Source organism: Delphinapterus leucas, chromosome 1, assembly GCF_059928025.1.
Source record: "Delphinapterus leucas isolate spDelLeu-1000000601 "Yukka" chromosome 1, BTC_Dleu_Yukka2, whole genome shotgun sequence".
NCBI classification, from domain to species: domain Eukaryota; kingdom Metazoa; phylum Chordata; class Mammalia; order Artiodactyla; family Monodontidae; genus Delphinapterus; species Delphinapterus leucas.
Window position 1 is genome coordinate 19,013,641 of NC_143129.1, and position 144,179 is coordinate 19,157,819.

At 36.6% G+C, this 144,179-nt stretch overlaps 1 pseudogene; it reads right to left on the bottom strand.

Annotated features, from left to right (window-relative positions):
- Window positions 1-360: 360 nt before the first annotated feature.
- Window positions 361-2,038, bottom strand: LOC111177393 (small ribosomal subunit protein uS2 pseudogene; annotated as a pseudogene).
- Between the last annotated feature and the right edge of the window lie 142,141 nt (window positions 2,039-144,179).

Consider the following 144,179-nt stretch of genomic DNA (forward strand, 5'->3'; position numbering starts at 1 on the left):
TTGTATAATTGAAAGATATAAGAGCTAGCGATTAGAGACTGAAAGAATAAGAATAACTCAACCTGAATTAAACTGGAACACAGAAAGTGACATTAACAGCACAGAATTAGAAGGCAGAGTGAATGCTAAACAAAGACTTTTCAGCATTGTCAAGAAAGTCACTGAAATATTCTCTCTGTGGGATATTTGTAGCAATAGCTAACCTTGTACTAATGGAATAACAATGCATAAAAGCCATTAAAAAAAGAACAAAAGGTGCAACTTACCAGAAGATATATGCTCAGTATGCAAAACCCAAGTAAAAATACAGCCTTGAGTACATGCTTCAGAAGATAGCCCATCAATCTGTGAACAGAGAAAAAAAGCAAATAATTCAGAGTATTTCTTTTAAGAGGTAAAACAAAGTCACAAGAAAAAGAACTTCCTTTGCTACTATTTCCATATGAAATACTGTGGAAAGAAACCAAAAAATAGAAAACTTTTACAATTTACATATTAATAAGAGATATACCTCTAGCTACTTAGGTCTTTATATTTTATAGAGTTCATTTTTTTTTAAATAGAGCAGCAAGATATCACGTGTGAAATACGAGTAAGATATATCGCTTTCTTTAAACGTTTCTTTAAACGTGGAAAAAACAAACTAAAACGTAGCTAAGATCATAAGAATTAGCAAATTATTTGTATAAATGTTGAATTTCTTTTATGAAATGGACATTATCATGAATACCTTTATGTATTACCTGCAAATGAAAAGTGGAAGCTTACTGCCAACTGGTGACCCAAGCTGGTTTCTAACGTAGTTGAATTCACTGCATAATTTAGAAATTGTTTTAGAGACTATTTATTTTCCATCCCTTTTATTTCCATTTTCTGGGTTAGAGTCTGCAGAAGAACAGCTGCGGACCACTCAGCGGTTGCTCCTCCCATTCCGTGGCCTGAGCAGTGGCAGCTGCAGCCCAACTTCAGCGGCATCTTCACTCGCCGCTGTGCACTGTGGTTCTCAGTGGGGAACTAATGGGCAGGCACAGAGGGCGCCTGCCACCTTCAGACCAGGCTGCCACCTCGGGTTGAGCAGCCGTAAATTCAGGAGCTGGAGAAGTCCGTTCACTCTGAATTCCTCCTTGGTCACAGCCTTCTCAGCTGAGGCCTGCCCTTTCTTTACCACCTGTTGAGGATCTTCACACAAGTGGAGAGTAGGCGGGACTCCCGCAGGTGCTCACGGGAGAGGGAACCGCGCATTCGCAGAACTTCCCCGGTCAGCGTCCGTCAATCACGTCAGACCTGCAGAGTGAGCTCCCGGTTGTTGCAGAGATGGCGGGGTACACAGAGCCCAGAGACTGGTTTGTGTTACACGGAGCAGTGGTAGGCAGGTTCACAGAAGATGCCTCTCATGCCGGTGGTCAGGCCTGGTGTCGGGAACCACCACGAGTCGCGGCTCCCGGAAGCCTGCCGGGCTCCGGTGAGTGAGGTTCCAGGAGCGAGGTGACCAGCAGTAGGAGTGGCGCCCATGGCAGCAGCAAACCTCGGCACAGCTCTCTGGCTGGTCTTCCTGGAGGTTATGATACTGACATCAGCCAGGTTTTCAACGGCAGTGATGGCAGAAGCGGACAGCAGAAGCTTCTCCCAGGTTCTGTTCAGATTTAGAGGTAATGCCATCACTTTTCCTTCTTAGATAACTGTCCGATTTGGAGGTCAAGGTTGGTGCCACCTAAGTGGGTTCCTGCTGCAAGGAATTTGAGGACATCCTCCTTCATTTGTAGGACATCAAAAGCTCTGGACATTGTGAAAGTTTCCCTTTAAGTTATGCTGGGAACCCAGAAAAATGCTGTATGGATCTCTCTCTGGGTAGCATGGAAAAGCTTAGAAATCTAATTTTGGAAGCCCCCATATACAAAGCTAAAGGACAAACCACAGACTGGGAAAATACACCTGCAATACATATAACAACAGCAAAAAAGTATTCATATCAAGAACATAAATAGAACTACTACAGGAGAGAAAAAAACACGATTATAAAAATGGTATATGGGGTGCTTGCGTGCTGTGTGTAACTCTTAGAAGAAAGAAATGGGTGGATCTCAGGGCTAAGGGTGTTTTGTTAGGTGCTAAACAAAGTTCCAAGTTCCAACACACTTCCTATTTTTCCTACAGCATTTCTAGGATTAGGGGAAGGGACATTTATAAATATATTTGAAAAATATGAATAATCTAATAAGCATAGAAATGAATAAGCAGTTTACACACAAATTAACATAATGATGCATAAATTCATATGTAATTAAGTGAATGCAAGTCAAAATAGCATTATACAATTTTGCAAACATTTAAAAATATTAATGTGTAGTTCAACCTTTGTAAAAATTATCAGAATAATTAAAATGTGTGAAAGATAAATTTTCATATATTTCCTGCCCTATCAGTTCCATAGCTGGGAATGTCCTATTTTCATATGTGCAAAGAAATATATAAAACAAGTTTATTTCAGCAGAGTTGTTATTAGCCAAAAAAGAAACAACTTAATTTATTCTATAAAATTCTATGCAGATATTCTATGCAACTGTTGCAAGTAATTTAAAAACCATAAAAACAACAAAATAAAGTATTTCAATGAAATGAGTATATTATTATAGTCCTGTTAGAAATCATTTTGCCAAAGATGTTCAGAGCTAGGTTAAGAAACCTGGTTTGGAGGGTAATGTTTTTATTCAATATGCCTTCATTCATTTACTCTTATGAGATTAAAAGTAATACATTTGACCCTTGAACAACACGAGCTTGAACTGCTCAGGTACACTTATATGCAGATTTATTTCAATAAGTATCGAACTTGTATTTTCATTTTACAGATCTTTAAATTAACTAAGAAAAATTTGTGTTGGATTAGATATCACAATGTGTGGAATCAAAAGAACTAGAGTTTGAGTCCTAAGTCTATGCAGGCTGTGTCAGCTTCCTGCCCTTTGGTGAATCATTTATCAATTCCTTTGTTTTTTGAGTCAGAGATGGCAGTAGGAAAACTTTCAAATGGGGGAGGGGGTCAGCACCCCCAACCCCTCATTGTTTACAGGTCAACTGCATTTCATTCATTAATGAATTCATGTCATCTCTTTACTCTTTTAACAGATATGTAAATACTGCTCATAAAAGAGAAATTCACTCTTTTTTTTCTGGTCTATTTTGCACTGTCTCTTAGAGCACAGTTGGTACTGACATACAAATTAAAGAACGAAAATTAACCTTCCTTTGAAGAATTGCAAACGATACCCCTTTTGGGTATATCAAGGAGAAAAAAAAGCAAGGTGTTTTCCCTCTGGGCAGAGATAGCCATATGACACAGAACACACGTTTGGCCAGAAAGGCAACAGCTACATTATAGTTCTTGCTCCTGGCCCCGTCGGCCAGGTACCATTAGGTAGAGTATACCCTGACAATCTTACTCAGAGATGTTAGAAATTGGAAAAGATATTGATGAAAATACAGTCATATGATTGAATCAATATACTTTTCTGTTTTCTCTATAACCTTATTTATATATGTTGGAATAAACAAATGCATTGGAATGGCAATTGTAAACTCATTATGAAGTATTCTGGATAATTTAGAGTCTTAAAATCTTTTCACTTTTGTTTGTAGATTCTGTGGAAGAAAGAATCTCCATCATTGCTCAGCAGATAACTTTCTGATGTTTAACAAAAGGTAAGAAATATGTTCTACGTTGAGACCAGAATAATGTATGCTGATGGTAGTCTGTTAAGGGTTCAAAAGCAGGGTGAGGGCAGTAGAATATGCATTCTAATGACTTTGGGATAGTTGTAATATTAGGAAAATCAGTAGGGGAATTTCCACTGTCTGTTTGAAGTATTTAATACCAGTTGCTGGGGAAGCATATTTTCACAAAACTGAATTTAAGCCCTGTAAAAAATTAATAACAGAAACCTTAATTAAATAGAGTCTGGAGATCAGAAGAGGGGAGCTGTCAGGTCCTGCAACATAGCAGAGCCCAACAGAAAGAAGAAAGACGCCTCTTCTTTCCTGACAGGGACTCAGCCAATGAAAAGCCATAGACTCTGTTTACCACAGCTCTCCCATCTTCCTTTTCCCCTCTATAAAAGCATTCTCCTTCCCATGCCTTGGGGGGACTTGCATGTGGCTTGCCAATGTGTCAGACCTCTAATTGCAATTCTCTGCTGATCTGAAATTTTCATCTATCTTTGCTGGAGAAATATCTGGCAGTCTATTTACTTCAGGTCAACAGCCCTGTATCCTTTCCTTATGCTCTGTATTCCATGGGATCTGAATTTGACATTTGTACGAATTTAGTTGGGTGCTGAGGAAGTGAGAAGGGGTGAAAAAGAAAATCACCTTTAAATAACGTTTAGTTTGCTTGGCTTCTCTTCCACATTATTCAGATATGTTTCCTAAAGGCTTTATTTGAAAAGTACTTTTATTTAGTTTTATTTTGATTAAAGGTTAGTAGTATTATAGAATAATTGAAAAGTCAGTAGCAGCTGAAGGAGAGCAGAATACGTCATCCCAAAATATGCCTCTTGGGCATGAGGATTATTTTGAATTGATTATTTTTTAAGAAACAGTAGACATAGGAGACGCTCTAAAAATGAGTAGTAGAAGTTACCCTTTTGTAAGAGGGATTTACATTTATAAGGGAAACCTCTGTTTGTAAGAGTATCTCTGCACCAGGAAAAGAGGATGATTCCAAATCTAGAAACTCTTTATCAATAAAGAAGACTTAAGTCTGCATAACAACCTTAGCTTCATTTACTGTGCTTTTCTTAATAACCCTCCATAACGGCACCTTCCACCCCCAACATCTTTTGTTGTTTTTAGCTGGAGATAGTGTAAGGTCGGATCTTAACAAACGGCACTGCGAAACAGAGGAAAGCTTCAAGTGAGCTTTTTTAGGGAGCGCTCCCGGGCGAGGTTCACTGGTCCGAGAGAAAGGGGCCAGAGAAGTCGCGCCCGGGTGAGGGTTTGGGCAGAATTTATAGGGAAAGAAGGGGAAGGGGTGTGGTGAATCCGGGAGGGCACAGGGTATTCCTTATTTGGTGGTCTTTTCGGGTATCGTGGCAATATCTGGTGCCGGTTGCCTCAGTCTTGGGACCGTTAGTCCCGCCCCTTGAAAGGCGGGAAGGCTGGGCCGGGTGGAAAGTCTCCAGGTCAGTTCCTGGAACTGGGTGGTCCGGAAAGTTTCCAGGTCAGTTCCTGGAACTGGGTGGTCCGGAAAGTTTCCGTCTGGTGCAACCTGTGAGTCTGATTGCGTTCCCCTGCCTCGGGCCAGTTGGCCTTACAGATAGTATTTAAGGTGATGGCTTGGGCCATTTTGGAGAGTCACTCAGTTTTTCTGGGAATCTTCCATGTATACAGTAGGTATACATGTTATTAAACTTGTCTTTCTCCTGTCGATTGGTCTTTATTACAGGGAGTGTCTCAGCCAAAAATCTAGAAGGGTAGAGGGAAATTTATTTTTCTTCCTTTACATAGCACAAGATCAAAACAAATGATTAAAAAGAGAAGGAAATCAGCAGCTTTTGTTTCATCAGTAAAGAGATCTCATTTCAGAAATTAATTATGTTTTGCATATATATCTGTAATCAGCGTTTCTTTAACCTGTAATCCTTAACGAACCTGTAAGAATATTGGTACCTCGTGATTTAATCGTTGGGAAGATGTACCCGGTAAACAACGATTTTACCTGCTTTGCCTGCTTGTGTCTTTGATACCTTATTAAGAGAAAGTTTTGCATTTGTTTCAAATTTATTTTTTCAGCTATTTTGAATTTTTGTACTGTTGAGTATTTTAAAGTATAGTCTATAAAAGGATTTATCCTGAGCACTTAAATTACATTTTTCTCATTAATTTAGCCATTAGTATACCCAAAATAGTATGGAAAGATACTCTTTACAGGTATCTTTTTATAAAATTGCAATATTTATATATTAAAATTCTTGTAAAGTAACATCTGATGAGATGCCAAAGACTTTGATATGCTAATCAGAACTGAAAATTTTAAAAGAAAATTGGGTAATTACACTTCAACACAAAATGAGAAGTGAATTAGTCAAGGAATTTGATAGTTCTATGTACTAATTCAAGTTACTTGATGAGGAAGAAGCTGCAAACATGCAGCTGATAAAGACAGCTTAAAAAACTTGCTTAATCTTTAAATGCACATGAATAAAAATATTAATAAAGAAACAAAGAAGTAACAATATTATCATTTCTTTTAATATCTTTCTTTACTGCAGGTATGATGTACTTGAAAAATAATTAGGTTTTTTCTTTCTTTTTTTTGGTATGGTGCGTCTTCCACCCTAAGTAGTTAGTTTCTTATATTCTAGACTTTTAAGTTTTATTTAGGAGGGAATCATTTAAAAATAAAGGACACTTGAAGTATCAAAATAAAATAAAAATCAAACTTAACTTACTCTTGCATATTCTCCCTTAAAAATAAGTTTAAAACAAAAACTCACACTTAACAAAAACTCGTACTTACTTGTTCTAAATAATTTGTATGAATTGACTCCTAATATAAATTTTACAATACCACTACTATAACCTTCATGTTAAAAATGAGGAACCTAAGGAAAAACAAGGTTAAGCATTTGCCCAAGATTTCACAATGAACAAATCACTCTGTCGAAAAAATATGTAATCTGGCTCCAGAAATTGTGTTCCAGCCACTGTGCTGTTCTGTAAGCACTGTACAATATAATTTCACAATATATTGTAACAGTGATTTTTTTTTGCACACAAACAAATATTGATGAAAACACCTTTGAAATGGGTTTCCTGTTTTCATTTTAATCAAATATTAAATACCGCTTAGCACCACAGGCAAACTGGTAAAACTTTTAACAGTTTTAATGATAATAATTTTAATAATTAATAATAATGTCTTTCATTATTTCTCATTAGAATCAGATACATGTTAAAAAATTGCTGACTGGATTGTTTCTATATATTGCTAAGGCATTTTCAGTATAATGTTGCTGTGGACTCAAATAAAATAAGTGAATTTCTACATTTTGCAAGAAGAAAGGAAAAATCTTTCTCTTTCAAGCAGTATATTTAAGTGATAGAAGCCTCTGTGTAACCGTTACGCTTTATTAATCTTCTGTGGTCCTGGCCTCAGCTATGCAAGGAAAATTTAAACATCCCTAGAGGAAGAAGCCTATTATTATAATAGATATTCTTCCACTATTCCATATAGATGCCCTCCTTTTTTGCTTCCCCTTGTCCTTACTCTTCCTTTTTTTCCCCTGCTATCTTATTCAGTGTTTTTTCTCATACTTTGTCTCTTTCTCTTTTCTTTCCATTCTACTGGTCTTCTGTCTTAGCTCCTGCGATGGGTATACAGTTTCTGTTTTGGTTTAAGCTACATGCAGCAGTATTACAGAAAATGCTCTGATGATACCACTCTAGAATTTAATTTTGTTAAAGTGTAATTATTATTCAGGCATATTTTAACTCAAGCTAAATATAAAGATCTAGATCTTTATATTTGTGAAATAATTTTGATATGCATTTTCTTATTTGTTCCTTATAATACTCTGATAAATAAACACTTTCAATAAAGAAAAGCAATAGGTTAAGTGATGGCCTAGGGCCTCAAAGTTAGTAACTGAACATGAAAAAGAACCTAGCCCTTTAACAGTCACTAACTGCTGATCTCTCGGCTTCACTGCTCCATGGGCAGTAGAGAGGTAAACTGAAAGGAATCAATAGAAAATTGAGTTGCTACTATATGCTATGTTCTGTTGGTGAAACAAACAAATGTATGATATTGCCTGTCAGGTACTCAGGAGCCTCCAATATTCACGTGCACCACTCAAATCGAGAACAGCCCAAGCAAGTGTACAATTATGGTGGTTTTCAAGGTCATCGAAGGGTTCCCTGCACTGAATAACTCCACCAGTGGGTGCTCTGCAGGCCCTAAAATTAGAGACTTATTATTCCAGGGTTGAATATTCTTAAGTCTTTGAGAGGTTGCCATGTCCCTTGAAGCATTAAAAACATATCGTTAAATTTTTAATAGACAGGACTTTAGCATATATGACGTGAGCTGGACACCTGGCAAACTATAGAGGACTCCAGATTGAGGAAGATACACAGCATAAAAAGGAGTGTGTGTGGGGGTGTGGAATCCTAGTTTATCACACTTTTAGTTAGTGCTAGTTTAGCTGTCAGTCTTATTTCTTACTATTTATTGTCATTCATTTTTAGAGAATTATATAATTCACTTGCTCTCTAATTTACAACCAATACCAGAGGCTCTTGTGAATTATTTCTCTCTTTTGAAATTGCCGTATAATTCTGCAAGCTTCTTGCTTGGAAGTTTTATTATTTCAAGGACTGAGTCGTTAAATGTCCAGCAACTTTGTCTGTTAGGCTCCTCATTCAGGCCTATCTGTTCATCCAAGTTTTCATATTAATTGACCGGTTGATCCCATTATACATTCATTGAAAGGACACTTACTTTGATCCAGTCTGTGCCTTACAGGAAAGACTGAATAAATACTGTTCTCCTCATCACATCAAAATATATTTAGAGAGAGAGAGAGATTTCTAGGATATACAACTCAATAAAATGACAAGGTTCTAAGTCTTCTAAATCATTTTGTGACCCAAACTGAAAAGCATGCTTTTCTTTTGTGATGCTAAATATTTCTTGTAATATCATCTGTCACTAATGCTTTCCCCTACTACCTCCGTAGGCAACTAACTTCAACCAATCTAATCAGTTTCAGCCATGATGCTAATGACTGAGGCAATCTTGATGTGTTAGCTAAGAGTCCCAGATTTAGCACAGATTCACAGATTAAAGCTAAACAGCTAACATATTCTTAGGTACCATTAGTAGACCACATGATATACGGGAGGAAGATGAGGCTCTGAGTGCCTTTCCTAAGATTACTTGATGGCCAGCCAAGAAACTGGATCTCAATTCAATTAACTAAATTTACATCTCATGGGAGGTCTTTAAACTCCTAAACCCTAAGAGTTTTCTATGGAGATGTTGGATATCACGATGGTTTGGAGCTGGTGTTGGAGAAAAGGAAGATTTTTTTTTTTTTTTTTACTAAAACAATCTATAAAGTCACACCACCAAGAAAGCTCTTCTCACCACTGAATATCAGGAGAGCGTGTGGTATTAATTTAATTAGTTTCTCCTCTTCTGAGAGACTTTACCAAGGGCTTAGAACATGTCCTTATTTGGGTTGGTGAATAGATAAAATGCCCTATTTTAGTGTTAATGAATTTATTTAATTTGATATGATATCCGAGTGCATTTAAATTAAAAGTAGTATTGAGATAAAAGCCTCTCCAACCATCTGACTCAAGATTAACCCATTGGATGTCCTGATCTTCACTCTCTGGGGTTAGGGCCTCAGTACACTCTAGGAAAACGAATCTTTGAGTTTCCTAAATAGAAAAAGAAGTTTGAATTTTAATATAGACTTGGCATTTAACTGCTTATTCTTTCTTAAATAGAAAATATCGTCTCTGACATTAAAATGAAAAGACTGCACACATAATATTATTTACAATACAGTAGAATGTTTTGTTGTAAATCATTACAAATTCAGATTGCGTGGCTTCCTTGTAGAGTCTGTACTTCGCTCTCTGATCAAATACTTTTTATACCGAATGTCACTTAAAAGAAGCCAGAATTTGAGTCTCTGTGTTTTCTCCTAGCTGCTAAACAAACTTTACAAGCAGGGCTTCCCTGGTGGTGCAGTGGTTGAGAGTCTGCCTGCCGATGCTGGGGACACGGGTTCGTGCCCTGGTCCGGGAAGATCCCACATGCCGCAGAGCGGCTGGGCCTGTGAGCCATGGCCGCTGAGCCTGCGCGTCCGGAGCCTGTGCTCCGCAACGGGAGAGGCCACAACAGTGAGAGGCCCGCGGACCGCAAAAAAAAAAAAAAAAACTTTAGAAGCAAAGCAAGGCAGTGACCTTGAAATGTACCCTTTGCCATAATAAAATCATGGTTATTTTTTCTTGGATAGAGAGTTTGCAAGATGTAGTATTTCTCTTTTATAGTCAGATCTCCAAACGGATGCATTTTCCTCTAGAAAAAATCTTTTTAAATTAATTTAAAAACACTTTTCTGAAAAACTTTTTAAAAAACTACTTTAGACTCTTTTTTTTTCTTTTTTTTTTTGCGGTATGAGGGCCTCTCACTGTTGTGGCCTCTCCTGTTGCGGAGCACAGGCTCTGGATGCGCAGGCTCAGCGTCCATGGCTCACGGGCCCAGCCGCTCTGCAGCATGGGGGATCCTCCCAAACCGGGGCACGAACCCGTGTCCCCTGCATCGGCAGGCGGACTCTCAACCACTGCGCCACCAGGGAAGCCCCCTAGACTCTTAATTTATGCCCAAATCAGCAAAGGTAAGACTTTGGAACATAATTAACTTAAAATATACCCTAGAACATATCTGACTCATGCTTCAATGAGTCTTCGTAAGCAGATGATCTCTGCAAAAATAACAGAGTACTGATTAAGAGGCCTTGACTTCTATCTGAATAGAAAATCTGTACAGTGTATCATTGGAGGAAGTTTAAATGTCACCAAACAGAAATAAAAACAAAATTTGGCAATTTAATTTCCTTGACTTGCCTATGTATCAGAAAAGAGACAAGTCAATAAGGTTAAAAAATTAGCTAGGGGCTTCTCTGGTGGCGCAGTGGTTGAGAGTCCGCCTGCCAATGCAGGGGACACGGGTTCGTGCCCCGGTCCAGGAAGATCCCACATGCCGCGGAGCGGCTGGGCCCGTGAGCCATGGCTGCTGAGCCTGTGCTCCGCAGCAGGGGAGGCCACAGCAGTGAGAGGCCCGCGTACCGCAAAAAAAAAAAAAAAAAAAAAGTAGCTAGGCAGGAAACAGTTTCTTCTAATCACATAAATTAAGAAATATAAAATATTCAGTGTTTGTATAGAACAAAGATTACATCTCCCCCACAGATTGGTATTTTGTATTAAAGAAACCAGACGTAAGAAGGAGAAAATGTGGTGTTTATACAGAGTCATAGATTTAATGTGACACAATAGATTCTATGGTCAAATCCTGTTGTTAGGCAATCTTTGCATAGTTTCTTGGAAAATGCAGTAATATTCATTAGCTCCTTTTCCTATGCAGTGTTAAATGCAGGTATTAAGAAATTTGAAATTTTTAGCATGTTATCTTTAAAAACTATGGTGTTCCTTTATCTGTGATATATATATATATATATATATATATATATATATCACATATATATGTATATCCATCGATGAGAAATTTGAAATTTTAGAAATGGAAAATAAAAGTGATGGAAGGGGGAAATATATACAAAACAAAATTATGAAAATTATTATTAATCCTCAACCTTTTAATAGTCTTGCTTAGCAACCTGGAAAATTATTTTGCCTCAGACATTAGGGAATAGGGCCCAGGAGGAGAGTTACAGAAATGTGGTTTCACAAGCCTGAGTAAAACATCTGTTTGGGATATAGAGGCAGATTCCTCTCCATGGAAAGGGAAAAGTAAAGAAAGACCAAACTGCGTTAATTGTAACATTGGTGGAATTTTTGTTCTCTATTCCTCTGACAGCTGGGGTAGGGGATTTTAAATAAAAGAGATGATTTTAATATTCCCTAAAAAGGGTATTAAACAGGGGGGCATAGAATTTTATTCCCATGCATTGTTTATCTTTGAAGGAAACCTACAGTGGTACCTAGTGGGACTACAGATATTACAATAGGTATAAGAGTATTATCAGGCCATACAACTCAATATCTGGAAACTAATATCAACTGATATAACTACATGTTTTCACCAGTGACAATGTCACATAGAAACAAAAAAAATTCAGTATATGGAATATACAATCAAACTTTCAGGAAACATTTTGAGTTACTACTATTTACTAGGGACATTAAAAGATATAGAAGGCCCAAGTGGCATGTCAAGTTCACCTGACTACAGAGGGAGCAGCCCAAGCAAATAAATGAGTATACATGTAATTGAACGTGTTCAGAAAGAGCTTCCCCATGACGTGCCACTTTGGCATGTGCACTATGTGGAGCCGACAACAGTGGAAGCCAGAAGAGTCAGGAAGAGCTTTGTACCTCGCCTTCAACTGCCTAAAAAAATCTAGATAGAGAGCCTCGTCCAGAAAGAGAGCTACCACCGGAGAGAACTGTAAGGAATAGCGGTAGGTGTGGTTGGTGGTGCAGGACAGGGCTTGGCAGTGCCTGTTTGTTCAGAGGCCTCTCTGTGTCCCATTGTCTCTGCTTGGCACGACAAGCATTTGTTTGCCAAACTTTCACTCTTCCCATCTTCCTGTGAATCGTCTTCATTCCCTCCAAAGCCCCAAATCCCCACTCTCTTCTTTTTAGCTCAGAAAGGCATAGAAGCTTCAATTGCCTGACTGTTGGGCAGCCTCTTGTTGAGCTCATAGGGCTCCCATACGTACATTATTTTTTTTCTCCTGTTAATCTGCCTTATGTCAGTTTAATTAACAGACCAACCAATGGAACCTAGAAGGGTAGAGGAAAATTTTTTCTCCCCGACATAACCAAATTCTACATGATTACAGAGAAGAAAGTCACGAATTCTAGACAAGTCAAGAACGTCAAAGAATTTACAGAGTAGTGGACGTTCGTGCTATTTTAATGTTTGAATAGGAGTTTGATGCAAAGTTAGGTAGGAAGGAAACATTTTAAGCATTTGATGTGTATATTACATTTAGGTATGAAGGAGTAAAGAAGTAGAAAGGGAATGCAACTGTGCTGAAAACAAATGGAATACAGAATTTAAAACAGTAACACGAGGTTGTGTGTTACGTAAACAGTGGTCAACTAGGAATGGAAGGCAAACCAGTGGGAGGTTGGTATGCTTTGCTTTTATCTTTTTAGCATGAATAATGAGATGCTGTTGTGAATTCAGGTAGAGAAAAAGAGTTAGGGCCAAAGTTCTCATAGACTGTATGAGATTGTGAGGGGAGGGGACATGGGGAATAGCTAGATGACGTCAACAAAAAGAGTAGTGGTGGTTTTTCCAAAATTTCCGTGGTCTGCAAGTGGTGCTAAGAGTGAGGGTAATTCTGGTCCATCTTCTCTTACCTCCTGATATTTAGAAATCTTCTGTTTGAGGATTACATAAGAAGTAAGCGGAGATTCTGTAAGGGAGTTAGGGCGTCTTTTAGCAAGAACCATGGACAACAGTTGGCCCAGAGGAATGGGTTCGGGAGAAGTCAGTAGCAATAGGGTGAAGCGTAATAGGGCTCTAAAGGACACTTAGAAGATGCCTGAAGATAGGCAACCAGAGAGGCCTGAAATTTGCTTTTTCACAGAAGACGACGACCATAAAGTCGTAACTGGATTTTCCTGACTTCATTTTGAAAGAAAACTTTTTAAACGTAATCGCTTTAACGTTTATCAAAGCTGTAAGATCCTGAGCCCCTAAAGAGAATGATAATTGTGATAAGATTTTAAACTGAAGCATCAGTGTATTATCGTCTCTGCCTCTTTTCTACCCAGATGGGGTCTCGAATTTTCCTCCTTGAAATCTTTCCTGATTCTCCTAGTCTGCATCATTCTCCCCATTTTCCTGAAGCCTCATCTGTATATATCGTCTTACAACATTCTCTAATAATTATGTATGTGAAAATGTCATATTTGAAGTTGTATTTTATGTTTTTATTTGCCATAATGTTTAAAGCAGTGTTGAATAGATCACAGCTCTTCAGTAAAGACTTGCCTTATCAAATGTATAAAACGGCCTTGGAATATCAAGCTCATGACTGAGTGATTGTAGGTTATATAAGAGCCTTTTAACCTGTTTCTTCTTCTGAGGACATCTATCCTCATCCCTAAAATGACTTGCAAAGCCAAGCTGATTCTTTTTTATACATCCAGAAAAGTGCATATGTTCCCTGTTTATGCAATAGTATAAACTGGTAAATTTAAATGGTTTGCTCAAGTTTCTAAATAAAAATGGAAAATATAGTTGAGCTATGTAGCTTCAAGGACTGCTGAAATAAAAATAGCAGAAGGATAATTAATTCTCATTTTACATTACTGGAAATTAACAAAAGAAGAAAAAACAGCACATGAAAGGGAGTGGAAAGTGGCTAGGGAAAAGAAAAGCTATATTTTGTGGATATACACACACAAACACACATTGATCAAAATGATGAATTTCCTAAAGGGCAAGACAGTGTTAGTGACCTGAGTTTGATACAGTGGGAGAGTCAGATTTAATTCGATAAGTGCATATTGAGCCCTAGCATGTGCTGGATACTCTTTTTGTCACTGGGATACAGTAGAGAAAGAGAAGAAATCCCAGTTTTTTATGAACCTTATATATGTGAGATTAAATATGGAACCGTATACAAATATACAGCTACAAATTTGTAAAAATTAAATTCTATTATAAATATTCCATAATATATGTATATAAATACGTGTTTATATACATCTATATTGATGTCCATAACATAAATTAACTTGGATTAACTGGGTATTCAAAATTCCAATGTGATTTTTTTTCCTAACCATTTTATGCTGTTACTAGTTCTTCACATTCAAGATTTACAAAATGTTGAGAGTTTGCAAATTATATTACTGTTGTGGATATTATTAGCTGTGGGTATCACTGAAAGGAAACTATTTAATTAACTTGTGGATAAATTGATAGGTCCACAGAGTATTATCCCCCCTATTTTGGGATCTGTCCTTGTCCTTCACTGTTCTTGAAACTCACTCTCAGTGTTTAAAATATAGTCTTTGTCTCTTTATAAAGCCATGCTTTATGCTTTGCCTACTAAAGCATTGTCATTATCATAAATAAAAATGTATTTGTTGTAGAAAAATAGCAAACGATTTTGAAAGCCCTTGCATTAATCTACAAACATCTAGATTCATTAAGGGGCGTTTGGTGCTCCAGTTTAAGTTACATTTGATAAAGCACATAAATTTGGGAAGAGGTAACTGTAAAAATCTCAGTATAAGCAGCTTAACACATTTTAATCTGCCTTTTAGATGGATGAGATAATAAAATACGCAATTATTTGAATCATTTTCATACCACTTTTAAAAATTCCATAGCAATTTATCCAGTTCTGGATTTTGGCTTTGGTTTTGTTAACATTCACAGACATTTCTGTTGGGTGTAAGTTTTATGTCTGGCTGAAGTTTGAATGGGCAGTTTGTCAATCATACATTGCTACCTCCTAGGTTCAGGTCTTCTTAGCAAACAAATTGTGACCTGTGTTTACTCTTTCCTGGAGAGGGACTCCCCACTCAAGTATACTGCCCTAAACCGTCCTACGTATGCTAGAAATTTCTTTACAGTTCCCATGTTACTATTTTAAAACACAGCCAAAAATTCCTTGATATTTTTTTCAAAGAGAGGGTGTTTGTATATTCTCACCTTAAACATGAGTGGGCTTGTGATTACTTCAGCCAATAGAGTGAGGCAGAAGAGATTCTTGTGTCTTATGAGGTTAGGTTATAAAACTAAGCGGTTTCCCCCATTGTTTGCAGGAATACTTGCTGTTGGAGACCTGAGCATTCATGTAAGAAGTCTGACTAAAAATATATACAAATATAATTTTTTTTTGTCTTATAAAATTCTAATGATACCCTAATGCAAATAGCCTTCCAGCCATCCTTGCCAGGACACCAGGCTTGTTAAGGGAGCATCCTCAGATGCTCTGCCAATTGAATAACCCCGCTGACCTCCATCACTGCCGCATGGATCAAATGAATTATCCATCCCAGCTTTTTCTGAATTCCTGATGCACAAAATTATGTGATATAATAAGATGGTTGTTTCAAAATTCTAAGTTTTAGAGTAGCTTGTTAGGCAGCAATAGATAAACTGGGACCTGTCCCATCAAACCTCCCTTGACTGATGGGCCATTTAGTTAGCCTCTGGTCTTTAGTTGGAAGAATGCTCTTTGTATACCCATATCATAAAACACATAATTCGATGTGAATGATTGGTGATATAATTTTAAAGTTTTTCTTCTTCCAAGATATCCATATATTAGCACAGGCCATTACCTATAGCCTGATTATGTACTTCTCGTGAACATTATAGAGCCATAAGAATTGGAGAAGCAGAGAAAGGTCTGGGAAGAACATTCTTTCCAGTGAATGCTTAAAAAGACCAATGAAGGATTTTGTCTACACTTGTATATATGTAAGATTCAGTTTTTAACTAAATCTAAAGAATATTTACCCTACTTCCTGCAAGAACATATTTTCTATATTAACCAGAATTTCTTTTCAAAATGAAACAAATTTTGAGTAAATGATGAGCTTCTGAGCTGGTTGGGGCTGATGAAGGTCTTTCTGGAATGATCTCTGTCTCCTATAGTGCTGTTTTCTTAGAAACAATAGAGCTAAAATAAGTGAGAATGTTTTGTTGGCCTCATTTATCAAGTGAAACTGCCACTGCATTGGGGAAAGAATGAACTGGCATCCAGGCCTCCGGCCTGCATGAACAGGATGGTATTGTGGAGGATACCATTTCTATCATAAAGCTCTTGAACATGGCAGCTGTACATACCTCCTATGGGTTGGAGACAAAAGTAACTGTGTACTTGGGGAGCTGCTGGGACTCCCACTGAAATGATGATGTTCTTGCTGTATCTCCTGCCTTACAACATCCTATAAAGTTAAAGAAAATAAACACATACTAGATTAGAAACTATCTGTGTCTTAGAAGTCTGTTTGCCTACTTGCATTTAGAATTACAGTGGAGGTACTGAAAGAATAAAAATGACAATAATAACAATAACAGTAGTTAACACATACTGTTTTATAGAGGCCAGGCACTCTTCTAAGCACATTACTATTAACACATTTAATAACCACACCAAATCTGCGAGTTAGGAACTACTTACTGCCCGCCTTTTTTACCAGTGAGAAATGGGAGTCACAGCGGGGTAAAGCGCCTTGCTCAGGTCCTGCAGTAATTGAAAAATGACCAAATAAGGATTTGAATGTTGGCATTCTGGATCCAAAATCCACACTCTTAATAATCCATCCTGCCACTTGAAATTCTAACATCCTAATAGAAATAGCAAAGAGCCATTAGAATTAATATTCATAAAGAATATCTCCCAAAACTCCTGAGCAAATGGTCAGGCCCAGGAACTCGCTTGGAGACAGAAGAGACTCCAAGTGTTATGGGGTGCTGGGTGATTATCCATAAAATAAGGCATCTGGGGCCAATACATTGTGTCAGTAAATTACTCTATTAAGTAAAAATAGTAGAAGACCTTAGGTACTTTATGGGCAAGGCTGCACATAGAAGCCTAATAAATGTTTGGTGGTCTTGATGGAAGAAGGTTTTTCCACAGCTGTTGAAATGTGACTGATACTAGAATAAGTGAGAGGACACAGAGGAAATGAGTAATCTGTTAAAGAGAAACAAACCTCCAGATCAGTGATGCAGTGACCACAAGAAGAAGAGAGATTAACTCAGGTAGTTGCAGACATATCTTTCCATTTATTTAAGTTAGTAATGGATTAGCAACTGCAACAAGTTGCATTTAATGAAAAAGATATGCAACTAGGCTAAAAATGAAGTGCCGAAATATGTAACATGACTATTTTATAACCACTTGATATGGTCCTCAAACATTCAATACTAATGCTTTCTACCAATGATTAACCTATGTTGTATTATATATGCACTAAAAGTGATCTGTGAATGATAAATGGTCTACAGTCTAACGTTATGGTTAAGTCAAATATGACTATTTCCGAACATTGTTTAATAAAAGTCTGGATAACTAAACTGTGTCATAGTTAAAGTAAACGTCAATCTTGGCATAACTGAATATTCAGCTGATGTCAATCAAAGCTAAAAATGATGGTGCACTTCATGCAGCATCAAAGAAAATAAACATATCTAAGGCTGGAGAAAAATAGCCAAGCAGATGATACTTGTGTTTCTAAGCTGATACTACGCTTTCCCTGAAGATGATAGATGAGAGGGTATTAAGAGTGGATGAAGGATCACTGTAGGCGGGTGCCCAGGTGAGAGATGATTGTAGCAGTGAACGTGGAGGGAAGGGCCAAGAATCAAGAAGCATTAGAGGCAAAATCTGCAGAACCCGGTGACTTTTAAGACGTCAAGGGGAGGAAATGTGGATGGCACACATGACCCTTGAATTCTGGGGGGAGCAGCTAGCCCCTTTCTTACTGATGCTGTCTGACTGTGAGTGCGAGTGGTGGGCTTTCCCAGCACCGTGAAGACCTCGACAATGACTAATATTCAGCTTCTATTAACAGAGAGACTTGCTCTCCAGAGCAGATTATAAATACAGGGATGTTCCACTTTGGACTGCTGTGGAGAGGGATGATCACTAGGTTTATGGCATTTAGTTCCACTAACAAAGTAAATAGCTACTCACTCATTTGCCTTAACCACAGTAAGATACAGAAGCTTCCCAGTTATTCTCTTTATTACTACTGTTCCAAATCTTTTTCTCTTTTGAAAATGCACCATACCTCTAAATATTTATTATGACTTTTTATAGTTTTATAAAAATAGAAAGTCATAAAAACCTTCCTTCCATTGATTTTTTTCACTCAGTGGTGATGAATGATTTAAATCTAAAGTCCTGCTTGTAAAACTGAGTTGCCATTTTGATTTTTATATATTTTTTTCCTTTTCAGGTTGTAGTTTTCAAAATGACTGACACTTGGCATGTTTAAATAAGAGGCCTGGAGCTTCTTTAAACATAGAAACATCCAGAGCAAAAATTAATAATGACTTTTATTATTTTCATCTATAAAAATGAAAGTGCACAGCAGCATTTTAAAATGAATTATTGCCTGTATTATCCCTTTACTGACTTGAGGGATAGACTAGAATCCTGTTTTTCTTTTGGAATAGACAAAATGCTCCCTGTTTTAATTCAGACATTCACCGAGTTGCCACTTTGTTACAGACTTGTAGGTAGCATTGGGGAGAAAGATGAGTAAAAAAAGAGATGCGGCCCCTGGCAGAGGCCTGATTAAGCAGGCCAGTGTATTACAAGCATTAGGCCACTCAGAGTTGACATGGACTGGTCCCATCAGGGAAACAGCCTGTGTCACGGCCTGGAGCCCAGACTGTGCTCAGCTGATTTAAGAAAATGAAATGGAGCACAGGGCCTCTGGGAGCCTGCAAGGGAGTGAGCAGTGGGGTAGAAATGCCAGAAAGTAGATGCCTGAAATCAGGGCCAGGTGATGAAGAGTTGTACAAACCATACACAGATTTATTAAACTCGTTCTCTGGGGCAAATGGGCATCTATTCACAGGTGTTAAGTAGGCGAGGGGCCCAGGATTTCTATGTTTTCAGAAGATCCATCTGGCCACAATGTGGAGAGTGGGTTGGTAGGGACCAGAAAAGAAAAACAAGAGGAGACCCTTTCCTTTGGAAAGGTTAGGAGAGGAACTGACCCGCTGAACTGTCACAACTTGGTAGGTTAGCTGTGGAGGGGATGGAAGGAGCTGAGACCAGGATGATGCTCAGATTTCTAACTAACCAAAATATTTCCTTATGCAGCACAAGTGGCTCATATATCATCTCTTCTTTTAAGTTTCCTGGGTGGTTTACACAGTGCTTTACTCACATAGACCAAGGTGTTATATTCTTTCTTTGCTCTACATATAAAAACTTCGCCTTACCATTATGTGCACTGAAGATGTAGCAGTGACCAAAAAACAGCTTTGCATGTGCCAGTAATGCCGATGAAGATGAATGTACGTCCTTGACTTCTAATCCGTGGCGGCCGTGCTGTACAACAGTAAAACGCTTAGGCTGTGAAGACAGAGGGACCTGGGTTTTAAGCTCTAATTAATTCTACCACTTACTGGCTGTGATATTAATTACACTATGTAAACTTTAAGCATCATGTTTAAACATGAATGAAAGGAGAATAATTATCCCATCTCAGGTGTTTAGTTAGACTTCCAGTTAAATTTGCTGCCATAAAGGTATTTTTATTCATTCCATCCCTTGAAATACAACAAAATAACTAGAACTGTGGAGAGAGAGAGAGAGGCAATTTCCAGTGAAACAGGGAAATTACCTCATCACAGATTTTGAAAAAAGTAGTTGCTAGACACAATGAATTTTGTACTTAATGACAGATGATGCCAGGAGCTGACACGTCCCTGTCTTAGATTTTAGAAGAGTTGTGTGTCATGTGTCACTGGTAGAGACTCAGCTCAACTCCAGAGAGGTTTGTGGAGCTAAAGGAGAACTTTCTTTATTGTTTGCACTGCCGCCTCTCAGCTGAGGGAATGGGCCTTGACCTGCAGTGGGATGAAGCAGGAAGGAGACACGTGGAAGGCTCAGGAGCTGCCTGCAGAAGCAAGCTAAGCATAGAGAGACGTAGGAATGGGTGCTGCAGAAAGCCTGTGACGGGAGGGGCTCTTCCTAGGGCAGGGAATGGGGAAAACCGAGAAGACCTGCGCTCAGGGTAGACGGCAGGGCAGAGGGGTAAGAGGGTATCTAGAGTTTCAAAATGAAAAATTGAAAGAAAAACCCACTATAGTTGAAACTTCGGCTGAAATAACTCTTTCACAATCCTCTCTACAAGTTTTAATATCTCTAAGATGTCTTGGAATCAAGGAAGTCTAATTCCCTGGGGTTCTTTTTCTTTTTCTGAAGCCCTTTTAATTACCATTTAAAACAAATACATAAAATAGCAGAAAACATACATATTCCATCAGATAAATACTTCTAAAGCAAACATCCATGTAAATGTAAACACCCAGGTTAGAAATAGAAAGTTGTCAGCAACTAGAAGCTCCAGCCCTGTCCTTTTTTGACCTTTTATCCTCCCTCCTTCCCAGAAGCACCATGTGCTAGTATTTATGAAAATGATTTCCTTTCTTTTTTATAGTTTTGCTACTTCTCTATGTTTCCCCTAAACAATGTGTTTTAATTTTGTCTATTTGTAAACATTATGCAAATCGATCATACTCTATGCATTCCTAATGTCAACATTATGTTGTTAAGATTCATCCATGCCCTTGCATATAGTGGTGACGTATTCATTTTTGTGGCAGTATGCAAAATCTTATTATGAATATATATCACAGTTTACTTCATCTTTATATCTTGATGCCTGGGTTATATTTCTATTTCTGTCCTTACTTTTAAAAAGGAGAAGCAGTTAAAATTTGTGAGGTAGTTTTCGTAATGCTTCCTAATGGCACTACATATTTGCCTTGAGCTAAAACACAGAATACATACTATTAAAAAAAAATAAACATTTCTCTGTTTAGAGAGATTTTTCTATGCAGTTCGAATTAAAATTCACAGAAGCCCTGAGAAAGAGATTCTCTCCTCATTATCAGAAACAATAAAACCGTTCTTTATATTCACAATTGTATCTTAGAGTTAAATTATAAGGTACAGTAACATTTTCTGAAGATATCATCTAAGTTTCTGCTATTACATAATGAGTAAGGGTGGTATAATAGATGATACAGTTTAGTCCAGGTTCTTTGGGTTGTCAAGTCATAGGCCACTCTAGCTCACTCGAGAAAATGGAATTTAATTGTTAAGGGTATCATAGGACATTAGACTATTACCTTATGAATAACTAGAGACAAATAACTAAATACAACTTGTTCTGTGGAAACTAGAACAGGGAAGTAAGGCAAATGTTTTACTCTTTGTCTCTTGGATTACTCTCAGCTTCTCTTATTTTTTGCCTCTTTCCGTGTTTCCCTGTTAATTTGTTCCTTTCTTTATCTTGCACAACTTCCCATGGAAACTCATCTTGATCGTGATCCAGTAATGACCATCCCAGTTCCTGAGTATATATAACCACAACACTGACCTACCACCACCTGGAAGAATATCTATGTCTCCAGGTTCAAATAGTTGAGAAAGAAAATTTTCTTTTCATAGATCATCTTTCAAGATTCTTCTTTACAGAACATAAAAGTCTAATACAGCAAGTTGGAGCAGGGTAGGATTTACTGAAGGATATTCTGAAGTCCCTGCTGAAGATTTGGGCTTGAATGTTACACAACTAGAAACCAAGTGTCTAGAGAAAACTTCCCGCCACTGTAAGGCTGGTGCTGTGGCTCAGTTCCTCCGACAGCAGGGAGTGGATGCTGTGAACTCCACCAGCTTACTGAGGCGATCTGAATTTCTAGATAGTTCACGCTTTCCAGATGATCTAACATCCCTGCTTGTAGCCATCACCTCACATCACACCCTGCTGCATGACTACATCTGCTTGGGGAAACCTAGATCACATGCTGCATTTGAGCTGCAAGGGAGTCAGAAATATAGCCTTAGGTTTTACTGCCTCGACTGTATGGCATCAGAACAAAGACTAGAATCCTGGTATTCTAAAGCTGTCATAGTTCTTTTAAAAATGTTAAGCATTATTCAAGATATACATGGATATGGTTGCAATTTATTAATCAGAAGTTTAAAAAACTGAATTGGCCCAAGGTGTACTTAATTCAGTAGGTTTTTTCCCCAAAGTGTTTATGAGGTCTTGACACCATGAACAGTGCTATGCATACAATAGGAGTAAATCATGTTCCTTATCCTCAAATGTTGAAAACATTGTTGAAGATGGTGTTGGATTATTGCCTTATCTTTTGAAGGTTTTGTTCATAGCATTCAAATTCGTACAATTATAGATTATATGATTATACAATAAATGATTTTAAATAATTATACAATTATACAACTTACATATATATGTAATTAGTTAGTTAAGGTATGCATGTCTTAATTAATTCTGCCCCCAATGTTGACCCAGTAAAGTAACAGGGAGGGAATATTCTGTAGAAAACTTTTGACTTGGATCTTAGAATCTCAACAGGTATTCTCTTGTGAAAATGGTAGGAAGATATTTCTAGTTTGGACAAAGGTATGGATATGTGGAAATACATGGCATAAATGGCCTGTCATTAAGCATTCAATGAGAGAACCAGAACTACTAGGCGATGTGTGTGTGTGTGTGTGTGTGTGTGTGCATTGTGTGTGCATTGTTATGAGTTGAGTTGTCACCCCACAAAATTCATATGTTGAAGTCCTAATCCCCAGTTCATCAGAATGTGATTATTGCTTTATTTGTAAATAGAGTCATTGCAAATGTAATTAGATAAGGTCATACTGAAATAGAGTCCAGTATGACTGATGTTGCGGAGCACAGGCTCCAGACGCGCAGGCTCAGCAGCCATGGCTCACAGGCCCAGCCGCTCCACGGCATGTGGGATCCTCCCGGACCAGGCACAAACCCATGTCCCCTGCATCGGCAGGCAGACTCTCAATCACTGCGCCACCAGGGAAGCCCCAGAGTGATGTATCTTTAAGCCAAGGAACTCCAAAAATTGCCATAAAACCACACCATGTAAGGTGAGAGGTCTGGGACAACATTCCCCTTATAGCTCACAGAAGGCAGCAATTTTGATCTCATACTTCTAGCTTCCAGAACTGTAAACAATGCATTTCTGCTGTTCAAGCCACCCAGTTTGTGGTACTTAGTTATGGCAGCCCTAGCAAATGAATATATAAGCACACATATATACAAAGGGATTTGTTACAGGGATCTGAGTTTATGCAATTTTGAGAGCTGGTTAAATAGTCTCTATAAGACTATTAGGCTGTTGGGTTGTCATCTTAATTTTTCATGCTGAATATTGAAACTGAAAAGCCACAGGGCAGTAACTGGAACTTCCACAGACAGGCTGAAACTATGGTAGCTGTCACTGCTTACGACCTTTCTTCCTGGAGTTAAATTTTGTGTGTGTGTGTGTGTGCGTGTGTGTGCACGCGCTATGAAAGAGCTGCAGCTTCACTTCAAACCCTCCACGTCCCCTCAAGAATTTTCTAGCAGATGACTCTAACTGAAAACATACAGGAAAGAGAATTCTGGGGAATGTCATTTAGCCCAGCAAGTTGACACGTTACAAATAGTCTAAGATACTGTGAGGATGTCTGAAGTAGCTAAACTTGACCTTATAGAAATTTCCTGTATTAATGCCTAATAGAATAGTTATGAAAGCTGAGAGAGAGCTACACTACTCTCTCTGTGTAAATGTATTTCAGTCCCCTTAGTAATGGCCTAGTCAAATCCATACAAATAACCTTACTTTTTTATAACTGTCCCATAAGAAATAACACTTTTTCCCCAGTTAACTGGAGGAGTTAAGAATATTCCTGTTTCACTGCATTTTGTTTTCTTTCCTTCTATCCCCTAACCACCCATCATAAGATTGTATGCAACCCTGTCCAAGATCTTACTTTTCTCTTTTTTCCAGGTAAAATATTCAGACAACCAGTTGCACTAATTTTACGATAAATAATTATTGGGGTTAATGATGTATGATTATGGCTTACCCCAGTCTAAAATCTATACCTACTTTTTATTTTTACAAACAGTGTTACCCATATCTTTGGCTAGCATCTGGATTATACATAATAGATTATTTATAATCTATATACAGTAATAGATTATTTATAAATATGTAGTAAACCACACTTTAGAAACCATTTCCCACCTCATTATAGTGGTTACTTGGACTGTCCAGTAGCCTATCTCTTATGTTAAAAATTCAGGTGACTGAAAGTATGCTAGAATTATTTAACTTACTCCCAGGTGTTTCCTATCTGCAAATTAACTTCATTTTCAGCATGAATTTTTATAATATTTTCTTTTATAAAAGTAAAAGCCATCTCGTGACACTACTGGCTCTTTACTCACTTTTATTTGCTTGACTTTTGCTTGTGAGTGTACATTGTGTATTCTGTGACTATTTTTGATTCCCAGAGCAGAAACAGAAAGTATTTAACCTCCAGAAAATAACGCTGCATAAATACATATACATATATATATATAACATTTAAAATAATACTTGCTATTTCTGCAGTATGTAGCACACGGTGAATCAACTCTATCAACTGTATTTCTTCACTTACATTTTACTGTTAACCCTTTTTCTTATAAAATATCTTAATTGTTTAGTCACACTGGAAAATGGTACAGGGGGCTAAATTACAGTGGAATCCAGGATATATCATTTTAATATCTGAAATGTAGGATTGTAAGAAATTCACACTCTTCAGAGACGTCACAAAAGAGGATGCTAACTGGAGAATTTAGGACAGGATGATTAATAAGGAAAATGGAATATACACCACTTAGGAAATTGGAAGTGACAGCAGTTGACATTCTAGTATGTCTTAAACACTGATCAGAGATTTTTAACATCTTTACTCCAATTTTGTCAGATGCCAAAGTTATTTCAATCCATTGAGTTAAACATAAACTTATTTTTTAATTTATTTCAATTTTTATTAATTTATACCTCTTTTTTCCAGTGTTCTTGTTGATATTTATTTGCAAACATAGGTGTTAGTCAATTTATATTTAATTTATTGAGTTTAGAGTTTAGGATGTTCCCATTTTGTAACCGGAAAGAAGAATATTAAAAAAACAAATAAAAAATCCTCCTGATGACAGTAGGAGGCTAATCTTAGCACCCTACTGGGAAAATATATTAAAGTCTTAAAAAATTAAGTTACAGTTTTAAAGCAGTTGAGTGGTTTGTCTATTATATGAGTATGCCATAGGGCTGGGGGACAGACAGTTCTCTCAATATGCCACTTATTAGCTCTGATGATCCCGATCTTTTTGAGCTTTGGTTTTGTGATCTGTAAAAAGAGGATAATATTTGTCTTTCAGGTTGGTTGGTGAATTAGAGAAAATATATGCAAAATATCTTGGAGTACCTAGTTCCTAGTAGGCATTCAAAATGTTCGTTGTGGATGATATATTATTGATGAACTAATTAATCTATAATTGGATTATAATATAATATCTATTCCCATATATTATTATGATATAACTAACATAATTTATACTTCCTCTATGATCATGCAAAGTAAGGCATCTTCTGTGGGATGCACTATCACATCTAAAAAGTTTGTCTGATGTTAAACCTCTTTCCTATTGTCGTGCCACCATGGCATGGCAGCAGCTGTTCTTAGTCACTATTCTGTATAACTCTAAAATGCTTCTTATGTGTTAATTCATTGCTTAGTGAAGGTAGCACAATTGTGTCCATCCTAACACTCCCACTGATAAGTTTATTAGAATCCCAACAGAGAACATCATAGAATTGAAAAGAGAAATTATTTTTTAAGATATTCCTCAGGCATGGGCATTTATTATCTTCTTAGTCACTTCTAGGAAGTAAGAGGCACTCAGCCTAATTGGCTCATCATATTTTCTGGACCGTTCTAGTTATTAGAAAAATATTTCTTATATTGAACAGAAATTCAACTATAACTACTATCCGTTAGCCATACTCCTGCTCATTGCAGCAGCGTAAAACAGATTTACATCTTCCTCCACATGACAGATAGTGGAATTTTTCTGTGCCTGAAAGTCAAGTTCAAATTCTTTGGCATGCTCTGTACTTTTCTCTAATGTACTCACCAGCTACTTCTTCCCTGCGTACCACATTTCAGCAACAGCAAGTGACAAGCTGTTTCTTGTCTCCATGTTTGCACATACTCTTTCTAAGGAATATTGGAAAGTATTTAAAACCTGTATTACCTCAAGTGTTCCTGAAATGACAACTTCATGCTGTCTATTGAGTAACTCTTAAAATGGCATCATTTCTTCCTCGGTTAAACCCTATTTATAATGAATGATTCAGGCTTCCTGTTCTGTGACACTTCAAATGTTCTGTAGTGAAACATCAACTCAGTTTGTTTGTGTTAAGAAGAATATTCTGGAAGAACAAGGTAATTGTAGGCATATTTGAGCATGAAGAGGGTTGGACAAAGTTTGGAGCAAAAATGTACTACCTGAGGGGAGCAGGTTCATGTGGTATGCTACGAAAAAGAATTCAAAGGCATAGCCATAGATAAGAAATAGTAAAATAAGGAAATATGTAGGGGTTCCCTGGTGGCGCAGTGGTTGAGAGTCCGCCTGCCGATGCGGGGGATGTGGGTTCGTGCCCCGGTCCGGGAAGAACCCACATGCCGCAGAGCGGCTGGGCCCGTGAGCCATGGCCACTGGGCCTGCGCGTCCGGAGCCTGTGCTCCGCAACGGGAGAGGCCACAACAGTGAGAGGCCTGCGTACCGCAAAAAAAAAAAAAAAAAAAAAAGAAATATGTATTAAATAGTTCGGGGGAGGCAGAAAAACCCCAGTACTGAGCAATTTACTGTGTAGCATCTAATGATCCTTGATTAGTTTCTAAAGATAAGTGACTGAATTTGATATTTATCCTGTGTACATATTTCTTTCATTTCATTTCTGTTACATTACTCCTTTATTTCTAAATATAGTTGACCCTTGAAAAATTTGGAGGTCAGGAGTGCTGACCCTCCATGCACTTGAAAATCTGAGTCTAATTTTATTGTCTCTCCCTATCCATGGTTCTGCATCCGTGGATTCAACCAACATCAGATCCTGTGGTACTGTAGTATTTACTATTGGGAAAAAAATCTGTGTATAAATGGACCCTTGCAGTTCAAACCCATGTTGTTCATGGGTCAATTGTATTTGACATATACAGTTTTAGTAGTGTTTTGCAAGCAGCAGGGGTCACTTAAGAATTTTGACAAAGCCCATCAGATAAAGATTGCAAGGAACATATCTGTAGTGAAACAAAATCTATTAGATTTATCACTTTCTTCAGCAAGAGAGAGAATACACCGTGAGAAACTGTGAATTGGATATCTTAGTAAGAAGAGAGAGGGATTTTTATACAGTTTGGGCTTACAATGAAAAACTCTACAGTGAGATTCCAGGAAAGTAGGGATTAACTCTGTATTGAGTACTAGATCGGAGGGAACTATTGTTAAGAAAATAGAAGGACTGTGTGACCTTGGTGGTGTCCCATTATCAGAATTTGAGTGTCTAATAAGAATATCATAGTCTGATTACTAGCAGAGCTGAGAAGCAGACTCAGTAGTTTATGTTCCTGGAAAATAAATGTGTCCGAAAAGGCCCTATCTGATAGAACCATTTAAAAACATTAGACTGTTCATATTTACACCATCATATTATTTTTACATATTGGACAATTATTGGAAAAATAAAACTGCTCAATGGAACTGAAGAAAAAGTGCTAAGTTTTCATTCTCAGAAAATAGTTTGAACAACCTTCAGGAGATAGATTGCTTTGAAAGACTGTGTATTATTTTGCTTAATTGATTAATGACTTTTGAAATTTTAGCTTCAGGGACTCTTTTGAAGATTAATTTAAAATATAATACTGCTTTTGATTAAAATAATAATTGCCCTGTTATTTAAGGGTTGTCTTTCTCCTTCAAATGAACTTGTGCCGTTGCTGGAAAAAAAAAAAAAGTGCCAGATCATCAACATCTGAGGTAGAGTCAGAAAGAAGTGTAACTTCATTGTATTAAAATGTATCATTTTAACATCATTAATCTTTACTTTTCAAGGAAAAGGCAACAACTAATGGGTGAAATTTTGATAACCTATGAAGAGTTAGAGAATCCTCAGCCTGGACGTATAGAATATCTTTCCAACTACACTGCCATCCAAACATTAATAATTTTTTGGATAAATGCATTGTCAGCATCTACAGACTCTGAGTAAGAGCGGTTTCTTTTGCTTAATGAGGTAATGGAACCTGTTAGTATTCCAGGTCACTACCTTGAGAGCTTTCAGTAGGTGAGCAATTTGGACTTGCAGAGAATGAGCACAGGGAGAACAAATACATCAATACCAGATTGCTGAGGCAAAGGCAAATTTGTAGCATTTCACTCTTCAACATAAGGGATCTTAAGAAGAGACCAAATGTACTGTAAGGATGGAAAACACTCATTGCCAAGCAGCAAAGTTATTCCTGTGATACAACGTAAGCCAAAATGTGTTGTAAAATGCGCTTGTTATAAAAGAATACTTAACCATAATGAGATATAGGCAGGAGATATGTTATAAAACAATCTTCTGTGTGTTAGAATTTGGAAGAAGGCAGATTTATCCCCTAGGTGTCCAACGAGGAAGAGTTATGGAGACCTTGTCCTAAGGTGATTTCATCAATAAGGCAATGATCTAGCAAGCACCCAGAGGCTAATGATACTATGATGCATCAGCAACTTCTAACTTTCATTAGCCAAGGACGAAATTTAAAAAGGTGATACATAACATTAACAAAAGTACAATTATGAAATAAGCATAGGAAATTATTAAAGTTTTAGATGGCATAATATATATGGATTTACGTCTCGGGTGCAATCATCTATGCTACTACAAAAAGAAATAATGGATATGTAATAACTTTGTTAATTAAAAATCTCTACACAGAGCAGTTGGCATTTGACAAAATAAAAATGTACATTATAGATACAAAATGAGATTTGAAAACTTTAGTTTAATGTGAATTCTGTAATGTTAACCAAGTGCTAAGCGAAAAGCCACATGCCTACAGGAAGCAAGTATTTTCCCTTGGTTCAGCACAGTCTATGACTGCTGGCTTCATTCTGCCTAATTCTGGACCTCAGAATTCACTTGGCAAGAGAACTAGTCCTGCAGTGTCTTAAAAGTCTTCTCATAGTAAGAGGACAATATTTTAAATATACTGGTGTGTTCACAGCTAAGGGGAGGAAAGACAGACCATTCATCAGGCTCCCTCAAAATCCCAATAATTCTATTTAATGAGAATTTGGAAGCTCTGAAGAGTTAAATAACTTGTCTAATATAGTGATTTTTCTGCATTGATGCACTCTCCCCTCTGTCTTCCTTTGCATTCCTCCTAACACAGCAGTCTTGGGAGAGTAAACTTTGAGATGCTAGTTTAGCTTGGGAGCAGAAGTGCAGGGCATATCATTTCTGAGTTGCACCCTCTAGCCTGGACTGTTAAGGCAGTTATTGTCTCCAACCCATGGAGATGGTAAAACTGTCCACCTTCTCCAGACCAATCTTGACCAATAATTTTGTGACAGGAAATCTTTGAGTTACACCCACCTTCTTTGTTACTTTTTATGTAATTTTTTAAAATTTCATATTTTAATTTTTTTCCATTTCTAGGCTTGCCTCCCAGTTTCTAGTTTGCTTAAAGAAGCCTCGCTGAAGCATTTTTACTATTCACTTTCACCATGTCTATCAGCATTAATATCTGGGGAAACTATGTGTTCTGACACAGAACAGTACTGCCAAAGTAAAATGTATTAATTAGCTGGGACTATAGCTTGATAAAATAACTTAAGTGACTAATAGTTTGGGGCATGGTTTATATCTATTCATATCATTTAAAATGTAAGGCCCATAGGTAAAGACTCTTTGATAGCTATATTCAGGCTCAGCTCCATTCTCAGATGTCATTATCAGTTTGGACTCGAGTCAGTAAGAATTTCAATGGTCTCAGCTCTACAGTTTGGGCCTGAGCATCAAGCGGCATCTGAGGCCAATTCAGCCCTAGAACTGGGTCCTGGGTTTTGATAATTGCTCCTAAGTCTGGGCTATAAGTCCTCTTCTACTGATGTACAACAGTTTTTCTGAGTCTCTTCCTTAATCCTTCTTCCTTTCTTCTTTCCACTTTTGTGTCAGACCTCTGTCTCAAGACTGGAAGCTTATTCAAATCCTGTTCCAGAGAACAGAAGCAGTAGTTTCTTGAGATAGTCAGAGAGGGAGAAACAATTTATATCAGAGTTTTTGAAAATGGCTGCCTAGACTCTTACTAGATACATGTTCTTCCAAAAGTATGTTTCATTGTCAAATATATTTGGAAAACAATGCATAAAGGTCCTACCGCTGGAGGCGCAATGCACTATATCACGTTAACGGTGTTAAAAGTCCTGAAAACAAACTGTTCAGTGCTTATTAATCCCATGTTTTTCAAACGTATTTGACAAAGCACTGCCCCCCCGCACCTCCAGCCTGGTAATACCTGTTAATAGCCCACGGGAATGTGTTCTAAGAAGCACATTGGAAACGTTGGCTGTAATTTACTCTGAAATGAAGTTTAGCCTCACATGAGAACACCATGCTAACTGATTACCAAATTTTACTGCCTGTGGTTGCTTTTGCAACAGCAGACAGTTGTTCACATCTGGTGCCAGAGGCCAGGAGTTGAATCCTGATTTTATCACCACTAGTTGTACGAATAGGGGCGGTTTAATCTGGGCCTAAATTTCCTCTTTGCAAAATGTGTTTGTTATGAAAATTCAATTAGTGGACACACATAAAGTTCTTGTGTGTATAGTACATAGTAAGCATCAGTGTAACTGGTAAGACCTGTCTCTTTCAACAGTCTAAAGCTGCAGAGGAGGTGCACAGAATTCAGCGGATTATTAAAAAAAAAAAAAAGTCCATCAGCCCAAAGAGTAAATGGGATACAGTGAATGAATAACTCTTTTACAAAAAAACAAAAACAAAAACAAAAAAACAGTTTTTACTGACAGAGCAAAATGACAAGAAAAAAACAGACAAAATTGGATACCATTTTGTATTTTTATAACATTTCCCCAATGTATATTTATTTTCTGCTTTCTAGCAGTTTTTCTCCTGAAATTCACGGTAAAAAAAAAACAACACCTTAGAAATCATCAAGAATGTTTGAGATTTCTTAGAGAGTGACATGGAAAGTAGTAAGGCAGTAGAAACTGTGTTATTTAGAGGAATAAGGCCTGGTGAAAATATGGGAGGTGGTAGCCAGAGGGAGCCAGTAACTTAATTAAGTCTCACAGGAGAGCCAAGACTGCATCTTAAGTGAGGAAAATGAGACCAGGATGTTTTTAGGGCAGGCTCTATCAACAGGGGGCCCTCCCCTTCTCTTCTCCTCCCCGCCTTGGATAGTGTTTTTAAAATTCCAATATATTGTCTTTAGCTTTTTAAGTTTCAGAAAGATTAAGAAGATTAAAACATGGAAGTTTTGATAATAGAATCTCACTTTGGAGAGATGAAATCATTTATTCTGAAAAATTAGTGTCTAGGGGAAATAACAGCCATGAAAGGCAAGCAGGCAGTTTAAGTGAAACTTCAGTAGTAGCTCAGCACAAAGAGTCCACATATAAAACAACAGATTAGAAACTTGAGCAACCTATCCTGGGCAAGAAATTTCAAACAGGACAAGGGGTATAGACAATTTGCGACCTTGGAATGTAGCATGTATTTATTTATGTCTTAAAGTACTGCCTGGAACATTCCCATGGGTGGGGAAGAAAGTATTCGAAGCATATATGAAACATATCAATACATATTAATAATTTACCAATCCCATTTCCGGCAAACTGTTAAACCCATGCCAAGCGGAAACAGGGGAAAGACTCTGTAGTAATTGTACATAAATATTCAGTACAAGATTATGTACTTTATTTTGTGAATGATAACAGGGCAAATGAATCAAAGTAAATACCTTTTGTTCTTCAACTTTTCCATAAATTATGGTTCTTCAAGCCTCCTTGGTCTTCTTGTCTTGGTGAGCTGAAGCCTAGTTTTCTAGATTTTCTCATCCACACCTATGGTTTTAGTTATCCTTTATATTCTGACAACATGAATTTTCTTCCCAGCCCAGATGTTTTCTCTACTTCCTGAGTAATTTATTCAGCTACATGTATATGTCCAACACAGAACTCTTGATCTCCAACCCCAAATCCATTTAGTTTGCAAATTGATAAATTAGGAATTTCTCATGGCACCTCTCTGTTCCTCATCATCCACATGAAATTCACCACTGATTCCTTCTACAAGCCATTAAATGATCGTTTAAAACATTAATTTCATGATTATATGGAGTTTATTTAACCATCTTCTCTTTTAGGTATGTAAGTTGTTTCTCAGTTTTTATTGTAATACGTGATATATATGTATAAAAACATAATAAGCTCAGTAATGTATTGAATAACATAGTATATAAATCATTTCATAATTCCTCATCATTTCACTATTGATGGTTTCAAACCTCCTAGAAGCCATATGTTACATCCATAAAATTGGTCTTTGACAGAGAAAAATGATGATGCCAAATGTTTTGATTACTCTTAAAATGAATAGTGTCAATTTTCCTTCATTATCTGTGCATTTGTAAATGTTTTCATCAGGAACTCAAGATTTGATGCACAAGAGACACTTGTAGAACTAATTTACAGACATTTCAGTGCCCCTACAGAGCACAAGCAAAAGCTTCTTTTGTTGAACGTATTTAAGGAGACACTTGCTTTGTGAAAATAATTCCTTGAAATGGAAAAGAATATTTGGAACATAGATATAAAGATGGGTACAATATTTACAACTATTGTTTTTCTGAAACTAATTATCATCATGACTAGTACTTACTGAATACTAACTCCAGCTAGGAACTGTTAGGAGCTTTGCAGGTGTTTCCTCTTGATGATCCAATGCAGTTGGTACTATTGTTATCACCATACTGCAAAGAAGAAAAATGAATCTCATAAAGTTCAAAATGTATTTACCTAGAGCTAGTACTTACAAAGAGATAATGCTTTTAATATTATGTTATACTGGTATCACCCATATTTTTAAATATTACTTAGAGTACTAGATATAGTACCTTCTGGAAATAGGGAGCTTGTGACAGATTTGTAAACAAAAATTCTTTCTCTTTATTATGCACATCCAATGTTTGAATCAATTTATTGAAATTAAATGGTCTCATAGGATTCTTATCATGTAATAATATATATGTATATATATATAATTATAAATGAATTTTATTGAGCCGTTACTGTATACATTGCTCTTATTTAATCATCACAAGAAATCTGAGGTAAGTCCTGCTGTTTACTATGACATGTGACCTTTTACATGTAGCTTTTTACTGCTTATGTGACCTTGGACAAGTTACCTGAACTTATAGTGCCTGCATTTCTTTATCTGAAGAACCTACCTCAAAGGGTTGTTGTAAAAATTAAATTAATACAAACATCTAAAATATTTAGCAGGCATCCTCTTCCCAAAAACAAACACTGAGAACAACTGTAACTGTTGATGTTTTACTTCTTCAAGATTAGCTTGAACATTACCTCCTCTTCCCAAATCCTGAAGGCAGGATTAGATGTCTGTCTTTACACTGTACCTTGCTAATATACAACGTTACTAGCATTTGTGGAAGGAAATCAACCAGAACACCCTTAGCATGAGCTTTTATTCTAGAATGCGGAACATGAAAAGTTCCAGAGGAACATCTAACATGAGAAAGGAGGGTGAAATGTTTTATCAGGTTTTAGCAGCAGGAGGCTGTTCAAAGTTCAGGTAGACTTCAGCCAGAGGCTGTTGGCTGAAGTGCAGCACATTTTGGAAATGGACAGATTGGATGGTTATGTGGATTAGCGGCCACTATTAGGAGAGTCTGGACATTGAGAATAGAGGAATTGTTCTTGAAAATTAGCAGTCATTATTTGGGCAGTCTGGATATGTCAAGAGGGGGTGAAGAGAACCAGTTAGGGTAAATGTCAAATGCAAGAGGGGGTGGGGAAGAACAACTACAAGGAACAAGGACAGTCAAATGCTTCCAGAGAAATTCTCAAGACTCACACTTGTACCATTTCCATTTTTTTATTCAGTTGTTTGCTTATATATTTGTCTTGCAGGAAAATGAGAGCTTCTGCAAGAGAGGAATCATTATTTTTCAATTTTTTCCTCCAACTTATGTTTGTGGATTGAATTAATAGACTCTTACTTCCTATTTCCTGTGTACACATAGTTTCAGAGACTCAGAGCAACTTGGGTCTCCCAGATGGAATGGATTTAGAATAGATTATTCAACATGTGCAGCTCAATTTAAATCAGAACAAACTGTATTCTTATGGTAGGAAAATGTTTCACAAAGCATATTTTGTAAAACACTAGGTTTGCAGATTTTGTATTAACAAAAGTTAATAGAAAAGGACAATTGTTAAAATGTTTAGAAAATGGTGGACCATATACCGTTAAGTGGCTGTTCTTAAGTGTTTCTGAGGTTTTAAACATGAACATGTATTATGACTCTTTGAAACAGAAATGTATCATGAAAGGTATCTAAATTTATTTTAAATGAGACTCCCTCCTTTTGCTTTTAATTGCATCTTTAGGTGCAAGTATTTCATAGCTCATCCTTTGAAAAATGTGGGGCTAGGATGTTTCTTCAGACAAATTTTCTTAACATACAAGCTTTATCACATTAGTTCTACACAAGACATTTTGGCATTAGAGCACTGCAGAACATGACAGGAAAAAATGAACTGGGTCCACAAACTCTCCATATAAAAATCTCAGTTACTTCATTCTTAATAGGAGAAAAATGCAGGGCCAAAACTCATAACTTTTTTTTTTTTTACATTACACAAAATAGTAAAGTAGATTATAGCTCTGCTATCGCTTTCTCCCTCTCAATTCCAAATTCTGTTTTTTCTCAATGAGTGCAAATCATCTTTCTTTTCATAAGTGAGTAAACAAAGGCCCAAATGGTTACTTTTCTTGCCCGAGTTCAAGAAAATGAGTCAAGGACAAGGACAGATATTTATCCAGGATGGAAGCATTTCGTTTTGCCAGGCTGCTCTACTCCCCAGGGCACCCTGCTGCCACATATTGTCTTAGTGACTAAAATGACTCCTATATAATTCAGTTGAAACCCGTTAGTTTTCAAATAGCAAAGATTTCTAACACAAACAAGTTATTTAAATAAATAAACAAGTTACTTAAAAAAATGTAACCACTCTTTTTTTTTTTTAAACATCGTTATTGGAGTATAATTGCTTTACAATGTTGTGTTAGTTTCTGCTGTATAACAAAGTGAATCAGTTATATGTATACGTATATCCCCATATCCCCTCCCTCTTGCGTCTCCCTCCCACTTTCCCTATCCCACGCCTCTAGGTGGTCACAAAGCACCGAGCTGATCTCCCTGTGCTATGCGGCTGCTTCCCACTAGCTATCTGTTTTACATATGGTAGTGTATATATATCAGTGCCACTCTCTCACTTCGTCCCAGTTTACCCTTCCCCCTCCCCGTGTCCTCAAGTCCATTCTCTACATCTGCATCTTTATTCCTGTCCTGCCCCTAGGTTCTTCAGAACCATTTTTTTTTTTAGATTCCATATATATTTGTTAGCATACGGCATTTGTTTTGCTCTTTCTGACTTACTTTACTCTGTATGACAGACTCTAGGTCCATCCACCTCACTACAAATAACTCAATTTTGTTTCTTTTTATGGCTGAGTAATATTCCATTGTATATATGTGCCACATCTTCTTTATCTATTCATCTGTCCATAGACACTTAGGTTGCTTCCATGCCCTGGCTGCTGTAGATAGCGCTGCAATGAACATTGTGGTACATGACTCTTTTTGAATTATGTTTTCTTTGTCTTCTACAACCACCATTTTTCTCCAAATTTATAGTCTCATTAATTCTATTAAATCAGCAAGTTATCTTTGGAGAAAGGACTTCACCTAGAACCATAGGTGTAAAACTCTATAGACTTCTCTCCTCACGGATCTTTCTCTATGGATATATGGGAGCTGAACACATGGACAGCACCAGACCTCAATTATAGTTAATTGTCTTTTTCCTGATTAAGGAAAGGCAGGCACTGAGTTGAAGTAGAGGGAGCCTGCATTCAGGTGTTTCTCTAGAGTAACAGTTACTTTTAAATTACATCAGTGATAAGTGAATGCATTCACTTTGTAAACAAATCAGTCATACAGACAAGACAACCAGCATCCCTTGAAGGTCCCTCCTTATATTTGCCATTGTTAGTGGTTTGTGGTATGTACGTACAGACCTATTTCTACACATTTACATTTATAATGCACATACTGGCCTAAAACATATAATATTGTTGCATATGTTTTTACTGTAAATGAATTTAATTCAGTTGTTCTTTCACTCTGTAATGTGTCAGATCTTTCCAAATCACTGTTTAGATCCATCACATTAATTTTAATTGCTACATAGGAATTTCTGAAATTTCTATTTGTGTTTTCTCTAGATTTCAGTTCCTCTGATGAAAGTCTCTATTTTTGTAACACATTACGCATTTTTATTTTATTTTTTGTCTAATACATGTAATATATGACAGTCCTGTAAGTCCATTTCTGTTGTCTCTTAATTTCTTCTTTAAACTTGAATCCTAATATGCCTGTTAACATTTTTAATGAATCTAGTTTTTGTATGGAAAAAATCGCAGAAATCATCTGTGGCTCTGAAGAATAACAGCTTTCTCCAGAGGAAAGTGTAGCTTATTCCAGTGAGGAACTGAGCTTACTTGGAGCTCTGTTTCAGTTGTGAGGCTTGTCTGTTTTGATGCATCACTATTCCTGGTGTGTAATTGGTCACATCTGAAAGTTGCAAGCATTTGCCATGTCCCTCCACTGCCACAGGATCTGAAATTGATTTTTTTCCTCCTGACCCTAGAGACTAATGAAAGGTTTGCTTAGCTTTTCAGACTCTGCGCTGCTTTGACACCTGCCTCATGTCGAAAAATGTTGGGCTCACTTTTCTTCATGTCCCTTCTTACTAGTGTCTTCATTCCTTAAGTCCTCAGTGTCTCGGTAGATCTATGCTGCCTTCAAGCGTATATATTTTAAATATTTTTTCTAGCTTTTATAGGGTTTGTCTTACCTAAGTTAGTCCTCCACAGTTAAAGTGCCTTCAAATGGCTTTTAAATACTTAACATATGTCCCTATCACTTGTAAATAAAATAAATAGAAAAGAATACCATAATCATGTACCACTGGAAAAGGTAAAAATGTTGGCAACATTCTAGATTGGATGAGAAACCACAGACATGCACTGTCATAATATTTTAAGACTGTAAATTATACTTTATCTTAATAAGCAATTTAGTAATACTTATCAAATTTTGAAATGTTCATTCACTTTGATCCACTGTTTTCTCTTCCAGAAATGTATCTTAATTATACACTCTTACAAATGTGCTTTATTACAAAACTGAAAATGAATTTCAGTACTGTTTATAGTAGCAGATTTCTACAAATTATCTGGATGTCTGTTACTAATGGATTAGCGGATCAGTTTAACGAAGTTTTGTGAACCCATTCAAGAGGATACTACAGAGCTATTAAAAATGTGAGACAGAATTATCTAGATAGAATTAGAAATAAAAAGAACAATCTTCACATTATAGTAAATAAAAGAGAAAATGTCAGAAAAGTATACTTAATGTGCCATGACCTTTGGTTAAAATGGCGTGAGTGTGTATGCTTGGAAGTATGTAACTGAAATAGTGATTGCCTCAAGGACAAGAATCGTGAAGGGAACTGGAAATCTGGGAATTAGGGATAAATTGTCATATTACTTTTCACCGTATTTACTTTCCCATGCCACTCTCAGGACTTGCTACCTAGTTTACTGCTCAAATTTATTCGATTAAAATTGGATAATTTGGGGCTTCTCTGGTGGCGCAGTGGTTGAGAGCCCACCTGCCGATGCAGGGGACACGGGTTCATGCCCCGGTCCAGGAAGATCCCACATGCCGCGGAGCGGCTAGGCCCATGAGCCATGGCCGCTGAGCCTGTGCGTCCGGAGCCTGTGCCCCAATAATGAAGTGGATGCAATCTAATCACTGGGCCTGTAGAATTGACCAAGGAGTTAGTTATTGATTTTTCACCTTCGTTATTCCTTTAAGTACAGTGTTACAACTGTTTGTGTGAGAATATATGAGATCAGTGATCTGTAGGTTCACCTGAATCTGGGCCTTCTATATTTAAGTGAAGATGAGCAACAAATGACTGATGCTCAATGTCAAATAAGGCTGGTTCCCCGCTGAGAGATATATTGAATTATCTCCTGACTTTTGAATATATAATAATTAATATTTTAATTTTCTAGTACTATATGAACGTGACCAGGCATTTCTTCTGATTCATTCAAAAAGTTCACACAAATCCCCATAGAAATATTTCATGGGGATGGATTTACCCTTCTTTGCCTTCTTAAGAACAAGTTTTTGTACCATCTTTGACACAGTTGTCAATGTTAATATGCTAGCCAATGGCTACATAGAGAGTACAAAGTTCAGAAAGCTTTCCAATGGATTTTAGCCATCTGAAGTATTAATGAAGAGATTGGTACATATGTTATTAATCTAAAATCAAAATCAGTTAGTTTACTTAGGAATTTGGATCAGGATTTTGATATGAAGCCAAATATATTCAAGGCTAATATTAAAGACATGAAACACCCTATGATCTTTTGTATGGCAAAATTATTTTGCCAAGTATTTGAAAAGGCATCTAAGTACCCTGCTGTGTGACCTAGTTACTCTCTAATAACTAGTTCTAATAAAACTTTCGTAGCTGTGTGATACATAATATGAGAGTCAAGCTGAAAGATTCAAAGAAAATATATCTGTACCTCTTCATGCTATCACAACCTATGTGGACAATTTATATATTATGAAATATAACTGGCAGTGTCTTTACAGTTAGAAAGGCTACACTTCTGTGCTTTGGACTTTGGATTATGTGTTACCACAGTTATTATGAAACTAACACTGACAGCATTAAGAAGGCTTAGTTTACCATCTTTACTATTACAGGAGGAAAATCCAGTTCCATATAGGGTGATTATTTATGACATTCCTGGTCCATTCTAATGGAGAAGAAGGTAGTCCCTTAAGTAATATAGCCAGTTATTTTCTGACTTAATAAGATGATTCTAATATAGGTAAGTGGCAGAAAGCAGAGACAAAGGCACATGTTAGCCATCACATGGAATAAGGTATAGTAAACCCTAAAATCACAAATTTGGAAGTTAAAGTTCTCTTAGAACTCAATCATCTAATTCATACCTCACTTTGATACATGAATTTATTTTATTCAGACATTTACTGTATTAATTTTTTACATTTTCTCTCATAAGAAAATATGTTTTGCATGAAAAACAATTATACTTTTTTAATTAAAATATAATTGACTTACAATATTATATTAGTTTCAGGTATACTACATTAGTTTCAGGTGTACTGTATTCAGTATTTTTATAGACTACAAAATGATCACCATGATAAGCCTAATTACCATCATCACCATACAGAGTTATTACAATATTAACTGTATTCCCTATTCTGTATATTACATCCCCACGCCTTATTTATTTTATAACTGGAAGTTTGTACCTCTAATCTCTCTCACCTATTCTACCCAGCCCCCAACCCCCTCCTCCCCCCAGCAACCACTTGTTTGTTCTCTGTATCTACGAGTCTATTTCTGTTTTGTTATGTTTTTTGTTTGTTTGTTTGTTTGAAACAAGTGTACTTTAACAGATTTGGTTCTATAAACCTCATCACATTTTGAATGGAATTTAATGTTTTAATGTGTCACAATACTTACTTTAATATTGCACTAATGTGCAATATTGGCTGACTTAAAACATTTTGGTTTTGATGAAATTTACCCACAGTCAAAATGCCAAGATCAATATTTTGTTAATATACCATATGTCAACCAACTAATTTTGCCTTTATTTTCATATTTACCATTGCAGATTGAAAATGTTTCTTTCTTTTTAATAGCTTCAGCATAATGTATCATCTTGTTTTAGATATTTTATATTGATATAAAGAAAAACTACTTTTAGAATCAATTGGGAACCAAGTCAATATGAAGATAATTAAAATGACAAATTTGTTGGAAACATGTTACTTATTACAGTAACATAATTGTCTATTCTGAGGTGATTTAATTTTGGATGGATGAAAACAGAAGTTTTATTCCATGACTCTGTTAAATAATTGAAGTCAGTACAATCGTATCTCAGTATCCACAGGGGGATTTGTTCCAGGACCCCTATGGATATCAAAATCTAAGGATGTTCAGGTGCCTTATTTAAAATGGTGCTTTTATTTGCACTAATCTAGTAGATGGATTGAAAAAGATGTTGTTGAGATTTATGTTAAAGAGTGTTCTGCCTATGTTTTCCTCTAAGAGTTTTATAGTATCTGGTCTTAAGTTTAGGTCTTTAATCCATTTTGAGTTTATTTTTGTGTATGGTGTTAAAGAATGTTCTAATTTTATTTTTTTACATATAGCTGTCCAGTTTTCCCAGAACCATTTATAGAAGAGACTGTCTTTCCTCCATTTTACAGTCTTGCCTCCTTTGTCATAGATAAATTGGCCATGGTGCCTGGGTTTATCTCTGAACTTTCTATCCTGTTCCATTGATCTGTATTTCTGTTTTTGTGCCAGCACCATACTGTTTTGATGACTGTAGCTTTATGGTATAGTCTGAAGTCAGAGAGGCTAATTCCTCCAACTGTTTTTCTTTCTCAAGATTGCTTTGGTTGTTCAGGGTCTTTTGTGTCTCCATACAAATTTTAAGATTTTTTTGTTCTGGTTCTGTGAAAAATGCCATTGGTAATTTGATAAGGATTGCATTGAATCTGTAGATTGCCTTGGGTAGTATAGTCACTTTGACAATATTGATTCTTCCAATCCAAGAACATGGTATATCTTTCCATCTGTTTATGTCATCTTCAGTTTCTTTCATCAGTGTCTTATAGTTTTTGGAGTACAGGTCTTTTGCCTTCTTAGGTAGGTTTAGTCCTAGATATTTTATTCTTTTTGATGCTATGGTAAATGGGATTATTTCTTAATTTTCTCTTTCTGATCTTTCATTGTTAGTGTATAGAAATGCAACAGATTTTTGTGCATTAATTCTGTATTCTGCAACCTTACCAAATTCATTGATTAGTTTTGGTAGTTTCCTGGTGGCATCTTTAGGATTTTCTGTGTTATAGTATCATGTCTCCTGCAAACAGTGACAGTTTTACTTCTTCTTTTCCAATTTGGATTCCTTTAATTTCTTTCTCTACTGTGATTGCCATAGTTAGTACTTCCAAAATTATGTTGAATAAAAGTGGCAAGAGTGGACATCCTTGTCTTGTTCCTGATCTTGGAGGAAGTGCTTTCAGCTTTTCACTGTTGAGTATGATGGCAACTGACAAGGGATTACAAACAGCTCATGCATCTCAATATCAAAAAAAATAAAAAAATAACCCAACCAAAAAATGGGCAGAAGACCTAAAGAGACATTTCCCCAAAGAAGACATACAGATGACCAAGAGACACATAAAAGATGCTCAACATCACTAACTATTAGAGAAATACAAATCAAAATTACAGTGAGATATCACACCAGTCAGAATGGCCATCATCAAAAAAATCTGCCAACAGTAAATCCTGGAAAGAGTTTGGAGAAAAGGGAACCTTCCTACACTGTTGGTGGGGATGTAAATTAGTACAGCCACTATGGAGAACAGTACGAAGGTTCCTTAAAAAACTAAAAACAGAGCTACCATATGATCCAGCAGTCCCACTCTTGGTCAGATATCCAAAGAAAAACATAGTTCAAAAGGATACATGCATCCCAGTGTTCATTGCAGCACTGTTTATAATAGCCAAGACATGGAAGCAACCTAAATGTCCATTGACAGATGAATGGATAAAGACATGGTACATATATACAATGGAATACCACTCAGCCATTAGAAAGAATGAAATAATGCCATTTGCAGCAACATGGATGGACCTGGAGATGATCATACTAAGTGAAGTAAGTCAGACAGAGAAAGACAAATATAATATGATATCACTTATATGCAGAATCTTAAAAAAAATGATAGAAATGAACTTATTTACAAAACAGAAACAGACTCACAGACTTAGAGAATGAACTTATGGTTACCAGAGGAGATGGGTGGCAGGGAAGGATAGATTGGGAGTTTGGGATTGATATGTACACACTGCTATATTTAAAATAAAATGACTTTCCATTAAATAAATAAATAAATAAATAAAATGGTGTAGTATTTGTGTAACAGCCTACACACATCCTCCCATATACTTTAAATCATCTCTAGATTGCATATACAATAAGTAATGTTAATACAATGTAAATGCTATGTAAATCGTTTTCCTGTTTGGAACTTTCAGAATTATTTTTTCTGAATATTCTGAATCCACAGTTGTTTGAATCTGAGGACATGGAACCTGCTAAAGAGGGATGACTATATTATCCATTTCTAAAATCAAACAACAAAAATTGAGAAAGACTAATGTTTTCTATCGTTATTGTGAAAAGATACATCTTTCTTCGATAGGAAATATCATTGAATCTTCTTACATTTTAAACAAAGCTACAGAAAATAAATGTAATTCAATAAGAGAAACTTATAGAATTTTTTAAGGAGAAAAATCAAGCTCAATGAGAGTAAACAAAACATCTAATATTGTATCTGACATGTACTACTTCCTGAATTTATAACTGTTGAATAAATAAAATGAAATGAGGCAGCATCAGAGATTTCTAGCATGAATAACTTTATCATGGAACTAATTACCATAAACGTATAAATTCTATTCTTATGAAGAAGTTATGATCATTTACCACTATTCTGTATCTAGTTCAAGCTTCTGCTTATAATGTAGTGAGTTGGGTAGTGTCTCCCTCATATCCATTCCCCCTAGACTCTCAGAATGTGACCTTATTTGGAAATAGGGTATTTTGCAGATGTCATTAAGAACCTTGGGGTGAGGGCTTCCCTGGTGGCGCAGTGGTTGAGCGTCTGCCTGCCAATGCAGGGGACACGGGTTTGTGCCCCATTCTGGGAAGATCCCACATGCCACAGAGCGGCTGGGCCCGTGAGCCATGGCCACTGAGCCTGCGCGTCTGGAGCCTGTGCTCCGCAATGGGAGAGGCCGCAACAGTGAGAGGCCCGCGTACCGCAAAAAAAAAAAAAAAAAAAAAAAAAAGAACCTTGAGGTGATATCATCCTGGATTTAGGTTGGGTCCTCAATCCAGTGACTGGTGTCCTTAAGAGAATAAGAATGGACGCAGAGAGGCACATAGAGAAAGCCATGTGAAGATGGAGGCAGAGGTTGGAATGATGCTGCCACAGACCAGGGAACACCAGGGCTACAGAAGCCAGAAGAGACAAGAAGGATTCTCCCCTAGAAACTTCAGAGGGAGCATGGCCATGCCCACCCCTTGATTTTGGACTTCTGTTATCCAGAATTGTGAGAGGAAAAAAAGTTTCTGCTTTTTTGAGCCACCAAGTTTGTGGTAATTTGTTGTAGTAGCTCTAGGAAACTAATACAGACATAGAAGGCTAGAAAATGCATTATTCAAATCCTTAAAATAAGGACACAATTTAAATAATCTCCAAATCACAGTTTTTTAATGAAACATTGAAGCACTGAGGTTGTAAGGCATCTGACTCACCCAAAATCTAGGCAAAGACAAATGACACCAAGGAGAGACAGGAAGCAGACACCTGATTCCTTGGGGTAAACAGTAGTCAGATGTCATATGAATCTGTAACAATAAATCAGCTAATCTTTTTCAAAGAATTACTGAAGGCTGACTGGCTACAGTGAGAAAATAGAACCTACCGTAATAATGGCACCCTTGATGGAAATTCACAGTGACTTTCAGACTCCTATCCAGTGAACTAATCAGTGGTTATGAGAAAGATCTGGGCACAGCAAGAGGCCAGGAAAGTCACCCTCATGTTGTTCAGGTGTGGGGGGAAGTGAGCAGCCTCACCTCCATCCTTCTCTATTACCTCTTTTAAAGTTTTTAATGATGATTTTGGAAAATAGCATCAAATTCAGTCAACATTGGGGCACTGGGTTTTAGAAAGAAGGAGGGAAAGGAAAATGTCTTGTACCCAGATCATTAGAGAACTCCTACTTCTGGGTGAGGGACAAGATAAATAAGAAGCCCCACCAGACACAGGAACACAGTGCACGCCTAGAATGGATAATACACCAGAGAAACAGACAGATACTCCCCCATGAGTATTCACCACCACCCTCAGCCAGCAAATGTCCAGTAACGAGTAATAGCATCTACTACTGGGATGGAGCAGAAGCATGGAGAAAGAACGTCTTTGAGGGGCACACACAGAGGGAAAATCTTACACTGTGGGTGGGGCTGTTATTGTGAAAAACTCACTGGGAAGCACAAGGTGACCTTACAGGAATACAAAGCCTGTGGGGAACTGATAAGAACTGATAGAAACAAGAAATCCCAAACACAGCTCAATTCCTGGCTAGATTGATTCAACTGCCCACATTAAAGGCTATCATAAGAGACTTGTGCCCACAGAAATAGATAATTACTAGTTATCTCAGTCTCCACTGATCTACAGAAGACATCAAAATTTAACAAAAAAAATTGAGATACCCAAATAAGCAAGAAAAAGCAACATACTCTCAAGAAACAAAACAATGAACATCATCAGTGTTAGATAGGACCCAGAATTTGAAATTATCTGCTAAGGAATATAAAATAGCTATGATTAATATGTAAGATGCTTTCGTGTAAAAAGTGAACAACATGCATGAGTAATTTCAGCAGAGAGATAAAAATTATAAGAAATAATAAAAGAAATTATAGAAATGAAAAACATGATAACAAAGACAAGAATGCCTTCAACAGACTCACCAAAAAAAAAATTGACTACATCAAAACTGAAGTAGTAAATAAGCTGTCTGATGCACAGTATAATAAATATAGACAATAATATTGTACTATAATTATGTAGTGTGATAAATATCACTACATCAGCAATTATAATACATGAATGTCTCAGAGTAACATCCTGTACACCTCAAACTTACACAATATTACATGTCAAATTTATTCTATGAAAGAAAAACCCTGAAGTTTTTCAAAGACACTTTCAAAAGAATTTAAAGATAACTACAGACTGGGAAAAAATATTTACAAGTGTCTTGATATATTTCTATAATATATCAAGAAATTTCAAAATTCGCCAATGATAAACAGCCCAAATGAAAATGGGTAAGCACTTACGGAGACCCTTTACAGCAGAAGATAAAAGGATGTCACATGAAAGGATGTAGAACATCACTTATCAGAAGAGCTTAAGCAAAAAAGATTTTGAAAATATAAGAGCTGGAATACCTGCAGAACAACTAGAATTCTCATACGCTTCTGGTGAGTAGGCAAAATGGTACAGCCACATTGAACAGTGTGGTAGTTTCTTATAATATTAAGCATATGCTTACCATATAATCCAGCAATTCCTCTCAAAGAGGATTGCCCAAGTCAACTGAAAACTTATGTTCACTCAAAAGCCTGTCTGTGATTTTATATATATCTGCTTTATTCATAATTATTCAAGGAAGAAACAACCCAAATGTCCCATAGTTAGGGAATGAAAAAACAAACTGCAAAATCTCTATTCAATAGAGTGCTATTCAGCCATCATAAAAATGAAATGAATTTCTCATACACTTAATAATATGAATGAACCTGAAATGCATAATGCTAATGAAATAAGCCAGACTCAAAAAGCTGCATACTGTATGATTCCACTTCCACAGCATTCCTCATTTTAGGTATTGGCTTGAATGTAACTTCATCAGCAAGAACTTAATTTCACCCAGTCTAAAAGAACTCCCTACATTCTCATTATTCTCTACTGTACCTATGTTTTACTTTCTACATAGTGCTTATGTATATCAAGTGTTTGCTCATTTACTGTGTATATCCCCCACTAGAATGTAAGTTCCATGAGGAGAGAAACATTTGTATCCTCATTTGTCTAGAACGTAGTAGCTGCTCCATAAATGTTATTGAATTAATGAAAGGTTGGTCCTGAAATAGGAAGAGGTGATTGGTCAGCAGTTACATCAGCAGTAGCTCCTCTGTGATAATAGAATTTGGGTCTAATATAACTGTAAGGAGAGTGATCAGTTCTGAACAGACAAATTGCAAAATACAGACAAGATAGAGGAAGGCTGATATTTGAACATATCCCATTATTAATCAAGCAGTCACGTAAACTAGTGGGGATTAAGGAATATTTATATTTTATGTCTAAGCCTCCAAAAGAGTTTCATGGATATTCTGGAAGAACATTTCTGGCTTATGATGTGTTTATTACTCTTTTTTTTAAATTTGTGATTGACAGCTTCTTTTTTATTGAAGTATAGTTGAATTACAAAGTTGTGTTAATTACTCCTGTACAGCAAAGTGACTCAGTTATACATATACACATTATTTTTCATATTCTTTTCCTTTGTGGTTTATCACAGGATATTGAATATAGTTACCTGTGCTATATAGTAAGACCTTGTTGTTTATCCATTCTATATATACCAGTTTGCATCTGCTAATCCCAAACTCCCAATTCATCCCTTACCCACCCGCTTTGCCTTGGCAACCACCAGTCTATTCTCTATGTCTGTGATTCTGTTTCTGTTTCATAGATAGGCTCATTTTGTGTCATATTTTAGATTCCACATATAGGTGATATCATATGGTATTTGTCTTTCTCTTTCTGACTTACTTCACTTAGTATGATAATCTCTAGTTGCATCCATGTTGCTGCAAATGGCATTATTTCATTCTTTCTTCCAACTTACATTCCCACCAACAGTGTAAGAGGGTTCTCTTTTCTCCACCCCCTCTCCAGCATTTGTTATTTGTAGACTTTTTAATGATGACCATTCTGACCACCTTACTCTATCTTTAGGTTATTTCTATAAAGGTGAACTCAGTTTTACTCTGAATTCAATCATGGCTTTCACACATATGTATGTTATGGATATCTGTTCATAGAAACTATCAAAATTATAAGTTTAGTTGATTATGTTTGTGGTGTGTGTGTGTGTGTGTGTTTTCTATAGCAGTAAAAATAGACAAAGTTTACAGGTAATTTATCTTTGCCCCAAAAGCCCGCTAACTGAACACTGAGAAATATAAGTCCAGGAGAGTCCACATTTAAAACAAACAGGCAACAAGCAAACCGGAAAAAAAAAAAACAAAAAACCCTGCAGTTTACATACTTAAGCACAGATTAGTAAATACCAAATAGGGAATGTTTACCTCAATATATCTTAAGGGGTGTTTTATGCATGTAACATGCTTTATGTAATGCACATTCCTGAGTCCCTATCCATATATAGTAATTTGAATCTCAAACAAAATTTGAAGAATCTCTGATTTTAATAAACTGTGAAATGGAGATATATTGTAGAATAAAGAGATATGGTCTTCTGGTTTGTTTATATTTTATAGGGGACACCTTAAAGAACCCATTAAAAGGACCTTCATAACAAGATCAGTAGCATAAATGGGACAACTGAATAAAAAGACTCCCTAAAATCATAATGCTCTTAAAATTAATCAATAAACACAAACATTCAGTAAACAATCTTAATATGGTGTAAAGATTCAATTTGATAGAATTGTGTAAAAAGAAATAATCCCTATCAGATGAAAATATACCTATTCCCTTTGAGACTCCATTGATTAAAACAAATTTTACCTCATTTGATAATACTTTTTTTTTTTAATATAAATTCATTTTATTTATTTATTTTTGGCTGCGTTGGGTCTTTGTTGCTGCATGCAGGCTTTCTCTAGTTGTGGTGAGCGGAGGCTGCTTTTCATTGCGGTGTGTGGGCTTCTCATTGCAGTGGCTTCTCGTTGCAGAGCACAGGCTCTAGGCACGCGGGCTTCAGTAGTTGTGGCTCGCAGGCTCTAGAGTGCAGGCTCAGTAGTTGTGGTGCATGGGCTTAGTTGCTCTGCGGCATGTGGGATCTTCCTGGACCAGGGCTCGAACCCATGTCCCCTGCCTTGGCAGGCAGCTTCTTAACCACTGCGCCACCAGGGAAGTCCTGATAATATCTAATTTTAGTAATTTATGAATCTGACTCGGGAATATTTCTTCTATTGAACTTAAATAGAGTAAGTTATTAGTTCATCTAAATGCTTGTAAGATGTAATCCCTACATTCCTTCTAGGTTCTCTTTGTTCTGTTTGTATTACTAATTGTTTTATTTTCAGTGATTTTTAATTTTATGAAACATTTCCAAGTTAAAGATCAATAAGTAAATATGAGGAAATACTTTGTTTCATTTTATTTCTCTTGTCAATGGAAGAATGAACGTTTAATTCTTCTGAAGACAGCATTTTCTTCTTTAGTTTTCTAATCAAAAAACTGCTTAATTCTAGTTTTTGAAAAGATATTTTCCCATTTATTTCTTTATTTATTATAAATTTATTTATTTATTTATGCCTGCGTTGGGTTTTTGTCGCTGCGCGTGGGCTTTCTCTAGTTGCAGCAAGCGGGGACTACTCTTCATTGCGGTGGCTTCTCTTGCTGCAGAGCACGGGCTCTAGGCGCACGGGCTTCAGTAGCTGTGGCATTCAGGCTTCAGTAGTTACGGCGTGGAGGCTCAGTAGTTGTGGCACACAGGCTTATTTGCTCCACGGCATGTGGGATCTTCCCCAGACCAGGGATTGAGCCTGTGTCCCCTGCATTGGTAAGCAAATTCTTTTTTTTTTTTTTTTTTTTTTTTTTTTTTTTTGCGGTACTCCGGCCTCTCACTGTTGTGGCCTCTCCCGTTGCGGAGCACAGGCTCCGGACACACAGGCTCAGCAGCAATGGCTCACGGGCCCAGCCGCTCCGCGGCATGTGGGATCTTCCCGGACTGGGGCATGAACTCGTGTCCCCTGCATCGGCAGGCAGACTCTCAACCACTGTGCCACCAGGGAAGCCCGGTAAGCAGATGCTAACCACCAGGGAAGTCCTTTCCCATTTATTTTATGACTTAGAATTTTATTTTCTGAATGGTTTCCATGGGACCCTCTAAATCCAGTTTCTGGCTTAGCCGTTCAGTCATAGGGCACATATAAAGCCCCCTTTCTCCTGCCTTAGCCAAGTCCCTCATACCTCTCTACTTTTGCAGAGATCTTACACAATGAATTCATGCTCCCCTCTCCTTTCTCTTCAACCTCTTCCTCACTATTTGACTCTCCCTACTACATAATTTGCTGGGCACAGTGCAAAATGAAAATGAGAGTTCCTTGTTCAAAAGAATAAGTGTGATTAAAGTACTAAGATACAAAGCTTTTTCTCATCTTCCAGTCTTGACCTCTCATGGTATTTTCTATTTAATGTTGTTTCAAGCAAAGAAAAAATAAAAAATTAACTTATTAGCATGATTTTTTCCACGAAATGCTAGGTTAAATGTATAGAGAGCATGTAAATCATATGAAGAGTGATCCAATTTACACAATTCATGTTTCCTAACTTGTCTTCAAACACGAAACTTGTGCTCTAGTGGACCAGAGCTAAAAACTAGACTCAAGAAGGTTGAAAGGAGGAAGAGAGGATTCCTCAAATGTGGAGCCTGTCCAGACAGGGCTCTCTAGGAATGGGGTTACTCACTGGTGAGTGCAGACCCTCACAGTTGCATGGGCGCCCTATTCCAGGATGCAGGGCCACCCCCCACCCCGCTTGCTCAGGACAGTCAGCTGCCAGGTTCCCCCTCTCCCTAGCCTCCACACCCATGTGCTTCAGAGCCAGGCATCTCTCCTTTTCATTGCCCAGCCATCACAATCCACAGGGGGCTGCCTGCAACCCCCAGAGACCTTTAAACCTCCACACCTGGATGCACTGCACACCTGGATGGGGAGTGGGCAAGAGAGTTGCCTCCCCCAAGATTTCCTGGTCTCCTGCCAACCATGTCACTGCCAGGCTGCAGCCGAGATGCTCCAGAGTGCACACCCTAAGAGGGCAAAAGTTGACAGCAGAATGAGGGCCTCCTAGCCCCTCAGACTCCATCTGGTTGTTGCCTGGGTGCAGGGCCAAGAGGAACACCTGGCTGTGGGAGAGTGGGTGGGTGGGTGACCAAGCCATTCCTAGGTGGTGAGGAGGCAGCAGGAGGCAGGTCCAGGCTCCAAGCCTCTGTCCCGTGCTCTTTGTTCCATCAGATTTCACCTACAAATCACAGCGTCACAAATAAAATTATTAATAATTTCAAGAGGGCAATAACAACATTAAACCAATGTGCCTACTTCTGAGAGTGGGGCTTCATGTTAACTGCACAGTTCCTGTGCCCATGAAACAGATCCTGTTGGTATTTCACAGTAATCAAATCCCTCTGGTGCGTAAAAAAAAAAAAAAAAAAAATCATTCAGCATCACTCCCCCAACAGCCACCATTCATTTTGTCACTTCCGAATGCCCAGAGGTCAAAACTTTGTTAACATTCTCCATTTTCTCAACTTTTGCCATTTCTTAATCCAATCCAGTATGGTTTCAGGTCCATGCAAATGACTCTCTGTAGGCTCTCATTAATCTCAACACCCCAATCCAAAGAGAATTTTTCAATAATATAACAGTATTTTTCAGCAACTTTCAAGATTATTGACTTCTTTAGCAGCTTCTAGTTTTGTTTCCATGGCAACACATGCCTAGGTTTCTTGCTACCAGTCCGAGCTCTCATCCCCATATTCCTTTGCTGCCCTGATCCCTGTTGTCTAACTTTTTAAAGATCAGTTTCCTAAAGTCCTAGGTGTTCATATATTTTTAGTGTATTTCCTCTTTTAAAGTAACTTACATTATTAGGTGTGCTTTTCATGACTCACAAATTTACATCTTTACTCCTGGTCAGGCCTCAGAAGTTTAATGCTGTTAACATCTCAGCTTGGCTGTCTGGAAGTTAACTCCTTGTTAAATAGAATTGAAGTTCTCTCCGAGTCCTTTTTCAGTGTTTTCTCTCCTACTGAATTATATCACCACTTACTCTCTGAAACCAGAAATCTCATAGTCATGCCAGACATTTCTACCTTATTCTTGTGCCTCATCTAATCCTGTAACAAATTCTCATGCTTTTAATGCCCAAATACCTCCCTAAATCTTTAACTACTCTCCTGTAGTTCATTGTCAGTACCATCACTCTGGTGAGATACAATCATTTCTCACCTGGATGACTATAGTGGTTTCCTAACTGTTCCCCACTCTATTTGTTCTCCAACATTGCAACCAACATGATTCTTATAAAATATAAAATTAGTTGTATTTGTTCTCTGCCTAAAACTCTGCATTGACTTCCTACTGAGTTCAGTACAGATGAGAAATGAATAGACTTGAATGCTACTTGCAGTAAGCAGACTATTTAGCCACCAAAGATATTCATGCCCTAATCTCTGGAACCTGTGAATGTTACCTTAACAAGGCAAAAAGGATTTTGCAGATGTGATTAACCTGAAGACATTGAGATGGCAGGTTATCCTGGATTATCCAGGTAGGCTGAAAAAAAAAGTCAAAAATATTGATCATGGAAGTAGAGAATTAGGGTATGCAGTGTGAGAAAGACTGTACTAGCCATTACTGGCTTTGAATAAAATAGATAAATGGGACCAAGATCAAGGAAAGGGCTTGACCTCTAGAATCTGGAAAAGACAAGGAAACACATTGTCCTATAGAACCTCCAGCAGGAACAGAGCCAGACTGAAACCTGAGTGAGACCCCTTCCAGAACTGTAAAATAATAAATTTGTGTTTTTTTGTTTGTTTGTCTTGCGATACACGGGCCTCTCACTGTTGTGGCCTCTCCCGCTGCGGAGCACAGACTCCGGACGCGCAGGCTCAGCGGCCATAGCTCACGGGCCCAACTGCTCCGTGGAATGTGGGATCCTCCCGGACCGGGGCACGAACCCGTGTCCCCTGCATCGGCAGGCAGACTCTCAACCACTGCGCCACCAGGGAAGCCCTAAATTTGTGTTGTTTTAAGCCACTAAGTTTGTGGTAATTTATTACATCAGCAATGAAAAACTAGTACACGATTGCAGAAAGCAGTATATTGTATGAATTAGGCCCTTATATTTTGATATAGATTGCCCCCCTTTTATTGTAATTTGGTCAGTCTGAAATAAGAATTTGTTATATGAAACAAAATCTTGATTTTTTCCACATCAAACACTTTTTTTCTAGGGACTTCTTACAGTTCAGTTCCCCTATAAAGTTCTTTTGGCTAATTCTACATTTTTTTCCTTAGGGAAAAATAGTGTTCAATTGATCAAAGATATATGACACTGGTCAATTTTGCTATTAACTTTTTGTGCAATGAACCCATTACTTTCATATCTAGTTACTGCACAATCAGGTTACCACGAACAGAGTTATGCAGCCTGCAGAAAAGAGCAGATGGAAAATGCTAGTGGAGGTAGGATAAAGAACCTTTTAATAATGTAACTTTAAAATGTAATCACTGCAGATTATTTTCCTATGACTGGAATTTAGAATGTTATACCAATGTAGCACCCCTAACTCACTTAAAGTAAACTTACTCTGTCTGTAGAGCACAGCTTGCTTATTTTCTATGTTTGTAAAGCATTTTGGTCTTATTTAAAAGAATAGTTAATGTCTGTCCCAAGTGTAATTTCATTAATTGCTCAATTTAACTTCTTATGGAAACAACATACATACACAAAACAGCTAAATTATATGACATGTTAGTATTAGTTTTGAATTGTTTCCCACTCTGCAACTAAGATTGAATTCTGTCCCTGTAGCAGAACTGAACAATATGAAGGAGATTAGAAACTTTTAAGGCCAGTGATTTATCAGGCATTCAAAACTTTTAAAGATAACTAATTAATCCAGGCAGTTTAAATTGTAGAGGTATTTTCTGTTTTTGCAGTATAATTACTTTAGTTCTTTGTTTTTAAATTTTCTTCAAATACTTGCTCATTTCTACTGATAATGAATTCCCAGCCACTGTTCAATTTTAGGACAGGAATCAAGACAGACAGTAATATACATCCTATTTAAGACAGGCATTGAATTTAAAAACGTCTTGGTGAACACAGTTCCTTAACAATTTTACTTCTTTAGCTGGGACGACCAGAATGACATATGAAGGACACACTGTCGGATCTCTTTTGATCACCACCAGCAAACATGGACAAGTTACCTTATTGTAACTAAATGTAATACATACCTAGTGACCTTGCCTTCATTTCTCCACTAAGACTTGAAAAAAATATATTGAAGGCTAGACATATTTTAATTAATATATCATTGCCGTTGTTATTCTTGCCTTTTCTCTTCTTCAAACACATCTGTTCATTCATTCAACAGTTACTGAACAGACACTGAAAAACAGGCAGGGTATGAAGCAACAGAAAGAAAACCACAGATGAGATAAACAGGAATACTCGTGAGGTAGACATTACAATTGGTAGAAGAAACATAATTTAAAATTTAAGCAAATGAATAAAATAATTACAGATTATAAAATATTTAATGAAGGAAACAATCAGAGAATGAGTGAAGCAGAAACATGGGAGCTATTTCAGATAGAGTTGGCAGAGAAGGCCTATCTGCACACCCAAGGCTTGTATAATGAGAAACAGGCAGCTCTGTAAAGAATCTACAGAAAAGCAATTCACCCTATAAACAATAAAGGCCAGGGCTGACTAAGGAAGAAATGAGATTGGCATGTCCATAGATGAGGAAGGAGTTCATTCAATATGGTGGGATGATGGAGAAAGAGGAGGAGCATAGAAAATGAGATGAAAGAAGTATGGTTTACTTCTTGTTGGCCATGATATAAATTTTGAATTTTTATAAGTAATATAAAATATAAAAAATGAGGTGCTCTGATTTATGCTTAAACAGATCATTCTGGTCACTTTATAGAGAATGGTTAGGAGTGGGAAGTAAAAGCAGAGGGCTCATTCAAGAGGCTTTTACATTTGTTAAGGTGAAAGATGACTATGGTTGGACTAGGTCAGTGACATTATGAAAAGAAGTAGAGAAATCTATATTTTGCCTGGAGAGTTCATGGAACATACTGATAAGGCACTAGGAAAGGGGAGGGAAATAAAGGTTTTGATTTGGTATTTGAAACATAGGGCTGGATGAGATCATCTCAAGAAAGAACATAGTGAGAAAAGAAAAAAAAAATCTTTCAACATTCCAATATTTAAAGTCAAATGAAAGAAGAAGGGCTAGCAAGTGAGGCCAAGAAATGCCCATTGAGGCAATAGGAAATCCAGACAAATGTGGTCCCATAGACTGAGGAGAAGAAAGAGTTTCACAGAGGAAGGGGTGGTTAACCATGAGCAATGATGCCAAGAGGTGAAGTCAAATCAAGATTGGGAAGGACTTAATAGAGATGACAGGATGGAGACCACAAGTGATGAGCATTCAATGGAGCTGAGGAGACAGAAGCTATGATGGAGTGGATTGAGGAGTCAACTCAAACTGCTGTAGCTTAGGAAGATGAAAGAATCCCAGACTTCCCTCCAGTACTAGATGAAATTACAAACAAGTAAACAAAAATGTGTATCTGAACTTAAAGGAAGAAGGGGAAATCATCAGTTTCCAGATACTCAAAACCAATTAAAAGATAAATAAATAAATAACAACAACAACATAAGGATGCCTGGCTGTGATATATGTCTTTAGGGCTGGGGTGGTAGTGCTCTTGCAGGAGTGTTTATTGAGACTATATGACCCATGTCATCCAGGGAGTTAGAATTAGGCTCCCTACCTTACACCAGATGCTGGGAAACTACTGTATGATTGCTGAACAGGAATGAGAAAATATCCGTGACCAGTCTAGGACTCTGATTCTCTGACATAAGAAAAAAGTTATCTTGAAAAAAATTACAAAAGTATCTTACATGGCTGGCAGGTGCTGAACGCAAATTTAGCATGAAAATCTTAAGCTGAGACATAAACAGAAAGTGGTTTAAAAAAGTCAATTGCCCAGCGGTGGAGTCAAGATGGCGTACTAGGAGGATGCAGAATTTGCATCTCCTCACAACTAGGGCACCTACCAGGCACCAGTGGGGGACCACGGACACCTAAGAGGATGGGAGGAACCCCCAGCCACTGGTTGTTTCAATTATAGTTTTATTTTTCCTAATATATTTTTTATCTAATTTTATTTTGTTTTTTATTCTTTGATATTGTATTGCTCCTTTTTCTTTCTTTCTTCCTTTTTTTTTTTTTTTTTTTGCTGTGCCAAAAAGCTTGCAAGATCTTGGCTCCCAGGCCGGAGGTCGAGCACAGGCTCCTGCAGTGGGACCTCTGAGTCCAAACCGCTGGACTAACAGAGAACCTCAGACCCCAGGGAATATCAATCAGAGTGAGGCTTCCTGGAGGTCCTCATCTCAGAACCAAAACCGAGCTATATCCAACTGCCTGCAAACTCCAGTGCTGGATGTCCCAGACCAAACAACCAGTAGGACAGGAATACAGCACTACCTATCAAAAAATTATTTTAACAATGACTACAAAAAAATGTTACAGATGAAGGAAAAAGGTAAAAACCTACAAGACCAAATAAATGAAGACGAAATAGACTACTTTCCTGAAAAAGATTTGAGAGTAATGATAGTAAGGATGATCCAAAATCTCGGAAACAGAATGGAGAAAATACAAGAAACATTTAACAAGATTCAAGAAGAACTAAAGAACAAACAGTGATGAACAACACAATTACTGAATTTAAAAATACTCTAGAAGGAATCAGTAACAGAATAACTGAGGCAGAAGAACAGATAAGTGAGCTGGAAGATAAAATGGTGGAAATAACTGCCAGGAAGCAGAATAAAGAAAAAGAATGAAAAGAATTGAGGACAGTCTCAGAGACCTCTGGGACAACATTAAACACACCAACATTCGAATTATAGGGGTCCCAAAGGAGAAGAGAAAAAGAAAGGGTCTGAGAGAATAATTGAAGACTTATAGGTGAAAACTTCCTTAACATGGGGAAGGAAATAATCAAGTACTGGAAGCACAGAGAGTCCCATACAGGATAACCCAAAGAGAAACACACCAAAACACATATTAATCAAACTAACAATGGTTAAATTCAAAGAAAAAATATTAAAAGCAGCAAGGGAAAAGCAACAAATAACATACAAGGGAATCCCGATAAGGTTAACAGCTGATTTTTCAGCAGAAACTCTGCAAGCCAGAAGGGAGTGGAAGGACATATTTAAAGTGATGAAAGGGAAAAACATATAGCCAAGATTACTCTACCCAGCAAGGATCTCATTCAGATTCGATGGAGAAATTAAAACCTTTACAGATAAGCAAAAGTTAAGAGAATTCAGCACCACCAAACCAGCTTTACACCAAATGCTAAAGGAACTTCTCTAGGCAGGGAACACAAGAGAATGAAAAGACCTACAAAAACAAACCCAAAACAATTAAGAAAATGGTAATAGGAACATACATATCGAGAACTACCTTAAATGTAAATGGATTAAATGCTCCAACCAAAAGACATAGACTGGCTGAATGGATACAAAAACAAGACCCATATATATGCTCTCTACAAGAGACCCACTTCAGACCTAGAGAAACATACAGACTGAAAGTGAGGGGATGGAAAAAGCTATTCCATGCAAATGGAAATCAAAAGAAAGCTGGAGTAGCAATTCTCATATCAGACAAAATAGACTTTAAAATAAAGACTATTACAAGAGACAAAGAAGGACACTATGTAATGATCAAGGGATAAGAAGATATGACAATTGTAAATATATAGGCACCCAACATAGGAGCACCTCAATACCTAAGGCAAATGCTAACAGCCATAGAAAGGGAAATTGACACTAACACAATAATAATAGGGGACTCTAACACCCCACTTTCACCAATGTACAGATCATTCAAAATGAGAATAAATAAGGAAACATAAGCTTTTAAATGACATATTAAACAAGATCGACTTAATTGATAGTTATAGGATGTTCCATCCAAAAACAACAGAATACACTTTCTTTTCAAGTGCTCATGAAACATTCCCCAGGATACACCATATCCTGGGTCACAAATCAAGCCTTGGTAATTTTAAGAAAATTGAAATTGTATCACGTATCTTTTCCGACCACAAAGCTATGAGACTAGATATCAATTAAAGGAAAAAAACTGTAAAAAATACAAACACATGGAGGCTAAACAATACACTACTAAATAACCAAGAGATCACTGAAGAATCAAAGAGGAAATCGAAAAATACCTGGAGACAAATAAGAAAGAAAACACAATGATCCCAAGCCTATGGAATGCAGCAAAAGCAGTTCTAAGACGGAAGTTTATAGCAATACCATCCTACCTCAAGAAACAAGAAACATCTCAAATAAACAACCTAACCTTACACCTAAAGCAATTACAGGAAGAAGAACAAAAACTATGGAGAACAGTATGGAGGTTCCTTAAAAAACTAAAAATAGAACTACCATACGACCCAGCAATCCCACTACTGGGCATATACCCTGAGAAAACCATAATTCAAAAAGAGTCATGCACCAAAATGTTCACTGCAGCACTATTTACAATAGCCGGGACATGGAAGCAACCTAAGTGTCCATCGACAGATGAATAGATAAAGATGTTGTGGCACATACGCACAGAAATATTACTCAGCCATAAAAAGAAATGAAATTGAGGTATTTGTAGTGAAGTGGCTGGACCTAGAGTGTGTCATACAGAGTGAAGTAAGTCAGAAGGAGAAAAACAAACACTGTATGCTAACACATATATATGGAATCTAAACCAAAAAACCCAAAATATGGTTCTGATGAACCAGGGGCAGGACAAGAATAAAGGCACTGACGTAGAAAATGGACTTGAGGACCGGGGAGGGGGAAGAGTAAGCTGAGACAAAGTGAGAGGGTAGCGTGACATGTATACACTACCAAGTGTGGTTTGGATAGCTAGTGGGAAGCAGCCGCATAGCACAGGGAGATCAGATCGGTGCTTTGTGACCCCCTAGAGGGGTGGGGTAGGGAGGGTGGGAGCGAGACACATGAGGGAGGGGATATGGGGATATATGTATACGTAAAGCTGATTCACTTTGTTGTACAGCAGAAACTAACACAACACTGTAAAGCAGTTATACTCCAATAAAGATGTTAAAAACAAAAAAGTCCAATGCCAGAAAACCTATTTTAGGCAATTTGTGAAACCATCCCATAAACATAAGCACAACTAGAACAAGCATGCCTGGAGCTTCCATAGAATATGCTCCTGCGGAGAATAAGGACAAAGGAAAAATGTGCAGGGTGTATGGAGAATTTGATCACAGTGAAAGACTATGAGATAATGCACAAATTGGGAGAATCTATATAGAAAAACTGTATATTAGAACAATATAGAATAATACTAGAACAAGAAAAAGAGGTATTTAAAAAGTATCTTTACATTTTTTAAAAATGATATATTTAATAGTACAATTCGGGCTTCCCTGGTGGTGCAGTGGTTGAGTCCGCCTGCTGATGCAGGGGACACGGGTTCGTGCCCCGGTTCCGGAGGATCCCACGTGCTGCGGAGCGGCTGGGCCCGTGAGCCACGGCCGCTGCGCCTGCGTGTCTGGAGCCTGTGCTCCGCAATGGGAGAGGCCACAACAGTGAGAGGCCCGCATACCGCAAAAAAAAAAAAAGAGTACAATTCATCAAGCAAGAATGGAACTTTTTAAAACAATGTTTTATTTTTTGTAAAACATTCAAATTTCAGGGAAGAAAAACTATAGTTTTTATAATACCATTTTAGTCATATTAAAGAACAGTCTATATGTGGCTGAGATAAATTAGTGAATTTGAAGAGAGATCTAGGAAGACTAACCAGAATGTACTACAGAGAGATAAATAGATGGAAATTATAAAATAAAACGTAGCTATATAGAGAGATAAATGATCTCTTCACGGGGCTTCCTTGCCGGCACAGTGGTTAAGAATCCGCTTGATAATGCAGGTGACACGGGTTCAAGCCCTGGTCTGAGAAGATCCCACGTGCCGCAGAGCAGCTAAGCCTGTTTGCCACAACTACTGAGCATGCACTCTAGAGCCCATAAGCCACAAGTACTGAGCTCGTGTGCCAAAACTACTGAAGCCCATACACCTAGAGCCCGTGCTCTGCAACAAGAGAAGCAACGGCAATGAGAAGCCTGCGCATCGCAACGAAGAGTAGCCCCTGCTCACTGCAACTAGAGAAAGCCCACACGCAGCAACGAAGACCCAATGCAGCCAAAAATAAATAAGTAGATAGATAAATAAAAAGATCTCTTCACGTATGTAAAATATATATATATGTTATATAATTATATATTATATTTTATATTCCCAATATTCCTTTAAATATAATTATACTGTTCCTAATATATATTATACATATTATAGGAATTCAAGAATGAAATATGAAAAAGAGGCACTACTCAAAGTGAAAATGGCTGAGAATTCCATATAAATGACTGAATAAAGGCTCAAATTCTTAGGTTGAAAAATAGGTGAGATGTGAAGGGAAGAAACAGACTTTTTAAAAGAAAGATTCTGAAAGAAAATGTCCTCTGCAAACTGCCAGAAATTATTTCAGAAAAATAAGTTGCAAAACAAACCTAAAAGGGTCTAAGAATTCCGGGATCATAAATTTAGGATTTAAAGGGTCAAAAGGGATGACTCTGGGAGGTGAGAGGTAGTGGAATATTTGGTCTTAATAGAAAATATGCAGAATGGCATTCTACCGAGAATCCAAGAGAAGAACGTTGACCTGATAGACCTGGGCTTTTGGAAGAAGCTGAGGTACCCAGTGGATATGAGCCATGGTGATTTTATAAAATTCTTTCAAAGAAAGCTGAGTAATTATTAAAACTTATGTCCTTAGTATTAACTTGATGAAGTAAGACTTCTTTACAACTTCTCTTCTTACCTTGCAATGTGGAGGCATTTAGGGCTAAGGTGTCAGGATTATCCTTGCAGTTGCCCAAGGTGGGTGGCAGCCCTTGGAGAATTCTCTTTGATGCAGATCTTGATGAGATGGAGATGAAGAGCATGAAAGGCCACAAAGCGATGGCTCTCCTGTAACTCTTTGTGAGACGGTTTCCGGGGGTAAGGCAATAAGGCTGTGTCATATTGAAGTTGATTGGTTCGTTATAACACACTAGTTTGAGCAGAAAAATTCTCATTCGCTTCAATGAGATTATATAACAAGAATAAGGTAGTAGATGGTCACATAGAGCTAATTATGTATTTTTAAATCTCTAGGCTATCATTATTGACCGTACAAACGTAGCTCTTTCTCCCTTTTTGCCTTTTTCTTAGCTAGCAACTTATTTGAATATTGTCCCAAAGTAATTCCTTTTCAGACATCGAGTATCATGGATATCAGAACTTCGTTCATGTGTTGTCTGACTCTGATGGTGGAAAGTCACTATATTTCTGCCAGGTTTTTATTATTATTTAGGATACTAAACAAAATATTTACCTTAATAAGACTCATTTGGTTCATTTTAAAGATCAATACTATATGCTGATAAGACAATTGCAATTAAGGAAAAGCTGGGTATCTTCCAACATAATTGAAATGAAGTCAACAATTTCACAATATTAAAACAATGTTTTCATCAAATGGTGTTTTTTTTTTTTTTTTTTTTGGCTGTGTTGGGTCTTCGTTTCTGTGCGAGAGCTTTCTGTAGTTGTGGTGAGTGGGGACCACTCTTCATCGCGGTGCGCGGGCCTCTCACTGTTACGGCCTCTCTTGTTGCAGAGCACAAGCTCCAGGCGTGCAGGCTCAGTAGTTGTGGCTCACGGGCCTAGTTGCTCTGTGGCATGTGGGATCTTCCCAGACCAGGGCTCGAACCCGTGTCCCCTGCATTGGCAGGCAGATTCTCAAACACTGCACCACCAGGGAAGCCCCAGTGATCTATTTTAATTCTATTTTTCTATTCAAGAATGCTTAAATGCTAATTTTCTAAAGTTCCGATATATATATATGTTTGAAAAATCAATTGTAACATTGATTTTCAAGTTGTGAATGAAAAATCATTTTATCTGTTTAAACTCTCCTCCTTCTTTAGACATTAATGTCTGGCATTACACAATGTTTTTCTTTCATTTTGCTTTTATGTTTAAACTTCACGTTTTTATGTCAAGACACAATATCATTCATTATATTCAATGAGTGGTATTTAAAATGGAAGTATACATTCTCACTAGATTACTTATGACTATCTTCATCATACACATATCAATAAGCTCCTGATTTGTATACTTGTTAACTATTTCTCTCTACCATCAACATTATTCTGGCCTCTTTTACATCTGAGATGATTGACGATTATGACACTCAGTGATAATTTTTTTTTCTTTTCCCTTTTGTGACATTAAGAGTTGGGTTATCTCTCTTCCCAGACAAAAATATTATACTATATCATGCATGCAATGTTATCTTGATAGAGAAATATACAGATATCTCTTCAGATATTTTTCTTCTCCTTCTGAACTTGTATTTCACATTATTCTTCCTTTATGTCACCTTTCACTCTCTCTAGGTCCTAAGGATTATTTGTGAATATCTTATTACTGTTCGTTGAAACATTCCAAAGAGTTGTTCTACTGATTTACTTGTGTTAGTATCACATTAAACGCCAGGTCATAAGTAAAATATATTTATTCTGGGAACGCATTTCTAAGGATATTTAAGAACGCACAAAGCTTTCCTGTTATATATGATTACATTATCTACCTATTCAACCTTATTATAAGTCCCCAGTTAGCCCTGTGTCTTCCTGTTTATTAGTCTCTACATCAGGTCAGTTTTGTAATCATGTATGACTTACTTATGACATCTCCCCTAAATCTGTTTCTCTTCTTTCTTCCCATTGTCACTAAGCAATGTCAAATCCTAGTCATCAATTTTTCAGGACCGTAAAATTACCTTACAGGTAGTATTCCTGCATTTTCCCCCAAGTCATCTTTTTTGTTTTTTTTCCAGAAATAAACTGTTAAAATAATGATTCTATCATTGATTACACTGCTAAACAAAAAATCATTAGAATAGCACAAACTGTCCTCCACTTCAACACCTCCTTTCTAACTGCATCTCTCAAAATTCCACATACTATTTCTAGACACACCAAATGGTAAACAAATACAAAATCTAATAAAAAATTTTCATACTGTAACGGCTGCATTCGAAATTCTCATTTCTTTTAATGTCCTTTCCTGAACTTCTGTCCTAGGTGTATCTACTTCATTCTTGAAAACCCTCATCACTATATGCCTTTTCAAAGGATTTGTCACTTCCCCCATCTTGATAGTACACATGATGACATCATTGCTCAAATTTAAACTCCTCAAAAAAGCCTTTAGGAAATCACCTATGATTATATTTCTATTTTCTCTTGTCTTACCGTGCTTTATTTGTTTTTATAGCATTGATCACTATCTCATGTTATACTTATGTTATATATTTATCTTATTTCATTTTTATTGGAGTATAGTTTATATACAATGTTGTGTTAGTTTTTGCTGTACAGAAAAGTAAATCAGTTATATATATACATATATCCATCCACTCTTTTTTAGATTCTTTTCCCACATAAGTCAGTAGAGAGTATTGAGTAGTGTTCCATGTGGTACACAGTAGGTTCTTATAAGTTATCTATTTTATATACAGTAGTGTATATATGTCAATCCCAACCTTCGAATTTATCCATCCTCCCCCTTTTCCCCCCTGGTAACTGTAGTTTATTTTCTACATCTGTGACTCTATTTCTGTTTTGTAAATAAGTTCATTTGTATCATTTTTTTCGATTCCACATATAAGTGATATCGTATGATATTTGTCTTTCTCAGTCTAACTTACTTCATTTAATATGATAATCTCTAGCTCCATCCGTGTTGCTGCAAGTAGCATTATTTCATTCTTTTTTATGGCTGAGTAATACTCCATTGTATATATGTACCACATCTTCTTTGTCCATTCGTGCATTGATGAGCATTTAGGTGGTTCCATGACCTGGCTATTGTAAATAGTGCTTCAATGAACATTGGGTTGCATGTGTCTTTTTCAATTATGGTTTCCTCTGGGTATATGCCCAGCAGTGAGATTGCTGGGTCATATGGTAATTCTAGTTTTAGTTTTTTAAGAAACCTCCATACTGCTCTCCACAGTGGCTGTAGCAATTTACATTCCCACCAATAGTGCAGGAGGGTTGCCTTTTCTCCGCACCCTCTCCAGCATTTGTTGTTTGTAGATCTTTGATGGCTGTTCTGACTGGTGTGAGGTGATACCTCATTGTAGTTTTGATTTGCATTTCTCTAATAATTAGTGATGTTGAGCAACTCTTCTTGGGTCTCTTGGCCATCTGTATGTCTTCTTTGGAGAAATGTCTATTTAGGTCTTCTGCCCATTTTTGGATTGGATTGTTTGTTTTTTTAATATAGAGCTGCATGAACTGTTTTTGTATTTTGGAGATTAATCCTTTGTCTGTTGATTCGTTTGCAAATACTTCCTCCCATTCTGAGGGTTGTCTTTTCATCTTGTTTATAGTTTCCTTTGCTGTGCAAAAGCTTTCAAGTTTCACTAGGTCCCATTTGTTTATTTTTGTTTTTATTTTCATTACTCTAGGAGGTGGATCCAAAAAGATATTGCTATGATTTATGTCATAGAGTGTTCTGCCTATGTTTTCCTCTAAGAGTTTTATAGTATCTTTCCTTACATTTAGGTCTTTAATCCATTTTGAGTTTATTTTTGTGTATGGTGTTAGGTAGTGTTCTAATTTCATTCTTTTACATATGGTTGTCCAGTTTTCCCAGTACCACTTGTTGAACAGACTGTCTTTTCTTCATTGTATATTCTTGCCTTCTTTGTCATAGATTAGGTGACCATAGGTGCGTGGGCTTATCTCTGGGCTTTCTATCCTGTTCCATTGTTCTATATTTCTGTTTTTGTGCCAGTACTAAACTGTTTTGATGACTGTAGCTTTGTTGTATAGTCTGAAGTCAGGGAATCTGATTCCTCCAGCTCCATTTTTCTTCCTCAAGATTGCTTTGGCTATTTTTGGTCTTTTGTGTTTCCATACAAATAGTAAATTTTTTTGTTCTAATTCTGTGAAAAGTGCCATTGGTAATTTGATAGGGATTGTATTCAATCTGTAGATTGTTTTGGGTAGTACAGTCATGTTGACAATATTGATTCTTCCAATCCAAGAACATGGTGTATCTCTCCGTGTGTGTGTCATCTTTGATTTCTTTCAGCAGTAGAGTAAGTCCCCTACATATGAACGAGTTCCATTCCAAGAGTGCATTCGTAAATTCAGTTTGTTCCTAAGTATGACAAAGTTAGCCTAGGTACCCAACTATGAAATCGGCAATATAATACTGTACTGTAATAGGTTTATCATACTTTTTACACAAATAATACATAAAAAATTAACAAACATAAAGAAAACATTTTTAATCTTACAGTACAGGACCTTGAAAAGTACAGTGGTACAGTACAACAGCTGTCAAACAGGGGCTGTCATTGAGTGAACAGGCAAGAAATAAAGATACTGTACTACTGTACTTTATACAGTACTGTAAAGTACACAAAAGCAACAACCACTTGCAGAGGATGCACGCACATGATAATATATGCCAGACACGTGAACTAACTTATGTAATTGGACTTGCAAATGCACGTTTGCTTCTTTGAAAGTTCGCAAGTTGAGGGTTCGTATGTAGGGGACTTATTGTACCTTATTATTTTCTGAGTACAGGTGTTTTGTCTCCTTAGGTAGGTTTAATCCTAGGGTGTTTTATTCTTTTTGATGTGATGGCAAATGGGATTGTTTCCTTAATTTCACTTGCTGATCTTTTGTTGTTAGTGAATAGGAATGCAAGAGATTTCCGTGTATTAATTTTGTATCCTGCAACTTTACTAAATTCATTGATGAGCTCAAGTAGTTTTCTGGTGGCATCTTTAGGATTCTCTATGTACAGTATCATATCATCTGTGAACAGTGACAGTTTTACTTCATCTTTTCCAATTTGGATTCCTTTTATTTCTTTTCTTTTTAAATAAATTTATTTATTTAATTTATTTATTTTTGACTGCGTTGGGTCTTCATTGCCATGTGCGGGCTTTCTCTAGTTGCAGCGAGTGGGGTCTACTCTTCGTTGCAGTGCATGAGCTTCTCATTGCAGTAGCTTCTCTTGTTGCAGACACAGGCTCTAGTCCCATGGGCTTCAGTAGCTGTGGCATGTGGGCTCAGTAGTTGTGGCTTATGGGCTCTAGAGCGCAGGCTCAGTAGTTGTGGCGCGTGGGCTTAGTTGCTCTGCAACATGTGGGATCTTCCTGGACCAGTGATCGAACCCGTGCCCCCTGCATTGGCAGGTGGATTGTTAACCACTGCACCACTAGGGAAATACCTCTTTTATTTCCTTTTCTTCTTTGATTGCCGTGGCTAGGAATTCCAAAACTATATTGAATAAAAGTGGGGAGAGTGGATATCCTTGTCTTATTCCTGATCTTAGTGGAAATGTTTTCAGTATTTCACCATTGAGAATGATGTTTGCTGTGGGTTTGTCATATATGTCCTTTATTGTGTTGAGGTTTATTCCCTCTGTGCCCACTTTCTGGAGAGTGTTTTTGGTTTTTTTAATCATAAATGGATGTTGAATTTTGTCAAAACCTTTTTCTGCATCTATTGAGATCATCATATGGTTTTTATTCTTCAGTTTGTTAATGTGGTATAAAACATTCATTGATTTGTGTATAATGAGGAATCCCTGCATTCTAGGGATAAATCCCACTTGGTCATGGTGTATGATCCTTTTAATGTACTGTTGGATTCTGTTTGCTAGTATTTGTTGAGGATTTTTGCATCTGTATTCATCAGTGATATTGGCCTGTAATTTTCTTTTTTTGTGATATCTTTGTCTTATTTGGTATCAGGTTGATGGTGGTCTCATAGAATAAGCTTGGGAGTTTTCCTTCCTCTGCAGTTTTTTTGGAACAGTTTCAGAAAGGTAGGTGTTAACTCTTCTCTAAATGTTTGATAGAATTCACCTGTGAAGCCATCTGGTCCTGGACTTTTGTTTGTTGGAAGTTTTTTAATCACAGTTTCAATTTTAGTACTTGTAATTGGTCTGTTCATATTTTCTGCTTCTTCCTGGTTCTGTCTTAGAAGATTTTATCTTTCTAAGAATGTGTCCATTTCTCCCAGGTTGTCCATTTTATTGGCATAGAATTGCTTGTAGTACTCTCTTATGATGCTTCATTTTTCTGTGGTGTCAATTGTAACTTCTCCTTTTTCATTTCTAATTTTCTTGAAGAGTATGGCTAAAGGTTTATCAATTTTGTTTACCTTCTCAGAGAACCAGCTTTTAGTTTCATTGATCTCTGCTATTATTTTCTTCGTCTCTACTTCATTTATTTCAGCTCTGATCTTTATGATTTCTTTCCTTCTACTAACCTTGGGTTTTGCTTGTTCTTCTTTCTCTAGTTGCTTTACATGTAAGGTTAGGTTGTTTGTTTTAGATTTTTCTTGTTTCCTGAGGTAAGATTGTATTGCTATAAACTTCCCTCTTAGAAGAGCTTTTGCTGTGTCCCATAGGTTTTGGAATGTCATGTTTTCACTTTCATTTGTCTCTAGATATTTTTTGATTGCCTCTTTGATTTCTTCAGTGATACATTGGTTATTAAATAGCATATTGTTTAGTCTCCATGTGTTCGTGTGTTTTACAGTTTTTTTTTTTCCTGTAGTTGATTTCTAATCTCATAGCCTTGTGGTCCAAAAAGATGCTTGATATGATTTCAGTTTTCTTAAATTTACAGAGGCTTGATTCGTGGACCAAGATGTGATCTATCCTGAAGAATGTTCTGTGTGCACTTGACAAGAAAGTGTATTCGGCTGCTTTTAGGTAGAATGTCCTAAAAATATCAGTTAAGTCAGTCTGGTCTAATGTATCATTTGAGGCTTGTGTTTCCTTATAATTTTCTGTCTGCATTATCTGTCCTTTGGTGTAAGTGGGGTGTTAAAGTCCCCCACTATTATTGTGTTACTGTCGATTTCCCTTTTTATGGCTGTTAGCATTTGTCTTGTGTTTTGTGGTGCTCCTATGTTGGGTGCATAAATATTTATAATTGTTATATCTTCTTCTAGGGTTGATCACTTGATCATTATGTAGTGTCCTTCCTTGTCACTTGTAACAGTCTTTATTTATTTATTTATTTATTTTGCCGTACGTGGGCCTCTCACTGTTGTGGCCTCTCCCATGCGGAGCACATGCTCTGGATGCGCAGGCTCAGCGGCCATGGCTCACGGGCCCAGCCACTCCGCAGCATGTGGGATCTCCCTGGATCGGGGCACGAACCCGTGTCCCCTGCATCGGCAGGCGGACTCTCAACCACTTCGCTACCAGGGAAGCCCCAGTCTTTATTTTAAAGTCTATTTTGTCTGATATGACTATTCAAACTCCAGCTTTCTTTTGATTTCCATTTGCATGGAGTATCTTTTTCCTTCCCCTCACTTTCACTCTGTATGTGTCCCTAGATCTGAAGTGGGTCTCTTGTAGACAGCATATATACAGGTCTTGTTTCTGTATCCATTCAGCCAGTCTTTGTCTTTTGGTTGGAGCATTTAATCCATTTACCTTTAAGGTAATTATTGATATGTGTGTTCCTATTGCCATTTTTTTAATTGCTTAGGGTTTGTTTTTGTAGGTCTTTTTTCTTCCCTTCCTCTTTCGTTCTCTTCTCTTGTGGTTTGATGACCATCTTTAGTGTTGTTTTTGGGTTACTTTTTCTTTTTTGTGTATGTCTATTGTAGTTTCTTGGTTTGCATTTCCCATGAGGTTTTGATATAGCAGTGTATCTGTATACAAGATTGTTTTAAGTTGCTGGTCTTTTAATATTGAATACAATTCCTATTTCAAGCATTTATTCTCTTCTCTTCTTCTCATGATTGCTGCTTTTGATATCACAGTTGTGTGTGGATGTTTTCCTGCTTTTACTGTATGTTTACCTTTACCAGTGAGCTTTCCCATTTGTGATTTTCTTGTTTGTAGTTGTGGCCTCTTTTTGTTTCCCCCTTGCCTTGAGAAGTTCCTTTAGCATTTGTTTTAAAGCTGGTATGGTGGTGCTGAATTTTCTTAGCTTTTTCTTGTCTGTGAAGCAAGATTTCTCCCTTGAATATGAATGAGAGCCTTTCTGGGTAGAGTATTCTTGGTTGTAGGTTTTTCGCTTTCATCACTTGAAATATATTGTGCTACTCTCTTCTGGCCTGCAGAGATTATGCTGAAAAAATCAGCTGATTACCTTATGGGGATTCCCTTATATGTTATTTATTGCTTTTCCCTTGTTGCTTTTAATATTTTTTCTTTGTATTTAATATTTGTTAGTGATTACTGTGTGTCTCAGCGTGTTCTTCTTTGGGTTTATCTTGTATGGGACTCTTTGCACCTCTTGGACTTGGGTGACTATTTCCTTTCCCATGTTAGGGAAGTTTCCTACTATAATCTCTTCAAATATTTTCTCAGGCCTTTTCTCTTTCTCTTCTTCTTCCGGGCCCCCTATAATTAGAATTTTGGTGCATTTAATATTGTCCTAGACGTCTCTGAGACTGTCCTAATTTTTTTTTCATTCTTTTCTCTTTATTCTGTTCCGTGACAGTGATTTCCACCATTCTATCTTGCAGTTCAGTTAACCGTTCCTCTGCCTCAGTTATTCTGCTATTGATTCCTTCTAGTGTATTTTTCATTTCAGTTATTTTATTGTTCATCTTTGTTTGTTCTTTAGTAATTCTAGGTCTTTATTAAACATTTCTTCTATCTTCTCGATCTGAGCCTCCATTCTTTTTCTGAGATTTTGAATCATCTTTCCTATAATTATTCTGAATTCTTTTTCAGGTAGATTGCCTATCTCCTCTTCACTTGGCTGTTCTTGTAGATTTTTATCTTGCTCCTTCTTGTGCAACATATTTCTCTGTCATCTCATTTTGTCTAACTTACAGTGTTTGTGGTCTCTTTTCTGCAGGCTGCAGGATCATAGTTCCTCTTGCTTCTGTTGTCTGCCCCTTGGTGGGTGAGGTTGGTTCAGTGGCTTGTGCATGCTTCCTGTTGGGAGGTACTGGTGTCTGCACTCTGGTGGGTAGAACTGGGTCTTGTCCCTCTGGTGGGCAGGAACGTGTTAAGGGGTGTGTTTTGGGGTGTCTGTGAGGTTAGTATGACTTTAGGCAGACTTTCTGCTGATGGGTGGGGCTGTGTTCCTGTTTTGCTGGTTGTTTGGCCTGAGGCATTCCAGCACTGGAGCCTGCAGGCTGTTGAATGGGGCTGGGTTTTGGTGCCGAAGCGTCAACCTTCAGGAGAGCTCACACCAAGTAATATTCCCTGGGGCCTCCACTATCCATCCCCTCACCCCCACAGTGAGCTACAGCCAACCCCCACCTCTCCAGGAGATATTTAAAGACCCCTAGGTAGATCTGCCCAGGTTCCTATGGACGTACTGCTTTGTGCTGGGTCACAGTGGAGGTGAGACCTTGTGTGCATCCTCCAAGAGTGGAGTCTCTGTTCCCCCAGCCCTGTGGAGCTCCTGCACTCAAGCCCCACTGGCTTTCAAGGCTAAATGCTCTGGAGGTTCGTTTTCCTGGTGTCAGATCCTCAGACTGTCTTGGAGGGCTATTTTTATGTGGGAATGTCCCTGTGTAGGCTGCGTGGGTTTATTTTTAAATTTTTATATATATTTTTTGGTGTGAGGGCTTTTTTTAGTATGGATGACTGCCACCTTTTTCCTCAGTGTATGTTGGCTGTTATCCCTTTGATAGGGGGTTTGACTGTTGTTTTAGTGACCAGAGCCCACCCTTGATATTGAGCAGGGCCTCCTTTTTGCTCTGTGGTTGTCACTGCCCTGTCAGGGCCAGGTCTGTTCCCCAGTTGTTGGAGTAGAAGCCCCCAGATCTGTTTGTTAGCTGTGTTTCTGATCTGCAGTGCAAAGATGGCAGGATTGGAGCATTGCCACTGGGAGGGAAGCCACTGAGTATTCCCCCTCTGGAGGTGTTCACCCATGAGTATGCTCTGTTGTGTCCCCTTTCACCAACTGTGCAGGCTCACAAAGTACCCTATTGTTGGCACTGCTCTTGGTCCCACCTTAACCGTGGATATGCAGTCAGTTGGTCCTGGTGATTCTCAGGCGTTGTTTTCACCAGGCCACTGGCTCAGATCCACGGAGGTCAGGTCCCAGGACTGCACTAATTGTGTACCTGGATCTCCTCTGGGAGCTGTGGAGCAGCTCAGACTCTGGCCTGGCCCAACCCCTGAGTCTACGTGCCCACAGAGCCCACAGCTTCTAAAGCCAGACCAGTCTCAGCTGCAGGAGCACTTTTGTCCATTCGGTTGTTCCACAGGCTCTGAATTTAGGAAGCCATCAGCAGAGATGTAACTCCATGGTTCGTGCAGCTGCGAGGAGAGATTTCAGTTCCTCTTCCTTAGTCACACAGCCCCTGGGGCTCAGCTGTGGTTTCAGCCCCCCCTCTGCGTGTGGGCCACCCAGCGGCATCTGCTCCTGAGGCTTCCGGAGCACACAAGCCTGTCAGGTGGGAGGATGGGGGTGCAGCGATCAGGGTGCATGGGCTCCCCAGGCAAGAGGGTGCCAGGTTGGCTATCAGAATGTGTGAGCCCATCAGGCAGGAGGGAGGTGAGGTGGTGATCAGGGCAAGCGGACCGCCTAGGTGGGGAGGGGGCAGAGGAGGTGATGGCTAGGGGTGCTCAAGCTACTCCAGCAGGAGCCCTCCCTGGTGCCTGGGGAGGCAGGGGCTGGTGAGTGAGGAGAGAGGCTGCAATAGCAGCCCTGCCCCTTGTGCATCACTAAACAATGGCGCTTTGCTTCTATGGCAGTACAGGCTTTCTCCACAAGCATTTCCCGTTGCAGAACTCCTAACTCCCATCCCCTCAGGCTGTCTCCTCACAGCCAGTAGCAACCCCCTCCCCAGGTCTGCTCTCCAAACCCCACGTTCCAGCACCCAGCCCCCAGCCCCCGTGTGCACCGACAGGCACTCGTCTCAGACTGGGGCACGCAGGGCTATGTCACAGACCATTTGTGTAGGTCTCAGTCTGTCCTGCCTGCCACAGACTGATCGCTGCATTCTCCTCTGAGCCTCCAAAGCTCCCCTTCTATCCCAGCTGATCTCCCCATTGGTGAGGGGGCTTCCCCAGATTCAGGAAGGCTTCAGCTTCCCCGCAGGTGTACAGGTTCCATCCTACTTCCTCTCCTCTTCCTTTTCACTTCCTCTTTCTTTCATCCTACCTGGTTATGTGGGGATCTTTCTTGTCCTTTTAGGTGTCTGAGGTCCTCTGCTAGTGTTCAGCCAGTGCTGTGTGAGAACTGTTCCATTGGTAGATGTGTTCTTGATGCCTTTGTGGGGTGAGGCGAGTTCCACGTCCTCCTCCTCCTCTGCCATCTTGACCCTTTCTTCTTGTATAATTTAAATAGTCACCACTTGATTTGTTGCTAACTGGACCACAGTGTGTGTGTGTGTGTGTGTGTGTGTGCACGTATATACACAACTTTAACTTTTCCACTATTGCTTATGAAAGCTAACTCTAGAGAGGGGACCAATAGAGGGGAACAACCATCTGTAACACAGGAACAATTTGAATAAATATTTATTACACGTTAATAACCTTAAGTTCAATACAGAACTTAGTATCCATCAGTTTAGCTTTTCTTTTGACATTCGAACTATCTTTTCCCTCATCTGTGAAATAGTGATAGAAATTTTCTTAAAGTTCAGGAATTTAAAATGCTCCACCATCCCAAGCATCAATCAGCACTTCACAATGACTTATTTTGTTCCTAACATTTTACTGACCTTGAGTTTACTACTGAAGATAAAAAGGGTAAATAAAGCGTAATTGAATAACATGAATAAGGCGGAGATGTGTAAATAATGAATAGCCTTTAGCCAATGAGGGAGAAAGACAGGGGAAACAACATGATGAGGGCAGCAAGCAGTTTATCCAGAAGTGTTATGAGGTCCTAATATAGAAGGTAAGGAGGCATTAGAGATTAAGTTTGTAGAGTAAGCAGCTGTGAGAACATGGAAGGATTTTTTATGCCTTACAAAACACCTTGGACTTTCTCCTGTATGCAATACAGACATACAGAAAAAATTAAGTGTCAAATCTATATAGACAGATTTATTTTAGTCAGATCATGCTGGCAGATTTTCCAAATTTGAAGAGTTTCAAAAAGGAAACAAGGACACCAGTTGTTTCTGTGAAGAGCAATAAAGTTTTGATATAGTGTTGAAAGGGGGAAGAATATAGAAAATCATTCACCAACCTGAACCCCACCTATTGGTCCAGCATGGAGATTTGTCCATCAGATATGATGAAAGTACAAGGGTGTAAGGAAACTAAGATTGTAGGTATAGAATAGGTTTTTCTTCTTCAGGACCCCTGATCACCATATACTCTGTATATAACATCTACATGAAACTCATAATTTCCCAGGCCCACCACGGAATTTTAACTCAGAATGCTACTGCTAATGTGCCTCTTTCTGCTGAGAATACCTTCTCGCTACCACACACTTTTTAGCTACACCTTCATCCACTTGTCAAGCTTATATTCATCCTTCAATCTTACTTTGGGTCTTTAACACTTACCTCTTATGGTAGGCCTGTTTTGTCACCCCAATGTAATTAATCCATTGTCCTACAGTGATAGTCTGACATTGTATACAAAGTTGAATAGTTAACCAATAAATGTTGTTGAAGTTGAATTACCAACTTTCCCAATTTATATTAATTATATATGATTGAAAGCTTGAATTGAGAAGGAAACTTGGTTACACGTAATTTTATTACTGTCTTAGCCTGACTGGTCTATACCTGAAAATTTGTCCAAAAAAAAAATTTTTTTTAAAGAAAGAAGAGTTGTGTTTTTGTTTTACAAGGGGAAGAATATCTTGAGAGCCCTCATCATTTGACAAGTGATAGGTCACAAGAAAGCATTTAAGACATTTATAGAAACAGCATCTTCACCAAAATGATACTTAAAGAAACCAGTAGTACCCAAACTAGAACAACAACAGCATTGTAACTATGCTTGTTATCATTTATTCTACGTTAATAGGAAGCTAATACCTATGTAAAGTATCATTATGCCTACTTTATACAAAGTAAGAGGCACAATGTGACAAAGACTTGTTCACCTACATTTCTTTTATTGCTCTTCCTTTAATATTATAACTTCTAGCTGGGCACAAATCCCCATTCCCAACCCCGGTTAGGCTCTTCCCAGCCTACCTAGTTACAGTTTTGACTAAGCGATGAAATTCTGACCAACGCAATGTGAGCAGACATGAGTATTTTCCAGCCCTGCCCTTCAAATATATGCATTTTGAGTGTCTTCTGTGTTTCTTTTTCCTTCTGACTGGCAAAGTGAGAGGTGAATGGATGCAGAGATAAAATCAACATACAGAAGATGGCAGTCATTTTGCCAGTCCTGGAATGTTTACCTCAGGACTGCTACATGAGAGAAAACTGAATCTAGCTGGTTTAAACTCCTATGTTTATGGATCTCAGTGTTACAAAAGCTTTTTATAAATCAATACCAACAAAACAGAGAAAATTGTTGTAAAGAAACACTCTCTTTCCACATGCATTGCAGCTATTCAGAGAGTAGTCACATGATCAGAAATTTTGGCTGCCAGTCTAATGCTTTGGCTACTAAAAACACAGTATTTCTACAGTGAAGTTCTAGTTTAAAAAATGCATCTATTCTTTCAGTGAATATGCATTAAATAACTTATGTATTATTTACTGTGCCAATCAAGTAATTATAGGGAGTATGCTTCTACTTTAACAAATTAGGTTAGTTTGGAATTATATTGTAAAAATTGATTTGGGGGAAGGGATTGTTTTTCTGTTAATGATCATTGCCTAGTATATTTTGGACCCGGTATTTGAGAGACAAAATAATGTAAAAATGTGTCATTGAGAAGGACCTGTCTCATTCAGCCTTTTGTATCATATCCTCTTGCTTCTCCTAATTAGTGGAATATTTTATACGTGTGTGTGTGTGTGTGTGTGTGTGTGTGTATTGTTGTTTGTTTATAGATGTTATTGAAAGAATATGACTCAGAGCAGGTGGGGAAGAATGAGTGGGTTAAGGGAGTTAAGAATGGATAAGAGCTTAACAGAATTTAACAGGCAGGATTCATGGATTGGCAGTCATATCATCACTCCCAGACACACTGAATTTGAAGTTATCAACACTGGCTGAAGGTAGGAAATTGTAAAATTAGATGACATGAAATACAAATCTTCTAATCTTGGAAGTGCTTTTCATTTAACAAAATTAATCTTCTTTTTAATAAAATTTTACATCAAAAAGTTATTTTCATATATCAGGTCAAAGAGGGTAGCTAAAATTTAACAAGCTATCATAATTCTAATAGAATATGAATAGTTAGGAATGTTGTTACCAGTCTTGGCTTCAAATAATAGCTTATAAATACAATTTTATACATATATTTAAAATTAATAAACTTATATTGAGCTATATTTAAGGCATTGTAGGGAGAGAGAAAGTTGAAAAGACATGCCTCTCTTCTGCTGTGGATGGCAAATGATTGGAAGAAAGTAACAAGTAGACAAACTTGACAAACTGATGAGTGCTGTTGTTTAATGGAAAAAATGATCTTTCCTTTAATTGACAAATTATACATATCAGCATTACCTTCTCAGAGGAATATATGAATTTCCTTAACAGAGAAATTAAAAACTAAAATCTAGACTACATTTTTCTAAGATACAATAGGTCTAACAGTATTTTTCAGAAGAAATCACAGCACAGTGAATTTAGAAATAAAATATGTACAGTCTACTAGAACGTTGAGAGCCAGCCTAGGGAAATTTAAAAGTTTTCTTTTAATGGAATAAATGCTTAAGGTTAAAATCAAAATAGTTATTTTAAAGCAAGTTTGAGGAAATTCTGGAAATACATCACTGCACAACTAGGTTGATCATAAAAAATACCATTTCTAACATGCTCAAATGCACCTTAAAATGACTCAGTGGGTTGCAGAACCTAACACGTTTTCTTCCCAATTATTTTTGAAGGGTTCCTGACAGATGTTTTCTTTAAGATAGAATGACAGACTGTCTTTTTTATTTTGTTTCTATGAGACTCTTATTTTTATCCTGTCATAAGAGGCAAATGGTGGGTCTTTGATTTGGGTAAGTTTTGTAACAGAGGCTTAATTTGCACAATTTAGGATACAGCTTTCTTTAATCTGTCAAGGAGTGCAGGTTCCATGCTATTTCTATAAAAGATGTAGATTTAGTTATATATGTTAATGAATTCTATCTTGACAGTCTTAGAATGGTGTCAGCCATTGCTGGAGCAGAAACTGTATATGATTTTGAAAGCCTTAGAAAACTCCTCAAGCATTATAAAAATTTTCCACCTAAATATTTTTGTCATGTAATGTTAAAATTTAACTATGAATAAAAATTAACAAGTTAGATCAAATACTGCTACTATATGAAAAAGGACATGTTATGTTAGAATATCTTTAGATTTGAAATGTAAAAGGTGGTTCTTCAATACTAAAAATATTCAAATGGTAACATAAAATACTCTTTTATAGTTTTGGAAACAGTTTATAAAATTTTGAAAATATGTACTCTAAACAGACATCTTATAGCTCTGCTTATAAAACATCCATTTTTTTCTGAATGTTTAAACTGACTGATGTCTATCTAAATTACATAAGGCATATGTTAAAATTATTAATTTGTTAAATTGCACACTGAATACTTCAAACCATTTGATTCTTTTAAACTCCTTTCAGTAGTTATCTAAAACACAATATTGTCTTTTTGAAGTTGTAGTCATTTATTTTCTAATAACTTTTATTCTTAACACTGATTTTTTACTTATTCTGATGAAAATTGTTGTTCAAGGTCCCTTCACTGCCTGGACTACTAAGCACATTCACTTCTGACAAATCATTTAAATGCCTTGCAAAATCTGATATGGTGGGCAGGAAAAAAACCAAAACAAAAAACTGTTGAGGAGAAGTTCTTTCAACACGGTACTTAACTTTGATAGTCATTATAGCACTTGTTCATTCATTCAAATAAACAAAAAACATGGAGAATTTAGATGAGACTGTGACATTTCCTACATCTTGCTAGTTATTGATTTGCCAAAATTAAAGTTAAGCCAGACCTCATATGTACTAAATATACATACTCTCCCAGTATTTACCTAAATAAGGTAACTTATTCTGAAGGAAAAATGCTATTGAATATTTCTTTTAAAATATGTGGTTGAATTTCAGTTACTGCTGCTCACTCCCTCAGGCAATACCAAGGAGACATTATTAAAGGTAATGATTATTAAATGATAACTATATTGATTCTAAAGCCCTGAACAATGGGTAATTTCAGTCTTGAATACAAACCCCATGTTTCTCTGAGCTTCACCCAACCAAATATTCCTTCATGTAACAGCTAGAAGGGAATGGCCAGCAATTATTGGATGTCACTGTTCTGATGCATTACCTTTTGGCAGAAAATAGACATGATTATTTGGAAGGTGATGCAGATGGCGGTGATAATGATAAAGATTAAGTTATTTTCACATATTTATCATGTGGGCACATAAAATAGCATCATAAACAAATGTTTTGAAAATTTAAGCATTTATAGCTTATCTAATAGGTTTCAAACCTTATAGAAAATAGAAACTTGACTACATGTTGGCAAAAGGAAATAAATGGCCGTTGAGGACTTGAGGCTGAGCTGTCAGGGTCCCAGTTAATTTTTAATTTATTTGCTACAATAAGGTTTTGTTTTAATTCACCACAAATATGAATATTTTAACAAATAGAGTAGAATCTCAAAAGTGAATTTACCAGTCATAAAGTTCTTCTAAAAGTAATCTCATATGTATGAATAGTTTTTAAAATGCTGAAATATACTGATATTATCTATAGACTATGCTTTTTCAATTGAGGCATTAGTTCTTCTGCACTCCCCTTCCTATCGTCTGTCCTCTCCCTGTTGCTAGATGCACAAGTGCACAATAATTTTTACACTATTATGACTGTGAACATTGTGCAGAGTTAAATCCAGTGATACATGGATTACAACTCTTTTGCAAAACATTTTTTTCCTGGATTTAATCATTGCCACAATTGTTATTTGCTTAGTTTTCTAATTATTCCAAGTGTTTCTGCAGATGCGTAACATACTGATCACTAATTTTTTGAAATGCTCAAACATCTTTTCAGGCACTCAAAAGTTCTACCAATTTTTCTTCAAAATTCTCTCTCTCATCCAAAAACAGCAGATTACACTTTCTTCTCAAGTGTGCATGGAACATTTTCCAGGATAGATCACATCTTGGGTCACAAATCACGCCTCAGTAAATTTAAGAAAATTGAAATCATATCAAGCATCTTTTCTGACCACAATGCTTTGAGATTAGAAATGAGTTACAGGGAAAAAAACGTAAAAAACACAAACACATGGAGGCTAAACAATATGTTACTAAATAACCAAGAGATCACTGAAGAAATCAAAGAGGAAATCAAAAAATACCTAGAGACAAATGACGATGAAAACACGATGATCCAAAACCTACGGGATGCAGCAAAAGCAGTTCTAAGAGGGAAGTTTATAGCTATACAAGCCTACCTCAAGAAACAAGAAAAATCTCAAATAAACAATCTAACCTTACACCTAAGAACTAGAGAAAGAAGAACACACAAAACCCAAAGTTAGCAGAAGGAAAGAAATCATAAAGATCAGAGCAGAAATAAATGAACTAGAAACAAAGAAAACAATAGCAAAGATCAATAAAACTAAAAGCTGGTTCTTTGAGAAGATAAACAAAATTGAAAACCCAATAGCCAGACTCACCAAGAAAAAGAGAGAGAGGACTCAAATCAATAAATTTGGAAAAGGAAAAGAAGTTACAACAGACACCACAGAAATACAAAGCATCCGCAGAGACTACTACAAGCAACTCTTTGCCAATAAAATGGACAACCTGGAAGAAAAGGACAAATTCTTACAAAGGTATTACCTTCCAAGAATGAACCAGGAAGAAATACAAAATATGAACAGACCAATCACAAGCACTGACATTGAAACTGTGATTAAAAATCTTCCAACAAACAAAAGTCCAGGACCAGATGGCTTCACAGGTGAATTCTGTCAAACATTTAGAGAAGAGCTAACACCCATCCTTCTTACACTCTTCCAAAAATTTCAGAGAAAGGAACACTCCCAAACTCATTCTCTGAGGCCACCATCTCCCTGATACCAAAACCAAACAAAGATACTACAAAAAGGAAAATTACAAACCAATATCACTGATGAATATAGACACAAAAGTCCTCAACAAAATACTAGCAAACAGAATCCAACAACACATTAAAAGGATCATACACCATGATCAAGTGGGATTTATCCTGAGGATGCAAGGATTCTTGAATATATGCAAATCAATCAATGTGATACACCATATTAACAAATTGAAGAAGAAAAACCGTATGATCATCTCAATAGATATAGAAAAAGCTTTTGACAAAATTCAACACCCATTTACGATAAAAACTCTCCAGAAAGTTGGGATAGAGGGAACCTACCTCAAAATAATAAAGGCCATATATGACAAACCCACAGCAAACATCATTCTCAGTGGTGAAAAACTGAAAGTATTTCCTCTAAGATCAGGAACAAGGCAAGGATGTCCACTCTCACCACTATTATTCAACATAGATTTGGAAGTCCTAGCCATGGCAATCAGAGAAGAAAAAGAAATAAAAGGAATCCCAATTGGAAAAGAAGTACAACTGTCACTGTTTGCAGATGACATGAGACATAGAGAATCCTAAAGATGCTACCAGAAAACTACTAGAGCTAATCAGTGAACTTGGTAAAGTAGCAGGATACAAAATTGATACACAGAAATCTCTTGCATTCCTATACACTAATGATGAAAAATCTGAAAGAGAAATTAAGGAAACACTCCCATTTACCATTGCAACAAAAAGAATAAAATACCTAAGAATAAACCTACCTAGGGAGACAAAAGAGCTGTATGCAGAAAACTATAATACACTGATGAAAGAAATTAAAGATGATACAAACAGATGGAGATATATATCATGTTCTTGGATTGGAAGAGTCAACATTCTGAAAATGACTGTATTACCCAAAACAATCTACAGATTCAGTGCAATCCCTATCAAACTACCAATGACATTTTTCACAGAACTAGAACAAAGAATTTCACAATTTGTATGGGAACACAAAAGACCCCGAATAGCCAAAGCAATCTTGAGAAAGAAAAACGGAGCTGGAGGAATCCGGCTCCCGGACTTCAGACTATACTACAAAGCTACAGTAATCAAGACAGTGTGGAACTGGCACAAAAACAGAAATATAGATCAATGTCACAGGATAGAAAGCCCAGAGAGAAACCCACACACATATGGTCACCTTATTTTTGATAAAGGAGGCAAGAATATACAATGGAGAAAAGACAGCCTCTTCAATAAGTGGTGCTGGGAAAATTGGACAGCTACATTTAAAAGAATGAAATTAGAACACTTCCTAATACCATACACAAAAATAAACTCAAAATGGATTAAAGACCTAAATGTAAGGCCAGAGACTATAAAACTCTTAGAGAAAAACATAGGCAGAACACTCTATGACATAAATCACAGCATGGTCCTTTTTGACCCACCTCCTAGAGAAATGGAAATAAAAACAAAAATAAACCAATGGGACCTTATGAAACTTAATAGCTTTTGCACAGCAAAGGAAACCATAAACAAGATGAAAAGACATCCCTCAGAATGGGAGAAAATATTAGCAAATGAAGCAAATGACAAAAGATTTATCTCCAAAATTTACAAGCAGCTCATGCAACTGAATATCAAAAAAATGAACAATCCAATCCAAAATTGGGCAGAAGACCTAAACAGACATTTCTCCAAAGAAGATATACAGATTGCCAACAAACACATGAAAAGATGCTCAATGTCACTAATCATTAGAGGAATGCAAATCGAAACTACAATGAAGTGTCACCTCACACCAGTCAGAATGGCCATCATCAAAAAACCTACAAACAATAAATGCTGGAGAGGGTGTGGAGAAAAGGGGACCCTCTTGCACTGTTGGTGGGAATGTAAATTGATACAGCCACTATGGGGAACAGTATCGAGGTTCCTTAAAAAACTAAAACTAGAACTACCATATGACCCAGCGATCCCACTACTGGGCTTATACCCTGAGAAAACCATAATTCAAAAAGAGTCAAGTACCACAATATTCATTGCAGCTTTATTTACAATAACCAGGACAGGGAAGCAATCTAAGTGTCCATCATCAGATGAATGGATAAAGAAGATGTGGCACATATATACAATGGAATATTACTCAGCCATAAAAAGAAACAAAACTGAGTTATTTGTAGAGAGGTGGATTGACCTAGAGTCTGTCATACAGAGTGAAGTAAGTCAGAAAGAGAAAAACAAATACTGTATACTAACATATATATGGAATCTAAAAAAAAAAAAAAAGTTCTGAAGAACCTAGGGGCAGGACAGGAATAAATACGCAGGCGTAGAGAATGGACTTGAGGACATGGGGAGGGGAAAGGGTAAGCTGGGATGAAGTTAGAGAGTGGCATGGATATATACACACTACGATATGTAAGATAGATAGCTAGTGGCAAGCAGCCGCTTAGCACAGGTAGATCAGCTCGCTGCTTTGTGACCAGTTAGAGGGGTGGGATAGGGAGGGTGGGAGGGAGATGCAAGAGGAAGGGGATATGGGGATATATGTATACATATAGCTGATTGGCTTTGTTATACAGCGGAAACTAACACAATATTGTAAAACAAATATACTCCAATACAGATGTTAAAAAAAAAAGAAATACCCCCTTTCTGATGCCTGTTATTTGTCTGCTTGTCCTTGTTGCAAAACCTCTCGATAGAGTTATACATATACATTATTTCTACTGTGACATATCTGTCTCTATTAATCTACTGTCATCCCTGAATACATCTTTGTCAGGGTTACTAATCCCCAATACTGACAAGACAACATCTGAGACTAGTTCTGAGTCCTCATTTTACTGACAGCAGGACAGCATTCCAAGTTGTTCAGTTTCTCTTTCATGAAATCTCTTTTCTTTATTGGCTGCATCACTTTTGTTTTGTATATGGAAAGGAAACTAGTCAAGCTATCTATCCATCCATCTCACTAGATGATGGGCAGGAATGAAGCAGAGACACATTTATTTAGAAGGTCACTGTGGAGTCAGTGGTGGTGCGTAAAACGCACACTGTCTTGGATATGCTGGCACATCTTTCTGGTATGAAGCAGCAGCTGTCCTGCAGTCCCACTTCCACCCAAGATTCCGTTCCAAGATGGCAGGGAATGCCATCTTCCAGCTTCTCTAATTCCTGGGTCAGTTGCCTTCACCCTCCAATGGCTTCCGTTACAGCCCTAATGGCCACCATGACCTTTACCACTCCAAGTGGTATTGTCCCTATTGTCTCTGATTGTGTAACTCATCCGACTTTAACTTTTTCACTCCATCCAAGTCATACTGATTTTTCTTTTCCTCAGCTGAGGAAATTTCCACCTACTATTCCTTCTGCCTAGATTGATGTCTCAGATCTCTACATGGCTACATTATTTCACTCATTATGTTCAAGGTTTTGCTCCAAATGAAGCCATTTCTCTTATATTTCTACCTAAAATAGACACCGACCCGTTTCTCTATCATGGCATTCATTTACTACATGCACACACACACCACACACACATATACACACAGGCAGCTACACCTGTGTATTTATTATCCACCCTCTTGATCTAGGACAGGGATCAGCAAACTAAAGTACATTGGGCAAATTGCAGCAAAGCCTTTACATTTTTAAACTTTTTAAAAAAATGCTTATAAAGGATGGAGGAAGAAAAGGAGGAGGAGGAGGAAGAGGAGGGGAGGTAGAAATGTGACAGAGCCCTCATATGGCTCACAAAGCCAAAGATATTTACAAGCTCTAGGCAAAGTTTGTCTACATAAGTTTGTGTATAAATTCCTTAAAGACAGTGACCAGGAGGCTTCCCTGGTGTCGCAGTGGTTGAGAGTCCGCCTGCCGATGCAGGGGACACGGGTTCGTGCCCCGGTCCGGAAAGATCCCACATGCCGCGGAGCCGCTGGGCCCATGAGCCATGGCCACTGAGCCTGCTTGTCCGAAGCCTGTGCTCTGCAGCGGGAGAGGCTACAACGGTGAGAGGCCCACGTACCGCAAAAAAAAAAAAAAAAAAAAATAAGACAGTGACCAGACCACACCTTCCACACAGGAGGGCTTGCCAGTTATTTATTGACTGTGGAGATCATTCAGTTCTAAAAGTATTGAAAACAATTTCATATAGAACATGAGACTTATACTGAACACTCAGAAAGGCGTATTGCTTATATAAGTAAAAAAAAATGCAAGACACTGTGGCATTTCTTGGAATGAGAATAATGTGAAGTCACTGAAATATACAACACACAGAACTTAGGAGGGTGTCCCAGTCACATTTTTGGTAGCCAAAAACACATTTTGTAAATTGGTATATATTTCTATGAAATATTCATGTAGTTTCATTTGTCTCTTGCCTTCACTTAACTAAGTCTCTTTCCTTAGCCCAAGGCTTTCATCTGCCTGTGGTAGAGGTAGGGGCGGATATTTTGCAATTAATCTAGAAAAATTGTAAAAACTAACTGTAAATTAAAATTTAGATCCTGAGAGTAAAAATAGGATTCTGTAGCAAGTAAATAATTCTAAAAATAGAATCTATTAAAAGGCAAAATATATGTTGATTTTCTGTAGATATTATTTAAAATATTAATTTGGAAAGTAAATAAAAAAGAGGTCTGCCCTTTCTAGATTGAGGGATTGTTTTGGTAAATTAGGGAAACATGAAAAGGAAGATAGAGACAGGGAGAAAAAAGGCTTAAAATTGTTTTTCCTGCCCTCTGGGCCATCGGGTTCATGCAGTGAGGAAGAAGGACATAATAGTCTAGACAAATCTGATGAGGTTGAAGTATCTTTCTGGCACAGATTCAGATGTTGACATTGCTTATAAATGGTATGATAATTGTGTACAGCCAGTAGCTATAGCTAAACAGATATATCTGTAGCAATTTCTGAATCCACATGGCCTGCATGTTAGCACAGGTGGAACTCCAAACATTGGTACTTGAGTACCTATATCAATTCTGGGGCTGTGGGCTCCATGGGCACCCACGTATAACACCATATACACAGGTATGACCAGTCTCACAGGTCAGAGACCAGGCAAATTTAGCAACCAGTAGGAAAGTTCAGTAAAGAGCCTTTGTTTTTTGGTTTTTTTAAATTTTTTAGTATAAGCTTTTATTTTACTTTTAATTTTTATTGGAGTATAGTTGATTTACAATGTTGTGTTATTTTCAGGTGTACAGAAAAGTGAATCAGTTACACATATACATATATCCACTATTTTTTTTTTTTAGATTCTTTTCCCATATAGACCATTACAGAGTAAAGTTCCCTGTTCTATACAGCAGGTTCTTATTAGTTACCTATTTTATATAGTAATGTGTAGATGTCAATCACAGTCTCCCAATTTACCACACCCCTTCCCCTGGTAACCATGTTTGTTTTCTACATCCATGACTCTACTTCTGTTTTGTAAATAACTTCATTTCTACCCTATTTTTTAGATTCCACATATAAGCGATATCATATGATATTTGTCTTTCTCTGTCTGACTTACTTCACTCAGTATGACAATCTCTAGGTCCATCCACGTTGCTGTAAATGACATTATTTTGTTCTCTTTTATGGCTGGGTAATATTCCATTGTATATATGTACCACATCTTCTTTATCCATTCATCTGTTGATGAACATTTAGGTTGCTTCCATGTCCTGGCTCTTGTAAATAGTGCTGCAATGAACGTTGGGGTGCATGTATCTTTTCTCATTATGGTTTACTCCAGGTATATGCCTAGGAGTGGGATTTCTGGTTAATGTGGTAGTTTCTATTTTTAGTTTTTTAAGGAACCTCCATACTGTTCTCCACAGTGGCTGTATCAATTTACATTCCCACCAACAGTGTAGGAGAGTTCCCTTTTCTCCACGCCCTCTCCAACATTTATTGTTTGTAGATTTTTTGATGATAGCCATTCTGACTGGTGTGAGGTGACACCTCATTGTAGTTTTGATTTGCATTTCTCTAATAATTAGTGATGTTGAGCATCTTTTCATGTACTTTTTGTCCATTTGTATGTCTTCTTTGGAGAAATGTCTATTTAGATCTTCTGCCCAATTTTTAATTGGGTTATTTGTGGGGTTTTTTGAGCTGCATGAGCTCTTTGTATATTTTCGAAATTAATCCCCTGTCGGTTGCTTCATGTGCAAATATTTTCTCCTGTTCTAAGGGTTGTCTTTTTGTTTTGTTTATGGTTTCCTTTGCTGTACAAAAGCTTTTAGTTTATTGTTTTTTATTGTTGTTTTAAAACATTTTTATTGAACTATAGTTGATTCACAATATTGTGTTGTTTTCAGGTGTATAGCAAAGTGATTCATATATATAGAGAGAGTGAGATAGGTATACATACATATAGATAGATACAGGTATAGGCATAGATTCTTTTGCAGATTCTTTTCTATTATAGGTTATTTTAAGAGACTGAATATAGGTCTTTAAAAAAATGCAATACAATCTAGAAACTATATTAAATGAATGTCTTAGCTCTGGCTGTGATAACAAAATACCATTGACTGAGTAGCTTAAACAGCAGACAGTTATTTTTGACAGTTTTGGAGGCTGAGAAGTCCAAAATCAAGATGCCAGCAGATTCAGTTCTTGGTGAGGGTCCTATTTTTGTGTTACAGGCAGCCACCACCACCTAAACATGTGCTCACAGGACCTCTTATTTCTGCATGCATGGAGATTCTCTCTCTCTCTCTCTCTCTCTCTCTCTCTTCCTTTCCTTATAATGACATTAATCCTGTTAAAGCCTATTATGAGGGGCACACCCTCGTGACCATATCTAAATGTAATTACCTCCCAAAGGTCCCACTTCCAAATACTGAATACCCTGGGGCTTAGGGCTTCAGCATATGAATTTGGGGGAACACAAACATTCCCTGCATAGCAATGAAAATAGTTTATATAATGCTGTGTTCTATTTACAATAGCCAGGACATGGAAACAACCTAAGTGTCCATCGACAGATGAATGGATAAAGAAGATGTGGCACATATATACAATGGAATATTACTCAGCCATAAAAAGGAGCAAAACTGAGTTATTTGCAGTGAGGTGGATGGACCTAGAGTCTGTCATACAGAGTGAAGTAAGTCAGAAAGAGAAAAACAAATACTGTATGCTAATACACATATATGGAATCTAAAAAAATGGTACTGATGAACCTAGTGGCAAGGCACCAAGACACAGATGTAGAGAATGGACTTGAGGACACGGTGGGGGAAGTGGAAACTGGGGCGAAGTGAGAGAGTGGCATTGACATATATACACTACCAAATGTAAAATGGTTGGCTAGTGCGAAGCTGCTGCATAGCACAGGGAAATCAGCTCGATGCTTTGTGACCACCTAGAGGGGTGGGATAGGGAGGGTGGGAGGGAGGCTCAAAATGGAGGGGATATGGGGATATATGTATACATATAGCTGATTCACTTTGTTGTATGGCAGAAACTAACACAACATTGTAAATCAATTATACTCCAATAAAGATATTAAAAAATAATAATGCTATGTCAAAGGTTCTAAAGGTCCCTACATCCCAATAAATAGAAGTTTTAAGGAAATATGGTTTATAAGTTTTAATAAAATATGATTTATAATTTTAAAATAAACTAGTGGAAGAGCATGGTACAATAAGGAAAACCTGAATTTTAGGGTTCATTCAGCTACTTAGTTGTTTGTTTTTTAAAATATTGGCCCTAATACTCTATAACTGGGCAAGGTGCTGAGCATCTTTGATTTGAAATTTTCTGTATTTCTTCAGTTAAATAATAGCACTTTTCTCACAGACTTTTTTGAGAAGGTTAAATAACTTCTCTGCTCAGAAATTTCTCAGAACCTAGTAGTTTCTCAATATTTATTTAGCTCAGACAGCACAGCCCTGTGGAAAGTACAGCAAAACACTTTGGGGAAACTCTTATTCATGTCCAAGAATTGATAGACTTGACATCTTCTACTATATTTCTCATCTCTACAGTGGTAAAGTCAGATAACAAATAGATAAATGCCATAAAACTTGTTACGTACCCTAAAATTTTCTAAAATCAATTTCCTAAAGTTAGACTAAAGGGAGAAAATAAAAAACAACCATAATTCTGTAATTCTGATAAAAACCACTGTAATATTCAGTATTTTTATATCTGCTTTCAGAAAGACACATTCTAGCATAAGGTATCTTTGCTACATACGTATGTTTTAATTTTCTTGAGTAAATACTTAGAAGATTCATGTAATGGGTGGATATTTACCATTATGAGAAATTGACCGATTAATTTCCAAATGGATTATCCCATTTTCAGTTCCACAGCTGCACACAAAAGTTAACTCAGTAAGTCCTCCCCCAATTCCTTTGAGGTCAGTATTATCTTCAAAGTCATTTTTAATGACCAAGTCTGACTTTGAACCGATCAAGTTTGGTCCCCCCGGATGACTCCTTAACCACTCCATCACACCAGTTTTCAGCAAGCTCATTTTACTTCCATTCATCATAATTAATTCATTAAATGTGACTGAGAATGTAACTTCTTGGCCATTATATGGAGCCTTTCATTTCCCCTGGCAGCATCTGCACTTGCATATAAACCACTCCTCTGCTACTCAGACTCCTGCTTTAATATTCACTCATTTTTGTTTTTCAGTATAAGGGCAGACTAATCCAATTTCCTGGTCAAGAAGGGTCCACTTTGCTGTTAAGCTTTTGATGCTTCTCTCTGAGTCTCTAATAGCCTCTGAGGTGATTCGCATAGTCTCCTCACTTGAATAAGGAAAATAATTTTTCTCCTCTCAGTTTCCTACCTTTTACTGATTGGACCACAAATCTTGCAGTCTGACATTCTCAAATTCCTAACTATTTTAGTTAGACAGTTTCTTCAAGTGTTCACTTCTTTGCTCTTCAGGATTATAGTATATGCCCTGGCATGCATGGAAGAGGCTAAAGAATAATTCAAGCAGCACAGACTCTGACTAGGACATTGGACTTTTGCCACCATTCCTGAGTTAAATATATCCTGTCAACCACTCTCCCTTCTCCTGTAAACATACTTGGAAATGCCGAAATTGATCTTGCAAGCTGAAGTTAAATCCAAACAATGAATAAATTCAGGTTAGAAAAAGTCAAATATCTATCTGATACTGCACATCTTTAAGAAATAAGTTCAAGTTGTTTGCTTGAAACTTTCAGTTTTTCAATTGTATTAGCATTAAAGCCATGCTGACATGGTGTTGAACGTCCAAGGGTTAATACTGTGGTTCAGATACTCATTCTAGAAATACAGTATCATTATCAAAGTGACAGCTCTGACTCCCAAAGGATAGATATCACATCGGTTTTAAAATGTTGCTCTTTTTCAGTCACTAAAGACAGTACCAAGGCTGTCAACAGCAGGCCTTGCTCTTTTACAGAAATAAAATAACTGGCGTGCTTCAGAAGGGTAAACTAGATCGTCAGGGGTCTGTATGACATTGGAAAAAAGCTTCTGAAGTGATGGATTGGGGTTTATTAATACGCAATAACTTCCATTCAAAGTCCTAAAAACATAAATAAGTCACACTTATGTAGCACTTGTACTGCATCTAGTGCTGTTCTAAGCACACTTATAAACTCAAGTAATAGCAAGAACAACTCTACAAAATAGCTACCCTTTTTTCCTGCTGTCATCTGAGGAAATAAGGCCAAGACATAAAGTGTCTCATCCAGGATCATGAGGCTTTGAGGATCTGAGTACATGCTTTCTCCTTGCAGTATAAAAATGAGTAAGATCCAACTCCATAGGCTCCTCTTCATTCTTGGAAACTTAGCAAAACTAGATTTTCTTGAAACCAAAACTAGAAAAATCACCAATTTTGAGAATATGGGTAATATCTTTGGTTCTTTATCCACAATTCATTTTTTTTATTTTTTATTTTTACATCTTTATTGGAGTATAATTGCTTTACAATGTTGTGTTAATTTCTGCTTTATAACAAAGTGAATCAGTTATACATATACATATGTTCCCATATCTCTTCCCTCTTGCGTCTCCTTCCCTCCCACCCTCCCTATCCCACCCCTCCAGGCGGTCACAAAGCACTGAACTGATCTCCCTGTGCTATGCGGCTGCTTCCCACTAGCTAGCTATTTTACGTTTGGTAGTGTGTATATGTCCATGCCTCTCTCTTGCTTTGTCATAGCTTACCCTTCCCGCTCCCCATATCCTCAAGTCCGTTCTCCAGTAGGTCTATGTCTTTATTCCTGTCTTACCCCTAGGTTCTTCATGACATATTTTTTTTCTTAAATTCCATATATATGTGTTAGCATACGGTATTTGTCTTTCTCTTTCTGACTTACTTCACTCTGTATGACAGACTCTAAGTCTATCCACCTCATTACAAAGAGCTCAATTTCGTTTCTTTTTACGGCTGAGTGATATTCCATTGTATATATGTGCCACATCTTCTTTATCCATTCATCCGATGATGGACACTTAGGTTGTTTCCATCTCCGGGCTATTGTAAATAGAGCTGCAATGAACATTTTGGTACATGACTCTTTTTGAATTATGGTTTTCTCAGGGTATATGCCCAGTAGTTCATTTTTGAAATATGGACTTAGTCATCTGCAGATGGATCATCTGCCAGTCTTTTATGTTTTCTCACAGAATGGAATAAAGGCACACTTATTTTGGCTAATGTCTCTCAGTAATTGTGCTTTAACTTTATCCTAAAGGAGAATTTCCAAAATGGAGAAATAATAAATAATACTTTCATGCATATTTAGTTCATATGAGGCAGAAAGGCTAAGTCATTCTGACTTTCTCAGTATGGAGATTAATAGACTAGATACCACTTCCCTAGTCCATTGTGGTCCATAGGTGATTGATTACCCAGAAGAGTTTGTGAAGGTGGAGCAGTAAAGAGTTTTACTTGTATGTTTTATGTGTGGCCTTTGATAAACCTGGACATTGGTCAGCATGTTTGAAAAAAGGGGCGATACATCTGCCATTTGCCAAGCAGGCTAAGTGGAGCTTGGCTAATGGATAACAAATTAGTCGGGGTCGTAGGGTATTTCCTCTCTTTTCCAACTGTCTGGCCTCTATTTTTGTGTCTGATACTTTTTAGCTGTGTGACTTAGGAAAAATTAATCTCACTGGGTCTCAGTTTTTTCATCTGTAAAGTGGTATTAATAATGCCTTCCTAGTTAAAGCTATTGGGAGGATTAAATAAGATGGTTGATGTTGAAGTGACTTGTAGTATGTCTGACTTGTGGAAAATCCTTAATAATGGTTAGCTTTCATTTCTTTTTTAATAATAGAAATTTATTTATCTTCTATACTCTATATTTGACCTATTTTAGGAACAATGGATTATAGAAAAATTGTACAAATCACGGTTTCAATCTAAAGTCTATTGATAACTAGATTTCTGACCTTTATCAAGTCAATATAGCTTGATTTCTCAGGCTTTCAGTTTAATTACTGCCAATATGGAGTTAGACTAGATGATTTTAATCTCCTCCAGTACTAAAATTTTTTTTATTCACCTCATAAATCTTCAAATAATTTAGTCACTCAAAATGTTGGACGTTAAAAATCTTAAACATTATTCATTATCCATTCATCTGTCGATGGACACTTAGGTTACTTCCATGCCCGGCTCTTGTAAATAGTGCTGCGATGAACATTGTGGTACATGACTCATGATTCTTTTTGAATTATGGTTTTCTCAGGGTATACACCCAGTAGTAGGATTGCTGGGTGATATGGTAGTTCTATTTTTAGTTTTTTAAGGAAGCTCCATACTATTCTCCATAGTGGCTGTATCAATTTACATTCCCACCAACTATGGAATCTAAAAAAAAAAAATGCTTCTGAAGAAACTAGGGGCAGGACAGGAATAAAGATGCAGACATAGAGAATGGACTTGAGGACACGGGGCGGGGGAAGGGTAAACTGGGACAAAGTGAGAGAGTGGCATGGACATATATGCACTACCAAATGTAAAACAGATAGCTAGTAGGAAGCAGCCTCATAGCACAGGGAGATCAGCGCGGTGCTTTGTGACCACCTAGGGTGGGAGGGAGACCCAAGAGGGAGGGGATATGGGGATATATGTATACGTATGGCTGATTCACTTTGTTATGCAGGAGAAGCTAACAAAACATTGTAAAGCAATTATACTCCAATAAAGATATATAAAAAATATCTTAAACATTATTCAAATAAAGCAGTGCATTTTCCATAGAAAAAATTCATTTTGTTACTTTAATAGTCCCATTTTCTCTAGTTTTATTTGTGCTGAAGTTAGATAAATTTTGTTATTATCCAAAAATACTCTTTAATGGGTCGAATTACATAAGAAATTATGTTTTGAGCATAAATATGTGGGTGAATTCATCACATCATATAATTAAAGAACAGATTCTGAGATAAAATTAAAACCAGTGTATTCTTAGTTCATCCTCACAGTATAGACACAAAATGATATCAGAATTAGTGTCTACTGTTATTACTAATACTCTCAATTACTCTATTACCCACTAAAGACACAGTAAAATACTACTCATGATAAAAAATGTAATCAGTGAAAACTCAAATCCTTTCTTTTTTGATAAAAATTTCCAGTGAATTTCTAACCCTTGGTGTAATTGCTCTCATGAAACAATTCCTTAAAATTCTAAATATTCATCGTATATAGAAAGTTGAATATATTCATGACATAATAGAAATATACTGTACATTAAAAAGCAGACTCAAAATAGCAATAGGTTTGGAGTTTTGACGTGACTTTCAAAACATTTTGCTTTAGAAACTTTGGAATTAAACACTAACATGAGAAAGATGATTTCTAATATGTTCATTATGTCCACTCTCAAAAATAAAGTGTGGGCTGAGTTGTTGGCTTTCAGTTTGAACAGTTGAGCACTTTGGTAAGTACACTGACCATTACAGTATATTGACTTATATAGTATATGATAACCTCAGTTATTGCCCCTTTGTGAAACATTGACCAAGTTTTTAAAAACTCTTTAATACCCAAGCTTCTTTGTCTATAAAATGGAAATAATAGTATTTAGAAAAAAATTGAGAATAAATTAATTAATGTATAAAAATGCTGAGAAGTGCTTGATATTCACTACCTCTTTGATTTGCATACATTATTTTATAAGTAATATTTTTCCTTTACTAGGAAAGGGGTCTTGAAGAGACGTACAAATGGTTTGGATATTGATGTCCCAACAACTATATTTTTGAAGTTATATAGGTGCATAACTTAAAACCAAGTAATGAGGTTGTTAAATTATACTATAATTAATGTTTGTGTGCAAAATACTTCTGTTTATAGGGCTGGAGGGTTAGTGTTAAGCCAAGAAAGAAATCAAAATATATTAAAATAACTATAAAATTACAGAGATGCTAGATTATACTTCCATTTATTTTCTTATCCTTCACATTATCTTGCACATTTTAGTAATTTAGAAAATATTGAACTGATTTAAAGTGAATTAGGGGATTACCAGATTTCAACACAGAATTATGTGGAGTTCTTTAAAGGCAGAGTTCAAGGTTCTATATATATAGATTCTAATTCAGTATGTTTGGAGAAAATCCCAAGTTAGGCGCTTTTTATCAGGAGTCCCAGTGCCCCTCATGATTACACTTTTATAAGCGCAGCATATTTTTGTGGTTCATTAAATATATTTCCTGGTAAATGTTTTAGCAGACATAGAAAGTACACAGAAGTTAAATATTGGAGAATTTTTTAAAAATTTGACAGGGGCACAGTTTCATACAAGCACTATTACAAACTGAAACATATTGGTATTGACTAAAATGTTAAAGAGCATCCTCCTTGATCAACATATCATCAAGACCTTTACTCAAAGATAAGTCAACATAAAATATTACAAAACAATGCAAATTTGTAGGAGGATTACCTACATGAGTTGATGGGGGTGTGTCCTTGGGTACATAGATGGAAACATATTGTCTGGTCCAGGGGTTCTCAACTCTGGCTCTATCATAGTATGATCAACTTGGGGTGCATTTAAGATATTGATTATATGTGATCGTGACTGTGTGTATATTATTCTTCAAGAAAACTTTTTATAAAATACTGATTTATGTCAAGTCCAACACTCAGCTTCTAAATCAACTCTTTTAGAGTGAAGTGGAGTCGAGGCATTGGTACTTTCTCCAAAGTTTCTCAGAGAATTCCAGTGTGGGGCTAAAATGGGTAATAAGCAAGAAGCATATGTATTCCTCAGAAGTTGGATGGAAGTTGGGGAAGGATTTTAAGAATAGGAAAAAACAACTTTCTGAGCCATCCCAGATGAAGATAGTCCTTTTTTTTGTTTGTTTTTGTTTTTTATTTTTTGCGGTACTCGGGCCTCTCATTGTTGTGGCCTCTCCCGTTGTGGAGCACGGGCTCCAGACACGCAGGCTCAGCGGCCATGGCTCACGGGCCCAGCCGCTCCGTGGCATGTGGGATCTTCCCGGACCAGGGCACGAACCCGTGTCCCCTGCATCAGCAGGCGGACTCTCAACCACTGTGCCACCAAGGAAGTCCGAAGATAGTCCTTTGACATTAGACTTAGAACCATCCATCAGGCCACACATCTTTCAAACACTGCATTCCATTTGTTACTTGTCAGGTTATTCATGTGTAGGAACAGTATTGTTATGTTTTCTCTGTCTTCAATTACACCTTTAAATGAAGAATTTGTAGTAAGTACAGGAGACTTTAAGAGTGCCGAATGTCACCAAGTTATGAGTGGTAATATTTCCACTTTGAGATCTACCCAACTTTGATTCTTTGTGAAGATTATAGTGTAGAAATATACAAAGATTTCCCCAGTAATACCAACCAGAGGCTATTTATTCAGAGTTTTTTACAGCATGGGAGTCAGTCCCCATCATTTATGTCTATTAGGCACTCAAAGGCAGGCAGTGGAGTAAGAAAGCTTTATAGGGGAAAAAAAAAAAAAAAAAAAGGAATGCTTCAGGTATTGTTCTAGTTGGAGATTATTGGCATGGGGAAGCTGGATGCAGGCTACCTAGAAGTGGGACATCTTATTTGGTTGATTTGTGGAGCACATTCTCTGGTTAGTCCTGTATTGGAAGGAGGGGGTAAAAAATAGGGAGGCTGGTCATCATTGACCAAGTTCTGACCTTTCTGAGCTATTTGCTGCAGGGGTTGTGGTTTGACTTCCCAGATTTTGTTGCTGTAGAAGTTGTGGGTCAGAGTTCTATTACCCTGTGTGGTCTGGTCATTGTCCCTTTATATATTCAGTCTCTCAATAAGCTAAAATAAACCATCTTTATCAGCATCTTAATAGAATCTAGCCTTTTGGGGAGCTGAATGATTTCTTTAAGGTATTCATTATTTACTCAAGAATGACTGACTGAACACGCTTAAATCCTCTAAATTATTGTTTGGAAATATGCAGTGCACTGAGAAAATCTGGTTTACTTAGAAATTACATGAGCTGCAGAACAGTCTTACTAAAATATCTACTCTTTTTTAAAACTAATATTTCCTATTATGAAAAGCCATGTGATAATAGATTCAATATATGCAATGCTGAATATATTGAAATTTCCTGAATACAAATTTATTTGAACTTTATATCTTTTATGTTGAAAAGAATGAGGTGGATGAGTAGAAGATAAAATTATTTCTAAGCATTAGACATTTTAGTTATGTTAGAGACAGGCTTTAATCTGGGCAGTTGTCACCGCTTGTAGGCAAGTGTCTTGTTTTGTAAATAAAGTTTTATTAGAACACGGCTAGCCCATTCCTCTAGGTATTGTTTTTGACTGCTTTCCATACAACTACAAAGTTGAATAGTTGCAACAGAAGCCATGTGGTCTGCAGAGCCTACATTTTTTTTTTTTTTAGAGCCTACATTTTTACTATGTGACCTTTTTACAGAAAAAGTGTGCTAACTCCTAGTCCAGGACATGTCTAAATATGTTAAAGTATGATATCTAGGTCCATACCAATAAAGTGAGGCTATGGAACCAACCCTTCGAGACAGATACAGGTTATCAAGCTTTACTGAGCAAATTAGGAAATTAAAAGAAAGGTAAAGATTCTTTATTTTCCCTATTGTCACCATAGAATTCCATCAGTTCTTTGGAGGGAAGACTCCTTTAGAGCTGGTATTGTCTTCTACTTACAGGATGTATCTGGATCAATTAAATCTTGCCGTACATGAATAATTTCAACCCCTTAGGTAATTAGAACATTCGTTCTGCCTCACAGTTAACTATGAGATTAAAAAGGTAACTTTTGATTTCTTTAAACCCATTAGCTGAGCTCCAAAGTGTTCACATTTTCATACTAATGGAAAGGTGACTGAATAAGAACAGAAATCACTCAGTTAAATATATCAGTTAGGTAGTACTTTTCTAAATATTTGTGTGTCTGGTAAAATATCTTAGGGCCCTCATTTTTATATTTTAATCTCCCATGTATAAACCATTTTTTAAAAGATTCTTAATTTCATGAAACCTATTCTTTTTCTTTCAATTTATAAACATTTACTAATGACTATTCTTTTTTTATCTACATATTCTAAAGAGACTATTGTTTCCACCCATGCATACACACACACACACGCACACTCTCACTCTCTCTCATACACACCTCTGCATTTCTTAAGCACCATGTAAGTACTTTTACTAGGTAATTGAATCCTTACTTTGTAAGCTCCTAAACTACAAAACTAAATAATATTATGACACTAAATTTAAAATACAAGTCATATTGATAAAAATCACTCTAGAAAATATTAAAAGGAGGAAAATAAAAATAATTTGTATTTTCAGTACTCTAATGATGAACATATATTTTTAATAACATATTTTAAAGGATTTTTGTTGTAATACACCCTTCACTGTCTCTATAAAATAAATTTTTTGAGATGATTTGCAGCTTTCTCATTTTGCTGAGTTATTAAAACCTAACATGATTTATTATATTGTCTTGTAAATTAGTAACATTTGGGGGAGCAAAAGATATATGCCTGAGTGGCTCTAAGAGAACTGGTTCTAAATATGGTTCTTTTTCTCTCTTTATCAGTTTTTCTGTTTTCCGCTGTTGGAAATTACCAATTCTAATGCCAAATATGTTTAATTCCATATTAATTCTATTTTCTACTTCTATATAATTTCACAGCATACAAGTATTTTTTAAAGTACCTAAGTACCTAACAAATGGGATAGCTTCTGGTGATGAAAAAAAAAAAAATTGCTTCCCTACTCTTAAAAAATCCAGTCTATTAGAAGTGAAGGGTATATACACAAACAATTACATTCCTCTGATAAGTGCTATAGTATGTGTAACAAAAACACTGAGGAGAGAGAGCAATTCTTCCAAAGCACATTAGAAATATATCAAAAAACTAATGCATAATCATCAAAGATACATATATAAAATAGCTACTGATTTTTTTTTTAAAATTTAAACTATTATAGGTGTTTTCTGGACTTTTACAAAGTAAAATAACAAGTAAAATTAGTATGCCTTAGGGGATCTCTAAATAAATAGCTTTATTTTCCCAAAGATAAACCTTTGTCACTTGCCTGAATTAGACGTTAATAGAATATTGTTAAAAATAAAGTATGTGCTGATTTACTGTTTATCTATGTATCTACCTATGGAGAGATACATTATACCTTCAAATACAATTAAGAAGAGGAGTGACCTTTCTGTTTTTGAAACATAATGAGGACATGTTTATAACTACTCTGTCCAGGCTGACAACTCCCTCTCCCCCAGAAATAATTCTTATTATTTTTTTGTTATAAATACTGGTTGCTATGCTCATGAATAGTATGAATAGAAATGTGTATTCTGCACTGTGACTTATCATCATATCAAGTAATGCTAGCATTATCTATTATTGTTTATAGAAATACACATGAGAGAATGTGATGTATTTCCAATGGTTAAAGATTGACTAAAAAGTAGTACAATCAGTTATTTTGAATTTTATTCCAGTGACCATCAAAAGTTATACCATGACTAACAATTCTGTTTGCATATTTATTGTAATAACTCCTGCTTGCATAGGGTTATATAGTTCTTCAAGGCATTTTTACTTATATCAGCATCTTTGGTCCTGAAACGACCTTTTAGATAGACCAGACTGGTGATTATTATCATTTTTTAAAGAAGAGGAAGCAGAAGTTCAGAGGGTTTAAATGATCTGCCCATAGTCACAGAGTGCTCTTAAAAAGAAGGGTCACGGTAGATGCACATTTTTCTTTTTTTTATAGAAAGGATTCAAGGGCAGCAACCTGTTTGGAATTTAATTTTATCTCTAAACTAAGTATTAATACTTTATTCTAATGAGTATTCATGTGAGCAAAATTGAGACTGAAAATAAGAAAGCTTGTGTACTGTTTTCTTAAAATAGTCATCAAAACAGTAGTACAATTTTCCATAATTTAATCAATCTCTAGTGATTATTTTAAAGTACTTTCAGCTTATAGTCTTCTTGCCAAATACCTTACTTTGTGTTAGAAATAATATGATAATTATAATATTGCACTTGTCACATAGATGAATGTGTACATATAAATTATTTTTCTTGAAAAATACACATCTATACATTTTTTCCTCTTTCAACTGGTCTGTCAACCAATAAAATTGAATTCTGTAGCTAACTCCAAATTTACCAAGTTAGAAATATAAAATGATGGAGATAAAAGTAAAGTTAAACTTAGTATACGAGTAACTTTCTTCAAGTACGTGTGTTTAATATAATCATGTCATATTTAAATATAAACTTTCAATTCTTAAATTTATTAGGTAACATTTCAAGTCCTTTTGATCACCTTACTCATGATCATGTAAAAACATTCTATATATATGGAGCCATTTAAACAGATAACATTCTCAAATTTCAAAATGTTACATTCTAGAATGTCCCAACATATCTAGAAGGGAAGTATTATAGAAATCCTAATAAATAAATGAATTAGTTAAGAAAGTGATAAATTTGTTACAGATATAGCCAATTTTTTCTTATCTTGGGGGAAGATAGAAAATGAAATCCATAGATAATCCTCAAATCTGATTTTTGAAGTTACGTTCAATTTAATGGAAAGGCTGGCAGCAAAGAGAAAAGAGCAAAAAAGATGTGGTCTCTCTTTATTCACAAAGACGTGTTTAGACCTGCAACTCTAAATGGCTGCAATTCTAGCCACCAGGTTTACTTTGTGGTTACAAACTGAAAACAAGATCTTGCATGGCCCCCAAGGTGTTGCCGCAATAGCTGTGACTTATGGACAAGTACCTTAACTCCTGAACCTCGAGTTCCTCAATACTTAAATTGAATTTCTAAAATCTACCTTTGTAAGTTTGTTGTTTGGATTAGAACCTGTGTACTTTTTCTAACACAATTCCTTAGACATACTAGCAGCCCAACAAAAGTATCAATTAGTATTAGAATGATTAAGATTAATTCAGTATTCCTTTAACAGTAATTGCCTATTTGTTCAGTTATAAAAGATGGGGGAAAATATTGCCCAGTTCTAGAATATGTACACTAGTGACTTCTTTCCAAAAATGTGTTAAAATGTTTGTGAGGATTTTTATTGTCTATGCTTTCTCATTGGAATTAGTTTGAAATACATCTGTCTGCTTCAATAGATGTAGAATTTACAAAACACATCTCTTGGATGGAAGGGAATTCAGGCTAAGATTGTGTTCTAAGTGCAAGAGTCAAGAACCATTTATATTTAGTTAAGTGATGCTTGCAGGACCAAAATGCTGGTTCTGTGAGGGATGGGACAGTATCCAGAGCAAGAATGCTGATGCTAATTCATGAATTATCTGAACTCCATGAGTCATAGCTCACTCTTCCCTTATAGGTAAATATAAGACACACAGGGGAATGGCCAATGGCTAAGGTAGTCCTCTTTTAGAGAAAGCATATATATAGAAGGGAAAAGAAGGAGGCAAGAGAGAGTAAGGAAGGTACAAGAGGAAAAGAAGACAAAGAGGAAGAAAAGGAAGAAATAAGAAAAGTGAAAGGGAGGGAGGGAGTTATTAACTAAGGGAGCAAGTAAGGATAGAGAAAAATGTGATTTGACTAATTTATTTAACATCTTAAGTCTCTGTTTGCTCTAAAAATGGAGTTTTCTGGTTGTCTGTTTATTTTTACTAGACTCAGCTTTATGGTCCCTTCCAGCAAAAGCAATTCCAAGAGAGTGGATGATAGTAGTCGGGTTTTTGGGGGGTTTTTTGCGTTTTTTTGCAGTACGCGGGCCTCTCACTGTTGTGGCCTCTCCCGTTGTGGAGCACAGGCTCCGGATGCTCAGGCTCAGCGGCCATGGCTCACGGGCCCAGCCGCTCCGCGGCATGTGGAATCTTCCCGGACCGGGGCATGAACCCGTGTCCCCTGCATCGGCAGGCGGACTCTCAACCACTGCGCCACCAGGGAAGCCGGATAGTAGTGGTTTTAATAGACTACAGTCATTAGAAAAAAATTCTCTTTTGCCGTATCAAAATTTTAGGAATGTTCCTCATTGACACTTAAATAAGCTTCAGTGCCAATGAAAAAGGCGGAAGGGGAGAAAGTACAGGACATGCGGGGGGCAAAGTTCTATTTGTCTCAAGGCACTTCCAATACACGTAGACAGGACATGGATGCTGATTCCCCCAGAAGGCTTCTGCTTACCTGGTGTGTGACAGTGGGCAAGCATCCTTACAGCAGAGCCAGAGCACCAGCTATAAATTGTGAGTTATGAGATACTGGACTCTTTAAGCACAAAATCAATCTCTTCAATAACCTCAGTACTCCCGTGGGTCCAACATTCTGCCCAATGTTCCTGTTTCGGAAACTCCTTTGAGTTATGACGGCCTTCAGAAAAAATCTTTGTTAAGTCAAAGTATATGACTTGAGAGGTTTAACAACCCAGTGTCTTATCAGTTTGAATTAGATAATTAGCTGTCAGAAAGAGCCACTGGAGAGAGAAACAGTGGTTAAGTATATTTAATTGAGCAGAAGAAAGAATAGAGAAGGAAGGATTTTCTTCTATTACAGTCATGCTATCTTCTGCAATAGGATTGCACAGAAAGCAGGGGCCACAGAAGGACTTAGGATAGCTACTGAAGAGAAAACAACAAGAAAGGAAAAATAGCAGCAAATAGGCCAAAGTTGGCACAGAGAAAAGAAAAAAAGTTGCCAACTGTCTGATTTTGCTCTTAGACTGCCTCGGCCTGGATGCAACTTACACATTTCTACCCCCGATCTGATAGTGAAATATGAAAGGTGGGATGCTGGAGAGACCAGTGAGCAGTCCTAGATCAGGAGCAATAAAACTCCAGGGACAGCCTCCTGTGTAATACCCAAGGATAATTCGATTGCAAATCCTCAGGAAGAAAAACAAACAAAAAGTGTGTAGTAGAGTTCTCAGTGTTCTTGATAATTTTTTCTCATATGTCCTTGCAAACTTAAAGAGAAAAGAATGGTTAATATTTCTTTTGAAAACAGTGTAAGTCCAATTTCTAGATATGTTTCCCTATTCCTCCCACTAATTACAACTAAAACCTGTGAACATCTTATAGAAAAGAAACATAAAAAGGCTCTGAGAGGTGGAGAGAAAAAGGCACATTAGCAAGAGATCTCGACACCCGAGGAATGGCATGGTGCTAAGTTTCTTAAGTGCCGCATTCACCTTGTGTAGCCAGGCTGGGAACGGGAGAAGCAGGACCCTTGGAAATACTAATAGGTACAGACCAAAAAGATCTCCCCAAAATCTGGTCTGGTCTCTCTGGTCAAAAATCCAGGAAAGAAATAGTCTATCAAGACAATAACTTTTAGACAATAACCACTCCAACAAATACACAAAACAAACAAAATCTGTGGCTGGTTCCAGCCCTGCGCAGAGCTGCGTGGAGAACTTAGACTCACCCGCTTGCCAGCCTGTTGAGATGCTGCCTCAGGCCTGCCATCGTGGTGCCTGAGAAGAAGAGTGAGGGGCCCAGACTTTCATCACCTCCATACAGGAACAAGTCATGCCCCCCCCTTCCTCCAGCAGTGTCACCTGGAAGCCTGGATGTCCCCACACACCTGGCAGTAACCAGAGGGCCTCCCCTTCACCTGCAAAAGTGGTGGCAGAGGAGGCTTCTTGAAACTCGAAATTTAAACATGATCCTGAGTCTTATGCCACACTACTCAAAATACCCACGTTTCAATGGAAAAATCACTTATACCAAGAATCAGGGAGCTCTCAAACAGAATGACAAAGACAATCAATAGATGCAAACGTGGAGATGATACAGATGTTAGAATAATTTGATGAAGATTTTAAAGCAGCCGTCATAAAATGTAACAATCAGTTATGAAACTCTTGAAACACATGAAAATAAATGGAAAAATAGGCAAAGAAAAAGAAAAAAGATATGAAGAAGAGCCAAATGGAAATTTTGGAACAAAAGTACCATAACTGGGAAAAATGATGGACTCTAAAAGCAATATAAAGAATCACTGCACTTAGTACTATCATCTACTGTAGTTTTGTGAGTCTATTTTTTATTATATGAGGATTGAAATTTGGGGAAGAAAATGTTTATTCTGTCTCTCTTCCTGCCTTTCTCTTTATCTCTTTCTTGTTTAAATTACCTCATTTGAAAGTGATTTCAGCTTATTTCTTTACTAGGATATTCTTAGGAAAAGACTAAAAGTTTCTCCCTGATAGTGTACTTATTTGTTTGTTACCAAGATCATAAATTAAAATTGTTGAATAAGAAAATAAATTTTATATTACATTATCTATTCTAACTCAAATTATTTTGTTGTAAATATAGGCTATAGATTTCCAACTACAACTAATTTTAGAACTTACTCATTTTGCTCCCATTGAGAGTTAACAATGTAAATTATCTCCTCAAGTATTATTTAATTTGTTTTTTCAAATTTTCTCTTTAAAAATTTGTGACAACTGTTGTTTGATCTTTGACTTCTGAATCTCTCAAAAAAAAGAATAAATAGAATCTGCTGGTTTTATTGCTCAAAGAATAATAAGCCATTGCTTTACAAATTCAGCTTTTGTCACAAATATTTTCAAAGTAAGTTTGAAGAATAATCATAGAAAGATTTTTTTAAACCTCTTAATTTCCCTCATTTATTAACCTTTGAAAATTGCACAGCTGACTTAGTATGAGTCATTCCATGGAGGTGCATACATAGTTACAGAGGCTGAACCACACTTGTGGAATAAAGAAAGACTTCCCAGAGGAAGCAACAGCTAGAGTACATCTAGAGATGTAAAAACGTTACTATGATGGTCTGGTTTTTGTAAACTTTTGTGAAAACCAACTATACTTTTATAGTTCTTTATAGTATAGTTGGTTTTCACAAAAGCTTACAAAAATCAGACCACATCAGATTATAGTAACTTTTTTACATCTATATTTTCTCACTCAAAAAAGCTTGACTGAACTCTAACCATGTCATCTGGTATATAGATATAATTATTCTTTGTAAGGTCCACATCATGTTTCATCAAGTGAATATACCACAATATTTTCAGCTATTTCTCTGTACACATGTATTCTTTTTTTTTTCTTAGTTTTTCTTACAAATATGGCCACTCCTACAATAAACATCTTTATGCCTGTACATAGGTATGACTGTCTGCTAGGGCTGCCATAACAAAATACACAGACTGAGTGACTTAAATATTCGAAATTTATTTCTCACAGTTCTGTAGGTTAAAGTCCAAGATCAAGGTGTGCTGGCAGGTTTGGTTTCTCCTGAGACCTCTCTTCTTGGTTTGCAGATGGCTGCCTCCTTGCTGTCCTTCCATGGTCTTTCCTCTGCGTGGAAATTCCTTGTATTTCTTCTTTTTCTTATAAGAACACTAGTTATACTGGATTAGGGCTTCACATTTATGACCTCATTTAACCTTAATTACCTCATTAAAGGTAATTAATCTCCAAGGTAGCTCCAAATATAGTCACATTCTAAGGTACTGGGAACAGAGCTTCAACATGATTTTTGAAAGGACTCAATTCAGTTCGTAGCAACAGGCCTTTCTCAATCAATGCTTTTAGTTCCTTGGAGTCAGTTTCTTGGAGTAACATTCCTCCTTTATATGTAATATGTTATGTTTAATTTTAATAGATGCTGCTCAGAAAATTTTCTTCATGTCACCACCAGACATAGTTCTTTTATTTATCTGTCTTATCTAGATGGGATGATATAGCTTATTAATAGTTTAGTATCTGTTGTCCTGACTGAGAGTAAATTTGAGTTTATTTACACTTATTTATTGGATGTTTGTGTTAGATCACTGTAGATTATGTTGTTACCTTTGGTCTAATTTTAATGGGGCTATGAACATTTGTATATTTTTTGGTCAGTTTCCTATTATATTCATACATTAGCGGTAATAATAATAATAATAAATTATCTATTTTATACGTTTTTTCAGATCCTTCATTTGTCTATTGACTTTGTTTAGTGTATCAGTGGTGATACAAATATGTGTGTGTGTAAGGTTTGTTTGTGAGGTATTTATTAGAAGTATTGAACAAATATTTCCTGTTCCTTTCTTGGCATATATTAGGACTTTACTTTTTTTCTTTTAAAGTTACGTATTGGCACGTGAGTTGCTTTGGCCAATGAAATGTGAGCAGAAAAGGCAACTCTCACTTCAAGGAGAGTTTTTTAAGCCAGTGTACCACAGAAACCAACATCATTTATGATGGTAATTTTCACATCAGCTGTGGTGTCAGAATGGTGAAATATGGCAGAGAGCCCCAGACCACCCATGATGTATACACAGCATGATGAGATATAGGTCTTTCTTTTAATAAGCCACTAAGATTTGGGGGTTGTTGTAGTAGAAAAATATAGACTCTCTGAACTAATAGAGTTAGCAACATTCCACCAGCCTCTAGTTTATGTTAGGTTTTAGATAGTTTTAAAGATTTTCTATAATTTTAAAGAAATTAAACCTTTATGGTATTTTAAATTTATTTTTTAATAGAGATAAAAGTCTAATTCATTTTACTTTATTTCTATAACTATCTGTAACAGCAGTAAGTAATCTACTCTTTCCCATTAATAAACTGGTGTTTTTAATCACCTGTCAAGTTCTCATAAATACTGTCATCTCATTCTGGATTCCATATTCAATTAAATAGGATGGGGCTTCCCTGGTAGCACAGTGGTTGAGAGTCTGCCTGCTGGTGCAGGGGACACGGGTTCGAGCCCTGGTCTGGGAGGATCCCACATGCCACGGAGCAACTGGGCCCATGAGCCACAACTACTGAGCCTGCACGTCTGGAGCCTGTGCTCCGCAACAAGAGAGGCGGCGATAGTGAGAGGCCCACGCACCGCGATGAAGAGTGGCCCCCGCTTGCCACAGCTAGAGAAAGCCCTTGCGTACAAACGAAGACCCAACACAGCAAAAATAAATTAATTAATAAACTCCTACCCCCCAAAAAAAACATTAAATAGGATGATACATTAGTCTGGTTTTTCACTAATGCAAACTCATCTGTGGCTTTATCCTATGTTCTCATGTATTCTTATAAATTTTAAGGCAGCCTGGTCTCCAACACTTTTTCTTTTTCCATAATTTTGGCATTTATTCATTCATTTATCATTGTTTCTTGTTTTGAGCGTTTATTCTTTTGTATGAAGCTGAACTAATTTTATGAAAATCCAGAAAAAATATAATGTAAAAAAAAGTTTTTTGGATTAAACTTCTATCCATGATGTGGTAAGAGGAACTAGATTTCCCTTCCTGTCATAAACAACTAGAAAATTGGACAAAATATATTAAGTAATTATTATTAAATATTAATAAGGCAAAAGGAATTCTAAAATCTTCAACTAATCCAAAAGAAGACAGAAAAGAGAGAAAAACAAGAAACAAAAAACACATGGAGTAAAGAGAAAACAAAGAGCAAGGTGGTAGGCTTAAATCCAACCCTACTAATATTTTACACTAAAAATAAATGGTCAAACACGTCTTTTTAAAAGTACAGATGGATAGACTGTAAACAAAATTTAAAAAGAAAGAAAAAACAAACTATATGTTGTCTACAGGAAAACCATGTTAAATAAAAGACACATATAGATTAAAGATAAAGGGAGGAAAAATAATATTCATTGTATATCAGTCAAGGTTCAGTGAGGAAAGAGACATTATAGAATTATTTGAACAGGAAATGTTTAACATTAAGAATGATTAATTATACCATGGAATTGAAGTCATGAGTGATTGGCTAGTAAGAGGTACATGGAACTCTGTAGAATATAGAAACAGTAGATAAAAAGAGCAGTTACCACCCCTAGGTGCTGAGCTAGACTCATGAAAATGAAGCCCTCACTCACAGAGGTTAGATTCAGATTTTATTGGAGGGAGCACGGCCAACAGAACTTTTTGGAAATCTGACCTATGATCTTGGTAGAAATCCATCTTCTCAGACAAGGGTTAGCAAACTTTTCTGTAAAGGCCATATGGTAAATATTGTAGGCTTTGTGGGACATACAGTCTCTGTCACAATTACTCAGTTCCGCAGTTGGAATATGAAACTTCCCGGTACTGACTAGAGGAATGGTTGTAGCTAGGTTTCAGTGAAACTTTACAAAAACACTTGGTGGCTTGATTTGGCATGCAGGCCGTAGTCTTTCAATGCCTCCTCTAGAGTGTCTGGCAATTCTGTTCAAAGGATGATGTCTCACTAGAGGAACTCTGCTACAAAACAGCCTAGAGGGGAGAGGGGAGTATTGGGGAAAGCCGCTGGCTGCTGAGTGCTGCTTGGAGCCTGATGCTGGGGAAGCCCACATCGCTAAGGGAGCTGGGTGCTAAGGAAGCTGTGCATGATGCAGGAATCACTTATTTGTCCAGTGCTTTTTGCCAAAAAAAAAAAAAAAAAAAATGGCCTTTAGGATTCTAATATAATTTTTATATTTACAGTATTTTCATTCCTATAATACATTTGTCTCTCATAGCTCTTATTTATCAATAAATTATTCCTTCATATTTGTCCTTATTTCTAAATAAATTTATTTTTAATTAGTGCCTTACTTTTTCTTGTTTAAACTCTAAATATGATTCCTTTTTAAATGGAGTTTTAACTAGTTATTGCCAGAATATGCACAATAAGTACTAGATACAAATGATTGTTTTGCCTTCTCCATTCAATTTTACTTCATAATTGTATTTTTTTAATTGCTAGGACTTTGAATTCTAGCATTGTCATCCCTCTTATATTGATTAGTACATAGAGTGGAATTTGAAACCATATATCTTAGGTAAAGAAAATATTCTAATCTGAATTAACTAAGCTTTTAAAATCAATAATGGATATTGACCTTTAGAAAACATCCTTTTGCATCAATTAAAATGATTAATTTTTTTCTCAGTCTAATTGTATTAAAATTTTAAAGGAAAATAAATTACCATTAAGTGATATCAATATAAATTGTTAATTGTTTAAGCTGTAATTTTGGTTGATAATTGTTTTTGTTTAAAAAAATACAGTTTTACAAAATGTGGCGTATACATGCAATGGGATATTATTCAGCCTGAAAAAAGGAATGAAATTCTGACATTTTCTCCCAGCGTGAATGAACCTTGCGGACATTATACTAAGTGAAGTAAGCCAGTCACAAAAAGACAAATACTGTATGAGTTCACTTACATAAGGTATTTAGAGCATACAGCAAGTAGAAGGCACTTGCCAGGGTCTGGGGGAAGGGAGATGGGGAGTTATTATTTTATGGATATAGAATTTATGTATATAGAGTTTCAGTTTTATAAGATGAAAAGAATTTTGGAGATGGATGGTGGTAATAGTTGCACAACATTAGGAATGTATTTAATACACACTGAACTGTACACTTAAAAATGGTGAATATGGTAAAAAAATACAGTTTTAGAATCATCATTTATACTTTGGTATATAAACAATGTGGATATATACTTATAGTTTATAATCTAAAATTAAATAATTTTGGACTATCCTGAAATTATTATTTGAATAGTAAATTAGTATTATAAGAACACCTACAATTTTTATATTTAAAATTCAACTGCTTTTCTTTTATCTTATCTTAATACTTTTGTCTCTTTTTCAGATATTAATAAAGAGAAAATTAAAATGATTTATTACTCTATCGGTGGGGAACAAAAATCACAATATCTACACTCTGCATCTATCATGTTTTCTATCAGTTAGCCTTTCAGAGCTAGTTTCCTTAATATTTGTTTTCTGCTTCTATGTAATCATAATCATCAGAGTGCAATGAGACATCATCAATTTAATTTAAATTTTCAAAAGTGCCAAGTTGATTGATCTTTTAAAGTGCCACAAGGATCTTGAAGGTAAACATCCTTTTCAGCATTATTAGTTTAATTTCAGTGGTACAGTGGATCCTATGAGAGTATTATGAACACTGAATCCTACATAAAATTTTATATGCCATTGCACTAAATTATAACATATGCTTGAAAGACTAAAATTTAATTAGCACAATCCATGCAAAAAAATCAAGGAGTCAATACAATAATTTTACGTGGTCTTTAAACTGTTTTGAATTATATGATTTTAAAAGTCATATCTTTTCACAAACTAATAAAAAATCCATGTTGCAAAAGTCCTAAATAAATAACATCCAATTTAAAAATACTGGATAGTATATTGGTAATATATTGGATAGATTCAGGTATACAATAATTAGTCAAACTTATTCCTGATAATCAAGACATTGACAAAGTCATATTGGCACCAAAATTAAACTTGTTTCTCTATTTCTGGGTCCATAAATTTCCTCCTTGACAAAAGCTTCAGATGGGCAACAGTTTAGATTGTGGACAAATATATTCAGTAAAATTAATAGATGTTTATTTATATAATATATGAAAGTCCACCTTGTATTTGGTTCATTTTTTAGGTTGCTAGGGTAAAAACAGAAACAGATATCCTACGTGGTTTTAATTTTGTAGAAATAGATAACAGAAAAAAATTTCAGTTGAAGAAAAATATTCTTAAAACCAAAGAAGACTTTAAAATTTTTCTTGAATCAGTAAAAATGCAGAAAGGAAAAACAACTCCGTTTATTTTAATAATTCAATAATGATTTAATATATGTCAACATAAAGAATCATTATGACATAAATCACAGAAAGGTCCTTTTTGACCCACCTCCTAGAGAAAGGGAAATAAAAACAAAAATAAGCAAATGGGACTTAATGAAACTTAATAGCTTTTACACAGCAAAGGAAACCATAACCAACATGAAAAGACATCCCTCAGAATGGGAGAAAATATTTGCAAATGAAGCAACTGACAAAGAATTAATCTCTAAAATTTACAAGCAGCTCATGCAGCTCACTATCAAAAAAACAAACAACCCAATCCAAAATTGGGCAGAAGGCCTAAATAGACATTTCTCCAAAGAAGATACACAGATTGCCAACAAACACATGAAAGGATGCTCAACATCGCTAATCATTTGAGAAATGCAAATCAAAACTACAATAAGGTATCACCTCACACCGGTCAGAATGGCCATCATCAAAAAATCTACAAGCAATAAATGCTGGAGAGGGTGTAGAGGAAAGGGAACCCTCTTGCACTGTTGGTGGGAATGTACATTGATACCGCCACTATGGAGAACAGTATGGAGGTTTCTTAAAAAACTAAAAATAGAACTACCATACGACCCAGCAATCCCACTCCTGGGCATATACCCTGAGAAAACCATAATTAAAAAAGAGTCATGTACCACAATGTTCATTGCAGCTCTTATTTACAATAGCCAGGACGTGGATGCAACTTAAGTGTCCATCGACAGATGAATGGATAAAGAAGATGTGGCACATATGGTCAATAGAATATTATTCAGCCATAAAAAGAAGCGAAATTAAGTTATTTGTAGTGAGGTGGATGGACCTAGAGTCTGTCATACAGAGTGAAATAAGTCAGAAAGAGGAAAACAAATACCATATGCTAACACATATATATGGAATCTATATATTAAAAGAAAATGGTTCTGAAGAACCTAGGGGCAGGACAGGAATAAAGGCGCAGACGTAGAGAATGGACTTGAGGACACGGGCAGGGGGAAGGGTAAGCTGGGACGAAGTGAGAGAGTGGCATGGACGTATATACACCATCAAATGTAAAATAGATAGCTAGTGGGAAGCAGCCACGTAGCACAGGGAGATCAGCTCGGTGCTTTGTGACCACCTAGAGGGGTAGGATAGGGAGGGTGGGAGGGAGATGCAAGAGGGAGGAGATATGAGGATATATGTATATGTATTTATGATTCACTTTGTTATAAAGCAGAAACTAACACACCATTGTAAAGCAATTATACTCCAGTAAAGATGTTCAAAAAAATAAAAAGGCAAAAATGAAACACAGAAATATCACACAGGTAGAAATAATGGGAAGCAACTACCAAAAAGAAGTCTGAGAATTTCTAATGTATAAAGGTTGGGAGAGGGGAGACCCCTGGGACCGCGGACCCGGACCTCATAGAAGGGACTTCAGTTGGCTGGCGCTGTCGTCTCTGAACCAACTATGAGGCTGGTTCCGCAATTGTTGGCACACCGAAAATTGGAACATACTACTCCTGGAAGGGTGGCAAGAAAAGAAAATGAAGAAAAAAAACAGGTTCCAGAAGGGATGCTGACAAGAAGAGAAAGAGAAAACAAAAAGGAAGCAAAGAGGAAGGCAATGTGTTCCTTCTTCCTTCTCCAGGCCTCTTAGTATCCTGTATTGTTAGAATAAGAGGGAGTCAACTGGCAAAGGAAAAATGTGGTTTGCAGACTCATAGCTTCCTTATCACAAAGCCCGATCATATAGAAAAATGGGTTTGAAATGGGGCAGTATTTAACAATTGTGTAAGAAAATTCAGTATTCTTAAAGTCAAGCCAAAACTTTAAAACAGCACTCTATAAAATCATTTCTGTGAAAGCTTGCTATATTCTCTTTTTTAACTCAATATGAGAGCATGTCTGGGAAATTCTAGTTTGGTGGGTAGTTTTAGTTTTCATTGCAATGTTTCCTTTCACCTACAGGTGAAAGTCTTTTCTTGCTTTGCGTGTTGGAATTATCTGATGTTATCAAAAGAATTCTCTTAGTTTATTTAAAATTATTTTACAATTTTATTATCCACATTGCTGCATTTGAGTATTAATTTACCTGGAATTTAATTGCAGTTTGATGTGATGTGGAGATATACTTTTACGTACTATCCCTTGCGCCCCTCAGTGTGGATGGGCAATTATCTCCAACAATGTACTGAATAACAAGTATTTTCCTTCCTACTTCGTAATGCCATTCTGACATATATCAAAAACCCAAATAGCTGTAAGGATGTTGGAAGCATGTTTGCTTGGTTAACCTCTATTCTTGGTTTTATTTTTCATTATGAATTTTAGAATAAATTTACCAGTTCTTTGAAGAAAATGCAAATTGTAATTTTGCATGTAATTCAGATTAACTAGGGAAATATCTGTTTTTATAATTTTTAGTCTTCCTATGCTTCCTATATACCTATGCTTCCTATGCTTCCTATATACTTCTTAGTTCTTATTTTACTTTCTTCTGTTTTCTTCAGTGATCTTAGTAAACTATCAACATATTTATTAGTTTTGTTCCTTGGTGAATTGTATCCTTTGGTATAAGTGGCATTTTAAAATAAGCTTTTCATTTTATAATAGTTTTAGATGTACTGATGAATGGAAAATGTAATAGAATTGCCATATACCTCAAACCCAGTTTCCCCTGTTATATATTATCTTACAGCACTATGGTACATTTATCATGATTAACCAACCAATATTTAATATATTGTTATTAACTAAGCTCCACACAGTTTTGGATTTTGTTAGTTTTCTCCAATGAACTTTTTCTGTTCCAGGATCTTATGCAGGATATCAAGTTGCATTTAGCCCTTAAGACTCTTTGTCCTTCTCTGATTAGTTTCCCAGACTTTCCTTATTTTGGTCATCTCAAAAGTTTTGAAGAGTACTACTAAGGTGTTTTTAGGTATCCTCAGTTGGAGTTTGTCTGATGTTTTTCTAAAAATTAAACTAGAGTTGTGGATTTCTGGAAGGGAGACAGAGGGATTAATGCCATTTTTATCTACCATGTCAAAAGGATGTACTATCAACATGACTATCATTATTGCCGTTAGCCTTGATCATTTGGCTTGAGGTAATGTTTGTCAAGTTTCCCCATTGCAAAGCTATTCCTTTTATTTTTTTAAAACTCTCTCTATTATATACTCTTTGGAAGGAAGTCACTTTGTTCAGCATACGCTGAAGTGGTAAGGAGTTATATATAAGTGATATTGTTTTTATTTAATTTTTTAAATTTTTATACAATTTTTAAAGGTTGCTTGCCATTTACAGTTATTACAAAATATTGGTTATATTTCCCTGTGTTGTACAATACATACTTGAGGCTATCTTATACCCAATAGTTTTCTTTAAATTAATTTTTATTAGAGTATAATTGATTTACAATGTTGCATTAGTTTCAAGTGTACAGCAAAGTGAATCAGTCATACACCTACATTCCACTCTTTTTTAGATTCTTTTCCCATACTGGTAATTACAGAGTAGAGTTCCCTGTGCTATACCATAGGTTCTTATTAGTTATCTATTTTATGTACAGTAGTGTGTAGTGACATGGATGGACCTAGAGATTGTCATACTGAGTGAAGTCAGTCAGAGAAAGACACCCAATAGTTTGTACCTTCCACTCCCCCACCCCTACCCTGGTAACCATTAGTTTGTTCTCTGTATCTGTGAGTTGCTTCTTTTTGTTATATTCACTAGTTTGTTGTATTTTTTAGATTCCACATATAAGTGGTATCATACAGTATTTTCTTCCTCTGTCTGGCTTTATAAATGGTATTGTTTAAAATTGGATTTTATACCACTTTATGGTAGATGGGAACACTTTTAATTTCTAATTCCAATAGTTTGTGGATTTTCTTTTACTTTCTCTGTAGACAATCATATCCTCTAAAATGCATCCAAGTTTATTTCTTCCTATTTCCAATCATTATACTTTTATTTTTTCACTCATATCCTACTTTGCTGACTCAGCCCCTTAGTAAAATGGTGAATTTTTTCATGTTTTCTTTAGATGGACTAATTCTACTGTTTCATGAATAGAATAATGTTTGCTGTGTATTTTAATATTTTTATTAGCATAGGGAAGATTTTATTTTCTCCTAATTTTCTAAAAGGAATTTTTATCCACTTGGCTAAAAGAATTATGTCTGCTATATTTTAATAAATAGTTTTCTGCCATAGTTGAAGTAACCACATTTGTTTTCTCCTTTAATCTGTTAATACAGTGATATAAAGCAAAAGTCTCAGTACTTAGCCATAATATGTTCTCCAGATATATATTTTTTATGTTGATCATGCAGTGTATATATACATCTCTGTGTGTGTTTGTGTGTGTGTGTGTGTGTGTGTGTGTGTTTCCTGGCTTCATTAATAATATTTTCTTTAGAATCATGGCATCTTTTTCATAACTGAGGTCGACTGATAATTTTGATTTCTCAATTTCTTTGGGGGCTTTTTAATGAATATTTTAGCAGCTTTGTAAAATATCCAGGGAGCTTTTCCTCTTTTTCTAACTCTAAAACTATTTGTACAATGTAGGAAATAATAAGTTTCTTTAAAGACAGTAAAACTGTACATCACTTTAAAACATTTAAAAGTTGATAAAAGTCTACATCACCATAAGACTGTCCCATTGCTTCTTTTTGTAGCTGTAGTTTAAAGTTTAAATTCATCTTAAATGTTCTCAATCTGTTAAGAATTTTCATTTTTCTTGTTGCTTATGTTAGTCTATATTTAAGGGAAATTATCTCACTGATATTTTCAAAGACACTGTCATGAACATTTTTCATATTACTATGATATTTCCTTGTATATTTTTTATATACCTGTTTATTGTTTGAATTCTTTCCTATTTCCTGTGATGTAAGATCCGTGATGGTATAGATTTTGTCTTATTCACTGATGCATCCTGGTATCTTGTAATATCTGACAGATATAGTACATTTCCTACCTACTTATTGAATGAATGAATAAATTGTGTCACAGTGTAAAGTTTAAGAGTATGAGCTCTATAATAAAAACGTCTGGGTTTAAAGGAGATCATCCATTTTCTGGTAGTGTGATGTTGAGCAAATTTCTTAATCTCTTTAAAACCACATATATGTTCTGCAAAAGAGGATTAAACATAATTACTTTATAGGTTTTTAAAGGATTAAATTAGTAAAACAAACAATAGACTGAACATAGTACCTGCTTAGTAAACTTAAAAAACCTAACTTCAGTTATTATTATTATTACTATCTTATTAGTATTTAGTTGTTAAATATGTAATGATGAATAAGTTATGATCCTCATTGTAAAGAATTGACACTCTCCTAAGAAAGTGAGGAATGGCATGTAATTAAATGCAAAATGATAAGTGCTACAAATGGTATAGGTATAGTGCATGTACTTGTTAATTGCTCTAACAAGTAATGTTTGTGAATGCTTTTATTATTTTTACCATTTGTAATGCTTTCTAAGAAACTTTAAAATATGATTCTGGCTTTATCGTGCTTGTTGACATGAGACAGACTGTATTTCTCTGGATTTAAATGTATAGTTAATCTTAAGACCAGCTTTAGCATTTCTGCCATATGTAATTTCAAAATATGTGAATGGCAACTATTTTGCCCGAGAAAGAGTATTGAAACTACTATCAGTTAAAAAGCCCTTCCAAAATGTATCAATGTACTGGTGAAATTTTAATTTCACTTTTGATTCTTCATACTCTAAACCTCACTCTCACTCTTCAAATTTGATATATAGGTAAACTGAGGGTTAAAAGTGTTGAAGATCACATTAAGTTCAAGCACAAATGTTCCATCTTAATACATCTCTAGATATGAGAAAATAGTGTGGAATCTGATCAGAAGAAAAAAAAGCTGTTGCCATGTGGACAAGAGTAGAGACAAACTTAATCTCCACGAAAAACAAAAATTGTTTTCAATAGACTGTATGAAAGAAAAGGTAACTGAAATCTTGGGCATTTGGAAATTTATTTTCAATAAGAATTTTTCTTAAATCAATATAAGAAACGTAAAAGATCTAAATTTATATTTATGTTCACCATTTTTTTAACAACCCGTTTGAAACCCAAAGAATGCAGATAAGAATTTCCTTTTTAAATAGAGAAGAGAAATTTGCAACTTGGCTCTAAGGGTTTCTCAGTCATAGTGACTGTTTTCCAATCTACTTTTTAGAGAATGTAGGGCATTCTGAACCCTTTTGTCTGAAATTCTGGACTCATAAAAGATATAGCTAGGCTTGCATAGTTGAACTTAGAAGCAAATTTATAAATGTTTGAGAACTACCATATGTTTATGTCAGAGCTCATATTGCGTTTCACAATCACCAGTTCAACATTAGTCTTGAAGTGTGAATAGGAAGTGTCCAAATTGGGAAGATGGAAAGAACATTCCTGGCAGAGGCATAGCATATGTGTATTCTATGAGTTAGAATGCAGTTTCAAGGAAAAGTCAGTTTTATAGGGTTTATTAGAGTAATTGCAGATAAAGCTAAAAGGACATTTGTGACCAAATTATAAAAGGATACTTTGCCAAAATAAACTATCTTACATACATCAATGTCACTGTTAGTAATTTTGTAATTATGCATAACAACTAAGGCTAGCATTATGTTTGACCCATGAACAGTGAAAAACATTCATAAATTGGAGATCACAATTATACTTGTACTGACAAAAATTATTAGTAGTTTGAAGCCACATAATCTACCTCACTATAGCAATTTAATACATATTGCTGAATGATAAAAAGTCTTTGATTTCCATGAGTATAGTTGAATTTAAGGCATTGTGTATATATTTATTCATTTATTTATATATGTTTGTAGGCATTCAACATATGTTTCAGTTTTCTTACATGTTAGGCACTATGCTAATGCTCGCAGATATAAGGATGGATAGATTTCATTAACTCCCTAAAGTATTAAAGTGGACAAGGGGAGATAGAGATATTAACTATACACCATTCATCAGGATATAGGTTTTTAGTAGAAGTATATGCAAAGAATTATGGATTTAGCAGGAAGGAAGCACAAACATGTCTGAACAGCAAAGAGAAGAATCTACACTTAATCCAGGACCCTGGTTGGATAAATACTTAAAAATGCTCCTACAGAAAAGGGCAGAGCTGCATTTTACTTTACCTAAACTCCTTATTGTTTACAAAAGATATGTTCTCTTCTTTTTTTTTAACTTTAATATAATTTTAGATTTGCAGAAAAATTGCAAAGATAATACAGAGAGTTCCTGTATACTCCAAACCCAATTTCTGCGGTTACTGACATCTTACATTAGGATGATACATTTATTACAATTAAGGAAGCAATATTGATATGTTTTTATTAACTAAAGTCCATAATTAATGCAGATTTTCTTACTTTTATCTAATGAACACTTTCTGTTCCCATCCTGGATACCACATGACATTTAGTTATCCCATCTCTTTAGGTTCCTCTTGGTTGTGACAGTTTGTCAGAATTTTCTTGTTCTTGACAACTGTGACACTTTTAAAAGTAGTGGTCAAGCAGTCTCTAGAATAGCCCTCAATGGAAATTTGCCTGATGTTTTTCTCATGATCAGACTGGGAAGAAGACCATAGAGGTAAAGTGCCATCACATGGCATCAAAGGTACATACTGTCAACGTGACTTACAATGATTGGTAATGTCATCACTAATCACCTTAGCTGAAGTAGCATCTGTCAAGTTTCTCCACTATGAAGTTACCTTTGCTTCCTCCTTTTTATACTGTACACTTTGGAAGGAAGTCACTATGCACAGTCTACAGTTAAAGAGTGAGGAATATGTACATATATTATTTGAAATTTTCCTGCATGAAATATGTATTTACTTATTTGTTTATTCAATCATTTGTTTTATCAATGTAAACTCATGGATATTTATTTTATACTTTGAAGTATAAGCCAATACTACTTAATTTAGTTTCTCCCTTGAATTTTTCCAGCTTTGGACATTGGGAGCTTAATGGTTGGCTTCTGTGTCACATGGACAAATCCCATCTTTGAAGTTTTTGTCTGTTTGTTTGTTTTTAAATACTTCCTTACTTTCTGGCACTGACTGTAAGATGCCCCAGACTCATTTGGTATATTCCCTAGCCCTAAAATCAGCAGTTTCTCCAAGGAGACCAGTTCCTTTCAATGGAGAATGGTATTATAACCCAAGATCTAAGCACTAGGTGTGCTCATTATTACTGGAATGTCACCGTTTCTAGGCCTTCTCAGCTGACAAAGCAAGGAAATACGTGTGTATTTATGTCATTACGTGCATACTTCAGTTGTTTTTCTCTATTGTAATCAAAATGAACATTAATTATTTCAACAAAAGTCTTAGGAACATCTATTTGCTCAATGAACATTTTAACAAATATCTTTTACTTTTCTCCACTCCTTGAAATAAAACTCATCAGAAGGTATGAGGAATTCGAAAATAAATGAATGTAAATATGCTTAAAAGCATAGTCTTGCTTTCACTTAAAATAATTGAGCCAAGATTGTATTTCCTCTAAAATGTAGTTTTAGGATTACTGAACATAGATAATTAAAATATATTAAATCAAAACTATAAAGATATTCATTTTGTTAGGACTTTATATGAATATGTGTCTTTCCAGGTTTCTATCCATAGATTACCTATGCTCAGAAAAGAATACACAGAGTTTAAGGTTTTCTTATTGGTCTGTAGAAGCCACTTATATGTGAAGTTAATGTCAACAACGTCAACTGAATTAAGTGTTTCCATAGGATGATCTTCCAAGGTGACGGAAGTGTAGGATCCAACATGCAGAGAGCTCACAATGGAACTCTGGAGTCTTTAACTGAAGATAATTGATTTATGTAAAATGCACACCAATTAGACAATTAGTAGGTGATCACACTGTTTTTCGTGGGGTGGGGAACTGCCATCATGCTGGCCTGCCTTGTTTGGCGTGTTGAATCTGTTGTGTTTTGATGTTTGAAGCTAATGACTAAAGATTGTAATTCCCTTTAAGAAACAGAGCTGGCAGAAGTCTGCAATTTTTGCAGTTTATCTTCTCTAAGAAAATGATCAAATTTAAAATAGTATTGCTTAGATTGGGGGGATGGGAATTATAGATATTCAAACATTTGAAACAGCAAAAAAAAAATTGAGGCTGTTCTTTAATTATAAGGACATTTGAGTTTGAGAGCATGACTACATTCATTCTTTAAAGAAAAGTTATAAGTTGTTTTGAATCACTCCTTTTTTTCAAAATTCTCCTTTTAATCCACTTAATAAATATATTCTGATAGCTGATCAAATATCAAGTTTATACAGAAGACACTAAATTTTCCAATTTTAGAATTGGTTGTTAGAGAAAATACTTTATATTTGATGTACTTTACAGGTACTAAAAATCACTTTACTATATTATTATGCCAAATATATGTTTTTAATTTTCCCATAAGAGGTTAGTTAATTGTTAGAAATTCGGATTAAGGTAGTTGTTAAATATGGTGGAGATAGGGTAGTTATTTTGAAAGATAAAGCCTTAATCTTCTGACCCATGGAAGAGTCTATTATAAAAAAAGTATTATTTACAATGCATATAGTGACACTGGAAACCTACTGCTTATTTAACCAGACTCTCTGCCTTTCAGATGTAACCTTATCTCCTTAATCAAGTACTCTACATAGGATTATCAATGGGATAATAAATTCTAAAATTGTAAATCCCTCCTTACTTTCTTGAGACCTTCTGGTCAAGGTTTTATAATATATCTGAACCATAAAAATGAGTTTCTTTTTTCAATTTTATGTTCTCTGCTTTTGCAAATCTTGTTGATATAGTCACAGACATCATGACGGATAACTGTCAAAAACATTGGTTGACTTGAAATATGTTATTGAACTGCATTACCAGGATAATATCCAGTGGCACTTGCTCAAAACTCTAAAATATTCTGTGGCCACCGATTTAGCTTCGTGTGTTCAGTAGATCAGAATTTGCTATTACTTGCACAAAGATTGAGTTTTCAAGTTACTAAAAGTTGCTCTTTTTTCATGTTAAGTATAGATTTTATTCTGAGGTAAAATGAGACAGTTAATATAATTCACTTAGCCCATTACGTAGCCTATAGTAAGTGCTCAGTACATATTATCATTATTATACCATTTAATACAACCTTCCAAAATACTGACACTGAACAACTCTATTTAACAGATTAAAGAACTGAAGCTCAGAAAGACTGTTACTCTTCCATAGCTAGTAAGTAACTGAAGTTGTCTTTGAGCTCAAGTATCTCTGACTTCCGAGCCCTCTAGAATGTTCACGTTGTACCTGCACACGCACATGGGTACACGTGCACAATAAAGACTAATTTTAAATTATAAAAATGGAATTAAACACATTTTTATTTTATTTTATTTTCTAAATGGTCAGAATTTTCATAGAGAACATAATTTACATGGTACATCATTATCTACCAACCGTAGATGAAAAGTGGTCGAGTGGAGGGGCGGCAGAGAAAATTGTGGTTACAAAGAGGAGAAAGGTTCCAGTTTTTCACCACCTTAGTCAGTATATGCTTCACATGGTTGGTAGGAGAGCAAGGGATATGGAACCATTCTACAGCCTATGTGTTCTTGAAAATCTGGGTGTACCTTGTGTAGGCATCATAGGGAAGGCAGTAGGAATAGCATGGGATGTGATGGCTATCCCCTGGAAGAGCCACCAGGAAGAGCTTTCTTCTCTTAGGTTAACTGGAAGTTGTAAAGACATTTACAAAGGCTGGGTTGTCCATGCAAAAATAATCCATTGATACATAACATATAATTAAAAGCTGTTCACAATTTTTTACTTCAAACATAGCATTTATTCCTAAATTCAAATGAGGAATCATTTACTTGATTTTAATAAAAAGCCTACTGGCTTCAACTAACTGAGGATATGGCATAGTAGCCGGTGGGAGAAAATCTCCCTTATAATGTGTCACATATAAAGAGGCCTCAGGATCCGATACCCAAAAGGCAATATCCTTCAAGAATTCCACCAACAGACCCATGCACACACAAAGATATCATAATTTGAAGTAATTTTGTTAGGGCATGCTAGCATTGACAAAATTAACTGGATCACTTCATTTTCACAGTGCTTACATAGTATTGTTGAGGACGAACTTTCTTTCAGATTTTATTAATGATTTTGTGAGATCAGGCAATTGTTCTCTTCCTTCATTTTCATTTCACCTACATGCAAAGAGCTGGCCTTACTCCATAGCCAGTGACCTATTCCTTGGTGCTTCTGTTGATCTACAGTGCATCCTCCAACTGAATGTTTTGAGGTCAGCTACCATAACAGATGATTCTAGCATAATGATTACAGAACATTCTAACAACTCCGTTAATTTATTGAATTAGATAGAATTTATCTGTCTCATTTTGCCTTATATTTAGATAAGAGACTGTAAATATAATTCATAAATTTCTTTTTTATTATCATGCAAATAGTAGAATTAAGAATCTAGGATCCTATTTAAGGCAACTTGAAGATTGTGACCTCTACTTTCCTTGCCCAGTAAATGAGTCATATCTTGAAAAACTGGATGTTTTGTTTTGCTATCTGAGTACATTTTAGAAATTCTTCCCCTCCCTAATTTTGATATTTCCTTTAACTCTGACAAATTTAGAGAACAAAAAATTGCAAAATTTGGGATAAATTCTGAGCAAAGGAAAGCATGGTAAGTTAAAATTTATAAATACGATAACTTTAATAATTTCAGATCATTGTAAAGAGTCAAAAAGTAAATTTAATATATAGTATAAAATAAGTAGCCAATGTCTACCAGAATAAAATAGAATGATTTAACTAAACAGTATGAGAAGTAACTCTACAGGAAAATCTAGTGCTCTATCTTATGATGGAACAAAATGCATGTTCCTTTTGGACCTAAAGTGTTCACTATGAAAAGTAGCATCACTTGTTTAAACCTCATAAGTCTACCTGGATGAGGTAATATGACTCATTGTAGGTCAATTTTCATAACAACTCTGCTACCAAAAACTGAAATGACAGCTGTTGACACAGAATGTAGTTAAGGAGCAAAGACTGAAGAAACTTCTTTTGAATAAAACACAAAACTATCCCTGAACTAAATAAGTAGGACTACTGGCAACTGTTAGTCTTGTGAAAGATAAGATTATGTCAGAATTTATTTTCCAGTTGACTTCGATTTTCCAAGAGAGCTTGCTATGTGGAGGGGTTTGTCAACATGTACACATTGCAACTTAAATGTGCCCCAAAAAGCTACTTTCTTTGCTTTCTAAAATTATTGCACCTGACACTGGAGTCCCATTCTCACTGATGGGGTTGGAGGTTGGAGAGGCACTTAAATATGTCCCTTCAAGGTCACTCAGCTCTTTGTGTTGAAACAATATCTCTCTCTCTCTCTCTCTCTCTCTCTCTCTTTCTCTCTCTCTCTGGTATGTTTAGTCTTATTTTTGAACCTCTTGGTTTTGTAACTGCTCTGTCCTTCAGCATTTCTTCTCAAAACACTCTCCTTCACCCTCAAGTGCTTAGCTTTCTGATACCATCTTTGCTGACTCCTTGCCAACGTCTCCCTACCCCTTCTGCAATAGCAAACGCTTATCCTTGTTGCTTTCTTTGCCCAAGAAACCCACTAACTGTTTTCTTAGCACAGGCAATGTTCATTGGTTGCTCCCAGGGAAGTTCAGCAATCCTCTGCTGACCAGGATCCCCTAATGAAGTTTTACGGAGGTTCTTACCCATAGAAAATCAGCTGTGCATCCCTTGGGGATGTCTGCCCTGCTGCTTCTGCTTCATGGCACTTGCCTCTCACCAATGCACATCTCTGGAAGGCAGGCTGACTCTTAGTTCTAAGCTGCTTTACCTCTGCCTCCAAGAGTCTGGTGGAAATCTCTACATTAATTACATTACTTACATGGCCACTGGCCACTGAAGTGGAAACAGGGGAGTTTCTGTGCCAGGTCACAAAGTGGCCCAATTACATGGTCTGCCATTTAAAATTTACTGCAGCCACTCTACTGCATTGTAGCAAGAGATTCTCTAATAGATGAATTTTTTTTTCTTTTTTCTTTTTTTTGTAAGGGATTAAGAGGAACAAGCAACTCCATTCTACCCCCAGGTCTGAAAATCCAGAGTTTCAAGGATATATAAGCAGAGAATAACCAGGAAGTTCACTGATCACTTGTTTTTCCACTTTTCATCCTTTCTCCTGGTGATAAGATGAAATATATATATATATATAGCCACCAAGGGGTCAGATCTGTTTCTTTTTATCTCTGCAAAGTGTGCAAAGTGATCTCTTGATATAATCCTTGTTCAGTATTTCGAATTCCAGTTTCCATGTATCACTGTCAGTTTATTTACTGATGTTATTTCATGAAATTATTCATTGCAGTTTCTTTCAGTTATTTGAATTTGGTTCACTAGACAATACATAAATCAAGATGTTACATGTTCTGATCCCCTGCGATCACTTATAAGTAGTTGACTCTGTGATAGTTATTATCCATTGTATTTAAGCCTTTTCTAAATTGTGTTTTTCCTTTGTAACATCCTAATACCAGTTCTGTATTACCTTAGGAATGGCTCCATTTGCAAATTGCAGAGTAGTAAGTCTCTGTTCTGATTCCTCCTAATTGGAGAACTTTATGTTCCAGCCTAGTATGGTGATGGGAGAGGGACTTGAATCTAGTTATCTATCTGGTTTGATACTGAGACTGTGTCTAAGTTGAAAGCATTTTTTTTGGTAACTAAATATGGAGCAATTATATTTGATGTGTAACATCAGTACATGTACCCTGGCCCTATGTTTTACTAATCAATTTTACCTTTAATTTTAAAAAATAGATTTGTTGATACTCAGATATCTTTGTCATACAATCATTCCACTTATTTACACTGAGTGTTTAAATCAAAGGTAAAGCATTATATCCAAAAGAAAGAAAAAGTTTTGTAAAGCAAGGTTAATAGAGGGGAAAAAAATCTAAATTAAAATATATAGCAATAATTGTAATTCAAGTTTCTAAAATCTCTTAGGAATCTAAATTTTTTTCACAAAATAATGGATTGTGTGATTCAGGATTTGCTTTTACTCCACATTTTTATGAACTTGTAAAATGGTACTATCAGTTTAGTTGCAATGTTAGCTTTTTATATTACTTAACTAATATAATTTTTTTTTTTTTTTTTGCGGTACGCGGGCCTCTCACTGTTGTGGCCTCTCCCGTTGCGGAGCACAGGCTCAGCGGCCATGGCTCACGGGCCCAGCCGCTCCGCGGCATGTGGGATCTTCCTGGACTGGGGGCACGAACCCGTGTCCCCTGCATCGGCAGGCAGACTCTCAACCACTGCGCCACCAGGGAAGTCCCCTAATATAATTTTTTTACAAAGCATTTCAGCTTTGTCTCTGAGGTTGTTTTTTCCTCTAAAAGATACAACCAGCAAAAATACACATTTTCTAAAAATAATGTAGCAAATTATATCACTTCTTTTCTAACTTGATGATTAACTACTTTTGAGTTTTTAAAGGATGACCTCTCATTTTTTAAATTATGTTCCTGTGACTTTCAGCATTAGCTTTTAGAGATGTTTCTAATGAGAAAATCACAAGGGAAAATAACTTTATATATTAAAATGAAAGGAAGTTATACTGAAATGTTTTCAAATTATTTTAGTGAAACGTTAAATGAAAAAGCATCCCAGAAATTCAAGAATAGCTTCTAAGCCCATTGTTTATGAAGAATTGGAATGAATACACTTAACAAATTTTTAAGATGCTATCTATGACACTTTAAAACATCACAAGAAGTAGATGCTAGATGTGGGGAAAAGATACAAGTGGTGACAGAGAGGGGCCCTTCACAGTGTCTCATGCACTCTGGTTAGAGGAGAACAAAGAAGAAAACCCAAGTGGGTTCTTACAAAGCCTATCTTTTTTTTTTTTTTTTTGAATTTTATTTATTTATTTTTTATACAGCAGGTTCTTATCACTTATCTCTTCTATATATATCAGTGTATATATGCCAATCCCAATCTCCCAATTCATCCCACCGCCACCACCCCCACACCCTCACTTCCCACTTGGTGTCCATAGGTTTGTTCTCTGCATCCGTGTCTCCACCCCTGCCCTGCAAACTGCTTCATCTGTACCATTTTTCTAGATTCCACATATATGTGTTAATATATGATATTTGTTTTTCTCTTTCTGACTTACAAAGCCTATCCTTTTATAATAGCTTCTATTTTGTTCAAGTGGCAAATTTTACTTTAGATGGAAAGTCATACTCTGTTTTGCAATAAGTTCAAAGTATCCACATACAAAGTTCTGAGTAAAAGTTAAAGATCATCATCTAGTGAGAGAAAGAAAGAAAGGAAGGAAAGGAAGAAAAATATCAATAGATAGGGAGGGAGGGAGAGAGGGAGGAAGGAAGGAAGGAAGGATGGTTTGAAAAAACCCTAATCTCCTCCAAAATAAAATCTTTGGCTTAACTCCAAGACTTCCATGAACTTGGCTGTACATAGATGGTGTATCTTCTACTTCCCATTTTCAGTCCATGTTTTTGCTAATCTAAGTGAGGTGTGTTCCTGTTTATATTTTTTAGTGGGGCCTAAACATTGTCCATCCACTGGTCTTCCTTTCTTGTTAAATGGAAACTATGTTTGTATTGATAAATTTCTCATGATAAAAACCTGGGAGACAACTTGACTTCTCTTTTATAACCCAGATCTTATCTGTCAAAAAATCCCATCAGATCTATCTACAAAATAGACTTAGACTTCAATTTTTTTTTTCTTTTTTGTATCATTACTGGTACCACCCTGGTCCAATCCACCATCCTCTCTCCCAGATTATTGCAATACCTTCTTAACAGGCCTTCCTCTTTCAACCCTCGAGAGACTCTTCTCCTTAGAGCAGGCAGTGTGATCTGTTTAACATATGTTAAATCATGTCATATTCTGCCAAAATTCCTCTACTGTTCCCATATCGATGTCAGTAAAAGCCAAGCTCCTAAAATGGTCTACCAGCCTTTGTACTTGCTGCCCCTCTGCCCGAACACTCTGCTTCCGAAGATCAGCAAGCCTTCCTTCATCATCATCTTTAGATCTCTGCTTGTGTCATTTAATCAGAGGCCTTCCCTGACCAGCCTCTATCAAATACCCACACACCCTCCCCTATAACTGCTGAATGTCCCCCATAGCTCTTCTATCCGTCTGATAAATGATATTAATAATATTAATAGCAGGTATTTCTAAGACTTTATGTTCCATACACTGTGCTAAGAACTTTACCTATATGAACCCCTTTGATCCTCATAACAACACTAGGAGACAGTTTTATTAACCCCATTTTGCATGTGGAGAGCTTAAGGCATGGCGTTGCTAAGAGTCAGTCTTAGACTAACAATAGAACAATAAAGTGGCAGAGGGGAGATTCAAAGCCTTGTACTTTGTCTCCAGCATCTGTGCTCCAGTCCAATGTGGGCTATAGCTTCTCACAGTATAGGTAATTCTGTTGTTTGTTTATTGTTTGTGCTCTCCTGCAAGAATGGAAGCTTCAGGAAGAGAGAGATTTATTATTTTACCTACTACAATATTCCAGTTCCTAGAATAGTCCTGGCTCACAAGAGATTCTCAATACTTATTTGTTGATGATGATTCTGTGTCATCACTCACACTGTTCCTCTATCTAAATTGCATGGCGTTGCCTATGCACCTGCTTAATTCCAGTTTGAATTATGGTTACATCCTCTATTATATGGGCAGTGATTTGAAACTGAAGGCATTCCTGAGTTCTGAGTTGATTATCACAAATCTTTTCACATGATATAGGATAAATCAGTCTTTTCTCATCCTAAATGAATACATTTATCTGGAAGAAGATTTCTCAGGACTAGGAAACCTCTTGAGTGGTAGCTAGCAAAGGGAACATATTTATAAGAATATGTGCTAATTAAGACTTAGAATTGGCTCTGTGCTCTCTACCTCTGAAACTAAGGGTGATTTTAAACATAAAATAATCAAGATTTTGATTCTGTACATACAGTTTTATTATATTTACTCAAGTGGAGTACTAAAAGAAACTTTTCAGACCACATTCAGTTGGTAGATTATTTTGTCATTATTTTGTTTTCACTATATAAAAATATGTTTTAATTCCCAAAGGAAATCTGAGGAACTTTATTATTTTCTAAGTGTCCTTAAATTTAATTTAAACTGTATATATATGCACTAGAGTTGTATAGTCAATATTTTTACGTGTGGCATGTTTTGAATATACCAGTGAAAAATTATTGGAATATGCAACTTAGTACCTGTAATTGTAAAGAATAATAACCTAAGAATCTAACCAGATTAAAAATCAATTTAGTGAGACTTTATTACATATCCTTCATTTCCTAATGGTTTGTAAGTGTACACTTTAGTTAATGGATAGGTGTGCTGAGTAATAATTTCTCATGCAATGGTTATTTTGTTGACAATATGAAAATGCTTTCATATCGCCCATGGAACAATTCCATAATGAAACCATACTGACTTTCGTGAGTTATGCAGACAAAATGAACTTCTGTGACAAGTGACTGTATAGTCACTTGCCTTCTAAATTATTTTTACAAATCATTCAGCAAACCTTAGGGACAGAGAGAGATCAGGACATAATATTTCATTGATACTACTATTACTAGAAATGAGCTCACATTAATTATCTAAAGTTAAATATATTTCCTTTGTTGAGAATAGAATAATCTTTCAAAATTTTTAGAATGCACTTTTTGTTAGATTTAAAATCAGGAGGGTATTACCATTTTTGCTCCCCCTGTGTGCCGGGCATTGGTGCCGGACTATTTACATGCATTGTCATGTTTATTCCTCACAACAAATACGAGATTGGGATAATTATCATGATTTTACAAATTAAGAAACATGACTCAGAGGCATTAGTTATCTTGCATATATACCCTATATATGTGGTATCTAGGATTCAAACTCTGTTTGCTCAGACTCCAAGATCTTGCCTGGCTCAGGGTGACAACTAATACACCTACATTTTTTAATGTTCATAGATGAATATTTTAACACATTTTGTAAGGTTCATTAAAAATAAATCATTCAGCTCACAATCTGTGGTGACCACAAGAGCTCCCCCATCAGGAGTGTAGCTGAGCATGTACTGCCCATGAACGGCTCCCAGCCAGTTAGTGAGCATAGCAGCTTGTTCCTGGGAGAGACAAGACTCCTCTGAGGCTGACATTGGCCATAGACCTCACAGTGATCTTCCTCCACTCTCTCCATCACTCAGGGTCAGACTTGCCCTCCCTGACTTCTCCAGACCTCTCCATATTTTCTCTCATGTTTTTTTTCCTAACAAAATCCTTCTACACTTAATTTTGTCCTGGCATTTGCTTCTGGGAGTACCCAAGCTAACATGCAAACAATTCATTTAATAAACTAAATAATTTCTGGCCACTACAGATCCTTCTCAACTTATGATGGAGTTACTTCCTGATAAACCTGCTATAAGTTAAACTATCAATCGAAAATACATTTAATATACCCAGCTTAACGAACATCACAGCTTCACCTAGCCTACCTTAAATGTTCTCAGAACACTTACATTAGCTTACAGTTGGGCAAAATCATCTCATACAAAGCCTGTTTTATGATAAAGTGTTGAATATCTCATGGAATTTATTGAATACTGTACTGAAAGTCAGAAACAGAATAGTTGTGTGGGTCCAGGATGGTCATAAGTGTATCAGTTGTTCGCCTTCATGTCATAAGGCTGACTGGGAGCTGCTATTACCACTGCCCAGAATCACGAGAGAGTATCACACTGTATAGCACTAGCCCAGGAAAAGATCAAAATTCACAACTTGAAATATAATTTCTACTCAATACATACCACTTTCATACCATAGTGAAGTCAAAAAATCGTTCAGTAGAACCACAAGTTGGGGACCATCTGCAGTCTGTCCTTTCTTTGCTGACCTTACATGAGATGGCTGACTTCTGTCTCTACATGTCCAATATGTATCCTTCCTTTGAACTTAAGTATTAGCTTAAAGGAGAACCTACCTTTGTCTCCTTCAGTCAAAACCTATGTCAACTTCCTCTGGAGTCCTCTGGTAGTTTATGTGTTCCAGTCTGTGAATGTTTTACTTAATACCTTGTTCTAGAGAAAGGTGAGTACATGGTTTGTTATTTCTATTAATGTTTATATCTACATGTGCCTGTGTGTGTATATATATCCATTTAAATGTTATAAAGTTCACTGTGCCTAGTACAACGCCTTATATAACTAGCATTCAGGAGTACCTGGGACTCACTCAGCCACACCCATTTATTTAAGTATCAGTTGCTACTTTCCCATTATAACAGCTGAGTGAAAGGCAGTCAGTTCTCTTTATTTGTGTAAGTTATGTACTATGAAGTCACAACAAACACCAAATTAGCAAATAATGAAACGTTTCACCCAGAAGAAATACAGGGTTAGTTTCCTGCAAGCCTCTCATCACACGTTTTTATCAGCCAATCAATGTATAGCCTTGTTTTGTGTGTGTTTCTGTTTTAAAGATCTTTATTTAATATAAACTGTTGATTAACATTGAACTCATGGCCAACAGCACCACAACTCACGCCTGAAAGAAGATTATCTAACGTGTGCTTTCTCCCTAATACATCAGTCTTCTTTTACTTGGGAGCACTAGACAATGATTCAGCACTGAGCTTGGGGGCCATTTCAGACAGCAAAACCACCAACAAAAAGCACAAAAATGCAAGAACTGTAGTACTAAAATATACCATGAAATGGACACTTATTTACAGTGTGAGAATTGAAATAAGAAGGCAGAGCATGGCTTTGTTCAACTTCAGTTGGGAATGTGTGTGTTGGGCAACTCAAAGTTTACACTGTTAGAATCTTATTCTCTTGTGTACGTATAATCCATATTATAAAGAAGTGTGGTCATTAATTACCAATTGAAATATTAAAGAGTGGCTTCTCTATAGCCTATAATGTAGTCTTATCTTTCACCTGTGCAAACTTTTTATTTAGAATGATTTACCCAGGGGTACTAGTAAGTATAGCAATGGATGGGCTTAACTTATTGAATTCAGAAAATTGTTAAAACTGTGAGGAATTTGATACTCTATGTAAGTGATATGACATTCTTAGTCTCCATTCTGATTCTAGAGGATGAAAACACTCTTTCACAGTCTTTCACGTATTGTGGATAAGATTTTTTAAAATATATACATCAGAAAGTATGCTTTTAGATTTAAAATTGTTTAAATCATTTACCCCTAATGACGTAAGTAGAAATATTGACTATTTCACTAAATGTCTGTTCTCAGTTTTGTTCATTAAGTAATTAGATGCACAAACTGAATAATATAAAGTAAAATTACAAAACTTTCATCATATTTTTCCTTGGTCAAGGTAATCTTTTTTTTCCCAATATAATTCAAATTCAGACACATTTTTGAAAATTTGGAAATATTTTTAAATGATTAAAAGTATATCGTTTCATCAAAAATAGGGTGTGCATTCTCAGCCTTTAAAAATGTTATTATTGAGAAGAGGTCTTATTTTGAAAATATTTTTTTTTTTTTGCGGTACGCGGGCCTCTCACTGTTGTGGCCTCTCCCGTTGCGGAGCACAGGCTCCGGACGCGCAGCCTCAGCGGCCATGGCTCACGGGTCCAGCCACTCCGTGGCATGTGGGATCTTCACGGACCGGGGCACGAACCCGTGTCCCCTGCATCGGCAGGCAGATTCTCAACCACTGCGCCACCAGGGAAGCCCTGAAAATAAATTTTTTAATTTTTAAAAGTTTTCCTTTTCTTATCTGGGCATACAGTCAGCAATTGAAATGCATTATCTTCATTAACTTTTTTCTGTTTTTCATAGTAAAAGACAAAATCAAAATTTTATATCTCTAGCGATAATCCAAGATGAGTATCAATTAAAACATGTGGTAGAAAAAGTAAACTATTTATTAGGAAAATATAAAGCACTATTCATTACATTATATGGCCTTCTGTGTCCTGAGAAAATAGATGCCACTTGGTTTCATAGCTTTAACTATTGGTTTTGATGTCTGCTCCTTGTTAGAACACAGCAACCGTTCTGAATTCTTGCTTGCCTATGAATTTTTAGGTGTTCAGCAATGCTTGTTGGCCAGCTTTTCCATCAGCTAAACAGTGTTTATCTGAATGTTTCAGCTACTCCCCAAGACCTTCAATGAGACAGGTTGCATCATTCTGCAATTATAAGCATCTGTTTAGATGTGCTCTCCACCATTTATTCACTATTGTTTATCACAGTTTTGTGTAATTGAGACTAAAATGTCAATCAGATCCCCTCTTTGTAAACTAGATACAGAATTCACTACATCTTTTATTCTATCATTTTGTGTGTGAAACAACTTACTTTTATTCAGACTACTGTATAGCAGTTATTCATGCACTTTCTCTTTTTTTTTTTTTTTTTTTTTTTTTTTTGAGGTACGCGGGCCTCTTACTGTTGTGGTGTCTCCCGTTGCGGAGCACAGGCTCCGGACACGCAGGCCCAGCGGCCACGGCTCACAGGCCCAGCCGCTCCGCAGCATGTGGGATCCTCCCGGACCGGGGCACGAACCCACGTTCCCCTGCATCAGCAGGCGGACTCTCAACCACTGCACCACCAGGGAAGCCCATGCACTTTCTTTTACATAATGAGCTGTTTTACCTGCCATCTGTGTATATGCATAATTACATCTGGAAGGAAATAAAAAGCATTTGGCCCAGTATAAATTTTGACTTATTGTTGCTGGGTTTGTTGTGGGTATAAAATTCACTTGAATATTTCTTCAGAATTGCTCTGAATGATTCTCAAATATTTTATTCACTTATACCCCAAACTGATGAAATACTATTAAACTCAGAAAGAAAAGAAAATTGTAAAAAAAAATTGGAATTCAAGACTTTTATTTCTGTTAAACTGATAAAAAAAAAGACTAGAAATTTTTAAAAAAGAGTTGAGAGCTGCATACAAAGGGTACATACAGAAAAAAAATAAAGGGAAACATAATCTCTGAAATGGAAAGGTACTGTAAAGAAATCTGAAAAATACTGTACTTGAACACCTCTAGAAATCAAAAATCAATACTATTCTTGCATCGTTCAACAGCTCTCATCATTCTAATGCTTTAAACTCGTTGATACAATAATTAGTACAGCTGAAGCACACTTTGTCTTTCCTACTATAATTCCATAATAATAATTATTGTGAAGACATGTTTAAATTGATGTGTATCATCCACTCAACTATGAATGTTTCAGGCTGAGTTCATCTCTTCAGTGATTTCACAGCTTTTGTCTACTAAGTGGCTCCACTAATTCTTTTAAATTAGAAATATAGAAACTTGGATTTCTCTCTTCTCATGTATACTTTATGTGTAGTTGAGAAATACACCACTGTGTAGTACTGGGGAATTATATTGATTCCCTATTTTCAAGGTCCTGTCCAATTCACAAATTTCATGATTCCATGACTTTCTACACTGTACATACAATCTATAGAAAGACAGGTTTCTTTCTGGAAATACCTCTCAAATTTCCCATTATAACACGCTTATTCCATGTTCATTTCACTCTTACTATTTTTTGATAGTATATCTTTGGGGATATATAACACTGGGGATTTGGGGTTCTTCATCTATAAGCCCATCCCACATACACCTGAAAGACGCATTCATTCATTTATTTCATGCTTATTAAGGATGATGCCAGGCCCTCGGGATGCAATTATTAAAACAAAAATGATCCCTGAGTAGCTTTTGTATTGTGGGATATATAAGTGTGTAAACTGTTAATGCCAATTAAACTAGGCTATACTACAGAGGCTTGTTAGAGTTCAGAGCCTGGCAAGAACAGTGATTCAGAATCAGATTAAATAGCTTTCACTTTGTTTTACTACCTAGCATAAAACAAAATTGAAAAGGACTTGTGACGTAAGAAGTCAATTAAAAGTATACAAACAGCTCCCAGTATTTCTCTAGTTACTTTAGTTAATCCACTCAATCAAGGTTGAATGGGTCAAGAAACCTATGGACTCATTCCTTTTAAACTATTAGAGTCTAGGAAATGACACATAAATAATTAAGTATCTGTATCTACTATATAAATAAATTCCTTGTGGTACTACAGGCACACATGTCCATGGACCAATTTTTTTCAAGAGCCTTAGACATACAGCAGACCTGGACATGCTCACCATCATTCACTCTTTTGTTTCTGGGCCCACTTCTTATTTCCAGTAAATATTCAACAATTATGGACAATGTGAACAAATGTAAACTTTTTAACCTTTCATACAGCCACCATCGCAAACAGGTGTCACAAATCACTATGTAAACTTCCACCTTGAATAGTCTACTAGTTATAAAAATCTCCAGGTGACAATTTCATGTCTTTTGGATATCAGATTTTTCTTCCTATACAGTTCTTTCAGTTGTTGTTTTCAGTTTTTATTCAGTGGGGCAGTTATTATGCACCTCAATGCGGTGATAAATTATAGATTGGGAGGCTTGTAAACAACAGAAATTTATTTCTCAGTTTCGGAGCTTGGAAAGTCTAAGATCAAGGTGAAGGCAGATGCAGTATTTAGGAAGGGCCTGATTCCTGGATCACAGATGCCCTACTTTGTTTTCTCTGTGTCTTTACATGACAGAAGGGGCAAGGGATCTCTCTGTGGTTTCCTTTCAAAGGGCACTAATCCTGTTGATGGGATCTCCACCCTCATGACCCAGTCACCTCCCAAAGGTCCTGCCTGCTCTAAATACTACCAATTGGGATTTCAACATACGGATTTGGGGGGGACATAAACATTCAGTCTATAGCAAGCCCAGAATTGCCAGTGCCATCCCTCTATCCTCAGTATCTGCTCATCCAGAGCAGTATGTAGAAGTTAATGAAGAATTAAATTCATCCTGTAGCAAGTTTGTACAGGGGAAGCCACTCACATTAACCTCACCTTGTCTCTCTCTAACTTTATATTAATCCAGATGTGTTGCAGTCACGTCTAATAACCTGTACCATAAATACCAATGAAATTTTCCATCTTTATCTTTAACCCAACACATCATAGAGAAGACGTAACTAAGTTACTCTACTCTTCTCTCCCATATGGAGACTGCATGAGGAGCATCCTTGTTATTCACATAGCCTTGCAATATAATTCGCTTTTAACATAAACTCATTTCTCAAATAAATGGCTGATTCCAGGCCTGGGACAGGCACCAATATATCTTTTTATAAACATAGGAAGAAAACAATACAAAGCAAACATGTTATGATAAAAAGACAGCCTACTTGAAGAGGCCCCTATGGGCCAAAATGTAATTGTAAATGTAATACATTGTAATTATTACCCTTGAGCTTCAGTAAGGATAATAATTACAATGTATTAAAACAAAAAATATGTTTATATCTATGAATTCATAATGATGTTAAAAATGTTTATTTTTGGAAGGTTATAGTAAACCTATTCATTAGACTAGAAACTGGTAACTATAAGAAATGGATCATTTATATTGCCTTTCCTCTATGAACTCTATAACCAGGAAACCCAGTAGTAGATGGAGAGGTGTCTCTTTATAAAAGTATTCCAACTAAGTATAAAAAATAAATGAGAAACCCAGAATATCACTATTCTGCAATCCCCAGTGAATTATTGAATCTAGGCATTGAGCAACAGTGAGATCTAACATGACACATGAAAAAGGAAAAACTAGATGTCATGGGTCCCCTGATATGAGGAAACAACACCATCTATCGTCCTGCTAAAGATCTCACACCTGGGTCTGATGGATCCTCTGGATCCAGCTGCCAGATTGCAGGAGATACAGAGGATACAGGTGCAAGTTAAGCTGCACAAAGAATGTAAAATGGGCTGGGTACACAGGATCAAGGTCCCAGGTCCTTCAACAGAAAAGCAAGAAAAAGAAAGAGGTAGAAGGAAAGCCTACAGAATAAAGAGACTTAACAGATACATCACATTTTTTTAAGTGGCCAAGACTAAACTGTATTGCCTAGGGACACACACTTAGGTGATACCTCTAAAAAAACAAGAGAGACAGCTTATTAGGAAATGAGACAGTGGTTCCTTTTGAAGGAGGAGAGGGGCTTGTGATCGGGATGAGGCCCATGGGAGGGTGGGCAAAGTTCTGTTCTACTTGAGCAGTGGTAATAAGGGTCTTCACTTTATAATAATTAGCTCAGCTTGTATATTAGTTTTGTTATTGATTTCTATAGATGTGCTTTATAATGTTTTAAAAACTGAAGCTGCACAAGGGAGGAGAGTTGCAGTCACTCATTTCACTAGGTAGCCAGGCAAAAGTTTATTTCATAGAATCTCATTTGGGCTGCCCACTGGCTCAGTTGCTTTCCCTCACAATTAGCCCCAAAACCTGGATGGCTAGCAATACTGACTCGAATAGCAGGCTGAAGAAAGAAGCCATTTGGTGAGCCTGAGGCTAATGTCGAATATGGGTAAGGTCAGAACTTTGTTTTTAGGGCACTTAGTATCAGCACTTCCAGTGTTTTTCCTAGCTGCTATATGTTTTGCTCCTCTTTGAATTGGTGCTATACTTTGTGTGTGGCGGGGCGGATAACAATGATGAATGACTCATCTAACATGTCTGTGCCCCATCACCTCTTGGGGTCAAGCTCAGGCAGGCATTTTTTTCCCCTGACAGGGTGGGTGCCAACATTTGCCCTTCCCCACACAACCTAAAAGATATAAAATTATACCCCGCTCTCTCAGTGTTTTAGGGCTTTTGCTTCTTCAGACTCAGTGTGTGTGTGTGTGTGTGTGTGTGTGTGTGTGTGTGTGTGCGCGCGCGTGCGTGCGTGCATGCACATAACTTCTCATCTTTATCTTAGTTCTTCACATTTCCCTACATAGAGCCCTCCTTTGCCTTTTACTGATGTGATAATAAATTATCTAGACCAGACCAAAAAAGTCTAGTTTAAAGATTCTTCAGAATGGTGACTCAGACATTCTTAAAATTGCTTTCTCCTGGGTTTTCCAACACAACAACAGCACAAGCGATGAAAAACACTAATGAATGAAGATGCAGATGAAAGAGCACGGAGTCCCCCCTCCCATGCCCCCCTAGTTCCTCACCAAGGGTCTCCCTCTGTTCATTGTTAACTGAAATCCCTTGAGAGACGGGTTCATCCAGACTGGGGCAGGTAAAGAACCATGGGATCCTTGATTTCTACACCATTAAGCTGAATGAGGGGGCCACATTAGCACTCCTAAACACATTCATCTAGTGTCATAAGTCAATTTTACGCTGTGGCCCAGGTGTATATTTCTGTGTTCTCGATCTTTCCAAATCATTGCCCCATTGTACAAACACCATTTGATACTACTACGTAGTGTTATTATCCACATGCCATTATAATGAAACAGGTTTTAATTACTTCCTGAGATATTGCCGCTATTAAATGGATGAGGCAGGAGGAAGGCACAGCCAGTTCTATTCTGACTCCAAAGTCCTTGACCTTTCTTTTCTGCATCCTCCTTTGAGAATAACTTCATTTTCCATTCCACCTACTTAGATTTCACTCAATCTCTAAGTCCTAGCTCAAGAAGTTTTTTCCAGTCCTTGCAGTACACTCACCTTTCTTCTTTCTCTGAACTCCTATTGTAGATTTAGAAAAAACCGTGCAGTTTAACACTCATTGCTTTCAAGTAGGGATACGGCTGAATTCTCAACTACTTGCCTGCTTCCTTATGGGCAGGCAGTGTTCTTAAAAGCAGAAGTATGGTTTCCTTCTATTTTCTAAAGTGTCTAGCACTGGGTTACACACAATTAAGATTTTACAATAATCGTCATGAGTGATGACATTATACTCCTTCCACGTCCATGTGGAGACTAAACAATTAGACGCTTAAATGATGAAAGCAATCATTAATCGACTGATACAACCAATTGAAATATTGCTATTCAACCTTCCTCTTCTTTCTAGCTCCCATTACTGTCACTTAGTGTTTGTAACATGCAAGTTACAACTCTCAACACCTTGTAAGTATTATCTCAAATAATATTCAAGATAGCATTGAGGAATAGTTATCATTATCCTCATTTATAGAAAAAGAAACTGATGCCCAGAGAGAGTAAGAGAGGGAGCAGTAAGAGAGTCAATAAGTAACAAAGTAAGTAGGCCTGAGACCTCAGATGGAAAAGCACAGGGCTGTGAGATTTTTAACTGACACGGGACAAATAGGACTTTGCATAGAACTCCTCACTGTGATCACATTCAAATGTGGGTGAGGTGCCCAACTTCATGATTATTAATTTGAACTTGAAGAAATGAATGGAAAAAGTATCAGTGGATTTCAACTTGTTTTACAAAAAATAAACTGCATCTGAGATGTAATTTTCTAGCATCTCATCTCTTTGGTGGTAACAAGACTAGAAGTAAATACCTACATTGCCAACACTCCTCTGTCAAATTTAAGACCGCTTTTAGTGGAAGTCATACAATCTGTTTTAAAAGAAAGAATGATAACACTCATTTATAAATTTGGAAATATTCTTAATGAAATAATTAAAGTTGTTTCATTTAATTTGAGTAATATACTAACAAGTAAATTTAAAATGTGTTATATTTGAATTTGGAAAAAAATGCCCAGTGCTAACACAATTCTCAAGTGACAAAGAAAAGGCTATATCCTTTAAAGGAACATTTTATTTTTAAAAGCTTTTTTTTTTAGTTTTATGGAGGTATAATTGACAAAATTGTAAGATATTTAAATTGTATAATGTGATGATTTGATATACATACACATTGTGAAAGGATTTCCCACACTGAGTTAATTAATACATCCATCATTCATATATTAGCTCTTTGTGTGTGTGAAAACACAAGTTCTACTCCCCTAGTAAAGTTCAACTTTACAATACACTATTACCAACTATTGTCACCATGTTAGACTTTATATCTTCAGACCTTATTCATCTTATAACTGAAAGTTTGTACCCTTTTACCAGCCTCTCCCTATTTCCCTCAGTAATCTTGCCTTCATAACTACTTGTCATAGATACACCTAAATCTAATGATAGTGATCTGAATACTTTAATACCTTTTATAGTTCTCATAGCAGGCAGGATAATAAAGCCATCAAAAACAATCAGAGGGGCTTCCCTGGTGGCGCAGTGGTTGAGAGTCCGCCGGCCGATGCAGGGGACACGGGTTCGTGCCCCGGTCCGGGAGGATCCCACATGCCGTGGAGCGGCTTGGCCCGTGAGCCATGGCCTCTGAGCCTGCGCGTCCGGAGCCTGTGCTCCGCAACGGGAGAGGCCACAACAGTGAGAGGCCCGCGTACCGCAAAAAAAAAAAAAAAAAAAAAAACCAATCAGAGCATCACAAAGGGAAACATATGAACATCACTAAATAGGAGCAAGAAGTAAATTTTTAATACAGGCATTCTTTTAAAAATTAACTGGAAATGGAGGGAGAAAGAGCAGGATGTAGAGCAAGCATAAAGAAAGAACACAAGTAATGGAATTATATACAGAAATTATAAGGGATAAATACGCTGGCTAGCAAGCTAAAACTATGTTATAGCCCACATCAGATTTATGAGTTGGTTGAAGTAGATATGATATCAGGGTTACTCAGGCAAGGAAAAAAATACAAATGTAAAAATTAATGCACCAGTCTTTCTAAGTGATATATGAAAAACAAATGGAGAAGCTTCATTTGTTCCAGGCACGATAGCTCCATAGTGCACTGATCAAATTATATTATGGATTCACTTTCCCCAGTAAGCTCTAAGCTACCTGAGTGGTGACAGGTAAAGCTAATTTCTTAATTACATTAGGTTCCCCAATGCCTATTACAGACTTAGGCACCCAGTAGGGATTCAGTGCATTTTTATTAAAATTAATGGAAAAAAACTTTAAGAGGAACACTATACTTTTCAATTTTTGTGATATTGGATCTTATTAGTATTCCTATTATGCAGACATATTTTTTAGATAATGGGAGACAGCAGAAGCTTTAGTAACTCATATATTTGGTAACTATTTCCGTGATGCTTTTATTAGCTCTCCTGGTTAGCTTGAGGTTAAAAAAAAAAAAAAAAAAAAGTAACTTAATTGGGCTTCAGAGAATTTAAGATATAGTGGCTTCTTATGTTTTCCACAATCTAAAAGAAGACCACGAACTTTTTCAGTTTTCTTTTTACTTCTAAAATTCTGTTTCTGTAACAGATTAAAAAATCTTATGGGTAAAACTAGAGTTTCATATTTTCTACTCCAGTAATATTAAGAAAGTGCAAAAAGACAATAAGTAACTCTCTCAGCACATATGTATATTCATAAGTCACTTGTGTCTGGTCCAATAAATAGCAAACGCCAGACGTGTGCTTAGTGGTCCAGCCCTGGATTTGTGCGCCTCTGATTCTGTTTTGTAATCACCAGAAGATCCCATGCTTGCTGCCAACAGAAATTACAGAGCTTGAAGAGCTTCAGGTGGCCAATAAAAGAGCCAAGTAGAGCAAACAAATCACAATTGGATTATGCACGCATCCACAATTACTGTATTTTATCTGAAAAAACAAGAACTCTGCTTGTGAAATGAAATTCTGCAACATACTCTGTGCCCTATGATGCTTGTCAACCACTGAAGAGAGCTCAAGGTCCTCACATCTCTCCCACCACTTTGTTTTTCACCATCAATGTGGGGACCAGAGACTCCGCTGGATCAACATCAGGCCTATTGGGCCACAGTAGTGAAGGTTTAAAATGTCATGAGAAAGGATTGTAACATTCAACCCAAGTTTGCGTAGTCTTTCCTGTTGTTTGTGTCTCTTTTTCTGAAGCCAGCTGGTGGTTGCTTTTGACATGGGTTTGGCAGTAAGGTAAGGCCTGGGGACTAAGATTTATCAAGTACATCCCTTTCTAGAGAATGAATTGTAGGGATCCTCTAGCACATTTACACTCCACAAGTTACCACATGGAATTATCAGGATCTCATATTACTGAGAATACTAGTGGGAACAAGGAAACTCATACAGGGCCAGGAAACCATGTGAATACTATAGTGTTTCATTTTAACTTCCTGGTCATTTTTTAGTATATTGTTTTAAGTTATTTTCTTAGTGGTTGTCCTGGAGATTAAAATTACCATCTTAATTTTTAAAATCGAGCTTGAATCAATACCATTTTAATGTCAATTGTGTATGAAAACATTGCTATTCTATTCCTCATCTTTCATTCTGCTGTTCTCTTACAAATTATATCTTTATCCATTCTGTGCCCATCAACAAAGATTTATAATTTTTAGATTATGCATTTTTCTTTTAAGTCTGATATAAGAAAAAATAAGAATTACAAACAGAAATATATATTTATATTATCTTTTATATGTACCTGTATTTTTACCTCTACTGGTGCTACTCATTTTTTTTTTTTTTTTTTTGCGGTACGCGGGCCTCTCACCGCTGTGGCCTCTCCCGTTGCGGAGCACAGGCTCCGGACGCGCAGGCTCAGCGGCCATGGCTCACGGGCGCGGCTGCTCCGCGGCATGTGGGATCCTCCCGGACCGGGGCACGAACCCGTGTCCCCTGCATCGGCAGGCGGACTCTCAACCACTGCGCCACCAGGGAAGCCCTCATTTCTTTATCTGTATTTTCTTGGGGAAAATGTTTTCCACACTAGGTCGGGTGCTCAAGACTGTCTTTCAAGTGGGAGCCTTCCAGGACTACCAGACAAGTCAAATAATGACAATTCTCTGGGGATAAGGCTTTCAAGAAGCTCCAGCCCTCTTCTGCCTCCCCTGGTGTCTGAAAGCCTGGGGATAGCTTTCCCTGTTATTATGGGCTATTGATTTCAAGACTACCATGGAGCTGGAGAGGGAGGAATAGGTATTAGGCATGTCAAAATACCACAAAGCTTGCTGTTGCTACCAAGATTTAGCCATTTTTCTTAAATAAATCCTTCCTGCATCCTTATAAACCTTTGGGTAATTTCCAGAGTTGCGAAAAATTGATTCTAACATTTTTTTTGATTCTAACTTTTTTTTGCCAATTTTATCATTGCTTTTATGGAGAAAATAATTTTTGGAGGCCCCTACTCTGCCATTTTTTGCTGACATCTGGTTGAGTGTTTTAAATATTTTTTTTTAGAGTGGAAGAAAATCTGGTGCATTTTATATTATTGGTATTTATTTATTCCATCCTCATTTACTTGATATTATTCTGTGCTAGTAAACTTGAGCAGACAACAGAATAGATTAAACAAAAATCAAAATATGAAAAACAATAGTGAGAACATTTGGGGCTTTGAATTTGGCATAAGTTTTGGGTAAATATAATTGAAATATTGTTTTGACTATTTCAGAGGTTTGGAGGGATTGTAGCCAATATTTATTCTCATGGACATTGGGAGATTTACTCCTAATCTCATTGGTCCTGGACAGTTATATAGTTTTGGTACAGCTTGTGAAGTGTCCCCCTGTAGATGTGAGTAAGATTTTTCTGATCAATATCCCTCTGATCTCCTTCAAGGAAAGGAACAACTCTGTTGGTTAATATGAGTCAAGTTCATTGTGTCCTCAGCGATGATCAACTTTCCCTCACAAGGTAGCTCTTAAAAAAGAACAATGCCGGACCCCAGCCACAGAAATTATAATTCATTTAGTCTCAGCTAGAGCCTTGACATTGTTATTTTTAAAATTCTCACAAGCAGCTAATACTGACAGAAATTGTGTTAGAGAAATGAAAAGCTCCCTCCAAGAACCTATCACATCCACCCCAAAATGCAAACAGTTAAAGGAGTGTTAATGATCTTAGATCAAGGTCTAGACTGTTTCTCAGATTCTGGTATTGAGCATAAATTGTCAATGTTTTATAGAAAGTCCAGGATGAATAAATTGGATCGTATTATAGATTTTAGGATGAGCCCTCCCCCATTACTATTTTTTTTTCTTTTGGTCTGCCTTGTTCCTTTCTTTGAAGTTCAAATAATAAGATACAGAAAAATTAATATGCACATCTCAGTTTAGAAGATGCAGAAATGGAGGCTACTTGACATGTTTTAGTTCCAATTCTTAGATCTACTCGTGCTTTGGAAAATTTTTGTCACTTCACATGGTTCAGCCAAAATCTTCAGGGCTAAAATATTTTCAACAACACCTCAGCCAGTAACCGCAAAGTGTGTCTTTGGTCAGCCATGTAGTCTGTCCATTTCCACTCCTCGGAGAGCTTGTGAGACCTTCTGCTCTGTTATGCACAGCAGCATTTGCTTGTTCAGGATCCTGAGCACCGACCATCTCTCAAGCTTTCTTGCTGAAGATTTCCACTAGAATTAACATGAAAAAGCTGAACTTTCTTAGAAAACTCTAGACCAAACATAATGGTAATACTGTCTAAGTGACTATTCTATGAGGAAGTAACTTCGAATATAGATGTCAATTCTCTAGAGCCAAAGACCATAAGGAACACACCTGTAGTCAAAGTTAGGTTTACTGATTCCTTATCACAAGGGATACTGCACACCCCAGGGAACTGAGGGATGTCTCAGTAGAAGGAAGCTAGAAAAACATATTTTAGGATTCAGGCTTGTTTAAGGAGATTTTGGGGAGTGTGCAAAGAAGTAGGACTTTGCTCTGAACTGGATGTTGTCTGGAAGCAGAGTTAATTCTATGATTGAGTCTTATAATAATTCTTATTTAGAAGATGGGGGGAAAAGAGTGAAGCTAGCGCTTCTATTGAATTTTTTAAAGCTGCAATCATTTATATGAGCCAGAATAAGGGGTGTGTTTGGTCATTTTTGGAGTTTGTACAATGTTCTTTCTTTACTCTGTGTTCAGATATGATTATGGCAAAGTGGCTTATGTTTGCCTTGATTCTTCTCAATTAATGATTATCCTTATCTGATGTTGGTGCTCCGTGACCATGTTCATATTGTAAAGGAGAAAATCTCAGCTCTTCTGTAAGTGTCAGGCCAGCTGGTAGCAACACCGAGAGCTGAGAGCGCCGGGCTAGCTCCTAGATGTCAGTGGCTGCTTCGCTCTTTCTCATAGAATTTATATCCAAATATGTCACCAACTCTAAATTTATCTTTGACAGGTGTAGATACAACTTTTAGCATCTTGTCCACCCTTGACATTTATTATGTCCAGTTGCCTCTATGAGGCAAGCCTCCCTACTACTAACAAGGATAAATCATTTCTCTCATGATTGGCACTTTATATTCCAACTGATGAGTTTTCCATGTTCACAATGTTGAAACCCAATCCTGATAAAGACCTTCTCATGCCAGACATGTTACCACACATTTTTCATCTATCTCATCCTTACTACCTGGCCAGAAATAAAGTTTTCTGGTTGTACTCTTATTAACTCATTTTCATGTTATCCAGATGCTTTATTCTCTCCTCTGTGCTTTTCCTCAAAGACTTTTCAATAATATTCTTTTCTATGGTTAAGCTGTTCTCTAGGTGTTCCTGCAAACTTAAATGTATCTTGACAGAATTAGGGCTCTCCTGTGAGGATATTGATTCCTCCCCTGACCTTTTTTTTTCTAATTTATTTATTTATTTATTATTTATTTTTGGTTGTGTTGGGTCTTCATTGCTGCATGCAGGCTTTCTCTAGTTGCGGCGAGCAGGGGCTACTCTTCGTTGTGGTGCATGGGCTTCTCATTGTGGTGGCTTCTCTTGTTGTGGAACATGGGCTCTGGGCTTGTGGGCTCAGTAGCTGTGGCTCGCAGGCTCTAGAGAGCAGCAGGCTCAGTAGTTGCAGCGCACGGGCTTAGTTGCTCTGTGGCATGTGGGATCTTCCCTGACCAGGGCTTGAACCTGTGTCCCCTGCATTGGCAGGTGGATTCTTAACCACTGCGCCACCAGGGAAGTCCCCCTTGACCTTTTGAGTGAAAGATATTTTTGTCCCCATTTCTCAAATCTCTCCACTTTTTTTTTAATACCCTTATTCCAGAAAATAGGTTCTTGATTTCATGTGGAATTCTAGTCTTTTAAAGAATTTACCTTAAGAGAAATATATCTCTATCTCTATTTCAGATATTCTTTTTGGCAGTTGTGTTTGATTATGTATGTGAAAGCATTCAGGTATAGTCTTAATAAACTAGGATATAATTTAAAATGATGACCAAACTAGTCTGTGGGTAAGATATTTCTGTTTGGGAAGGCGAGAAATCATCACTAATTAGGAAGAGGAGGGGGGACGTCAGAGAAAAGAGAGATGTAATAATAACATCACAGATTTTGGAGCACAGGTTAAAAAGTCAGTCGTCCTTTTTAGAGCTGAAAGAATTTTAACAGCAGTCAGGTCCAGGATTCAGTCGTGTCTATAACCCTTTCTCTCTTCTATAGCTGTAATTTGGAGTGAAGGAATTGGGGTTGCCAAAGTATATTTTTTATAAAGTTAAAAGTTACTTTTATATGAATATTTAGTTCGTGGGGGTCAATGATTTCCTTAATTTAGTAATGAGAGAAACTGTAGAATAGTTAACCTGGTTCAAATACAAGTTTGAGAAATGGAGTTTTAGTAGTCTTTTAGGCAAAAAGATACTGAAATTAATTTATCAATAGATACAAAAATGGGTAAATTCCCCAAGGGAATAAAAATATAATAGTTGAGGTACTATTTTCTACTGGTCAGAAATCTACAGGTTCAAGTCTGAGTCTTAATCAATCATAAATATTTAATCAAACATTGCTATACTCCTCTAGATTAAATATTCCTTTGGGAGTTCTGTCAGAAAGTGCTTCAGGATTACATTGACAAGATATGTCATTATCTTTTTGCCTCTATTTCCAAATTTTGGATAATTTTTCTTAATAGCAAAGCATCCATTTCTTTAAGATGACGTAGTAAACAAGCTCCCGTAGGTTACTCCAATACTGTTTTTTTTCTCAGTTTGCTCTCAATAGCAGATTGCCAAACAGAGAATGATGCTAAACAGAAAGATAGCTTTTTTAATGAAACTTTTCACCAAATGTGAGGAGAGGTTTTTTTAAAAACCGCAAGATAGAAATGTCATATAATTGCAGTCAGTAATAAACTATAGGATTAGATTAAGTCCAAATAGCTATGCACATAGACTTTATATAGTGCTTTTCGGTAATTTTAATCATCTCCAAATTTTCTCAGTTTTTTTTTGAAGTGTCTGCTGAATGTGTGCTGTTCTTTGCTTGTAACTGCCCGCACTCTGAGCTTGTTGCATCTCTTTAGACTTGGATAACGCCATAACCTCCTGATGGACATTCTTTCTTATCTCCACCTGCCAGTTCATCCCTAATTGCAAGTCAGAAAGGCAGATTTCAGGATGCTGCTTCCATGCTTCCAGCTGCCCTGTGGCTTCTTATTTCATATCAAGTGTAGTCCAATCTTCTCATCCAAAAATTCAAGGCTTGTCCCTGTATCACTCTCTCAAAGCCTAGCACTTACTACCTAGATGGTATGCATTTTATTTTTCCCAGTGAGATAGGTCCCCTTCCCATCCAGTATTTCCTTCTTATTTCCTCCTCTGCTAATCCATCGCCTAAGAGAAATGCCTCTTTTCTCCTCTTTACTTTGCCAGATCATGTACAATTATGGTTCATGAAGCCATACCTCTTTTATGAAGACTTTCTTGACAATTTCAAATCATAATGCTTCTTTTCACTTACCAAATCACAGGATATTAAAACCAAAGTAGTTGCAGAATTTTTGTCACCCCTCTTGATATTTAAATGTGAAAACAAAGGACCAGGGTGGTTGTACTTAGTCATCTAACTTGTTAGAGATTAAAATTAGCCTTAGGTTGTTACATCTCCAGTTCAGGGGTTTCCCTAACATCATTTCTCTATTCATTGATTATGTGATTTTATATTGTTTTTCAATTATTACAATGTTGTTAGATTTGTTTTTTCTCCAAAACATTTGCAAACTACTTGAAATTGGTATTATAGCATATGCATTCTTTAAATATACCTTAAAATACCTGTTTATTTAAATATAGTGCCTGGGTTTTTTGAGCTGATAATTTACCTGAAATAATTTTACAAAAATTGCTGTTAGACTTACACTGAGCAAAATAAGAAAAGCCATCAAAAGTCACAAGTTGTAAATATACCCACAGATACCCATTTCATCAAACA